The 120,310-nt window shown below is 41.2% G+C and overlaps 8 protein-coding genes across 16 annotated transcripts; 2 read left to right on the top strand and 6 right to left on the bottom strand.

Moving 5' to 3' along the window:
• Window positions 1–726: 726 nt before the first annotated feature.
• inab (internexin neuronal intermediate filament protein, alpha b) lies at window positions 727–2,820 on the bottom strand. Its single transcript, XM_073470094.1, has 3 exons — window positions 1,774–2,820; window positions 1,147–1,271; window positions 727–1,009 (listed from the first exon to the last, which is right to left on the bottom strand). The coding sequence occupies exons 1-3, from the start codon at window positions 2,818–2,820 to the stop codon at window positions 727–729; spliced, it is 1,455 nt and encodes a 484-aa protein (XP_073326195.1).
• A 3,728-nt stretch (window positions 2,821–6,548) lies between these two features.
• Window positions 6,549–29,290, top strand: nt5c2b (5'-nucleotidase, cytosolic IIb). 2 transcript variants are annotated; one of them, XM_073473005.1, is made up of 18 exons: window positions 6,549–6,762; window positions 8,624–8,743; window positions 15,265–15,338; window positions 21,592–21,709; window positions 22,022–22,117; window positions 22,277–22,368; window positions 22,470–22,527; window positions 23,133–23,226; window positions 24,854–24,907; window positions 25,061–25,144; window positions 25,345–25,386; window positions 25,528–25,635; window positions 26,755–26,821; window positions 26,919–27,089; window positions 27,648–27,699; window positions 28,062–28,122; window positions 28,457–28,633; window positions 28,731–29,290. In XM_073473005.1, exons 2-18 carry the CDS (start codon window positions 8,643–8,645, stop codon window positions 28,983–28,985), a joined length of 1,704 nt encoding a protein of 567 aa, XP_073329106.1. In that variant the 5' UTR covers window positions 6,549–6,762; window positions 8,624–8,642; the 3' UTR covers window positions 28,986–29,290. The 2 variants fall into 2 exon arrangements, with proteins under 2 accessions (XP_073329106.1, XP_073329114.1); XM_073473013.1 differs by having other exon boundaries at window positions 6,569–6,762; window positions 22,970–23,226.
• Window positions 29,291–38,247: 8,957 nt separating this feature from the next.
• On the bottom strand, window positions 38,248–79,308 carry cnnm2b (cyclin and CBS domain divalent metal cation transport mediator 2b). 7 transcript variants are annotated; one of them, XM_073472977.1, is made up of 10 exons: window positions 77,811–79,296; window positions 50,407–50,550; window positions 47,648–47,785; window positions 44,832–45,001; window positions 42,309–42,402; window positions 41,253–41,315; window positions 39,971–39,973; window positions 38,713–38,891; window positions 38,395–38,529; window positions 38,248–38,331 (listed from the first exon to the last, which is right to left on the bottom strand). In XM_073472977.1, the coding sequence occupies exons 1-10, from the start codon at window positions 79,294–79,296 to the stop codon at window positions 38,248–38,250; spliced, it is 2,496 nt and encodes an 831-aa protein (XP_073329078.1). The 7 variants fall into 7 exon arrangements, with proteins under 7 accessions (XP_073329078.1, XP_073329071.1, XP_073329077.1 ...); XM_073472970.1 differs by lacking the exon at window positions 39,971–39,973 and adding an exon at window positions 39,362–39,367 and having other exon boundaries at window positions 38,248–38,529; window positions 41,253–41,281; window positions 42,296–42,402; XM_073472976.1 differs by lacking the exon at window positions 39,971–39,973 and having other exon boundaries at window positions 38,398–38,529.
• A 983-nt stretch (window positions 79,309–80,291) lies between these two features.
• as3mt (arsenite methyltransferase) lies at window positions 80,292–87,226 on the bottom strand. Its single transcript, XM_073472980.1, has 11 exons — window positions 87,135–87,226; window positions 86,822–86,870; window positions 86,424–86,551; window positions 85,925–86,075; window positions 84,570–84,706; window positions 84,403–84,472; window positions 84,160–84,241; window positions 83,950–84,081; window positions 82,431–82,570; window positions 82,219–82,341; window positions 80,292–81,259 (listed from the first exon to the last, which is right to left on the bottom strand). Exons 1-11 carry the CDS (start codon window positions 87,149–87,151, stop codon window positions 81,152–81,154), a joined length of 1,137 nt encoding a protein of 378 aa, XP_073329081.1. The 5' UTR covers window positions 87,152–87,226; the 3' UTR covers window positions 80,292–81,151.
• Window positions 87,227–87,428: 202 nt separating this feature from the next.
• Window positions 87,429–103,652, bottom strand: wbp1lb (WW domain binding protein 1-like b). The gene is made up of 4 exons (XM_073472942.1): window positions 103,280–103,652; window positions 94,798–94,900; window positions 92,632–92,793; window positions 87,429–91,052 (listed from the first exon to the last, which is right to left on the bottom strand). The coding sequence occupies exons 1-4, from the start codon at window positions 103,358–103,360 to the stop codon at window positions 90,226–90,228; spliced, it is 1,173 nt and encodes a 390-aa protein (XP_073329043.1). The 5' UTR covers window positions 103,361–103,652; the 3' UTR covers window positions 87,429–90,225.
• A 376-nt stretch (window positions 103,653–104,028) lies between these two features.
• Window positions 104,029–111,815, bottom strand: poll (polymerase (DNA directed), lambda). Of its 2 annotated transcripts, none has more exons than XM_073472923.1 (9): window positions 111,568–111,615; window positions 109,993–110,136; window positions 108,752–109,049; window positions 108,466–108,583; window positions 108,044–108,382; window positions 107,692–107,865; window positions 106,138–106,266; window positions 105,387–105,555; window positions 104,029–105,290 (listed from the first exon to the last, which is right to left on the bottom strand). In XM_073472923.1, exons 2-9 carry the CDS (start codon window positions 110,105–110,107, stop codon window positions 104,929–104,931), a joined length of 1,704 nt encoding a protein of 567 aa, XP_073329024.1. In that variant the 5' UTR covers window positions 110,108–110,136; window positions 111,568–111,615; the 3' UTR covers window positions 104,029–104,928. The 2 variants fall into 2 exon arrangements, with proteins under 2 accessions (XP_073329024.1, XP_073329031.1); XM_073472930.1 differs by lacking the exon at window positions 111,568–111,615 and adding an exon at window positions 111,798–111,815 and having other exon boundaries at window positions 104,843–105,290.
• Window positions 111,816–111,830: 15 nt separating this feature from the next.
• On the top strand, window positions 111,831–114,925 carry dpcd (deleted in primary ciliary dyskinesia homolog (mouse)). The gene is made up of 6 exons (XM_073472912.1): window positions 111,831–111,922; window positions 112,508–112,588; window positions 112,676–112,800; window positions 112,919–113,052; window positions 113,219–113,321; window positions 113,825–114,925. Exons 1-6 carry the CDS (start codon window positions 111,859–111,861, stop codon window positions 113,927–113,929), a joined length of 612 nt encoding a protein of 203 aa, XP_073329013.1. The 5' UTR covers window positions 111,831–111,858; the 3' UTR covers window positions 113,930–114,925.
• Window positions 114,926–116,026: 1,101 nt separating this feature from the next.
• fgf8b (fibroblast growth factor 8b) lies at window positions 116,027–119,823 on the bottom strand. The gene is made up of 5 exons (XM_073469177.1): window positions 119,765–119,823; window positions 119,634–119,670; window positions 118,835–119,015; window positions 117,173–117,279; window positions 116,027–116,891 (listed from the first exon to the last, which is right to left on the bottom strand). The coding sequence occupies exons 1-5, from the start codon at window positions 119,821–119,823 to the stop codon at window positions 116,595–116,597; spliced, it is 681 nt and encodes a 226-aa protein (XP_073325278.1). The 3' UTR covers window positions 116,027–116,594.
• Window positions 119,824–120,310: the final 487 nt, after the last annotated feature.

The following is a 120,310-nucleotide window of genomic DNA, read 5'->3' as shown; positions in this document are numbered from 1 at the left end:
TGGGGGACACATGTGGGGGACAAAGGGGGACGAGGAAGAATAAACCCACGTAAAACAAACAGCCAGACCCTGCACTCTGAACACTTGTGGACATCCAACACCGAGATAGAAGCCATGACATTCTTACTTTACTTAAAAGCTGCAATATGTACGATTTGGCCACCCGTCGAGATTCATACACCAAACAAATAGGGGGCAGCATATCACCGAAGTAGCTGCAGCTAACTTAAGCTCAGTTAGCCGAGCAGCTAGCGGTCTAATTAATTAACCCTGGCTGGACTTGGAGCTCAGAGCACTGGGGGAGTGTTGGTGTTGTTAACTATAATAATATTTTTAGTTCATTTTTGGATGTTTGACACTAAAATTCTTACATATTGCGCCTTTAAAGGGGCTGAGCCGGAGCAGTCCATGCCCGGATTGGGAGCTCGGAGCACCGGGGGAGTGTTGGTTCTGTAACTTCAATAGTTATCCCTGCGACACAGTACAAAGTTGTCTTTGACATACCGTCAGCACTGTTATTTCCCAATTTTCTCAATTTTTGAACGTTTCAGACTTCTTACATATTGCCCCTTAAAGATAAGAAGGCATGAGCAGACCTATCTTTTAAGAACAAGTGTTTAAGTGTGAAGGCTCAGGGTTTGTTTTAGGACGGGAAATGAAGAAAGGCTTGGGTTTGCGGGATAAGAGGGAAGCTTCAGGGGTCAAAAACAGGCTTACAGTGGGCTCTTAGTTTTTCTGATTGGTGGGAATATCGCTGCCGTCTTGCTGCTTCTCCATCTTCTTGCTGGTGACCACCGTCTCCTCGTAAACTTCACGCTGGGTCACCTTGGCTCCAGACTTGCTCTGCTGCTGCTGGTCCTCGTCCTTGCCCTCCTTCTTGGAGCCCCTGCTGGAGCTGGTGTAGATGCGGGACTGGTAGTTGTAGCCTTGCCCGGCACCTGCGCCCATGGTGGGGCCGGGATAGGCGATCCCTGTCCCAATGCGGGTCTCCTCGCCTTCGAGGAGTTTCCTGCAGAGAGGAGGATGGAGGTAAGGGGTTAGAGAGGATGAGGTGAAATCTGTTTTTAGATTACGCTCTTTCACTTGAGTGCCATTGAGGTTATCATAACTGATCATGTGTGAGTTGCTTATGTGAGAGAGGCCAACCTGTAAGCTGCGATTTCAATATCCAGTGCCATCTTGACATTCAGCAGATCCTGGTACTCCCTCAGGTGACGAGCCATCTCGTTCTTAGTGGTCCTCAGCTCATTCTCCAGCTCTACCATGCTGTCCTAAAGAACATATAACAAGGAAACAATACATAAAAGTCGACCAGGGTTCAATATTTTAATCAAAGTAAGTTAGGAAGAATAATCTGTGACCATATTGCTGGCAGAGGAATAATGATAGTGCCCAAACAAAGACCTGTCAGTCCTATTGTTAGCCTGCAGATTAAAGTCATTTATGAGCAGCATGTGTTGTCATTTTTGGCCTGAAAACATATTTTCAGTTGTTGAATCCAAAGCAGCACATTCAGAGCTCATGTACGCGCAGTGGGCGTTGTCAGATGCAGCTGTGAGCGCGCTGTCCCAGGGGAGAGGGTTTCAGCACCACGGACAGAGCCCGACGCACAGCAGCTGCTCCCGATAATAATATTGCTCTGACGTTCACCCTTCAGACAATAAAAACACTATACAGTGGGTTCATTTCAGTGTGCATAAAGTGACATCATGAGCTCCTATTCGCCCATTACCTCTTTGATAAGCGCCCAACAAGTCATTAAAACGTGATTACCTGGTAGTTTCCAATCTCCACATGGTGCCTGTCCTCCATCTCCCGGAGCTGCTTTTCCAGAGACTCGTTGGTTCCCCTCAGACTCTCGATCTCGATGGTCTTGGACTGCAGCTGCCTTCTGAACTCGTTCATCTCCTCCCTGCTGGCGCGGATGGCCTCGTTGCTCCGGTTGGCCTGCTCGGACAAGTCGGCGAACTTGGTCTTGTACCACTCCTCGGCCGACTGCAGGTTCTTGGACGCCATGGACTCGTACTGGCCTCGAATCTCCTTGAGGGCGGAGGTGAGGTCCGGCTTGGACACCTCCATCTCCACGGACACCTGGGCAGCCTGGATCATGTCCATCAGCTCGGCCACCTCCTCCTCGTGCACCTTCCTGAGGAAGCTGATCTCGTCCAGCAGAGATTCCACCTTCTTCTCCAGGTCCAGGCGCACCATGGTGGCATCATCCACATCCTTCTTGAAAGCCTTGAGGGTGACCTCCGCCTCCTCCCGGGCGCGGAACTCCTCTTCGTATTTCCCCCGGAGCTTCTGCAGATCGTCTTCAATACTATCCCTCTCCAGCAAGAGCTGGGACTTCTCTCCGTTCACCTCCTCGAGCTGGGAGCGCAGTTCGCGGATCTCTTGCTGGTACAGCTCGGCCAGGCGGGACGGCTCGTTGTGCCGCTGACGCAGCGCAGTCAACTCCGTCTCCAGCACTTTGTTGTGCTGCTCCAAGTTGCGCACTTTCTCGATGAACATTGCAAAGCGGTCATTGAGACCCTGCATTTGCTCCTTCTCGTTGGTGCGGACGATTTTGAACTCATTGTTGAGGACGCTGCTCTGTGTCAGGTCGAAGGTCTCCAGCGGCATGGACGAGAAGGAGCGGCCGGACTTTCTGTTGTACGAGCCCACGGATGAGATGTTGCTCCGGGACAGAGAGGAGGACCGGTACCCTCCCCGGGAGGTCACGCTCCCCGCAGACCGCGAGGGAGAGGACGCATAGCGGGGAGAGTCCCCGAAAATCTTCCGGTAGGAGGAGGAGGAAAAGACTTCGGATCCGTAGCTCATCTTGGCGTGAATGGAGACAGAGCAGAGCAGTGGGCGCGTCTCCTTTATATAGGGGGGGCGACCCAATCACTAATTAATGCCCGACGGCAACATCAGGACTCGTTCGTTCCACATGCGTCAGGTTGCACAGTGGACACGAGAATCAGCGCTGAATATTTTGCTGCAGATGAATTTTTGTTTGCTCACAATTAGTCTGCAATAATCCTTACATCAGTCCAGATGTGCGCAGTTGACTCGGTTCTTTGTGTGGAGCAGATGGAACTGTCCTTTTTGGCGCAGTGCTGATGCGTCAGTGTTTCACAGCTTGTTGCACATTAAAAAAAAAAAGAAAGAAGAAGAAGAAGAAGAATATTGAAATGTTATTCCAGAAGCAAATCTTTAGTTTTTGATTGTAAGTGATCTCCAAACTGCTTCTAGTGTTTCTGTATCTGTGAATAAAATATTGCCGAGTTATCTCCACCCGCAATCCAAATTCACATCAAGAGCACTATAGGCAGACAGGATGATGATGGTGCACTTTACTTCAAAACTTTTTCCTGTTGAACAAAGTTGCAACTGGCAGCTGACAAGTGAAATCTAACAGTGTTGCTGTTAGTAATAGTTATAACTATGAACATTGTGTCATGTAAAAAATGTACTGTAATTCTTCAAGTGTCCAATAACGTTTCATACAAATTATCTTGGGTTACAATTATTAAAATGATGTGATTTTGAATGATGTGTTCAATAACTCTTCTTCTCAAACAAATGAAGTGAGAATGGGGCTAAGATGGATGGATGAAGACATGCTGAAAAGGGAGAGGCTCCATTTTCCCGTTTACATTCAGATTTGTGCACCAACATCAACAAAGAGTTGCTCCTTCACACAGTTGGAAGCAACAAACTGCATCTTCTGTCCTACTATATGACCGTAAGGTTGCTCTTTAATAGCTGAATCTCTCAGAAAAAAGTTTGAGATCTTGATAAATGTTTAAAGTCACTCTTTGGCATGATCTGATAAGTATTTGTTTTGTTTGCTGTGTATTTGATTTTGTTCAGCATCCCTTGAAAACATCCTCCCACTGACAGGCCTTTGCTGCCCTCTGTTGTCAAACTGAAGCACACTGCCTCCAAACATGAATATTTCAAATATACAGTACTAGAACTAGTTGGTACAAAGGTGCACATAAAGTATGATAGTGAATGCATCTTACTGGCTGCTGGTTGTTCAGGTGAACTGATGATGGATGAACTGGTGAGATGACATACAGACACTGATTTTCCCAAAAAGGAAGCCAGTGATCAAGACAAACCATCACTATACAGCATCAGCAGTCCAGATTAACACAGGTATCAAGCCTGACTGAGTTTTTCTCATCTTTTTCAGGTGCAAGAAGGGGGCATTGCTAACACTTTTTACCCTGGGAGCTGCAAGCTGAAACACACACCATATTTATGCAGAATATATCAACCTGAGCTACTGAGAGTGCCCTGAAGGTGCCTTTCTTTCAAAATTTGTGCTGATATCAAATAATATAGTAAAGTCTGTGATATGTATGGATATAATGACGCCTTGTAAGCCATAATTAATCAGCTTGTGACAGCGTGGGCAAGAGGTATAATGATAATGTCAATAGAAAAGGTTTTATCTGAAGAATTGCATGCATTGTGATTTTGTGCTGTGGAGAAGAGCTCCTCCGATGTTGGGCGGGTCAAACATTATCTAAGCAGGATGATCTGTTTTTTGTGTGTCCTTGAATTAAAAAGTGTTGATCTGATCCGATCTTAAGGTAAATAGATGGAAGTAAAATACATTTTGCATTTTGTCCCTTTACCGTAACTGAGTTTGTACTTTGTTTAAAATGTGGGTCATTTTTCAAAAAGCCTAATTTTTCTTAAAGTTCAGTCAATAAGGACCTGGTCTGACACATTTTCTACAGTTTTGCTCTGTACTGCAGCAGAATGTATCTGAGATGAAACACACTCACATCCCAATGACATCACACTGTTTACTAAATATAGATGTGAACAGCCATGAGTGAAAAAGTCACTTTAACCTCAAATGAACTGTTTCATTTCAGACGCACACCAAACAATGTGCCAGTGTCGAAAGACTGATGTACTGCACTTACTGTCACTGTTTGATATCCAGTGGTGGAAAGTGACAATTTACTCAAGTACTGTAGCCTACAATTTTGAGGTACGTGTACCTGGAGTATTTCCATTTTATACATCTTTATTCCTCTAGTCCACTACATTTCACAGAGTGGTATTGTTCATTTACTCCTCTATTTAATAGCTATAAGAACTTCCTACTTTTTAGATTAAGAATCATAAAGATCAATGATATACTTTTACATCATATTATATCAATGATATACTTTTACATCATATTATATAAAATAAATAGTTAAAGATAAAACTAGACCACTTAATAAAACTGCCTTTCGCCATGTTTCAGATGTCACATGCTTCCAATTAAATAACTGTCTGAGGCCCAAAGAGATAAAACGAGACACGCATTCTTGTTTTCTGTCCCATCATCTCATGACCCCTCAGATCTATCTGGTGAGCCTTTGGAGGGGCCTGACCCTTAAGTTGGAAACTATTAAAATAAACCACCTATCTGTCTTTAAAGTTGATAAACTAGCTCCAACTCAGCCAGTTACAACACTAAAACGCTGCTCACATATTTTTGCATCCGTATTAACAATCTCATTATGTCATATATAATAGAATTACAGTTAAAGGGGCATTTTTCTTGCTAAATGAATACTTATACGTATGTTTTGCTGATATTACTTCAGTACTTAAAGGAACAGTTCACCCACAAATGAAAATTTATTCATTATGTACTCCACCCCATGATGATGGAAAGTCTGGTGAAGTTTTGTCATCCACAAAACAACTAAAAACAAACAAACAAACAAAAAGGCTCCACACAGATCGTCCAGTGTCATCCAAGTCTCTGAAAGCCCTAAGATCCCAAACTGATTTGAAAAAACATAATTTACACCTCTTTTTAAACTGAAAGCCTCACTTTAGCCGCTACGCTAAAAGTGTTAGCACCCACCCTTTCTGAAGCGGGTGCACTGAAGGTGTAAATAGTGTCTTTTCAGATCAATTTAGGATCTCAGAGCTTCCGGATACTTGGATTACACCAAACAAGTCCCCATCCACTTCGGTTGTTTAGGAGAATGCTGCGCTGCTGTTTTGCTGTGAAGCTCCAGAAATGTTTTCACCTCACTTTCCATCCACATGGGGGGTGAGTAGATAATGACTGAATCTTTGAACTGCTCCTTTAAGTGGGATTTTGAATACAAGACTTTTGACAGTACTGGTGTAGTCCATCTTTACACAGCCGTATATAGAATATCCTTGGCAGAGTGCATGTGTTGTCAGATGTATCTGCAACTGAACAGCTGCGAATGCATGTAAGTAATCAGCAGACTTAACTTTGTGCTCAGAATGTTTGCTGTTTCAGTAAAGTTGAATAAATGTCAGTATTGTAAGATCAGTTCAGTCTGTGTGGATCAGTGGAGTACTCTCTCCACTGCTGCACGTCCAAAGAAAGCACATCAATTCTTGCAGCAAGACAAATTGATGCAATCCACTGAGGTGTCTGTATCTTGATGTAGTCAGCTGACAACAGATGCAAGACTGCTGGGGTCACGTGTCTGTGCCACGACGACATCTAGCCCCGCCTCCTCTTTGATGGACAGCAGGAGGCCCCGCCCCCTGAATGTCTCATAACAGCAGCTGGGAGCTCACACAGAGATAGCGGAGAGCAGACAGAGCAGGGACACTCATCTGCTGCCTGGCTGTACAGTATAGACATCACATCGCTTTGACTGCCGCTTTCTGTCAGAAAATACACATTAGCGACTTCTCCGACTTTCACACAGCCCCAGGCGCATGCTCAGACTCACTGACGGTGCAGTTGTTTTATTCAGGAACTCAGAGGTGAGTACAGTAACGCCAGTCACAGCTAAACGCAGTCAAATCTATTTACACTTGGTGGCTTTTGTTTTGCACCCAAGCAGAGCTAACGCGTTAGCTCCGCCCGGACCACTTTCTCTGCTGTCCTTCTCATTAATGTCAGATGTAAAGGAGGAGACGAGCAGGACAGAGGCTGCCGGAGCGGACTGTTAGCTAGCTTTTACAGCAAAACAGAAGGACATTTCCCCCCGTGGGCACGGCTTCACTCTGCTGTTAGCTTGTGGAGACACTTCAAGCTAACCTCCCTCCGCAGGTTTCGTTGAATAGTCGTTTTATACAGGCAAAGGTGACGGTTACACGTACGTGACAGTTAACGTTACGTGTATTGTTGTTGAGGTGAACGTCGAGCCAGTGTTCCGACAGCGACGAGAGGAAAGCAAAGCCTCTCACAAGTTTATGTTTAGCCCTGACTCAGTTGTTGTTTGCTGTGCAGTTGTGCAGGTTAGCTCAGGGCTCGTCTGTGAATCTGTCCAAACCAGAGCTCCCCTCAGACCCCAGTGGGCCAAGATATCACAAAGGCATTATCTAAAAAATCAAACATGACACCAACACTGGAAACAGTCCTATAATGCGACAACAAAGGGTGTCTTATGTGGTTGCAGTGTTATGAGATTTTCATGGTATGATATCTTGGTTTTACACAGTTATTACAATTATTAAAAACAGAAAGATGGTTTTATTTGGTTGTTTATTATAATTTCACATAATATCAAGTACTGTAGTTTTTTTAATAACACTTATCAAGATTAACTTTTCGCAGTGGTTGCACTGGTTCGCCTAACTTTGTCATTTAGGTGCACCAGCACACAATATACATTTTTGTTTAATTCATTTTATGTAAATGGTTGTAAACAGGAGAAAAGGTGCAATACATGTTTTTCTTCATTTAAATCGCATCGCATGCAACAAGAAATTGCGATACCCTCAACTGTTTGAAAAATAAGCTGCTAAATTTCAGGCGCACTGTGTGACTAATGAAAATGTTTAGTCACACTTGTCAGATTTAAAGCAAATGTACATGTACGCCAAGTCAAATGGGATGACGGTGTTTTGATGTTAGTGGCCCTGTTGACAGTCCTCCTCTGCCTCCACATGCGAGTCTCATTTGCATTTGTGCTGGCACTGAGAACAAGAAAGCTGACCTCCTCTGCCTTTTCCTTCCTGCAGCCCAGCCTCTCCAGTGACAGGAGGAGAATGATAGAGTATCAGCATGAGAGGAAAGAAAACATGCAGCTCTCTGTGGTCATTAAAAAGACGAGGCTAGTATGACCCCATGTTGAATAGTTTCTTGGGTCATAGGTTCAGTCTCGATCTTGGCTTGGTGTTTTGATGTTGCCTTGTGAGTGAGGGTTGTTTGTGTGCAAGACTGTATAACATGGTACATTAGACAGACTAGGTTTGATCTCAACAATTTGTACAGTGACCCGACTGGTTCAGTCATCGTCCGTGGCCCTACCAAACCCTCCCTGTGCATTTTGACAACACCATGGGAAAATCCCCAATTGATTGATGATGATTAAACTGTGTTATGATTGACTCAACAGCTCCGTACTGAGCACAGCACACACAATAGGTATAATCTCTTTTTAATTATAAAACAGTCATATAAAACTGTGATTTAAGTGACCTTGAATGAAACTACATTATCCTACCACATTATTTTATATCCTTTTTTTACTGTTGTATATCTGTTTAATGAAGAACACAAGTTAAGTCAAGTCATTTGCTCGTATCCAGTAATAACATTAATCTAAAGGGATAACATTTGGATTTTATTTGTGTTGGACCTTAGGTTTTCAAATATATGTGGTGTCCTTCTCCTCAGACACAGCAAGGCTTTAAAGATGACGACTTCATGGAGCGACCGACTGCAAAACTATGCCGACCTGCCTGCCAACATGGATGGCCTGACGATGAAGAAATACAGAAGAGAGCCATACCACAGGTAAGAAACATGTGCGGAGTCACCAGGTGCATTTCTGATGATCTGAAACCACGTCCAGATGGGATACATGAGAATGTTCTCACATGAATTCAGCAGCCAGACAAAAGAATTTCCCCTTCTGTTGTGCCATAAACATCAAATACAGTGAACGTGGTTAAAGGGGTAGGCAAAATAGAGGAAACACCTGGACTTTAACTTTGAAGGAATTTACAGTTACAAAGTTACAAGTTTACACAAGGGGGTTTATTTGAAAAAGTGAATGTATGAATATAACTTTGTAGCAATCATAAAAATTGAATGCCAGGAATACTTTTTGGAAGTAAAACTTACTTACATGGTCAGTCATGAGACCCATGTAAGTAAATCAGTGGCGGTCCTAGCTTGCATGACGCCCTGGGCGAACCTCACCTTCAAAAAAAAAACAAAAACAAATGCCCATATTGCCCATATGAGGAACCGGCCCTGAAGTAAATGAACCCCTCTGCAACACAGCCTCAACAAAAAAACATTATATATTAAGTTCCTTGTAGTGCCACAAGTCTTTGATAAGCACATTTGAGAGATCCCTGTCAAAAATGTGTACACAATGGCAAATGAACAGAATTTTTTAGTTACTAAGTATTGGCCTTGGCCCAACAAAATCCAGAAAAGTCAGGATCTAGAATAAACCATCAAATAACCATGTAAAAAGATGAAACAAGCCATTCTTTGCTCACAAAAAATGAACGACTGTGGCCGTTAATGCTTGAGTGGAGTCAGGTCGACTGCTCTCCCAAGTACCGGTCACTGAGTATTAATAAGGACCAAAAAGTATGTCACTTTAGTTGTTCAATCAGTAGGTCAAATGCAATGCGACCATATTAAAGTGTAACCATCACAGCTTTCTAAGAATATTTGATCAATACTAGATTAGGCTTAGATATACTTCGGATTGCCAAACAGAGCCGCTCACTGTTCATTTCACTGAACAATCATCCTAGAAATTCAGAAACGTATTGCTTAGCTGTAAAACTACCATCAAGAACTTTTTTTTTTCTCTACATCATGTCTGTTCTTTATTGTCATTACAACAGTGTAACATCACTGACAAAACAGATTGCTCTGCATTAAATGTAGTATTTACTTTTTCTGGCATTTGCCGGCTTTTACTTGGACAATAGTGATGCAACATCATAGACCATTTCTCTACTTAGACTGTTCGAAAGGCAAGGCACTCGATAATGATGAATTGTTAAGGATTTTTATTACCGTGCAGTTATTTGAATCCATTTATTCACTGCCGTACGTGTTACATTGCCTTTCATAAGTGGAGCATAACCCTTACTAGGTCATGTCACAGAGGTTTCTCAGCTTGATTGGGAAATTAAACAGGTTTTGCAGGCTAAGTTTTGTCTTGGGTGTGGTTTTCTTGCTGCTATGAAAAATTCCTCTCTGTCTCATAGCAAAATGTCACCAGACTGTTGAGAGCCTGGGAGTGTGTGCATGAATCCAAAGCTTCTAGTTAACTCAAAGGCGAAACTATACCAGCCACGGTTAATGTTAATCGATTGGAGTGTTTTGCCATGTAGTTGTCATGTCAGGAGGATGTTAGCCAAGCTGAAGCTCAATCATGGACAACATCTCTCACCCCCTGCACCAGACTACTACCCACTGTGTAAGAAGACCGCAGCTCATTCATCCCCACAGCCATCAGACTGTGTAACTCAAGCACTACCTGAACAATCACTTTCCACTCACTTTGTTTTTTGTAAATATCTTATTTTTTAGATTTATTTTTTATTTAACTTTATGCGTATTTGTCTGACTCCTTTTCCTGTACTTGTTGCATCTTAAGCTGTTGTAACAAGTGAATTTCCCCGTTGTTGGATAAATAAAGTCTATCTAATCTAATCTAATGTTAACACACACACAATTGGAATCTCACAATAGATGGTCACCGTTGTATCTTTACCTGTTGACTGGAAACGCCCTGTCGTCACACTGGCTGAAAAGCTGATGTGAGGAGGAAATTATTCTTCATCAGAGTAATAAAAGGTGTGTTGCTGTTCAATGTTTAACTCAGCTTAACTAAGACACGCTTGTCCACTGGGCCCTGCTGTTCTTTCACACCATTATGTAATATGCAATGCTCACAGGGTTTATGAAACTGTCACTCATCTGTTAGCTCTGTGCTGACATACTGTTATTCACTCTTTCCATTATCCTCCCCCATCCCTTCTCATTCTCCAGGGACACACACATGCAAACAATCACACACACAATGGTAATAAAGATGATGTTGATCTCAGTTGATCAGTAGTTCAATAGTTCTGTTTAATTAAATTCTCCCCGGCTTCTTGATCCCTTTAATGATTTTCTTATGCAAGTGACCGTTTTAGGCGACCTTTTGTTTATCTCACAGACAGACAAAGACCACTACTTCAAAGTGAGAGCTCAGCTGAAACAATGCAGCCCGATAATGAGCAGTGTATCACATAGCAGAGGGCTGACAGCTCTGGCCAGCACAGATAAACCTTCTGTCGCAGGGAGTCGGATCGCTGTCTCCGTGAGATTCGAAGCGGTGGAAGAAATCTGGCAGATTGTTGCACAGCTGCACTCAGATGGAGTGGAAGTTGTTAAAGAGATTCTGTTGTAGGTGTGGTGTGGCCCATGTGGGCTGTATGAGGTAGTAGTTATGTCAGCAGGAGCAAGGTCGAGCTGGCTCTGGTAATCAAGCCACCTCCACCCGCCCCCACCCATTGTCAGTATGCTCTTAAGAGACTTCAGTTATCACTGATGGCTCTTTTATTGCACTCACTGGAAAAGGACTGTGCTCACTCAATACTGATAAAAACTGACAGTAAAGTAGTAAGTAATATGTATTCTGTGGATAATTTTATTTTTATAAGCATCTGAATACGTAATTAATTAATCAGTACTGAATACCTTATATGGAAATTTAAAACTGAAATAACCAACATTTCAACTTTCCCCCCGTTAGCAACATGTTGCTAGCAGCCTGGCTACTATCCAAAGCAAAAAAACTGCTCCAAGAATCCCAATTTGACCTGAAAAAAACCTAATCTCAGTGCCATGAAAAGGCAGACTAAAACACCCGTTTGTATTAATAAGAAGGCAGTCTTTGTTACTTACTGATCTGGTAGAAAGAATGCTGGTTGTTTCACCATTATCTTGGCATAGTGACCATGGAAATCAATACCTCTTACTGTTCTGGTTGCACAATGGCAGACACGTTTCCTTTGTGCCGTAAATCAACCTTCATTTTTCCAGGAAGAATCCAGCCCGGTGGCAGACTGAATAGCATAGTGAAATCGAGGCATAAAGGGAACCAATCTATACGTGGATGGTGTCATTTTTTCTCCAGCCATTACACTGTGTAATCAGTATTAAATTTACAATAAGTTAGAGCAAAAAAGTTGTCTACTGCCAGTGTAAATACCACTGCCGTGCTAGCATTGAGATATTTCAGTATTCAAGTTTTGCTATTTCAAAAACTACATTTTATAACCCCAGTTAATGAATTCACACAGAAACTTCAAGTGTTTGCGCTTCAAAGCAGAAGTCGACCAATTTGGACAATTATTCAGTGCCGATAAGATGTTTTACAAACTATCAGTATCTGTGAAACTTGGCTCCGATAGTGGACACCCTCCAACACTCACTTGCGGACACACTGTACATCTCCGAATGATATATTTGTTTAAGTATTTATCACTTTGAGTTTTGTGCGCAGTTCAACAGTTATCCAGTTTCTAATAAATTAGCAAATTGTTCATTTCCGACTGTCAAATTTGGGCTGAATATTGTCAGATTATCTGCGATCGCTCCAAACTATCATTATTATCTCAGCCTTTTAAATCTAGACAACCTTTTTCCTGGATCATACAGCCAACAGAACAGATTGTTAGCAATTTGTGCACTTTTTAAGTTCTTGACTTCTTTAATCTGAGCAACTTAAACATGTTTTTGTAAAATATAGGACACTTCCATTATAACCTAAGTTATCCACATTTGATCAGGCACTCAGTTGCTTGTTTTTGCTTCTGTAAAACGCGTCTATGTATGTCACAAAAGCTTAAGTTGCCCCCTGTGAGATTCTTCTATAAAAAGAAGTCAGCTCAGTCTGTAAGTGTTTACATTGAATCAAATCTCAGTGTGGTAAGCAGCTGTCGCTCGGGGCCCGGGGGCTTGCTTGATTCTACCTGACTTGTGATTGTTCTGGATGTCTTTGAGGGCCCACAAACATCATGCTGTGACAACAACAACCCGGACTGACAGCACACAACAACAACAGAGAATGACGCGGAATAGCCACAATCATTTTTGCAACAAGTCAGAAAATTTCTGAATGGCAAGAAAGCAAAGAGAGAGAGGAGGGGAGGGGGGCATTGTTTGTGGGCTAGAGCTGCCCTGTGTTGCCGGAGCAGGTCAGACCAACGGAGAGTCAAACTGAGGTTTAATTTCGCGCAGAATGCATCGCCAGTCGTCTGCTGGACTAAGATCTAAATGGGAACTTGTTCACTATGGATCTGCTGCCAGGTATTTCACTCCTGATTCAGAGATTGTTGAGGGGGAGACGGTCGTTGCCACAGATTAATGACGAGATAAATTGCCTTGCAGACAGTTTTGAGCTTGTGTTTCAGATTAATGTGCGAGCTAAGAGAGATGTAACCTAGTTTTTATTTCAGTGTTTGATTTTCCTTCAGCTGATTAACATCTTTATTTCTAGCATGACTAAATATTGACTTGGTGTGGAAATATCTAGGAGCACAGTTACATTGAGTTCAGTCGCAGATGTTGAAGATAAGCTATGTAGGTCTGTGCCAACCGTTGGAGTCAAGCTAGCAGTGTGTGTGAGTGTCTTTTCTGTGGAGGCTGTGTCAGCCAGGCTATGTCAACACTGTCTATCACTGTGGCCGCCGTGGACCCCCAGTAAACGACTGATTTATGAGTCAGCAGAGTGGACCTGTTTCCTGGAAGATTGTCATGCTCAGAACTAAGTCTGTAGGGTTTTATAATCCCCTTGTTTAGAGTTTTGTTAACTTCCTATTAACCAGGTATATGTGGCATTTTCTTGTTACCAAAGTAGTGCTGCACAATTGTTTAATTATATGGCGAACTTTTAGTTTGAATTTGTAGTTTCTAATACATCTTTAATTGACATTTTACTTACAATGTGGTGACGAAACATGCCAAAAAGATAGTTTGTCTGTCCAATTGAGACCCTAAATTGTAAAAGTGCCGTCTTGTGATATTCAGTGTTTCACTGTACTTTATGTGCCAGTATTGTCAAATATTGTCACAACTGCTGACTATATGGTAAATATGGTAAATATCATATCATATCCATAGCAGTTGCTGTTAATTGTAGTTTTCTTGCAATGTGGAACTACCACCCTTTGTGCTTAAGCAGAAACAAATGTTTTTGTCTCGTAATTGTTCTAAAGAATGATTTAATAAAGATATACTTGAAAATAAGTAAATAAGTAATATATTCCTGACATGGCACCTTGTTGGGTTCATTTGAGCTCAACTTGTAACACAGTATGCGGTCAAGGCAGACATTGAATGCCCTTGTTTTTTATTAGCAGAAAGGTGACTAGAAAACATTTTTGATTAAAGCACTTAATATGGCCCAGGGCTAAAAGCAGTCTTAGAACCTTCTTAGCACCAGGCTAAAAAAGTGTTCACGTTGGCACAATCTTGGCACATTCCTAAGTGGGTTAACCCCGACTTTAGCCCAGGGCCTGCTGGTTCTGCTCCAGAGCAGGGTAGGAAAATTGCTAAAAGGTGTTAGTGTGAATCTGGCCTAAAGTAAATAGAGTGGTAACGCTTCACTCTGGATCATAAACAGTCTTGTGTTCCCCGGACATTTAACCCAGGATGAGTAGAAATGCAGTGTGAACAGGTCAAAGGTTGACCCTGGGTTAACTGTGTGTGTGTGTGTGTGTGTGTGTGTGTGTGTGTGTGTGTGTGTGTGTGTGTGTGTGTGTTTGTGTGTGTGTTTGTGTGTGTGTTTGTGTGTGTGAAAAGGTGCTAAATTATCCCAGGGTCAACTCTTGGCCAAGAAAATGCAGTGTGAAAAGCCCTGATGTTAGCCCTGATGATATTTTAACATGTCACAATGCCCACAATGTGTCCACACAGGGAATAATTTATTTACAATAACAATATACAATACACTGCTTGATCCTTCTCATACTCTCATACTAGGTACTTTTGATACCAAAGGTCAAAACAGCAAAATTACATATAAAAAACTTTTCTTTTCTTTGTTTTGAACATGCGCACGTCTCATTGTGTGTGTAATGGACTTACTGAGTTTTTACTACTATTGAATGGAGCCACTATAGCCCATCATCTGGGTTATAGTAGGTCTATTCAGTGAGTGAAACAGCTAAAATTAGTGTTATCTCCAGAAAATAGTGTCTTCTTTGAGTCTGCCAAAATGAATGTTATATAATGTTATTGTTGGATATTGCATCACAACTAAAACATTTACCTCATCTTGTCTCCTCTAGAGTGTTTGTCAACAGAAGCTTGGCAATGGAGAAGATTAAGTGCTTTGGCTTTGATATGGATTACACTTTAGCAGGTAAGTTGAACACACATTCACAGAACTGTAGTCATTAGCACTATCACCTAGTCCACGATGGCCAGAAGGCTGCACAGCTGATTCCCAGTTTACATGGATTGTCCTTGCTTATTAATATTGACTGGTCCAAATGAGCATCAAATGAATCCATGTTGATTAGAAAGGTTTGGAGTTACAGTAAATGTATCCACGGTACTCAATCAAAAAAGATAAAATTGTCAGAAAAAGAAGAAAACATTTTATTAATGTCAGGGTAACTTTTGATTTTGAGTGAGTACAAAGTAAAAAAAAATAGTAAACGAATCCTGAGTCTAAGTCTACAGTATCTCCTCTTTTCAATTCTATATTTGGCTACCTTACGATCCCCCCAGAAACACAGCTTGTTGCCCACGAAATATTATTTAGGTCAATGCCGGTGACACATTGAGCACACTTTAACACCCGGATAACAAAATGTTAAGCATAGCTCCTCACAAAGCTGATTGGAGATGTTCTTTTTCCTACTGACCAGTAACTGGGCCAAAAATATCCTGATTTTTCATGCCACTTTGTTCTGTGACTCAGCTCCAGTTTTTGGTCTCTCCGTCTCTATAAATAAATCCTCCCTGACTTTGAAAAGCAGGTCACGTTTGTTTGTTGAGTTCACCAGCGATGGCTCCCTTGAGAACGGGGATCACACGTAGTCCCCCTCTGGCTCCGTACCCCTATCCCTGTTCAGAGTGCTGGAGATTTTACAGACGCTCAGCTGTTGACATGATTCTCTTTATGGGAGCCCATAACCAAGTGTTAATGTTTGCTCGAAGCATGGCTATCATGTATCTTTGGAGGGTGTTCAGGCTTTGACCACAGACGTACCTCATCAGCTCCAGTGCTGTTGCAGAACGCCTGCTGCTTAACCACATACAATATACTTTAAGCACTTTGCACATTTCCTTTTTTCCCCTTTTTATATATATATATATATATATATATATATATATATATATATATGTGTGTGTGTGTGTGTATATATGTGTATATATATATACATATATGTACATACTTTGACAGAACAGTAGGACAAAAGAGATGCTATGATGTTCACTCCCCCCCACTTTTGTTTGCACTTTGCACATTTCAACTGCCTTTAACACCCTGTAAAAACAACTGTCTTTATTAAATGCTGAAAAGAAAGATGTGAGAAAGATGATAAAAATGTACCATGGATTCTGATTGACTGTCAGGTGGGACACCTCAAACATAGTTCCTGTCAACAGTTTAATAACTGCAGTCAATCAATACTCTAGTATCCTGGCCTATATAAAGCTGCGTTTCCACTGAAGTACTTTCGGTATAGGACCCTTTTGAACCTTGCCTAACCCGTGGTAACTGTACCTGAACATCAGATCTGCTGTGCATTTCCACTGCAGACAGTACGCAGGGTTGTTACCGGCCGGCTTCGGGGTAACTGCTTTCTCTTTCCAACAGCTGGGAAACAGCAGAGGTGACTGGTCTGAGCTCTTAATAAGCTGCTGCATTTATTTACTGACACATTGTGACCTGTTCTCTATCTTACTGCCCGACCGACAACATATACGAACTGTTAACCCCTGCTCCGCTCGCATTCATCGTCACTTTTCTGATGCTCGCTCTCTCGCTTGACCACTCACACCTTACGCTCCGCCACTCTCTCTCTCTTTTGCTCGACCACACAATCTCCACAGTGCACACATGGAGTTGTTTATTACAACAAGGAAACACGCTTTACTTGAGAAAAGGCTGCAGGCAGCAAGGCAGGAGACTGCTGATAAAAAGCAGGAGGAGAAATCCTTTTACAGAGTGCAGAGGAAGTGACGACTGTTCGGACTGACCAATCAGTGGTCTGCAGTGTTTTTAATTCCACCTTTCAGTAGTGGGTCAGCCCACATATACCATCCACAACTTTTTACAATGGAAATGCTTAAATAACCGTTACAAAGTGTAACAAACCAGGCTGCTTGGTGGAAGCTTTAGACTATAGGATCAATAATTGGTCATGATAGAAGCATGAAGATCCATGTGTCCTGAAACATCTCTTTTTGATTCAAATATTTGTAAACTCCTTTCCAACTCCCCACCACCTAGTTCAAATGCTCTTGTTCAGTCCTGATACACAGTTCATGCAGTTTTACACCAACATCATGCAGTTTTTGTCATTTTGCACATCATGCTGGTGTTAAAAACAAGCCCAAGACACTGTTTAGTTTGCTCCAGCTGTTTGATTGTGCTGTGAGGCGCTTTAAAAAATTTGATTAATCATCCGAACAATTACAAGGTCAAAGTTTAGAAGTCTCAATTCCAGGTCCCAGTGCTGAACACAGTTCTTGCACAGAGTGCGTGCAAGAACGTCACATGTTTTGTAATATTGTACTGTGAGGCTTTTGTATGAGATGACATTGCCTCATCTGTTCTTTTCGCTCCCTTCTGGAGCACGTAGTAGCCTGCAGAAAATGTTGCTCAAACACACACTTAGGCCCAGATTGCATTAAAAGATACACACAGTTTTGTCCTAGTTTTCCAACAGACTTTTGGCTGGAATGTAGGCCCCCGAGGCTGTACTTAAGTTTTCTCATTTTTCCACAGTATGTTCACTAGTGTCATGAATCTGTGACAAAGGCCTACATGCACATATTATTGGCTACAGACAGATTAAGACAGGGTGTTACGCGACATGGTTCTGATAAAGTCTCTGTGTGGGACACTGTATGATTTGGATTTAGTTGTCTATTAGTGGAAGGGTGCAGGTTGTTTACCTTGTGTGTGTCTGTGGTGTAGATTACATGTAGGCCTGTAGGCCATAAATTGGGTCTATAAATTGTGGAGAGAAACCACACACCTCAGTATTTGGGGCAGTAGGAGTATAATTAACTGGCAACAATCTCATCAGAGATACAACATAGAAAACAGATCCCTGAAACTAAGGACACTTCTCGCCTCTGCTCTAAGTACATGGTTGTGTGTGTGTGTGTGTGTGTGTGTGTGTGTGTGTGTGTGTGTGTGTGTGTGTGTGTGTGTGTGTGTGTGTGTGTGTGTGTGTGCACACATACTGACAGCGTGAGAAATGTGAGAAGGGGCTTGCAGCAGGGGAGCAAGGACCCCTATAAAGCAGAAATGCAAAAGAGTGAAGGACGCTTAAAGCAACAATAACACAACTTCCGGTCTGGACACAAATGCTGTAAACATGACTTTTCAATAACATCTGTTGATTATATTTTCTCTGCTGCCCCATTTACTAAATATGCAACTTTCCGATGTGGCTTTAATGGAAAAACAGACCTACAAATCACTCCACATAGTACTGCTCAAGCCTTCCAGCATGTGAAATAGTGAGCGGCGTCTAGAGTTACTTAAAAGGATATTGCTTAGGCTGTGGGTGTCATGTGTTGGTATGGAGTTACTCAAGGGGGCCTTGTTGTTCAAGTTGTTTAGAGGTGAAATGGTTTTGGTGTCATTAAAGTCAACTCTGAAGAAAAAAGTAAGCACTAAAAACCAAAACTAACGTCATTTGTGATTGGCCGGAGTTGGATTCCTCGGTGTTTTTAAAGGCCTGTCAAACTTCTGTCAGTCTTGTCTTTGTGTATTTGTGTTTTTGTCTGTGCTCTTCTCACTGGTCTGGAGTGGGCTGGGCTCTGATTGAGAAATGTGTATTTTTGTCCAACAATCAGATTTAGTTACATTTTAATCAAAATCCGATTACATTCGGTGTGTTATTTTGCATCTGTGTTGGTCAACCCAGATCAAACCATCACAGCCTGTCCTGATAAAGCATATTCACTGAGTTTTTGAGTTTAAACTCTTATTAGATATTCATTTAAGACATCTTTTTCCATCAATCTTTACCTTTATTTTTTATTTCTTTGTGAATATTTAAGGTTTTAGAAAAATACTAAAGGTTTAAAACCAAGTTTGGACGCAATGTGTAAAGACATGTTAATAACATAATTTTAGTTTAGTTTCTAAGGCTGTTTTTGGTTCCAGAATTTTACATTATACATAGCATGTAACCCTTAGTATTACAGTAAAATATTTGTAAATATTAGTAAATATAGAATATAAGTTAATAGCGGCTCTAAAGCCATGTTATAGTTAAAGCCATGTTACATTTACAGTTAAGGTTTTTACTGTTAAACTTTTTAACTTTATGCACATTCAAAAACATTTATTGTTATAGAGAAATACTTCAGATTTGAAGTCTATAGGGACTTTAATGGTTTATGCCTGTATTCAGTTCTGTTCCACTGAGTAGCAGCTGTTTTCACTACAGTTGTGGTGGACTTAGAGGCATGTTTTTGACTGCAGGTTTGGATGTCACATCATTTTGGACCAATATTATTACCACATCTGTGTACAAAAAGTTGGAAAAACAGATAATATATAAACAAAACCCCAAAAAATAAAAGATAAAGCTTGATCCTACAACCATTCGATCTGGAGGAAGTAACTTAGTTGATTTTATATTCATTCTGCTTAGGGTGCATAAAATAGCCTGGGTGCTGCGCCTTAAACGTAGGGAAAACCCTGATAGTTGTAGTACTGTAGTCAGTGTCTATGGCCAATAAATCCTGACAGCAGTCTTGTCTAATTATTATGTAACAAAACAACTTCCTCATCGTAAAGGACTCGCCTGTCTCACTTTTATATAACCTACATTGAGATGTGATTTTGTTTATCCTAAGTGTCAGTGTAACACACCAGTGTCGCAAGGTCAACATGTGCGAAGTGCCTCTCAGTGAACTTAAGAAAGAGAGAGTGATGATAGCAAAGGTGACAGAGGTTGAAGAGTGAGAGAGAAGGAGAAGAAGAAGGAGGAGGAAAGGCATTTTAGTTGGTGTACGCTACTGCTCTGGGCAGAGAGCCCAAACCAAACCCTCAGTTTGTGGGAGACCACAGCGGGGGGTGAGAGAGAGGAGGGGTTGAACTGCACGAGGTTACGTGATTCTAATGCAGAAACAGGCTCAGGCTTACAGCGCAGGGCTGTCAACAACAGCACAAAGGCTTTACTGAACCCAAGATTTTCCTGTAACTCAGTGCACGCTCATTATGCTCCTGTGTGTAACCCAGCATTAAAAACACTCACACACTTTGCAGAGTAGGACACAGATGTTTTCCTGTTTGTCCCCCACTAACTGCCCTCTATCCAACCATCATCAGCCAATATTTCTTCCCCTCCAGAGGCCCCACAACACCCCACCGTGAGTGTCGGCAGCAACAAAAGCACATTCTTCGTTTCGTATTTATAACATCTGACATGTTCTTTTCCCAGTGTCAGATAGCATTGTAATCCCCTGCCAGCCTTTACTTAGCCTAGCATCAATCCGTGATTTCATTTTCGGAGCCCACCTCTGCCTGGGTTTAGGCTTGGCCCTGTGGTAAATATGTGACATGGTGGGGGGGCTCGTCCGTCTCAGCAGGGCTCATTAGCCGCTGAAAGTTGAGTGATTTTTCATCCTCACGCCTGATCCTGTTTCTTCTTGGATTTGCGTGCAGAACATCGAGGCCCCTTGTCGATAGCAAGGAGAAGGAAGGGCAGTGAGTGTGTGTGAGGGGAGGGGGTTTACTGTTGCGTGAGAACGTGCTGTTATCATAATACTGAGACAACACCAGACTTTCAGGTGGACGAGCTAGAAAAGTCACATGTATGTGTTGAGTAACATGACTTTATCTCACCTCTATTGAAATGTTGTTTGCTCTGTAATCTCAGCTTCACCCACAGGTCAGGCTCCTCAGATGTACATATTCCAGTGTTTTATGTAAATGTTGCATGTGTGCCTCACGCTTTACAAGCTCCCCTGTCAGCTAGATAACAGGTTTATAGCTGAATGAGCTTATTCAGCGATCCGCCACAGAGAAAGAAAATGTTACGCTGCCGACTTGGTTTTATGTTGTACTCTGTGGACACATTGCCACATTCGTTTTATTATTTTCATACATAAAAAGATGACCAATATTACAAAAAGTTAAAAGATATTTAGTTCATTATCAAAACGAGATCACTTTATTGTAGATCAGTTGTTTGACAATCAACTAATTGATTTCACTGAATTGGCTAAATAGCTGACAATATCTAACAATAAAGTAGTTTTTCAGAATGTTTTAAATTTTCTGTCAATCAACTGATGGATTCATTGTTTCATCACTCGATAATGAACAAAGATTAACATACCAGGCTTATTAAGACAGGACTTAATGATTGTTGGGGTAATTCTGTGTGTTTGTGTGTCTGTTTCTTTTCTAGTGTACAAGTCACCAGAGTACGAGTCACTAGGTTTTGAGCTCACAGTGGAGCGGCTGGTTTCCATCGGTTATCCTCAGGAGCTGCTCAGCTTTGTCTACGACCCATCCTTTCCCACCAGGTCAGACCAATCACAACCTACTGTACACACATGATGATGATGGCGGTCAATGTTAATGGCCAACTGCTGCTACTGTTGCCTCATCTCTAAATGTCTTATGGTTTTTTTTCACATTGAGAGCAGAGCACACAAACAAACTCTGCACTTCAATGAAGAACACACCATTATCATTTTAGTCCCTCTCAGTCTATCCTCATAACTCTAATCTTATTATAAATTATAGCAGTTAAAATGCCAGATGTGACGATCAAGAGATAAGTTTAAAAAGTTTTATTCTGTGTTGTATTTGAGTTTATTTCCTCTCATTTTTAGGGGCCTTGTGTTTGACACCATGTATGGAAACCTGTTGAAGGTTGACGCCTATGGTAATATCCTGGTCTGTGTCCATGGATTCAACTTCCTCCGTGGGTGAGTGGTTCCCACATGGATCTCTAAACTCTAACCCTAACCCCCAATTGTAAATTATACTGTACATCAAATTTGTATTTTTCTGACATTGTTTATATATGTGTGAGAGCAAGAAAGAAGAAAAACAAAGATTTAGCCTTGTGTTTTCTCTTCGCTCAGCCCTGAGATCCGTGAACGGTACCCAAACAAGTTCATCCAGAGAGATGATACAGAGCGTTTTTATATCCTAAACACACTCTTCAACCTGCCAGGTAAGATCTATGAACACTTAAACACTGATTGAAGACAAGTTTGATGACTACTCCATTTTAATTTACTGACAAGTTCTCCCCATCGTTCTGTTTTTCTTCAGAGACCTACCTCTTTGCCTGCCTTGTGGATTTCTTCTCCAACTGTGACACATACACAAGGTAAGGAAGTGTTAGTTACACTGTCTGTCATGCAACAAGTTTCTGTGCACCGCATGGTGACACAAAGACCGTTGCAAGCCAAACTGGGTCAAGAGCGAGCCCTACAGCATGGGAGGGTCCAGGTGTCTCAACTGCTAATCTAAGCTAATTGTTTTAAAATGGAAATCAAACGGGTGTTCAGTCAAAGAACCTTTTTTTTCTATAACAGTGACTTAATAATTTCTTAGACTAATTGTAGAGAAGCATGAATTCTTATCAGAATCAGATAGGAATTAAAAATGTTCTCACTAACTATTTACAGAGAATGAATCATGATATAACTATAAGATAATCTTTTACATGCTACTGTAAGGAGATACAATGGCCTGTAAATTTGTTGAGAATGTAATCTGGAATGGCTGCATGTCCTTTGTCCTCTGAAACCTGGTTGTTGGTCTTTTAGGGGGAGAATGCTTTCCTGTTTGGCTGGGGACCCCTCCAACAAGGGAAGGCTATCCCATTTAAAAGCAAACAAAAAAACAAATGTCATGTTTTCAAAAACCTTCTGTAAAGATGTGGCCTGTCCGACGGCTGTGTACGTGTGTGTCTCTGCTCCTCTCCTCCAGCTGTGAAACTGGCTTCAAAAATGGTGACCTCTTCATGTCCTATAAGAGCATGTTCCAGGACGTCCGCGACGCCGTCGACTGGGTCCACTTCAAGGTAAGACTCCTTTGGTGGTTGTGGTTGTGGTATGTGGTATGTGTATGTTACTCAGTATGGCTTTCGTCTGTACTGTTGACAACCTGACCTTTAGACTTTGACATGTCTTGGACAAGCAGTAGAGCTGCAACATTCAATCGATTAATCTATCTTGATAATCAAAACTATCAAACATTTGCTGGTTGCAGTTTCTTTAATGTTTGGGCTCTGCTAAATTCTGGTGAGAATATCTCACAATCTTTGACATTTTATAGACTGAACGATTAATTGTGAAAATAATCATTAGTTTCAGTCCTAACATGCAGCCAACGTAAATTTCGCTTTCACACCTGTAGTTTGGTTCATTTGGTCTGGGTCAAGGAAAAACCTACATGTGCTGTAAGCTATAAGTAGTATGGGCCAACAGGTAACTCACTGATTGGACAGTTTTGATGACGTCATTCTTCATCATCAGGGCTAGATGGCAGAAATCAACTTCTGCTGTCTGACAGCAGGTAATGCAGCAGTTTCTCTTCTCTGGTGACACAAGGTGCTTCTGAAGAAATAACTGTGAACATTATTAATCGAGAGCTGACCTCATATGTCATTCTGTATTACAAAACTGATAGTTAATAGCTCCGTTTCACTCATTCTTTACCCTTTTCTGAGATCACTGATAATATACAAACTTAGTAGGTTACAAGCTCAACACACCTCTGGTTTATATTTTCACTTTCTGATGTGACAGGGAAAATCCCCACACTCATGCCCATGTGCATATGTGTTACTACAGTTATTATAAAATGATATTGCCTAAATATAAGCTATATAGCTATACACCACCTATATACTGCAGATCAAGAGACAGCTGTTTGGTTGTTTAGTCCGCACTAGACTTCGACATAAAACTTTCATATGAGCATAAAAAACTCAATTTCATGGAAAAACAAGCCAGAGTTCAATTGAACCAAACAACAGGGGTCAAGTGTCAACGGACGCTAGGATTTATCTACTGGGACTAAGAAGCGTCATATCACATTCAGTTGAAATTCAGCCATCAAGACAACTTGTCAGGAGGAAAGCTAACCGGATGGTGGCAATAGACCAAATGTCAGGGAGTCATCAAAACCATAAATAGTCTCCCCCCGGGACTCTCAGTATCTATGATACTCAAAACAGCACAGTTAAAAACAACATCTTTAACATCTGTGGTGGACATGCAGTAAGATGTTGTTATCAGGCTCATAGAGTCAAAGAGCAAGACTCTCAGGATGAGTGAAACATCCCCAGTTTGATTCTGTACAGAGACATCAGGCTTAAATTGAGACTGCTTTATAATCACAAAAATTCCTTGGAGTAAGTTTAAGAAAGTAATATTAAAAAGAAATAAAAATGTAAAATACTTGAGAAAGGAAAACATAAAGTTAAAGAAAACAATGTTGCTTTGCTACCAAATCTGTTATCAGTACAGCTCTCTCCACTAACACATCCTGTACAACCTACAGCTAAATGCCACAAGTCATCATGTGTTGTGCGTGGGTTGTCTGCTGCTGACTTAAGGAAGTGATACTCCTGCAGACTGTGTCACTGTTACATTATGTATTTTGATTCTGTCTCTCCTGTCTGACTCCTGTCTCTCACATTGCAGGGTACTCTGAAGGAGAAGACGGTTGAGAACCTGGAGAAGTATGTAGTGAAAGATGTAAGTAGTTTGTATTCATCAAGGGTGCTACAAGTGTACTGTGTTAGAGAACACACACACAGCACACACACAGTCTATGTGGAGAGGCTGGTTTGTAAAGATTCTGAGAGCTTCAGTCTTTTTCTTTCTTTGGTTCTTCTGTGTTCCCACCAGGGGAAGCTGCCTCTTCTCCTCAGCCGAATGAATGAAGTTGCCAAGGTTTTCTTGGCTACCAACAGTGACTACAAATACACTCATGTGAGTATAGGCATGTGAGTTATGGTGGAAGCTTCACTTCTTAGGGGGAAACGGTAACAAGGGCATTTAAACATTGCACTGGTGAGACAGAAGTTCATTTTTGAGAATGTCTTCCAGTCTGTTGGCAGCAGTAGCGGCTGTATTAACTCGAAACACTGCTGCGTTTGGGTTGACTGTTATTCTCTGTTGTGTTCTCACAGAAAATCATGACCTACCTGTTTGACTTCCCCCATGGCCCGAAGGTAAAATATAGATTTTCTTCACCTCCCCTTTGATCACACTTAGAGCTGTATTAAATATGCAGGTGAAGGTTGAAGACACATTTTATGTTTATATGTGTATGTGTGGCTTTTAACTTGTGTGTGTGTTTGTTTTGACCACAGGCTGGTACCTCCCACCGGCCCTGGCAGTCCTACTTTGATCTGATCCTGGTGGACGCCAGGAAGCCGCTGTTTTTCGGAGAGGGTACGGTGCTCAGACAAGTAGACACGGTGAGCACGCACACAGACAGCACACAGCTGGGACAGAGAAGACGATACTAACAGCTGCACTAATACTGACGTATCCCGACATGTTGCAGCCCAGTGGCGTGTCAGCTTTGTAAGCTGTGGGCAGATACATGCATACATATAGATGGAAAGAACCAGTTAGTCCAGCATTTTTTCTTATGTTATGGGACTGTTTATCTTGGCTACTCACCTGATACTGCTTCTTGAAAAGCCTGGATTCAAGACTGGATTTCACATTTGTTTGTCTTTACATATTGTTCAAATACACAATCACAGCTGCATAGAAAGACAAAAGAAGAGGACGTATAGATTTACAAGAGTTTTTACTCTGATTCATCTTCACTTGTGAGGCTGAATTGATGTAAAAAGGCAAAAATGGTTTGTCTCAAAATCCCTTGTGACTCATTATGGGCTCTATTTGTTTGCTGGCCCTGCATGTATTTTTAGCTGAATGTTATTTTTCATTTCATTTCATATTTAGTTTAATTTGCTCATTTCATGATTAGTTACACATGACTAATAACACTTTCAAATCGACTTAATCTTTGAATTTCAACACGAGACTTGATAAACAGTGTGTTTGTATGTTCTCTTACATCCACCTTGTTTACAAATCTTATTGCTCTTTTCTGTAACAGATACAAAGTTTAAGCATTAGTCATACACGTGCTGCCCCACACGTCTGCGCGGTAATCAAAATATGGAGGAATAAGCTAACAGTTCAGAATATGAAACTTTGTGGCCCAAAACTGACCAAAGGCTTTTTAGAAATGTGTTGAGTAAATTGGATATACTATGAATTGATAAATAATTGGAGAAATTGTAGCTGTTTACAGATAACAAGGTTCTAACTTAATGACTGTTATTCTCTTAAAGTTAACGATCAGTCCAAAGATTAGCAATTTGAAAAAGAGAAAAGTTTACATTCTTGATGCAGCTTACAAGTTTTAACAAATCAATAAAATAAAAACATTTTTCATGTAAAAATGTGTTTTAACATATGGCTTCATGAGGATAACTCTGTTAGTATTTAAATTTGTGTTTGTGCCCAGGTTCCTCTCATCTATCTGATGTGTTTTGTTGTTGTTTTTTTTATTGCAGACAACAGGGCGTTTAAAGATAGGAACATACACAGGACCTCTGCAGCATGGTATAGTTTATTCTGGAGGTGAGACTTGTTTCCTTCAGTCATTCATTCTTTGTCGTAGAGATTAGTCGTGTGTAGTAGTTGGGATTGTTAAGATTTTAATGTCATTCTCCTTTAGGTTCCTCCGACATTGTGTGTGACCTGCTGGGGGCCAAGGGGAAGGACATAGTCTACATCGGGGACCACATCTTTGGAGACATCCTCAAGTCCAAGAAGCGTCAAGGCTGGAGGACGTTCCTGGTTATACCCGAGTTGGCCCAGGAGCTGCACGTGTGGACCGACAAGAGCTGTGAGACAAACAATTAATCACAGGCCTACACACACAGTGACATGTAGAATGTTTGTACTGTATGTAGCTGCGTTTCCAAGTACTGCAGGAAGCGTCAGTGTCCACGTAACGTTAAATTCTATCAGAAAAGAGCTGAGTTGAAGTACTTGTGCTGTCAAAGAAAAAATATTGCTCCCTGTTGGTTTTGATTTACTGATTGACTTGATTTGCTAACACTATGGTAACAGAGAGTTAACTGGCAGCTAACAACAAGCTTGCAAGGGTGACGGACAAGGTTCTTCTCCATTTTCTTGGTTACTAGGGTGACGGGTTACAAATCCTGTCCCATATAATATATGATTGGTTGCCTAAAAAAGAGCGACTGTGACGACACCAGAACCTTTGTAAAAAATTCAGATATCGTCAACTATAAGCGCTCAGAGAAGCTGGATGCAGTGCTTTTTCTCAAGGTGGCTGGAATAATTAAAGAAACAGCTAGAACAGCAGCTCTGTGCTGTATATGCACGTTCATTCTTGCAACAACGTGCGCATGAGCAGCAATCTTCTCCTGTCTTCCAGCGTTATTCGAGGAGCTGCAGGGCCTGGACATCTTCTTAGCAGAACTCTACAAGTAAGTTATGACCTTTAGCCTCGTTTCCCTCCTCCCTTCACCATATCCCACCTCCCTGTCCATCGCTGTCTCCTGCAGCAGCTCTGCTGCTCTTTGCCCTCTGCAGATACACTGTCTGTTTGCATGCATGTGAGCGTGTGTCTGAGGGAGAACAAACAGGGTCAACAGGGTAAAGTCTGCAGGGGTCGGCTCTCGTAGGCCGCCTGATAACAGTGCATCACTGGCGTTATTTATAGCCCTGGCACGACTCGCTGCTGCAACCACCTCTTTGACACATTACCTTTCAGCAGACTGATATCAGTATCTTCCCCTCCCCCACCCACTCTCGTCCTCATCGTCTTTCTCTCCCCGTCCTTCCTCAGACATCTGGACAGCAGCAGCAACGAGAGGCCAGACATCAGCACTATTCAGAGAAGAGTCAAGGTACGGCCTTAATCACCTCTGTTTCTATGACAGCAGGAGACCTGTCCACAAGGAAGGCCTGGTTTCCCATGCCCATGTTTACAGTATGTTTGATACAGTATCCACTTTAGTGTAATCATTAACAACAATCCACTTCCTCATTGTTCTCTCAGTTCCTGATGAGGTAATTGCTAATTCAGTTGTATCAATGACCAACTGTGCCAACGCCCCTCACAAAGATACTATACTGTCCGGGGTCAGGGTAGTAAATCCTGTTAGAAGTGGATAAATCTTCCTTTTTTGGCATGACTTTGCAGGCTCACCAGTGTCCTCTCTTCTCCCTCTCGCCTCTCAGAAAGTGACCCACGACATGGACATGTGCTACGGCATGATGGGTAGCCTTTTCCGCAGCGGCTCCAGACAGACCTTGTTCGCCTCACAAGTGATGCGTTACGCCGACTTGTACGCAGCCTCCTTCATCAACCTGCTGTACTACCCCTTCAGCTACCTCTTCAGGGCTGCACACGTACTGGTGAGTGTCTGGATGTATGCACGGGTTCGTACAAAGTCTTAAAAGTTTGGAAAATGCTGAATTTGTTTTCTCACATTTTGTCCCTCCTCCTCCCCAGATGCCCCACGAGTCGACGGTCGAACACGCCCACGTGGACATCGACATGGAGTCGCCGCTGGCCACGCGCAACCGCACCCACTGCAGCGACTGCAAGGACCTGGAGTGCAAACGCAACCAGCTGACCCGCTCCTTCAGCGAGATCAAACCTCCCAACCTGTTCCCCCAGACTCCCCAGGAGATCACTCACTGCCACGATGAGGACGACGATGAAGAGGAGGAGGAGGAGGAAGAAGAGGAGGAGGAGGAGGAATAAGCTGTATTGAGGAAAACCCCGTTCCTCTTTTCCTGTTCCTGCCTTCTTTGTTTCCCAGTAGAGTCAGGTAGTTCTCTCGCTCAAATTGAGGCAGGGAGGAAAAACATCTCCAGTTTGTGTATGTGTGTGTGTGTGTGTGTCTATACGTCAATACTGTATGCACACAAACACAGGCACACACACACACACACACACACTGGGGATTTCTGAGGAAAGTAAAAAGGACCAGTAGCGAGACAGATCATATGACTGTCAGAAGACTGTATGCATGCTTGGTCCTCAGAAACCCAACTGTTCCTAGCTTTTGAAAAAAAAAAAAAAACACTTTATGGTTTTTAATTGATTTAATTTGATTTCTGTATTATTTTTCCCATCAGACAGACAGAACATCACACATCCCTCTGTGAGTTTTATACGCTGACTTCAGAGCAATCTATCCGATGTGGTCAGTAAACTGTAGTTTAATCCTGACTGCCACAGTATGCATATTATAATCAAAAGGAAAACAGTTTGCAGTCACAGTGTCATAAAAAAGATCCACATACTGTATCAAAACACATTTTTTGTATGCAACATGGGAACAACATGTGTTTTTTTTCAGTTTAGTTATGTCCGTTTTCTTGTCTTTATACAGGACTACTCTCTTCTAACGTGTGTTTAAGGGTGTGTGTTTCCGTGTGTCTAACTGCCATAGTAGACTCAGACGGCAGCAGCATCCTGAGTGATGGTAAGCTAAGAGTCCATTGTACTAAACTGAAGCACAGAAGCACTGAAGCACAAGCTGGCGTTAAACCAATCCACAACCAGACGCATTTTATTCGAACGGCTCTTGAACTGATGTTTTGTTACCAAGCAACAATGAGGGCAGCACTGTAAACGTATTTTATGCCCATAGACTCTATGACAACCCTGGACTACAGTAGTGCTACTCAGGTGGATGGTTTAACGCCACAAGCAGCTAACATGCAGTATTTCCTCCGATTGGTTATTTAGGAAGATGAAACTTGAGTATTGCATTCAGCTATTTCAGAGGGTTTTATTTTGGTAGGGGGGATGTACAATACAAGACAGCTGTGATCTGTCAAGCAACTTTAGAGATGTATGAAGTGATCTTTGTCAAAGTGTGTCAGTGGCCTCAGTAAGCAGGGAAATAAGGCCTTTTAGTACGTACAGTGTAGAGCTAAGTGCAGTAGGGTGACCTGCTTCGTTTATCTTCTTGGCTTTGGGGCGTTGTTGGGTGTTTTTTGTGTATCAGCTGACCCTAAATCATTTGCGTCATCATCTGGGGGAATCGTGTCGACAGAGTGTGTGGTTGAGTGTGTACAGTATTCTTCTGTTGAGCCTCTAAACACTGTGAAGTGACCGTTTCATGATAGTGTTGGTTTGAGCTGTGATGACTCGTTCAGAACTGGATGAAAATCTCTGAGTTTAAGCACTTGAGTCGAATGTTACGGGTCAACAAAAGACACCATTGTTGGGTAACACTTTACTTTTATCACCATCATTAATAAATGGCACATTTACATTTAAATTAAATTTAATAGTTTTTTGGCTGTTAACAAACTTTTTTGTAAACCATTTATTAAGCAATTGTTTATTTTTATTTATTACATTTGCAACTGATTTTTATAAAGATTTATAACGGCTTATTAATGGTTTATAGTATTTCATTGTTGGTTAACAGTGAAATAACTATTAACTAAACACATACACACACACACACACACACACACACACACACACACACAACAACAACAACAACAACAACAACAACAACAACAACAACAACCTGAGTAAGAATGCAAGATATTTAAAAAAATTAAATCCTAACCTTCCTAAGGAAAAAAAGGGTTTTACATTTGGCTGAGGTGGAAAGTTGTTGCACAGTGAAGCATGTGACTTAAAGGTGCAATATGTAAGAATTTTAGTTTGAAACATGCAAAAATTAACTAAAGTTACCAACAGTGTGAGTAAATCAATACATAAATTACAGTGTTGACATTAGGTCAAAGACGTCTATATCTTGTTTTGTAGAGATATCTACTGAAGTTAGCATGCTAACCAGCTAGCCCAGGCCCAGTCTACCACTTTAAATCTCAAGAGAGGGTAGTCTGATAGTTTAGTTCAGGCCTCCGCAGGTTGGTGCTGACTCTTTTCTGCGAGTCAGAAGCCTCGCTGAAGCGGCTGTAAATCGCCTCTGTACCAACAATTACGGGGTGCTGTGAGCTTCCAGTCCAGGCATATTCAGCTAGTGGGACCACTAGCTGCATGGCTAATTGAGCTAACTAGTTAACTGCAGTCAGCAGTTATTTTGCTGACATGCTGTTCCCTTTTTGTCTGAATTGGAAAGGAGGCCAATTCTTACATATCACACCTTTAAAAAGCCACTGAAGCTTCAACTGGAGAGATGAAAAATGTGTCAGACAAACATCAGATCTGTGTGGAGCGATGAGGTGAAACAAATGTAAATGTCAATTTTTTTGTGCTAGACTGGGATGGAAACTTGGCTAGTGACCAAATTACCCACCACCCGTCACCAGATTTTGATTCAGTTGTTGCTAAAACCTGATTGGAAGTACGTGACATCAGCTTTTTTCCAACAGAGCTCAAAAGAGTAACGCAGATCTGTTTAACATGTGTCCAAATGCATCAATGTTAGTTTGTGCGACACCAAGAAAGCTGCCTGAATGTTAAACATGGTCTTTCCTTTTTTAACACCCTGTATGTTTTAACTTTCCTCGCCTTTATATTCAGTCTGGACATGTTGTATGAGTCCTGTACGTGTTGGATCGGCCTGTTGATTTAGGCCACAAAAGGGAAGAAACAAGCCGTCTACTTTTTGCATAATTTTTGGTTTTGGCTTGATGTGGTGTGGAGAGAGGTGAATGTGTTAATCTCTGTGTGATGAGTCAATGGATGAAACCTTGTTGGATATTAAGAAATATATTACAACTGTTTGTTATCCTTTATTCTTTTTTCTATCCTTTTTTTTCCTTCTTTTTTTACAAATGAAACATTTGTATTCTCAATTTTGCTTTGGTTTCTTGAACAGAGAGTAACTGGATATGCTACATGAGGCAGCTGCATTGCTAACAGTAAATAGTTGACTGTCTTTTCTTTGCATAATTTGCATATGCATGTGAAAATAACAAGCATATCCGTTGTGGCAGGGGGGTTATGGTAGCATTGGTTTGACTTCTACGTGGACTGCATCACTTTAGGAAAAGCTTTTTTGACTTTTGTCATTGTAGTTTACACGGGGACAAAAAAACAAACAAAAAACTGTAAACCTGTAAAAAAAGAAAAACGTTGAAGGGAAATGTGAACAGCATGTGAAGTACCGTAACAAAAATGTTCCTTGTATTCAACACCATGGGGTTGTTTTTATTTTTCTAAGCTAGTGTTTTTAAATTGTCTTGGTTTACAGAAGTGTAAATAGACATTTCCATTTCTTTTTCTTATCATTTTCTTTTCCAAATTTTTTTTTTGTTAACTTTTATACAGTACGGTAGAAGTCTGTCGCTCAGACTTTGAACTAACTAAAGCCTGGCGAACAGGTTACAGTGCTTTAGATGATTTTTATCCATCGTTGTGATGCAGCCACATTAACCACAGGTGCCAAACAGTCACCTTTCCTTTTTTTTAAACTATCTTTTGTTTTTATGCATATCATTTCCTGTTCTCCCGAATACTGTTTTGTTTGTTTGTTTCCAGAAATTACCCTACAGACTGTAAATTACATAAAAATGTAGAATAAAGATAGTTTTTCATAATTTCTTGTTGTTTTATTGCTTTTTATCTTGCTACTGTTCAAGGCTGGAATACCATCTGGACTCCTGGTCTACCTTGTGGCAATTAGTTTGTGGCGATTTAAAGGTCCGGTGTGAAGGATTTAGTGGCATCTAGCTGTGAGGTTGCAAATTGCAGCCAACTGAATCCCCCTTTGCCCCACCGACCCCTACACCGGCCTCTTAAAATGCGAACAATGCTAAAAGCCCTCTCGGGTCAATGTTTGGTTTGTCCATTCTTCATAATTCTGATTATTATATCACATTTATGACCCTAAACTAAACCACACATACTGTACCTTTAATGAAAGGACACAACACAAGGACATTTCAAGAAACAGGTGCACACGGCTCATTTCTGCCCCAAGGTTTAGCCGATCCTGCGGACATGGATCAAGAAACATTTGTAGGGGGGTAAAGCTGTTGAACAAAATGTGAAGACCAGGGGGCTGGAGGCTGTTGATAGTGGTAGAAGCTGCTGTTTTCAATGTCCTTAAGAGTTACGTAATGACAGTAATGATGGTAGACATACATCTCATGGTGGTTCACACGCAAGCTAAGTTCAAGGACAGTAACAACAAATTCATGCTGTGCAGCCAAACGCTGTTCAGACCCAGAGACCTTTCTCTTTTTTTTCCTGTCCGGTAGTACGGAACAAGAGGATGAATGCAGCTGTAAAGTGACTGTATTTCAGTGGAAACTGTCTGCAGATGTTGAAGAGGAACTAAGTAGCTTGTTGTTGAATTGACTCACTGAAGTAGAAATTCACAAGAAATTGGAAATGCTGAAATGTGGCTTTCCAGTAACACCAGCAGCTAAAAGTCTGTCATATCACCTATTGTAGCATAAAGTCTGTTTTATATCTATTTACATACAGTATTTTCTATTTAAAGTTTCTATTAGCCACTGCAAGCTATTGGTCAGACCAGACCAAAACTGAGGCAGCAAAACCCCATCAGTGTGTGTCCGTACATCTTGTTTTCTGTAGATCATATTCACGTGGCGGCCATTTTCCTCTGACGTATTAGCCAACATTAGCATTCAACCACCTCCTAGCTAACATTACCGTTTGATAAATAAATGTGTCCAAGATGCCTGTTGATAGAATTAATTTACACCTTTCATATCATATCGTGTCACACTATCAAACAACAGCTCAGAAGTGGTTGGATGCTAACGCTAGCTGTAGCTAAAAGGTTCTCAAATAAGCGGCACAATGTTTCCAGATTTTCACTGTCCACTGACTTTACACGTGCTGATCAATCAGAAGGCTGTGAAATGACAGTCGTATTTCTAATGTTTATAAGACTCCTGGGACACAGAAGTACGACATTTGAGTTTCCCACCCTGAGCCTGACTGCAGAGGAAAATGGCCGCCGTGTAAATGTGGTCCATTTCTTAAGACGTATGAAGGAGAATGTGCACGCTCTTGCACATTGTCACTTTAGGGTCTAAGTGCTGCATCAGTGCTGAGCCGAGCATTAGAAGCTAGTCGTGAGCAAAGCAAACAGTCTGCTGGGCTCGACATTTGGACCTGTGAACTTCTGTGGGGTCATGTTTACACATCACGTCTGCAGCATTTCCTGACTTGGCAATTTTGCCCCTTTCAGTGGAGAGAAGTTGCTGACCAATAACACAGATACACACATCTTCATGTTGCACAGGCCCAGACGATTGTCGGATTAAATGTTACTACACAGTGTTCACAGAGTTTGTACCATTACCTCATTAATATGGTAATTATTAAAATTCTGAGTTTGAATTTCTCCTCCAAAACTACATAGTGAACATTTAAGATCCAAACTTTGAATTAAAAAATAGGACGATGTTATTTCCTCATTCAAAAGTTGCATAGTCTCAATTTAATTGCTCTGGCGTGAGTATCGATAAAAAGCGTGAATATATTATTCAGTAGAATCTCATATTTAGCAACTGGATGTTTTTATTGCTGAAGTGTACCATACACCTCCTAAGAAAGCATTCAGAAGCAGCACATTGAGCACATTGAGCCACCAACTGTCTGTCTGTTAATCATTCACTTTTTTATTAAACCACCAGCTGGTGGAGGCAATGGGAATGTTCATCTTCAGGTAGAAGAAGCAGTATGGACAGCATGTGGGTACAGTAGCAGCATTGGGATGGACAGAAGACCGGCTAAACACAGGCCTGCAAAGCATTCACATAATGGAAGGATGAAAATCTGTGTTCAGCAGAGGATGGAGTGTGTGAGAAAGAAAACGACAGCGTGTGTGTGGTGCATGACAGAATATTGAAATGACCCAGTCCCAGCTGATGCTTCCCCCCAGTGTTTCCTGTTTTGCTTCTCGTTCTCCTGTCAGGCACTGAGATCCACCGGCTTGTAAAGCAAAGCGGAGCATGAATGTCACAAGCACAGTCTTACAATCTGATCATCATTCATTGCTTTATACATGGAGTGATTGTCCCTGCAGTGCAGAGCGGGCCTGCTGCATAGGAGCACTTTCAAGTAAACAATAAAACAACAGCGGACACAGCTGCAAACAACGCAGACGTCCTCTGTGTCTGGTTATACAACCGAGACGCCCCTCGTGGCTGAACAGATGGAAGAGCTGTTTGTTCGTGTGTGCTGTTTTCAGAGGCTGTTACATGTGGAAACAGCGACCACCAGTGGGTACAAATGGCAAGTGAATATCAAAAGACAGGCTCACTCAGCTGTGGGACACTGATGCTGCCTGCAAGGTGGCACACGGTACATACAATGTTAATGAACAGGCCTGGAAGTAAAATTAAAGTCATTTCATAAAGAGTTAAAATCTACGCCCCTACAGATATGAAGTAAACAGAATTATTCTACACTTAGGAAGGAAACATTTCAAGCACACGTACAGTAACTTAAAACTCATTCCTGTCTTTATGAGGTAAAACAATAAGGGCAAGAAACTACTAAAGCAAAGAAGCAAAACAATAAAGGAATTCAAGGAATGGTTTGACATTTACGCTCATTTGCTTTCTTGCCAAGAGAAGATTGATAGTCCCAAGTGTGTATGCTTAAGATAAAGCTGGATCCAGGAGATGTTAGCTTAGCTTAGCATAAAAACGGCGAGCGACAGCTGGCAAAAGTTAAAAAAATAGAATTTAGTTTGCCAATTGCCCATGAAATAGTTACATCTGTGGACATTTAACCAATCGAAAATAGAGTTTGAGTTCGAAATTAGATTTTCTGTATGAATTTAACATAGAAGTAGCAACATGCTAATAAGTGTAGCATTAAGTGTAAAAATGTCAAGTTGTGGTTATGTGTCGGATTGTTTCTCGGTCAGGAATCTTCCAGGAGTAATTAATGTGCTTTAGAGGTGGTGGCAGATTTTTTTATTTGTTTAGCCAGTGTGGACAGAGCCAGGCTAGTTAGCTAGCTGTTTTCCACTGTTTTAAGTCACTATATTAGGCTAAGCTAACCAGCCGCCGACCTTAGCTTCATATGTAGCATGGAGCGACATGAGTGGTATCAATCTTCTTGTCTAACTCTCAGCAAGAACGCAGATCAGCGTATTTCCCAAAATGTCAAACTATTCTTTAATCGTGTGTTCTTGAAATTGAAGTGAAAGAAACAAACATACACGGCTACAGTGCTTCTAAGATAAAAATGAAATCAATATAAATATCTCTCTTTAATAGCAGCCAACATTTGTGAAGAGTAGTTTAGATTTTGATCTGAATTAACACGAGAATTATAAAAACATGGTTTATAATCTACATTGTGTGGGGAGCCAAAACAAGTGAAGTCTAGTCTCTCTCACATTCACTGCTGTCAAGAAAATAGCCTTCATGAACTCAACCGCTTGGCTGAAGGCTGGAGACACGAACATGCAAGTACCACACGTGCAACACAAAAAAAAAGAAAAAGAAAAACATTTGTGCACACACACATAAACAGTGGGAAAGCATAGGTGTGTATCATTCATGGACATGTTTAATGTCGAGGTTACTTTTTGTGACGTTGATGATGCTCAACATGTTAGATGAGGTCATTAATACTGTGCAATTATCAAGTTTGATTACGCGTAAAATTGGCAAAAAAATATATATATAAGACACAACCTCCACAGGCGTAGGTGCTGTTTTGGCACTTTTCACACAGACAGCCACCTGGTAACCCCCCCACTGTGGTGAATAAAGGTTTAGGCATCATGACTGAACGTATAGTCGATGTGTTTGAGGTCAAAGGACGTGAAAAACATGAAAGAGACAAAGCGAAAGAGAGAGTGACTAAGGACAATTTTGCTTGTGGATGGCTGCAGTTTAGCATTTTTCAAAAAAAAAACAAATATACATATACATACAGTACATACATACAAATATATCTGTCAATTTATAATACAGTGATTTTTTTTTATTCGTAATCATCTCTTAAATAAATTGCGGTTCATTGCACTTTGTTAAAATAATTAATTATATGATTTCTCTTAAAGGCAATAGTGTGATTTTTTTTAAAAGGTGAAAAAGATAGTGTACCATAAGCCTGATTTAGGATAATAGTAAAAATAACAAGATCTGTAATATACATACTGTATCTGTAAAAGACCCTCACCTCCTCATATACATGAATGGATGTTCGTCTCCATATATGTAGCATGTCCTTGTTGATATGACACGTGTGCCCCACGCACACCTTTGTGTACATGCTCGTGCGCCCGTTTATGTCATATCATGTCTGCACGCGTACATATATACATACAATATTATAAAATAAATAAATACAGGAAAACATTCTTGGTTCGTGGTTTAACGGTTTCTTTCAAAGCGGTTTTTGGTGCAGTCTTTGACCAACCGTCGCTCTCTGCCTGTTTGGGTTTTGAGTCCTCGCTGATGGGATCAACAGTCGACTGAGCCTCCCTGAAAGATGCACGGGTGGGGGAGTTGCATTTGTGTGTGTGTGGGAGTGTGACTGCGTTTGAATATGTGTGTGTGTGTGTGTGTGCAAAAATAGTCTGTGTCCAGTGTAAGAAGTGGGGACCAAAGTCTTTGGCCTGAGAACAAAATACAGCAAGTGTTGTGTTACCTTGTGTGTGTGTGTGTGTGTGTGTGTGTGTGTGTGTGTGTGTGTGTGTGTAGGGGAAAGGGGGACAGGGTTTGCATGCACTCTGTCTTCCTCTAGTCCAGGTCACCGCTATGAAAGTGTCAGATTGTCCCGAAAAAGAAGCTCAGTCGCAGGTACTGTCCGAGTGCACCCTCTGTCAGAGGGTGTAGTACAGCAGGGATTCTGACAGCGTTCAGGTGGGGGCGTTCAGGGTGACGCAGCACCCGTCTTCCCCACTGCCCCTCCATGAAAGGGTCTCACTGACTGACTGACTGACTGGGGGCTACTGGTTGGAGCAGAACCCTCACTCCACCCGCCTCCGCTTCCCCAATTTCCCTCATCTCCATCTACGCCACCGCTCCGTGTGTGTCCGCTAGACAGGGTGGAGGGTCTGGGTCTCCACCGGGCTCGGCGGGGGCTAGATGGGTCCCTCGTTGTGGGCGCTGTGGTTGCTCCTGCTGAGGCCCACACAGTTCTGCTGCTGGTTGAGCAGGTGGGACGTCTCGTTGGCCACGACTACGGACACGGCAGGGGTGATGCTCGTGGTGCTGGCTGTGGAGGTGACGACGGTGGGCGTCTCCACTACGTCATGGAGCTCCGTCAACGTGAGCTCGATCTTCGTGAACTCACTGTCTGTCGATTGGGGCGTTTTGTCCATGCGTGACGCCATTACGGCATTCTGGTACTGTTGCCGCGTTACCTAGGAAACAGAGAGGATGGAGCCACGATGAGGTTGAAATGTCACAGCTCTGCCCACGCGTTCAGTGAGCATCTTATACATTATATAAACTATTAATATTTGAGTTTGCTCTCGCTGGTTTCTCCAATCTGTCAAACCCCTGCTGTAATAAAGTCAGTGCAGTAACCCTGTGGGCGTTCTCACCTTTATAAACTGCAGGTCTGAGCGCGCTCTGACTGAGTAGTCAGGTACGTAGATCTGCAGGAAGGAGTTGAGCTGGTTGTTGCTGCTGCCCAGAGTCGGGGTGATGGCGTCTATACGATCACTCCTGTTCAGGGAGTCTGAGTGGTTGAGTCCAAACGGCCGCGGAGGAGATTTATTTTCTGCAAGGAGGTAAAGGGAGAAAACATTTAAACCCCCGAAAACATGTGACATACAAGTTTCGAGTGCACACGGCAAAAGTGATGGATTGTAGATGATGACTATGATAGCATCTCCAGTAGCATCGCTTAGGGATGGCAATGTCGACCTGTTGGTCAGTCGGTTGGTCGGTCCACAGATTTGGTTCAGACTAAATGTGTGGACACACATTTGTTTTGAGTCACTTTGGTGATCCCCTGATTGTTACTCTAGCGCCACCAGCAGGTGAAAGATTTCAATGAAACTGTGAAATATCTCAACACACATGTGATGGACTGGCTCAGACATTCGACTGAATCTGTTGATCCTCTGTCTTTTCTTCTCGCTCCACAATAAGATTAAAAAAATGTGTTTTTACAGTTATTGTCAGTTATTGAAGCACTTTCATCAGGTCAAAACTTCTATTTGTTCAATACTTGTGACTGTTTTTGACCGAATACTCTAAAAAACAAAAAATCATCATCAGCTACCGCTGTACTTTCAGTTTAGTGCTAATTAGCTAATGTTAGCAACCTTAACCTAGATAGCGAACATGGTAAACATTACACCTTCTCAGCATTAGCATTCTCATCGTCAGCATGTTAGCATCCTGATGTTAGCAGTGATGGAATGTAACTAAGTACATTTACTCAAGAACTGTAATTAAGTATAATTTTGAGGTGTTTGTACTTCAGTTGAGTATTTACATTTTCTGACTTTATACTTCCACTTCACTGCAATTTGGAGGCAAATGTTGTACTAGTACTTCACTACATTTAACTGGTAACTTTAGCTACTAATTACTAGTAGTCAGAGCCAGAGTATTGTATTAAACAGAGGTGCCAGGTTTCAGTCACTTTATAGTCCTTCACATCCCTCCAGCTCTAATATACCTGTACATTTATACGACAGTTGCAGTTTGTCCATACTGTAGTGTTCCTGGTTAGGGGCTCTCAGTCGCCTAAAGCTGTTAATCGTCACAGTTAAAAGTACAACACGTTGTCCAGGTGATGTGTTTTTGCAAAATGTGATAGTTACCCATGCCAGGACTCTTACGATGTACCTCCTCTAACTAACAATGTTCTCTGAAACTACTTAAGCTGCTTCATAACTCCATCAGCGCTCAGGATCCTTTGTACAGGTGACATTTTTCCAGGTCAAGTGTCAGATATCAGCATGGATGCTTGCTGTGATGTATGGAAATCTAATTTCTACATAAGTCTTTAGGTGAGGGGAGCAGGTATTGGGTCGGTGGTCCCCAGTGTCGCTGCTTCCTTCTATGTGCTACCGCATAGACGACTTGTTCTGGGTTTTTTTCTGTTTTTTTTTTTCTTTTTTAATTTTTAATTAAAGCCAGATTATGTTTTCCACTTCTTAAAGAAGCCTAGTGAAAATCACACACAACAAAGTGGAAACGGCTTGGCCAACGCTAATGCTACTACGCCGACTGGAATGTATGTAATCCCATGTAGGAATATGTGTGTGTGAGTGTGTGTGTGTGTGTGTGTGTGTGTGTGTGTGCAGACCGAGCACAGTGGGCCAAAGACCTGGCATGTGAACTCTTGCGGATTAGTACTCCACTTTCTAGGGGCCGCAAGGGCCAGGTCAATACAGAAAACGGCGGTGTGTGTCAAGAATACACACATAATGCATTTAAGTACGCGCAGACACACACTCAAACGTGTGCGCGGCGGGGCGCCAGACTGGGCGAAAAAAACACGTTAAGAGGTGCACTGTAGGTCACTGCTAAAGAGAGAAAGAGGGTGTATTTGTTCAACTGCATTTCCGGGTACATGTGGGTGTGTTTGCGCTTCGTGGCAGCGTGTAGATATGTGTGGAGCGCGCGCACGCTCTCTGTACGTGTGCCCGTGCATGTGAACATGTGTGTGCGTGCGTGTCTTTGTATGTGCGCTCAGTGGTGTCCGGCAGGGGGTTGTAGCTGTAGGTCTTGTTTATGTAGTCGGAGGGTTAAAGGTTAGGGGAGAGCGGGGCGGAGCCTGGGTCCGCTCTGGGGCCTCCAGTCTCCGACACCATTCAGCCACTTGACTAATGGCTCAGGGGACGAGGGTGTTAAGTCTCAATCTGAATCTGTTCTGTTTTCCTCTCTCGCTCATTGTCTTTCACTTCCACACGCATGAATGTACAGTACATGTTGCATTCAGGTACAAACAGGCTTTCAAAGATCAGTCGGAGAAGTCATACAAAGCTAAACAGAAAGTCTCGACGATTATTTAAGTTTACACAAAGTACGCAGGCATAAAACATTATTTCACTCTAATTAGGCGATGGGATGACATTAGCATGGTGACGATGGGTGCATGTATAGACAGAAAAGGCCACTGTACCTGGAGATCCTGCTAGTGATTCAGCCCGACTGACCACGAATGTACGAGACAGGGACAGAGGCACTTGGAGGAGAGAGGGAGGACCAAAGTAAAAGAAAAGAAAGAGTCTGTTAAATGCATACAAAAAGTCAACATGGATTAAATCTGGTTGAGAAGCATCGGCAACACTTCTTTTTTGCCGTGTTTCTTGGCACAACAGGAGCAAATTAGCTTCACTGCTAATAGGCAGCTAAAGATGAAGTTAAAGAAAATGCACTTAGGGTCTAATCATCAAGTATCTGCTCAGTGTCAAACATCCCAGAAAGGTCATTCTGCTTTTTCACCAGTAGGTGTCTCTCAGATCCTACCGCCCATGTGCATCAGAATAACTGACAAAAGCTGAGAATAGTACTGTAGTTTATGAATGAACTGAGGGATCAGTAGGTGACGCCTTCTCATGATGTCACTCACAATCATTGTGCAAAAACATTCATCAAAGACAATGTCAGCCTTTAATCACAGGAGATCCTAAACTGATCTGTACTTTGCTGGCTTGGTGACAAAATCTGGTTACTTACACGAGTCGTAGGGAGGACACTGACTTCAGATTAGCTTTCACCAAAACATTGCAAGTGAGTTTAATTCACAACGAGGCAGATTTTATGTTAATTGCTGCTAAAATCTTGCTGGTTTTTAACATCAAGCAATGTGTAATGATCTGAATGTTAGAACACAGAAATATATCATAAGTATACTGCACTCTAAGTGTTTGTGACTGCAGCTGGGTATCATTTAAGATTGTTTTTATACCAGTGTTATTGAGCAAGCGTTCAAAGCCAGCTTTTAGAATTTGGTGTTATGGGCACATTTCACTCTATGAAGTTTAGTGCCTAAACCAGTTGGTGACTTACAGTATTTTCATTAGACATAAGATACAGTAGAAGTTTAGTAGTAGAAGTTTACTCAAAAATAAGCAACAATGTCTCAATCAAAGGGAGATTTTCAGAATGTTATACCTGATACAGATCTATGGCGAAACACTCGACAGAGACCAGGCGTGTCACTCAGAGATCTTACCTGGCGAGGCTGTCAGAGCCATCATCCCGTAGAAGGAGAATGGTCCCGCTTCAAACTTCATCCCCTCCTTTCCAGCCTCCACCTCCACTTTCCCCTGTGATCGGAAGATTCAGATGACAAGAACAAAGTGTTCATAAACAAACTACGTTCTGCACAACACGTTCACTTCCGAATACAACTTTGTCCACATGTTAAAGGTCACATATGCTCATTTTTAGGTTCATACTTGTTGTTGTTTACATGTATTAAAGCTAAAAAGACACATTATTTTTCTCATACTGTCCATGGCTGCAGCACCACTATTCACCCTCTGTCTGAACGCTCCGTTTTAGTGCCAATAAGCCTAGCCTACTCTGATTGGTCAGCTCTCACAGGCCTGAGCAGAGTTTCCGCAGCAGCGCTGCCAGTGCTTTTGCAGCCACAGACATTGCTAATGGAGTGCTCTCATAGAAAGCAAAGCAATTTTTTGTGCATCTAGGTTACATACAAAGTTAATGCAAAGACAGGAAGCGTGAATGACACGGTGTAAATGTCGTAAATATGCGAAATTGGTGTCATTATTTTATTTGTGCGAGTTGAAAATATCCAACTTTCAGCAAAACATGCTCAGAGCTGGTCGGCTCTGGGGGAGAGAGTCAGGTGCAGAGCCAATTCTTCTGGAGGAATAAACACCCGGAGTCGCACCGAATTCTGCTCTGATCCGGAGCAGTTCACCGGCAGGAGGAGAGCTACGGTATTACTTTTTACTTTTTGTTATCAAAAAAGGGATTTATTTCCACTCCCTTTAATCAACCTGACTGCAGCAGCGAACCACATAAAAATGTCCTGTGTTGACTGCTGACTGGAGCTGGAGGGAGAATGTACTTTATTTAATGAATGTACAGAGGAGAGGGGAACAAGAAGAGAGAGAACCAGAGTCTCTGATGAGCACTGAGTTCATTGAGAGGCTTAACTTTATTCAAACAAACAAACACACACACCCTCCATGTGTGCCAGTGCGCGCTAGCTAACGGCTAATGCACCATCAGGGTGGTGACTGTATAGTTGGAACATTACAACATCAATGATGATGATGGGCTGTTTGGAGGCAGTTTCTGAATAAAGGCTGCGTGCATTTCTCTGTAGATTAAGTGTTTTGATCCTTTCACAGTATTTATAGAACACCTAGACCTGCTGTGTAGTAATAAAAAAAAAATCTCACTTTCTACATTGTGGGACCTTTAAACCAACAATAACAAGTCCATCAGCTGATCTTACAGACTGTTTGTATTTTCTGAATCTTAATCGAACCTTTCAGACAGGACACATGTTAATACTCTTACTTCATTTCTAATTTGCTCTAAACTGCACGTTTTCCACATGGAGCATTAGTGCTTCATCGTGTCAGTTACCATTTCTATCTTGGATTTCCGCTACAGCTTTGCAGTACTGATTCCCCCTATTCAAAATCTGCCACTTCCCTGCTTAAATATATTTATTCACGCTCCCCGTGAGTTCAGAACAAATCCACCCTCCTCCCTCCCTTTCACTTTCCTTTTTACTACTTCTAAAATCTCTTTAATAGCTCCCAATCTGCTCCTGAAACCAGGTCTCAAGGGCAGTGACCCCCCCCCCACACACACACATATATATATTTGAAAAGACGTGTAGTTCCAACTGCAATCCAAGTACTGAGTTTAACTGTGTGTAATTATGGGTGGGACTTCCCTTGATCCTGAGCCTTTTGAAAGACCTCCCTAACACCAAAGAGGAAGACTTTGTGTTGACAGCAGCAACATATTCAGGGACAGAGCAGACATTCAGGCCAGTTGTCAAACTGTAAGGCTAAGTGAAGGTCAGCTGCACTTGTTTTGATCCGCTTTTGAATAAATAATTGTAACTCTATAGGAGGATTTCTTTTAGGTGTCTGCAGAGAGGAGGGATGGAGACACTGGGGTGGTTAAAAACAGTGAAATACATACAGAATATTTCACTGTTTCTATTTGTGCTGTTTTCAATTCAAACTGGCGATAGTGTTCAATCAGTGCAGTACATTGTTTTCTTTATGCTGACCACATTTCTTCATATATTTTTGTGGAGATCTGTCTGTTGTATGTCTCAGGCCAGACATCTGTACTACTAATGAGCTGTTTATCTGTGGTATTGTTGCTTGCTTTAATCCACGCAGCTTGCAGTACAGTCATACCATGCATACCCTTCTAGGATGCGTGGCCCCTGTGGGAACAAACCTGCAGTACAGTCTGTTAGAAGGACGACTACACTGTGAAAAACGGCAGGATCAAGGAAAACAATAGCTAGACGTACTAGCAGCAGCGTGTCCCTTTGTTAATATTTCCAGTGTAATGTAAAGTAATAATAGTAATAGTTTGATTAGGGTACAAATATTATTATTGTTCTTCAGTAAGTCACATACACTAACGTTGTGCAGTATATTGTTTTAAATGTCAGGAGTAGAGTCAGCAGTTGCTTCGACATTAGACTCGTGATATGTTCTTCACTTTGTACCTGACTGTGTCCACACACCTGCAGTATGAGGATGAAATAATCCACAGGCTTGTTCCTGTGGAAGAGGTAGTGCTCTGCCGCCCGCTTGTTCTTCTCGTCGTATTTCAGGTCCTGGATGACGTTGGGGTGCTTCAACAAGCGCAGCAGAATCTTTTCTGACATTTGCACCGGTGCAAACGGCTCGACCTCTGAAGAAACACAGGGGGACAGAGAGGGAGACATAAATGATGGCCCAACAGACACTAGGTTTGAAGCTGATAAATACAGAAATATATTTTAGTGTATTAAATTTTTCTGGGTTTTGGTTGGACAATAAAAGTATTTAGATGACGTCCAACATTTTATAGACTCATCAACAACATGGACCTCATGCATTCTTACAAACAGATTTGGTCTGTTTTGTGGCATTCATACATTTTCCAGACCTGTCGAACGAGGCATGCACAGAAAGTCTGGAGGGAATCTGAACGACTGTGAATATTAACTTCAACTAAAATACAAATGAGTAACTCTAACACTTATATATTCTGCTCATCACATCACCATCATAGCTGACTGGGGGGTTTGACAACAACACATTTTTCAACCTTTTTCATTTTCTGATTTTATTGAAGTATTTTGGACTGACGACTTACTGCAGTGCTACAGTTCAACAGTCGCTGTTATCCAGGTGAACATCTTCTGTTGCTTGACAGTAACAGTGTGCACTTGAGTGTCTCCCATCTAAGTCATGGACTACTTTACTTTACATGTTTAACAGCATCTAACTTTGTTAGTGCTGATGATACAATTCTGGCAGCTGTAGCTGACTTTTAGTGTTTTATGATTCAGTTCAGACTTTAGTTTTGTTTCCTCTTTTTTACTCTTTCTTGTCATTTTTGTGAATTAAACTTGCCCGTTAACACAGCAAAACATGTAGGGATGGGACTGACAGAGTAACTCCAGATACAATGCAAGCACAATAATGGCATAACATCACCATACAGAGATTATATAATAATTGATAGAATATAAAATATTCCTAAAAAAGTGCCAAGTGCAGGAATTATGTATTTATTTACTGCATTTCACAGAATTTGGCCTGCAGCTTGACAATTGTCCGTGTGTGCCATCATTCCAATTTCAGACAGACATAAACAGGCAAAACGCTGAACAACCCGAAAGCGGAACAGTTGTGGAGTTAAAATATTTACAGGAAGGATACAACTACGGCTCGCTAAATTATTTTCCATCTGTGTAAATTAAGTTTACAGAATTTTACACCACAAGGAGTCATGAAGTAGTGACTCTGGTGGGTCAAACTGTCAGGGGAATCTGTCTAGAGCGCCTGCATGTTTTAATAAAAATAGAGATCATTTGCAGCAGTGTATCAATGATTGTATCGCAAGAGGAAATTATATGATATATTGCTGTGTCGATATTTTGTCCCACCCCTAGAAACGAGTACCTTTATACGCCAAGAGGGGTATTGATTACGCTAATGATGAAATCTCATGAACATACAACTTCTCATGACCGGGGGGCTTTCATTTCCATTCATTTATTTCCAACAAGTTTGTGCAATAAAGAGAGTCCAACTTGGAAACCCTCCCACAAGAAAACCTAACACATAAAAATATGAGAAGTTAAAGATAAGAACACTAAAACTGTTTTTGCTTGAGGCCCAATATTTTTCTCCGTATTGTAATTTCACTTTCTTTATTGCTATTGAGGATCTCTCCTCTGCTGCTCTTCCTCAGGCTTCTGTTCCATTAAAATGTTTTTTTCTAGCGGGTGTCGTATTGATTGTAAAGCCCTTCGAGGATGATCTGTGATTGGTAATTCTGGGCAATATGAATAAAATTATCTACATCTAAAAATTTGCCGGAGTGACCAATAATTAAAATATTCTGTTGCAGCATTAGTTTTAAGCTGTTACTGCGTCTGTCTGAGTGAACTTAACACGCAAACCGGACCACAAACTCATGTATAACTTTTAAACACTGTATCCAGATTGTGACTGGCCCGCTTCAGCCGTCTAATCAGCCAATCAGCTCCTTCAACTCAGCGGCGGTGATATGTGTCAGCTGGCTGCTGGCTCCACCACCAGGAACTAAACTCCCTAATAGCCTTTAGAGGAACTTAATCAATGCTTAGCTGCTAGGTCAAAGTTCTGAAGCAAATCCATCTGCGAGGAGGCTGCTGCTGCTTCCGCTGCTGTAGTAGTACTTGGATATTTTGCAGCCTGTTCAGAAATCCATTTCCCAAGGGAAAGCGGGTAAAATATTTCACATTTTACACTAAGTATGCCGACTTGTGTGAGAACCCCGACCATAGGCCAAAAATGCTGGACGTGATGTCACTGAGGAACGAGTGTAAGCAAACAGGGTGGTGTTTTTAAAGCTGTGAGCTAAGATCCCAACATGTAACCTTCAGTGCATGACACGCAAGCAAATAGACGCCTGCGTTTCTTTCCCTTTTTTTTTTTTTTTTTTTTGGATCCATGCGCAGTCTGCACAGACATCCCGTGCCGCGCTCCCGAGAGGCCTTCCACCTCTTCACAAACACACACACACACACACACATGCACACCAACACCCTTGTTGTGAGTCCTCACACAACTCATTCCCTCACACACACAAACAACAGATACTCATTCTACACACATACTCACTCCTCCCTACACCCTCTTGCCCAAAACTCAAAGGCCGCACGGGCACATGCACATGCACATGCACATGCACACACAAACAGCTCTCACTCTCTCACACACACACACACACACGCACTCTTTCCCCACAGTGAGGGGCTGAGGGCACACTGGGGGAAGTCAAGCAGCAACGCAGCCCACTTGCCTGTTGCTAGGAAACGCAGGGTAGCCAGCAGAAGCTGAGGTGATATTTTAACCTTCATTTCATTGTCGGTAGGCTTGAAGGCCGAGAAATCCTGCTTCCTTTCCCGATGGGTGATTTTCTTCTTCGTCTTGTTGTCAGCTGAGGAGGGAAAATGAAAAGTCGAGCGTAAGACACAAACTGAAACTTTCTGTGCCACAGGACGAGGACGATCCTCGCCACTCCGCAGATATTGAGCGAGTCCTCCCGGGTCACAGGGTGACTAAACTTGAGTTACCCAAAGCTTATTGCTTTTTCCGGAAATGTAGCTGTGGCGTCCTTCTCAGAACTAAAAGTGAGCTATAGGGGGCTACACTGTTAGCTTACCACATTCTTAGCATTACTTAAAGCCATATGTATTAGAGCAATAAATAGACTAGCACGTAGTCCATGTCTGCAGGCCTTTACTGATACCATGAGAGGCGTAACAGTGCAGGCAGATCACGGTTTGATATGATACATGAAAGATGGTTTAAAAAGGGAAGAAAAATGAATGATTTACTCCCCTCTGGGCATAAAATCTGAACAAAAACATAGCACTGTTACTTTTTAAAAATTGCATTATGTTGTAGGTTTTGTTGCACAACACAAATAAAACAATCTCTTAAAACAGATCTTTATTTATGTACAACTGAAGGGTAAAATAATGATAATATCACATCAATTGATTAAAACTTGAAACAAACTCATTTTAATGCTGCTGTAATCATTTTTTTTATATAAACAATGATCTACGTGTAATGTGAAAGAGGTCACTCATAGCGATGAAGACAAAAATCCTGTCAGATCTTCCTCGTTTTAGCATCTTTCAGCTCACTGTTTTAGTTTTCCTGCCCTGCGACTCAGTCTCTTAGCGCACAGTAGCGAGCAGTGATAAAGCTGGCAGCTGTTTTCAGCAACAAGTCTATAAAAAAACAACTGTATGCTACCTGCTCAGCTAACACCAGCAGACGGTGAGCATTTAAATCCTAAGGGGGAGATATTGTCTCAGGAGTTGGTGGAGAGCAGACTAATCTTGGATTACATTTGTCGATACAAACACAACTCCTCGGGAATGCTAATGTCCGACCGTTCAATGTTAATGGAAGTCAATTTAAAGCATTTATTGATTGTTGTTTTTGTCTACTTGGGACAACTGAACAAGCTGTAAATGCAACGTGGACATGTGTCATGTATTCTAATTTGTTTGGCTGGACTTCTGGTGAGGATGTGGCGAGGAGCTGCTGCTTACTGAAGGGACAGAGATGCTACAATTGGTAAATCAGAGCAACACTAACATTTTGTTAAATGCTCCACTAGCTTCACCAGCTAATTGCTAACTTTGTATGACTGCTGTATGGTGCTGAGCTGTCAGTGTAAAGTTGGTTTATCAGAGCTTTTTTTTACTGGAAACAGCTGCCTGCTGGAAAGGGGATGTTGATGGAAGCAGAATTGAAAGGCTGTCGACATAAACTTTAAATTAAAAACTAAAATTGCACAAACACATACTGGATTCACTTTAAGCTTCCATTGTTAGTAAATAAATATTTTCATTGCGTCACAGATAGGACTTTTAGTTAAAAACAATCAAACAATCTTAAAGAAATGATTATAATTCATAAGGTCTTTCTGCACCATAAAGGATAAATAGATGGTGGTAACCTCATTTCTTTGTCGTTTTTTAGTTTGGAATCTGTAGTATGTACCCACATCTGATTTAACTTGTGTTTGTGGGAGATACAATGTGCAAACCACACCTTCAGCCAAGGTGACAGGCTTAAACCATTCAAAATGAATCAGAAAATCAATATAAGACTGTACGTCAGCGAGGTAGACAGCTTTTTTTTCAGGGTGTCTACAGGTATTACACTTACATTTTCAAGACCATTTTATTAGAAGTATTTTTTTGGCCTTTCTCATGGCTTTATTGACAGGACAGCTTGAGAGATGACAGGAAATGGGATGAGAGAGGGATGACATGCAGCAAAGGGCCACAGACTGACTTGAACCCTGGGCCACTGCAGTGAGGACAGGGCCTCGGCACATGGGTCTCACGCTCTACCAACTGAGCTACTGGGGCGCCTCGTTTTCAAGATACATTTGTAATAGATTTTTTGAATTTTGAATTTTTATTGAAACTCAGAATTGTAATATTGACAATATTAATGAGGTAATAATACAAACTCAGAAATATTATTTTTTTCCATAACTGAATAAACAAGCTGTTCTCAGAGGAAAATAAGGTCCTAGAACACTGTTTGAAACTAGCAAGGTGGCAGGGTCCGCCACATATAAACAAAGTAAAAAAGTACGAAACTGTGTTGTCCTTTAATGTCAGTTTGTTTATTCAATTTATTCAGTCATGAAAACAAAGAGAGTTTGTTTATTTAGTTTGTTTTGACATAAAAAATCGGTCAATGAAGATCTTTATCATCTGATAAAAAAATGTCTTCCACAAACTTACGTAGTGCACCTTTAAAGATTGTAACATCAACAGACTTTCACAGAGATGAGTGTAACTCTTTGACAAAAATAAATAAAATACAATTATTGTGGCAATTAAGACTTCACAGATTAAAATTTAACAACGTCATGACTTTTAAGGCCAAATATTAATTAAATTGAGTTGAAGGCTTTACAAAGACCTGCAGACACCCTGATTTTAGACTGGTGGCTCTCGCTGTGATAGTATGGAGACACCTTGAGGTCTCACAGGGTTATGGGGTTTCGAGAGGGGAACCTACTGTACAGGTCCGTCTCGTCCAGGATCTCTGACTTGATGATTTCTTCGATCACGTCCTCCAGGGTGACAATACCCAGAACCTCGTAGAAAGGGTCTCCCTCTCCCTCGTTGTTCACCCTCTGAACTATGGCCAGGTGGGATTTTCCTAGCAAAACATACATGCACAAAGACAGGTTATAAAGTTAGGGTCGTATAATGATAAAGAGAGGTAATTGTAGGTCAGGCAGCGATGGGGGTGTGAGGGACCAAACAGGCAGGGACACACACAGCTATTTCCAATTTGATCCACATCAATTTATCACAGGAAAAAACTGTACGTACGTTTTTATACGATGTGAAATAGGAATTATAAATTACTTATGTCAGATAGTGTTGTGGCTGTTGTACCGCGGAGGATGCAGTCTGAATCACACAGAGCAGGTGACACAATGAGCAGGTGATCTGAAGGACTAACTGTTCTTTAAAATAACCAGGGATGCAGCACATGGTAGTTCAAATGTTAACAGTGCCAGCAGAGAGTGAAACAGCCAGAGAGACAGCCAGACTGACAGTCAAACACTTCTAAATTTCATCATACGGTTCCCCTCAGCCCTCCCTCCCTCCACATTCGTGTTCCCAGGACCCTCCTGTGAGCTGTACCATCTGAAAAAAAAAAGAGAGAAAGAAACAAACTGCCGTGTATGCAGAGAATACTGTCAAGCAAAACGCTAAACAAATTCTTTGCCTTTTCTCAGCTTGTGATCATTTAAAAGGAATTTTCCAGAGGCCCGGGCTAATATTAGCCCCTGCAAAATGAAGTTTCCATTCCGCCCCGGCGATATTCTCACCGAGCGAAGGAACAGACCGGGCGAAGCCTCGGCTGTGTGATCAGATTGTCTCGAAATGGGCCGTTTGCATGCAGATACACCTGGGTGTAAATAATGGAGGACGTCAGTGTGCTCGTGTGCATGCACGCGTGTCAGAGTGCACGAGTGTATGGGTGCAGGTGCGCGTGTGTGCGTTTATTTTTGGAGAACACCGGGTACATCACTGAGTCAGTGCTCGGATGCTGTTTCAGCTAATGTTGGCTGCTTTGGTGCAGGCTGAGAGGACTGAGGGCTGATCACCCCCAGTGTTTTATTGCACTGCAGCTCGCTGCCTCCTCGCAGCACTATGACAGCACGCTGATGTGCAGGGTACAGAGCCGGAGAGTCTGAACGTGAGAATGTTGTGAGCATCAGACGTAGAAGTGATGCTTTCAAGAAACATACTCAGGTTACACCTAAACGTTTGGCAGGGTGAGATCCTCAAAGTGAGGTATTAATAATGTACACAGCAGAAATCCACCATCACAAAGAGTCTGCAAACGGCCGGTTATATTCAGGTCTTATTTTCAGAGTGTCCAAGCACAGCGTCGTGTTCACGTTCCTTTTAAGATGTCGGTGACATCTTGAGTGTGTCTCTTTATCACTGAGGGGTGGGTTTAACTAGGACAAACACAAATGGAGCCTCAGTGGGTTACGGCAATCAGGCCTCAGAAGTCCTTGAGCAAGCAATTACTCTAAACTGCCCAGGGAGGGAAAAGGCAAATGGAGCGGCCAGCACAGCGAAACAGATCAATGCTCACTTCCTTCTCTTTAATGGCATCCACTCCACTCACACCGGGTTTACAAACAAAGCGTCCAAATTTAGGTTTCTAGGAAAAGATTGTTGTTCCTAATGTCACTTAAATATTATAAAGTGTGACTTGAATTGAATGTCAATATTTAGAAATTGGCCCAGAGAGGCGAGATCATTTCATCTAAAAATATTTTTTCTTGCACAAATGAACTAATTTCAAGATTCTTTTTGTACAGAGTATCATGACACCCTGGTGTATTTGTTTCTTAAAATGTAAAGGAATAGTATGACTTCTGGGGAAATACACAATTTCTCTCTCTTAGTTAGATTTATTAACTTGTCCTTTATTTTAGCCACTGAGACTGAAGTCTCTTTTCAGGAGGGACCCTGGACAACACATAAAAAAGAATACATCATGATGATGTATGAACATGATTTATGATACAAAAGCTTTAGTTTAAAGAAATAGTCCACATGATGGGTGCAACGATACTGGAGACAGCATTCCCCCGTTCAGTCCTACACCTTGGTGTTTTAAAGATGAGAGTTTAAACAGGGGGACACTGTCGCACTAACAACGACAACGGCAACAACAACGACAACAACCACTGTCACTTCCAGGTAAAACAACTGATTTGCATTGCAGAGACAGGTGATGTTCATCACGGTTGTCGTTTTCAGCCGGAACTGTAACATTTAAAGAGATATAGTTACAAACAGTGGTTCGACCTATCTGACATTTCTGTTTATTTTAGGTACTGTATTGCTTTGCTAGGGTCACTGATCAACAAACCAGCGACATGTCATCGCTGGTTGAGCTAACTGCTAGTTTTGGATAATCCCAAGGTGTCATTTCAGTCTGTGGCCCTGCAGGTAAATTAGGTCTCCGACCTAATGTTAGTAATAGTGTGTTATTAAGTGTTATTAATGATATATTTCAGTGTCAAACATGCATTTCTGATGACGTAGACATTTTTTACCTGTGTGTTATTGTTAGCAAACATTGTGATCGGTTCTATGGCTTCGTATTTATTGTACAGACATCAGAGTGGGATTGATCTCATCGAATTCTCGGCAGGAGCAAGAATTTGAATAAATTATCTTAGAACAAGGTCGACTTACTTGACCTCCTCCAGTTACATGTAAAATGTTTCTAAATAAAACATGATTCCTGTTTCTGTATCATGATGGCCATAACAAGAAGCACTTATGATCTCCTGTTATATACACCCACCTACTATCACAAGCTAGTAGGTTGACCTTAGGTTATCCCCAAGGTCAAGAAATACCTGTCATGCTCAAGAATCCACAACAATATCTTCGGCCGCTGAATATTTAATTTTCCAAAGAAATACGGCTATTAACATTCAAGAGAGATTCTCAAATGAATGTAAAATACAATTGACGTAATGGACAAAATAACAGGAAAATGTACTGTATGAGACAACACCACAGCCTCAACAACTAAAAGTTAAATCAACACCTGTTTGATGTTGAGCGTTCTGATGATTAAATACCTTTGCAGGGATGTAGTATTCGACTGTTTTTATTATTGTGTCCACACAACATGAATGTGAATGACGGGTTCGGCTTTATCAGAGGAAAAGGACCAACCAATGGGAATGTGTGTCAACACATCCTCACCTTTCTGACACAAAACGAGGCCCGACCTCCGACCTCCATGTGAGCCAACTGATAAGAGGTGGAGGACACCGCAGAGATCAACACACTAATCTGCTCTGCTCTTGGAGCAGCCATGTGCTCACACACACTAAACACACAAATGTTACAGCGCAGCTCGCTTGTTTGACAAGTTAAACTAATCCCATCGGGATGTTTGTCCACATCAAGAACACTTTCCATCACCTCTATCTACAGAGTATACTCAGGGTTAACTATTAGAGATGACCCCCGTAAGAGCTTTAACAGAGGCCACGCAGGTCAACAGTTTAATAAAGAGAGAGAAGAGCGTGTTTAGTTAAGTTTAATAGTGTTTCTCTGGAGTTTGGAGTGATTGATTTCATCAATTCCAGAGAAAAGACGTCACATGGAAAATCAGACACCCACTGTTCCCTTTATACTATTCTGTAGATTTTCTATGGAAGTCACTTTGGTTATATTTAACTGGTGACTGTTGATGTTCTGAGTAAATATTATGCTACGCTTCTACTGTGACTGAAATGGCAATGTTGAATGCCTATTGGCTTTGTTGATCCCCTGACTTTTTGACTAGCTCAGATGGATTACTTATATTGTGAAATATATTCACATCTTCTTCATGGATTGCTACAAGGTTTGGAACAGATGTTCATGGCTACCACATGATGAGTCTGAATTACTACCAAGGGGTTCATTCATGTTCCCAATGGGTTAGATTGTAATAACAATGTTGATCAACTGAGATTGGCACTGAATTTTATAGAGACATTCATGGTTCCCAGAGGAGGAATCCCAACAAGTAATTTGTAATAATTGCAGAGGATGCCTTAACCACTATCCCTGAAAGCATGAGCAGAAAACACCACATTTCTTATGGTGCCATGTTCATAATTTGTAAAGTGAAAATTCCATCGTATATTTCCTTCCATTATTCACCAAACACAGAGGTCATGTGATAATATTAGTCCTGTGTGAATCAGGATGTCAGTGATTGAGGGTTGTATTTCTTTTTTAAAGCAACATTATGTAACTTTTTGACCTTAAAATAACAGCTTCAAAATCATGTTGATGGTTCAGTGTCTTGTAACAGGGTGAATGGTGCCTCTGTCTCAGCCACTCCGCCCTCATATCACTTGTTTCTGCACTGTGTAACTTCAGAAATCACACAAAATGCTCATTTCTACATAATGTTGCTTTAAACATCTTTTAGACATCTGTTCAGACAACTGAACGAGTAAGAATTTGATTTGATCAAGTATACTGTATTGGCGTTTAAAATGTGTGATGACAGAGAAGGTTAGGGGCAACAAAAAGCTATCGTACTCAAGTACAGTGACAGACCATCTTTTCAATTTATCTCAATGAGCTGCAAATGTGTGTTCATGCTTGTAACACATACAGAAAGTTAACAAAAAAACGAATTTCTTAATCCCATGAAAATACCAGTCCTGTGTGAATAGGATGCCCCTCAGTACCATCTCCCGACTTCTCTTCTCCTGCCATCATCAGGTCAAATTTGACCCAACTCCTGCAAAACTAATGTCCCATCAGCTTCAGCCTCACTTTATTGTTAACTAACAAATGTTTGCATGCTAACACGCTAAACAAAGATGGTGAACAAGGTAAGGTATGTTAAAAACCTTGTCACTATGCCACGTTAGCATTTAGCTCAAAGCATCACCGATCACAAGTACAGTCTCACAGAGTCGCTAGCATGGCTAAAGACTCTACAGCAGATATACTATAGATTGGAGCATATCAGACTGTAGCAGATATTATGAATATTAGTCGTCATAGTGAGAAGAACAGACATCAGCGCTCAGAATCATTCAGTAAAAGTTCACACACAAAGTCACACAACTCTACAGGGTCATACAGCATACTTTCTTGCTCTCGGTTCATTACATTTATCTGCAGATGTCTGAAGCAACGTACAAAAAGTGGATTGAAACAAAATCAAGCTGTCAAAAGTCTGCTTGGTTAGCTGAGCAAATGATCTAAAAGGTGTCAATTTACAAGCACTGTACCCATGTTCTCCTCTTCTAGTGCTGTCTACAGTCTATCAAAAGTCTATTTCTGTCTCTCTCCATGTTACACACACACACACACGTCGTCTTTCACACAGTAGCTCGACTCCACATCGTTTTGTCTCGCTGTCCCACAAGATGAGTGCATACTTTCCAGTTTCCCACAAAGACAAAATACCACACAAGCGACAGAAAAAATGCAGCGTCTGTCTTCCGTAAATATATTACGAGACAATGACAGCCTGTTTATTCATAGCTCCTTAGCTGCTGTTATGGCAGTGGGTTTTGTGAGGGGGGGACTGGAGGTAGAGCGGGAAGGCTGACCCTCTGGACCCACTGGAGCCTGGAACTTGGAAGCGGGCCACAGGGAGAGCGTGTCCTTGCAGAGACCAGTCGTCTGGGGTCCTATAAGCCACCACTGCTGCCTGACATCTGGGGCCGTCTAGCTGGGCTAAGGCTGAATGCATGCTGGGTAGTCCAGCACACAGGCACACTGCACACATCGGGGTCGGGGGTCAATTCACTTTCAATTTCATCCATTAAGGAAGCATGTTTTTTTCTCAGGCCAGAAACTGAAATGCTTCAGTCATTAAAAAGCTCCCGTGTCCAATTTCTCAAAAATTTCTGAGAAAAAAGTTTGTGTCATTAGAACTGTAAATGGCAGTTTGAGTTTACTTTTGTAATTGGGCGAAGTAAAGACACACACACACACACACACACACACACACACACACACGGACGGAGGATTATTTTGTTTCCCTTAACAACAAAGCAGCAGATGACTAAGGTACCAGGAAGTGCTTAATCTCACTGAGGAGAGAGTCAGGGGCACAACATATTTGTTCACTTCTGAGCAAAATGATGAGAATCTACTCCACAGCTCCATATCCCTGCCTATTTGAGTATGTTTTCAATGTTTAGCAGGTTTATTTTTTTTGCTTTTTGTTCATTTTCTTTCAGTTTTCTAACAGCTTTCTTCCTCCTGTCAGGAATTGAATTCTAGAGGCAGATATTTGTGAAAAAAAAATCAAACGAATCTACAAATGCTGCTCTGTGAGGCTGTATGTAGTGGTTTGAGCTAAATGCTAAGCACACCATGCTAACATGCTCAGTGTGATGATGCCAACATGTTTACCATGTTCATCATATTTGAAGTGTTAGTATGCTAATCAGCAACAAAAAGCTGAGATTGAAGATAGTTTTGTGAATATTTAATCGTAAAATAATGGACAAAGTGAAATTTTGTCCTGAATTTGGCATTAGATGAAAAAGATTACCAACGTGATTATAACTCATGATGTGGGGAACATTAATGTTTGCAGCAAATGTTATTGGACCTCATCCAAACGGGACATTTCACTTGACTTGAATTACTGCCCCACAGTTGTATACCTCCATGCACCAGTCGAGTTGCTGTTCCTGAGCTCTGGTGTTGAATAATGGCCAGAACATTTTTTGCAGAATATTATGATGTCGCAGTGAAGTTGACCTTTGACCTTTTGGATATAAAATGTCATCATGTCATCATTTTATCTTATAACAAATGTCTGTAAAAATGTTATTGTAATTATCATATGAATTGTTGAGTAATGGCCAAACTGTCTTTTTTGAGGTCACAGTGATCTTGACCTTTGAACACCTAAATCTAATCAGCTTGGCCTTGTGTCAAACTGGAACTCTTGTGCCAAATTTGAAGAAATTCCCTCAACGTGATCGGAGATATTATGTTTACAAGAATGGGAAGTAACCCTAACCTTTGACCACCAAAACCTAAAAAATGTATCCTTGAGTACAGGTGGACATTTGTGACAAATTTGAAGAAATTCCTAGTCATTCCTGAGATATCGCGTTCACAAGAATGTGACCATGAATGTCTGTACGAGATTTCATGGAAAGCCATAAAGCACTTAAAGGTCATACTTGAGTAAAAGTAAAGATGTCACGTTAAAATATTACTTTGGTATGAGTGAAGTCACCCATATGAGTACTATAGTACTCCATACCCATATAGTACTTGAGTGAAAGTCTTTAAGTATCCTTATCAAATAAATGTAGCAGAGTAAAAGTACAATATGGAAGTTTAAACAAGAATAAAATGGAAATACTCAAAATTGTACTTAAGTACAGCACTTGAGTAAATGTACTTAGTTACATTCCATCACTGAATCCATGTGAAATTTGTTGATATATTTCCACCTGGAGTGGTGGAGCTTACCGGCCGACACTGCCAATCCTAAAGTATTGCTGCTAGTGTGACTGTAAGTACAGGTCAAATCCTTAAGAGTCCCAGCATGTATAACTTTAAATGATCAAAAGTAAACTAGACTTCAGGGCCCGTAATTCACAAGAAACACACAGACCATGACCTGTGCTCCCAGTGGCAGCTTTAGACCTGGTTGGCACAGATTTAAAATGTGGGAAAATAATACTTAAAGGCATAAATCAACACAACTTTCAATACCAGTCTGCCAAGTGTCACCACAGCAATAAAAACTGCGGAAAAAACTAAACTGAGGATACACCAATATTTTCAATGGACTCATTTTACTCTGTAGATTGACAAGTACCACATTAAAAGCACTCCAGCTCTTGATAGCTGCACCGAGCCAAACCAACAATCATCCATCTATCTGTCTGTCTGTCTGTCTATCCATCCATCCATTCATCCGTAATCCAAAGCCAAGCCTGAGAACCTCCACTCAGGCCTTCAGAGACCGAGCCGTGTGCTCTTTTCCACCATTCCCAGCTTATTTATGGAATGCAGCTTTGTCATATTTTTCCATAGCGCAATTTTCCCCTATAAATAGGCACGTAAGGCTCGGAGAGTTGGGGTGGGAGTATGAGGGGTCAGTATCTGTTGTGGACACTCATCATTGCCCCCCTCCCTGTCCTGCTCTCCCCCCTATTTTTCCAAATATTTGAGCACTGACAAATATAGTGCAATGTTAGGGTGATGGGAACCCATTGGACAGTCTTTCTTCTAAATCTACCTCCAGTGAAAGTTTCCAGCCATTCTGACCCATTTTTCCACTGACATGGGCAAAACCCTGATGCTGGTAACAAGTCGACTATTTAGAGCTTCATTTACATAAACATTTAGTCTGAATACACATGCAGGAAAATCACATCATCGTTCTGTGTCTCGGCCTGTATTATCAGGAGACAGAAGTGGAATGTGTTTCAGTCTGTATGTTTGTGTGTATAAGTGTCACAAGTATTATAGATAACTAAGATAAATGAAATGCCTTTTGAGGCATTCATAATATCAATATAAACAAGGGAACATATTCATCTTAATCAGGCACTTAAAAAGTAAGTAAGGCTGCTGCTCCGGAGAGGTTTGGTAAAATTCTGAGGAAATCCTGCGAGTGACGTCACTGGAGCAATCAAAGGGATTTAAGGGATTCTTTGATTTCCTCTTAGTTGCTATTTTTTGATCTTACGTACCTGCCGATAAGCCTTTCCTGTGTGCAAGATACTGTGTGGAAATTGTCAGCTGTAAGGATTACAAGTTTAAATTTCCCTCAGAACATGAACACTCCATGATGGCGCGCATTAACAGCAGCATCAGACTTCATTAATTAATTAATTAATTACAACACTACACAGAAGAGGAAATCAGAAAACAATCAGGTACCTTCTCTCTAGATGCCTTAGAAAGCCTACAAAGACAAACTTTATGGAACAACATGACTCTGAGATATCAGGATATTTAAGGTCAGGGCAAATGATACAACAACATGAGCGAGGCAGGGTGTTCCACACATATCTGTCCTGTTTTCTCAAGTTTTTTTCATTAATAATAGCCATAATGTTCATCAACTTTGAAACACAGGTTTTTCCATTAGGTCTTTCTGAATACTGAAAGTGTTGCCGGAGCTTTGATGAAGACAACCCCCTTTTATATGCATCTTGCTTCATAGGTGAAGTAGTGAGAAACTGTGTTTTCCACCACTTTAGCATAGGGCAGGTCTCTTCATAACAAATTCAATTGGGCCAGATTTTAAAAGCAGAAAATGGAGACAGGTCAATTTTTTCCAGCAGCCATTAAAAAGGGTCTTCACTGTCAATTAGACAATGAGACATATTTTTAGTAGAGCACTTGCCGACTTGTAACTGTCTAGCCAGACGTTCTCAAAAGCTAAAAGTGTGGTCAGAATTGCAACACTTGAGAAAGATTTGTGAAAGATTCCTGATCTGTACATCCTGCGTGATCGATATTGAGCATGTGGAACTCTTGCAAGTTGTAATCCCTTTATGCTACACGAGAAAAAGTCTTTTCTATGGTGGAGTGTTGAGGATGAATTGAGGAGTTTCACAGCCTGAGGAATGAAGCTGATCTGTAGTCTGGTGGTACGACAGCAGATACTTCTGTATGTTTTGCCAGATGGCAGCAGGGTGAACAGACTGTGGCTGGGTGGGTGTTGTCCTTTAGTATCCTTTGGGCTCTGTGCAGACATCGCACTTCACCAATCACTGATGCTCTGTAGATGGGTAGCAATGATGTTCTGGGTGGTTTTACCCACCGGCTGCAGAGCCTTCCTCTGTGCATACTGTGCCACTCGGAGGTTGCTTCTGGGCCAGATGGGCCAATTGAATAGGTATAGGGAATAGGACAAAATTGGTCCATTGTGCCAAAAAAGGCTGGCATGGCAACATTTGTGTCACCATGTTTGTGCTTTCCCCTTCACAACATTCTCACCAACCGCTTTAAAGCTCCGATTGTAGTCGTAGTCACTCTCTCCCAATCTATGCAGAGCAATGCTCAACCTGATGAAGAAAGGGATTCTTATGTCTTATGGCACAGCACTTCAATTCCTTGTTGACACACAGTATAGATGTAAACAAACAGGGTTTCATAGTCTCGGGGTAGAGAGGGATGCTGGCAATTACTTTGAGTTACAGGGATGGTCTGTTACTCACGGGCCATCTAGCAAGACAGCTGGGAAACAGACACACACAGACACACAGTTGCACACACTCACACATACACAGCTCAGGCAAAGTAAAGAAGATAAACCAAGCGAAACAGTCTTTGACGAGCAGACACAATGAATTACAGATGACAGACCGGATGCCTATTCATATTCACCATGTTCACATCTCATCCTAGCAATATTACATCTAATTTCACTTCTACTGTTTCAATGGAGACACACAACAGATACACTATTTTACTGCTGACACCAAATAAAAATATAAATATATGTGAAGATACAATATGGAGACTGAAATGACTTCTACTGGCCTCAGAGGGCCTGTTTGTAATTGTTCTGAAATCTTTGATGGACTGAGAAGTGGTAAATCATAAGCACATTGAATTTAGCACACCCAATAAATAAAATGATATAATATAATTATATGTGAGCGCAGCCTAACAGCACAAACGGAGAACGCTTTATGGCACAAAAGTAAGCATTGTATTTTATAAAGGAGGTTATGGGAAATGTAGTCACCTGCATACAGTGAAATGCACCATAAAAAGGTGAATTTCTGTGTGAGTGTGGTTTCAGTTCAGTCACTGATGCTTTGGTCCTTTACCCTTGCTTGGCCTTTGGGTCAAATAATACAGTTAGCACGATATGGACTAAACGGGGTAATGCCGAGAAGTTAAGTCTGCTCACAGCTCCTAACCGTCATTAAGGGGCCTTGGTCACAAGATCACTCTGCTGCTACTAGCCAGTGGTGTTTCACTACACACACACATATACAGTACAGCCACACACACACACACATATACACACACACACATACACACACACACACACTGCTGGAATGACATTGTTGTTCATTCAGAGAAGCAGCTTGCTGTCGTAGCTGGCTGCGTTTGTTGTTGAAAGGTCCCCTGGGTGGAGATTCCTTTGGGCCTCAGTCATAAGGAGAGGCATCAATGGGAAACCAGTGGGGATAAATGAATGGGCCTGTGGTCAGGTGCTGCTCTGTTATGTGAGTGTTGCAACTGCTGAATGGTGAGCACATCACACAACGATGACAAGAACTGTGGGTGTTTTAAAGTAGCAAAACACATGAAAGCAGAACTTTGTCTCTTATACTTTTTAACTTTAAAGGTGCACTGTGTAGTTTTGGGGATGACATTTCAATGACTGATTTTTTTTATGCCTAAACAAACTTAATAAACAAACTGTCTTTGTTTCCACGACTGAATAAACGGAATAAACAAACTGACCTTAAAGGACAACACAATTCCATACTGTTCTACTTTGTTTATGTGTGGCGGACCCTGCCACCATCCTAGCTGCCACCTAACAGCTTGTTTATTCAGTTATGGAAACAATAAATATTTCTGAGTTGTATTATTACCTCATTAGTATTTTAAATATTAAAATTCTCAGTATGAATTTCTTCTCTGAAACTACATCGTGCCCCTTTAAGATTTTGAGTAAAACAAAACTATGTTCTTTTAAACATTTGATACTCGTCCGCCAGTGATGTTAAAATCATTCTCCTGGAAAACATTAAATCATTTTCGATGACTCATCTTAAGCTTGGGGGCCATATGTATTTACTGATTAAATAAGTTATAACTTGGGTGGCTCCCTAATCTCACCCATCCAAATGTCTTCCTCCGCCTCCTGATGTGTGGGTGGAGGCAAACAGTACATATCTGCACAGCTCCGTATTGCTCATATTTGCTGAGCCACGTCTGCCTTTGAGCCAACCAATCAAATCGGAGGGATTTGATTTGAAGCCCTCACGTTTTGTACCCAGATTCACAATTTACAATTTGGGAGCTAAAGAATTTTAAAGTGCTTTGTAAAAAAGTGCTACATAAATAATATAAATGAATTCGTAAAGACACAACAGTAAAGTATGATACTGTATGGAAAACAGTGCAATAAATATCTTTTAAAAATGTTTTTAAAAATACTTCAAACAACAAACTTGGCAGTCAATATCAAAACAAAATCAGCAGCAATAATGTGTCACAAAGCAGCGTCGATGCTGCAACCGAATCAGTTGACGCACTTGTGACACAGAACGAGCGAGCTAATTAAACACCTGAAAACACACATTTTTGGCACGCAGTACTTGGAGCTTTAAAACTCATAATTAATACCTCAATAAAAACAATTAGCCGGGGCCGAAATCCTTAAAGCTAGAATGAGCTAAGTAGTCCATTAAAAAGCTCTCGTGCTTTGTGCAATAAGCTTTGAGAATGTGGGTTGTTGAGGAAAACATGAAACCTACAAGAACGTCCCGCTTCCTGTGTGGTTTTTATAAAATTAGCCATCCGCACAGAATCATCAGTCTGCTGCCAATACTGATCACTGACATTATGATAACCTGGCTGCATAAATCCTCAGAATAAGAAGAACATGAGCATGTTGTTGCACTCCAGTGGAAGCTATTTAAGCATTGAGAGAGAAGTCAATCTATTTGTCCATCACTTGTACTGCAGTAGGTTTGTGTTAATTAAAATACTGCAGAATTACTGACTGTGCATCAATAACACGTGCACTTGATGCATTTACAAGAAATGGTTTGAAATAATTCTGCTCAAACAATTACAATCTTGACCCTACAACTCTCAAATGGCCATAAACATTAAGTCCCTAACATAATTAACTATTAACTCACTGCCTCAAACGCGTTACGATTCTTATCCTCAAAGGGAAAATCCACACTAGAATAGAATTGATATTCCAATTATTTTGGAAAAGTGAATTTCATATAGACATATAATAGACACATATAACATAGACAGACTTAATCTCACTTAGGTACTACATGAGCACAGCAAAATCACACAATAAAACCACCATCTGCAATGGTTGCAGACTGGAGAGGAATAATAATTGGAGCTGGAGGGTGAGCTGCGGATGGGGTTAAGGCTTGGAGCTTCGATCTTGGTCTGGAGGGTCAGCTGGAGCAGTGGCAGGGGCCTGCAGACCATAGTGGGGCTCTACTAGCAGTCTCTCCCCCCCCCCTTGCTGTTCACTGGGAGACACCAGAGAGGGAAAAGAGCAGGCATACTAAGAGAACTGAATGACCTGAAAATGCATCTGTGCATTTAAAACAAAGCTGCACAGGCCGATATCCGGTTTCTATCTTCTTTGGATGAGGGATGGAGTACTAAAACAATGTGAAAACAATGTATTCCAACTGCTTTCCCCTGTTTACATTTGACTGTGTACTTACTTGTGACTGACTGAGCCACAGTTTTCATGTGAGCTGTTACATCCACATGTGCTTTATGTAAAAGTGGGACAATAATGACCCCTAAACAACCAGATGAAGTTTTCAGAGAGTTAACAAGTGACTACAGTACCTGTAGTGTGGGAAGGTTGGTATCGTAAATACCTCTGATACTGTCTAAAATGCATTATTTATTTATTAGAAATGGGGCTGCGCCACCTGTATGCAACTTATAATATATTTTTTTAAGTAGCCAATATCAATAACCAGCAAGCTACATCTGTAAAATAACACTGATACAGAGTTAAACATTTTCAGGGTTAGGGTTATTGGGCTCTATTCTGTGCCCCTTCCAAGTTTCCTGGAAATCTGTTCAGTAGTTTTTGTGTAATCCTGCTGACAAACCAACCATAACACAAACGGACACGGGTGAAAACACAAGGTAAACACAGGTTCAATTAATGACAATTAATGAAGGTTCTGTTCCATTTAGTGTAGCGGAGACTTTCTAGTGAGCCAACATGTACAATAGCAGCACCTTGACTCTGTTGGACCTGAATGGAACAGAATCTTAATCAGTATCATTGGTAACACCTGTGCTTACCCGACTGTTTGATGCCAAAATGGCTGCTGTGAAAAAGGTCTATTAGAACACCAAGTTCAGGTACCAGAAAAAGTGGTATCGGACATCTCTAATTTCAATTGGTAGCAAAATGAATCAGATGACGACTCTCTTGTAATGCCTGTAATGTTGATTATTTGCAGGGCAGCAGAAAGATCTGCTTTATGTTCGACCAATATGAGGTATTAGGTAATATAGAGATGCTTAAGTTGTCAGTTGAGGTCTGCTTTAGTTGGATTCTTTCCTTTAAAGCAGCATTATGTAGAAATTGGCATTTTGTGGGATTTGGCGCCCCCCACAGTTTCTGAGTGCAACACCACTGTTGTAATTACAAATGTCACTATCACATCAAATACTTACTAGTTCAGTTGTCTGAACAGATGTCTAAAAGATGTTTAAAGCAACATTATGTAGAAATGTCTGAGTCTCTGAGTGCAACACCGCTGTCGTAAAAACAAATCCCAGGTCTGTAACAGTTTGTCAGACGTAATGTAGGTTTGAACTACAAACAAAACTCATTACATCATAATGTTAAGTGTTGAAAACTTGTATGTTGAAGTAAACATGTGACGCTGTGATCCTACCCTCTGAAATAACATAGTGCAGAGACAAGTGACAGAGACACCATTCACCCTGTTACAAGACACTGTACCATCAACATGAATTTGAAGCTGTTATTTTAAGGTCACAAAGTTACAGTTGCTTAAATATTACTTGTGAAGCGTGGGGAAATTAAAGGGTCACATTCACCTCATGGCCCATTGGCTTTTGCTTTTGCTTAAAAATGCTTACGAGTGACTCATGCCAATTTCTCAGAAACTTGATGTGAGAATTTTCCAAATGTCCCCCGAAATGACTGATTCATCTGCCACGGACATCTTAAACCCATAAATAAGTGAATCATAAAGACTCACGTAAGAACAAGTATTTCGTGTTGAATCTCAATCCTTTTTGTTGTTCTATTCATTATTATTGATGTGTTTTACATGAGCAGCTGAAGAGAAACCCCACCACTGCTGAACTCTTAGAGAAGTAGGCTCCATCAGCTGATTGTAAAAAGCGCCGGTGTCTTTCGGGCCTGTGAAGGGCCCGTCTTGGGCTTTTCCTCCTGCCAGCAAATGGAGAGACGGACAGTGTGCCTGGTGTTATCAATGAAGCCAGCCTCTTGGCTCTCCAAAAAGTGCAGCTTGGAAGGCGTCCATGGCAGGGCATTAGGCCTGGAGGTTTGTGTCGTTTGTAATTTATAACACTGAGGGAAATGGGCAAGAGGACAATATGGAGAGAAGAGGGAGAGAGGGAATGTGGGAGGAGGGGGATGGGACTTGCTGCACAAGCAAGTGGCTCTGCTTCCCTGAGTGTGCTGCACAGAGCCTGGTTACTAGGCTGACCAAGCTGGAGGGCTTTCTGTCCCTCTCTGAGGCACAGCCTGAATGGGCCTTATTTTCCCTTTTGCTCAAGTCAAAGTTAGACAGAGACGACATAAAGATATAGTCGTGCATACGTATGCATAACTGCAAATGCAGAGAGGATTAACTGTGGAGGGAAAGGAGTGCTTGGTTTGAAAAATAAATGACATATCGACAGACCTACACCGTACGAGGCCCGATAGTGCTCATCAGAGACACAGGGAATGTCAAAGAGAAGCCAGTAAATCAAAACGGATGACTTTCATAAAGTGAAGTATTACTGCTGCACTGTACCTCTGGAGCTCAATAGCTTAACCGACGTGACAGACTGCTACTGTGAGGGAAATGAGCTCAGCATATTCAGAGAGAGGGAGAGAGATGTACAGATCTGCACATTTTTTTTAGCCTCTGGTAATAAGACAAGACGATCACTGCAGCACATCAACATCATCATCATCATTCTTCTCCTCCAAATCAGGACACAGCAACACTAATAGCAGCAATTTCCCTTCATTTCATAAGAATGACATAACGCACAACACCCAAATTACCATGATCATATCTTTAAGACATAACTGCGGTCAAGGCAAACATTTCAGTGACGTTCTCCTCTTATCAGAGACAAACAGAAACAAAACCTGGCTTTTTACAACCCTGGATACAAAAAGAGAATGTGATCTTTGCTCATCTTTCTTTTATATATATATATATATATATATATATATATATATATATATATATATATATATATATACTCAATTGAAAGCAGAAACAAAGACAATATATTTAATGTTTGACTTCATTAACTTCTTTGATTTTGTGATTTTGTATATATGCTTATTCTGAATTTGATGTCAGTAACATTTCAATCAAGTCAGGACAGGGGCAACAAAAGACTGGGAAAGTAAACAGGTTGATTGGTAACAGGTGATAGTATCATGACTGGGTTTGAAAGGAGCATCTTTGAAAGACTCGGTCATTCATAAGCGAGGATGGTGCGAGGTTCACCACTTTGTAAAACACATGATTGTACAAAGGGTATAACTACATGGGCTTATTTTTTTCCAAGAGTGTGGATGCCCGACCCAAACCAGTTGAGACCTGACGGCCAGAGTGGGTTCAGATAAAAATTTGGAAATGGTGCCCAGGTCAGGATCAGGTTTGCTCACGTTGATTGACAAACTGTTTAAGTGAAAATACAGTGTTAAAATAAGGGATAACTGATAATATCTGATGGACCTACTGTCTCTGCTGGGGCTGTATGTCCTGTTAAGGGCTGAGGTTTGTTATTTATGTGTAAATGCTTTGAACGCAATTTGTTACTTCTAAGGCGGCAAACATTCATGCAGTTTTAGCGAGCTAATGATGGGGGATGTAACGCAAAACTTGTCATCAGGGGAGTTTAAAAACTATGCAGAGAATACCAAGCGGAGAAATCAAAGGTATGGCGGCATTTTGATTTAGTGGTCAATGCTGATAATAACAAAGCAGCTGGTTATGTACAGTGTAAAACTTGTGGGATTGTGATGAAATACAATGCTAAGAGAACTGGCAATTCAGCCTTGCAGCGACATGTGGGCAGAGGATGCAGGATGCTCCAGAATGCGGCCCGAGCCACACCCTATCTTGAGAAGACTTTGTAAACACTTGCCTGTAATAACAGTTTCTTCACAAATTATTGCATTCTACTTTTTGATTACGTTTCACACAACAGCCCAAGAGCTCATCACTCTGAATGGACATGTAATTAAGAATGCAATAAAAGCTAAAAAGCACAAAAACGTGAATCTAGTCTTGAATGAGATGGAGACAAGACAGCTTCTCATTTTGCCATCAGTGGCAGATCTCTCACGAGTGAGATGATTGATTTCAATTCATTGTGCAGCCCTAGTGATTCCCAAAAAGTCTGGATGCTGTGTCAAACCTAATCAAAATTAGAATGCAATAATATAAAATAAACAATTTGCAAAAGAAATTGTCTCAATCCCATTCAAGACAACATTCATATTTTTGTGATTTTTAGCTGCAGGAGAAGGTTTCTGACATTCACAGTTGATTGAATGACCTTTTATTGCATTCTTAATTACATTTCCATTTAGAGTGATGAGATCTGCCATCAAACGCTTGATTGCCTCGGACCATTAAAATAACACTACAGATAGCAACAAGTGTCCAAAAACCAAGAACTGAATCTGTAATGTGATGATCAACATGGACAACTCAGAGATCTTTCACTTTAAAAAATATTTAAAGAATGCAGTTAGTTACTAATGAAGCATTAACCTTTTCCATTACAAGCATATAAAGTTTTTCTCAGTCTCAGTCGGATGTTTTGGTCATAGCTCTCATATCATGTCAGTTATGAGGTCTAAATAATCTGCACCAAACACCCTGGCCCTTCCAAAAGAATAAAAACACACACACACACAAGTCTCTGTTTTGGGAAACAGCTTATTAAAAGGAACGTGGGGGTGTTTGCATTCTGGATTGCGTAATAACAAATTTTCCTCAGTAGTGCATGGCTACAGATCCTTGGCAACATGTGCTGGAAGCAGACTCAGCTCCTTAACTACATCCACAACACAAAACTAAAAGCCTTTCTCTAGAAAACAGCCACCATCAGAGGCTAACGAGTGAAGTTATGAAGTAGAAATGATGGGCACTAACATCTACAACTGTAATGTAAAACAAAAAACTGTAACCATTGAAATCTATACTATATACAGTAGATATTTTGAGACGATACATTACACCGTTAGTACTTCCGTGGAGGAAAACCTGATCAAAACAGACCTTAGTAATACAAAAAGAGCACTTCATCTGTTAAAGTAAGTGCCTCCTACTCACGTCCTTGGTACAACACGTGACCCATTCTTGACAGGCTCTATCTTAGTACATATTCATAGCAGCCCATTGTCCCTCTTTTGATACATCACATAAATGTGCCATACAGAGGCGACGAGGCCAGATCACAGAGATTCAGATCAAAAGTCTTCCATGAAAGACCTTCACATCATTTGCTCTTCAAAGTGAGGTTTCATGACATGACATCTTCAAGGCAACAGGGCGCTTGTTGTGATTTTGTTTTTTTTAGCACATTCTATTTTCTATCGCACCTTTTGTTGTTTGCAGCCAGGTTTGCCAAGTGGGGCGAATTTGCAGCTAATTTTCTAACTAATGCCAAATATACAAGAGCAGGCTGACACCGACACAGGCGTTTGTTTGGTGAACAACAAAAGCAGGAGCTGTAGGAGAGATAATGGCAGAGCCTACCTGAAGACTTAACCACACGCAAAAACAAACATTTTACCTCCTCACCGCAGGATACACATCTCTGAGCAGCAAATCCAAAGCGCTGCAGACACACTGTGCCGCTGTTTTTGTGTTAAATACGTAGTAGAAAGTAAATGTAAAGTAAAAGTCATAATGCCAGATCAGACAGGCTTTGGGAATGCACTGTGCCTAGATTCACACTCCTCAACTGTTGTACTAATCGGGTCTTAAAAGCCTACACTCCATGTTGTACCAGAATCTGAAGAATGTAGGCCAATTCAAACGCCAGTCTTTTAACACAACAAACTCAAGAGTTCATTCATTTATATTATACATTGTGATTAACAACTCGCATCTTTTAATGAATATCACATCACAAGTGGAATATCGACATTGTCGCTATAGGGGTTGGCGACATGGCTGAAAACTGATATTATGATCTATTTTAGCAAAATTACGATCCACAATCTAAATTGTGATCTTTTTTCTCAATTTTTGAAATGGCCTGTTGATTAAAGCCACACCTGAAATAGTCTATACATGTCTCTATTTGCACCATTAAACCACAATATTGCATTAAAGATTGTTCTTTCTTGGCACATGCTCCTCAAGTTGCTAGCTATAACTCGCGTTGCATCATTTGCAATTCATCATCCGAGCAAGAGCCACGTGAAGTAATTCGTCCAGTCAGCACAGCCATTTGGTTGGCTATATCATTCGATTGGTATGTTCATGTAACTTTAATCTCCTAATCAACGAGGTTATGTGAAGTTTGGAAACAGAAGTAAGAGGATATTAAATACCGGGATCACTATCATTCGTCTTAAAAGTAGACTGTGGACGATCATAATCTAAAATCGTGAGATCGCCCACCCCTATCTCGCAATGTTCAACATATCTGCATCCTATATTCATGCAATATTAATGGGTTTGACTGATTAAACATCATTAACTACAAACAGCATGTACTTATCACTAAGGATTTCCTAAAGAGCACTAAACAATATTTTGGATCCATCACCTTCAGAACTCCATGACCTTGAGACATTAAACTTGTAGACAAAATCTACCACAGTAAACATTTGATCAACCCGTTGTTCTGTTACAATAACGTTACTGTGGGGTGCTGATACACTCTGAAACACTCAAGGACACGCTGATATCCCGAGCCATGTTTTGGTAAAACTCCAAGCCCAGAAGACAAACAATGAGCAAACATGTTGTGAACAGACAATGTCCTTATGGTTGGTTGTTTTTTAAATAAGTCTGAAATTCTGGAAATTACAGAACATCCTTAAAGCTGCACTTATATTATATTTATACTCTTATATAAACGATCAATCAATAGACCACATGTGATGTGGAGGAGTCGCTCACAGTGACAAACCCACTGAGTTTATCACCCAACTCTAGCATTTTATAGTGTTTTAACATCTTTGAGCCCAATGTTTTAATTTTCCAGGTCACAAACTCTGCACCGATCTGTTCTGTTTCCAGCAGAAGATGACTGCTTTCAGTGAAAAGGCTCAGATAAACTTTTATTTCATTTCCACTACACTGTCAAGATATGTTGCCCATGAATGATGGTATACCAATAAAGTGAATATGCAGTCTACGATGCATACCCCTAAAACAGGCAAAAAGCAGAAACGATATATTTATCCACTGCATTGTGGTGTCTGTTTCACACACACACACACACACACACACAGACTGACTGCGACTTGTTCATGTCCATGTGTGCCATCGTTTCAACATAAAATAGCCATAAACTGGCAAAAAGCCGAACTGTCAGAGAGCAGAACAGTTCTGAAGCTCAAATGTTCAAAGGAACAATACAACTCCTCACAAAATCTTTTCAATCTGTGTAAATTACAGTTACAGAAGTTTACAACACAAGGAGTCATGAAGTAGTGACTCCGGTAGGTCAAATTGTCAGGGGAAGAATCTGTTTAGAGCACCTGCATGTTTTAACAAAAATATCGATATTTGGCGCCAGTGTATTGATAATATACTGCAAGAGGAAGCTATATCATATACTGCCATATCGATATTTTATCCCACCTCTAGTAAAGGGCCACATAATGTATTTTCATTGTGGAGTTGGCCAAAGAGGTTTTATTTTCTGTTGTTGGTTGTTTGTCAGCTTTATTCCAGAAAAACTGCTTGCCCAATTTTCATGAGAGTTAGTGAAAGGGTGTACCCTGGGCCAAGGAAGACGATCCAAATCACGGAGACACATAAATTAATCCTTACTTTTGTTAGCATTGCGAGATAGGGCATTTGGCCTCCAAGGAATAAATGCCATACATCTTAAAACCCAGGAGATTGTAGTGATTGTCAATAGCGACAAAACGTAACAAATTATAGAAATACGATGACTCCATATCACAATCCACATTCTAAGGTACCAGTCATCATCTGTGATAGCCAACACATGTAGCTGCTCAAACTTGAACCAGAAAGAAATCGTTACGGAGCAGCCACAACTGTAACAATGCAGGTGTGGCTATGGAAACATCAAAACACACATATCATGCCAGTAATTATACTCTTACTCCCGTCCAAATGTGAACTGTCTCTAGTAACCTCCAAAGTTTGAACTTTGCTGAGATGATGAGGCTTCAGTTCCATACAACCTATAGTTTTGGAAATATACACAGACAATCATAATCTTTGCATTTTCAGACTTCACACATCACAGAGTGTACTGTTGGGATCAGCAGAGGTCAGAGTTTTCCCAGTGTCTTTCTCGTTTTCAGCTGGTTCCAGTACTGCCAAGTGGCAAAATACATTAGCATAGGACGTTAGCCTGTGACAAAGAGTGAAGACAATGAAATCTTAACTGTGATGGATCACCGGCAAGTCTCTGCAAAACTCTGCTTTGGAAAAACTGTTGGCAGTAATGTAAAGTATTCATGATTTGTAGAAGAAAACAAGCGAGACAGCTCGCAGTCCCATAAATTGAGAGTCAAGAGTACAATAGAGGAGAAGTTACCATTCAGCAGGTTTCTACAACAGCAGCCTGTCTCATTTCTATGCTGCCATTGGTGGATATGAAAGCACTAGACACTTAAATGATAAGTGAGTATTTTCTAGTCTAATTATAGAGTAGAAAATGCTCACAATAGGTTTTCATTAAAGGGGCACTATGTAGTGTTAGAGAACAAATTCAAACTCAGAATTTTAATATTTACGATATTAATGAGGTAATAATACAAACTCAGAAATATTTATTTTTTCCATAACTGAATAAACAAGCTGTTCTCAGAGGAAAATAAGGTCCCAGAACACTGTTTGAAGCTAGAAAGGTGGCAGGGTCCGCCACATATAAACAAAGTAAAACAGTATGAAATTGTGTTGTCCTTTACAGTCAGTTTGTTTATTCAGTTTATTCAGTCATGAAAACCAAGACAGATAGTTTATTTAGTTTTTATTTTAGTCAGTGAAGATCTTTCTCTTCTGATTAAAATTTATTCCCCAAAACTACATAGTGCACCTTTAATTATGTGGTGAGGCTTACATCACAAAAGGCAGCACAGGTAGGAAAAAGTACAGTATGTATTTCAAAAATAAGATGCTTTAACAGCATGTGGTGTTGTGTTAACATGCTATGCTGCTTGTAACATGGACTCAGTTTGTATCGAAATTGCATTCCATACAATAAAAAAAAATAAAAAATACTACTACTAATGCCGTCTCCAGTAACACAAAGTATAGTGAGCTGCAGACAACCTATAATTCAAGGTAATTAGTTCTGATAAAGTGAGCGGCTGGCAGGAGGAGTCCTGCTGAGTTCAAAGGGGTGTCCCTCATCAGGAAACATTAAGTGTTCTTACCAACATGATGCCATTTAATCCCAACACTTGTTGCAGCGCTAACACCAAGGGTTACCAGGCAAACACACACTTTTTCTCGACATTTGCTATGATACGCTCCGCACACAAACGGCCAGAAAGAATAAAAGCATGCGAAAAGAGAAACCACAAAACTCCTGTCAGTATTGCAACAAGACCCACAGAGAGAGAGAGGGAAAAAAAAGAGTTTCACTTTAAGACAAAGTACTGAGCAAAGAGAGCGTGAAGGCTGTTGAATCTGAATTAAGCATAGATTGGCCTATATTGCAGCGATCGGGGAACTAGTTCAAGACGTGCCAGGCCTCATGTAGGCTCCGTCACACTGGGGACCTTACTCTCAAACTGTGAAGCATATACACCCTGAGCTATGAAACACTAGCTGAACATGGGATAACAAAGCAAACAGTGGGATGAATTTTGGGTCATTCATCATTCGGATATTCACTGACAGGTTTCTTAAATGAGGTGAGAACATGAATGAAAATATGTGTAAAATTGGTAGCTTTAAAGGGGATGCTATGGGGATTTTTCACATGTAATCAATGGCTTACAGACTTCTCATAACAGTGTACAAGCAGGGGAGTAACTACATCAATGCACACATCAAGTTTACAAGTCAGATTTAAAGGAGCACTATGTAGTTTTGGAGGTAATGATGAGGTAATAATACATACTAAGAAATATTTCCATAACTGAATAAACAAGCTGTTCTCAGAGGAAAATAAGGTCCCAGAACACTGTTTGAAGCTAGAAAGGTGGCAGGGTCCGCCACATATAAACAAAACAAAACAGTATGAAATTGTGTTGTCCTTTAAGGTCAGTTTGTTTATTCAGTTTATTCAGCCATGAAAGTGAAGAGAGTTTGATTATTTAGTTTGTTTAGGCATAAAAAAATCAATGAAGATCTTCTGATTAAAATTTATTCCCCACAACAACATAGTGCACCTTTAAGAGGAACTGAGAGTGTGTGTCCATTGTTAGTAAGGCAGGGAGATAATTGGGGGAAAAAAGTCTTCATCCTCTCTGTTGGGTCAGGTCCCAGTCCCCCTATGGACTCCCTTATTCAAGTTAGGCAAGTGTCCTGCCTTCCCCAGGGGCAGAAAGCACAGCCAGCTGGAGAAGAATACCTGTGCATAACCTGAATTGAGCTCTCCAAACATCCATACAGTAGATTCCTCCTCTCACAAGGCTGGTTGCGCTGCATGTGAGTAAGTGAGTGAATAACTCTTAGGAATAACTCAAAGTCAGAGAGGGGCAGCTAAATTCCTGTTCCTGACTCAACTCCTTGGTTTGGTCCCAAATGGCACACACTGACCCACTCATTAACCGGTAAACCTGCGGCTTGACAAGCAGCCCCCTGGATGACAGTAATTGTTGCAATCGCAGACGGAGAGCAATTAATGAAGGGGGTCAGAAGTTTCCAGTGGGGGTGTCTGCCTGAATTAAAAAGCTCCCGCATGAATCTGACCGTAACCTCTAACCTAAGGAGCCTGGAGTTTATTTTTAAGAAATTCAATATCTAAACGCACAGATTTGCTATTTTTACTCTACAGGTTTCCTTCAGGTTTTCCTATCTTTAAGGCAACATTAAAACAGTATGATTTCTGAGTAGATTGTGAGAAAAATGAGTATTACAGTAAAAATGTCTATCTATCAGAAGGTTTACATCCAATGCTGCAACACTGTAAGTCTGTAATATGAGCGTGTTATGGGTTTTTTGTAACAGACTTCAGACGACTATGCAGCTCCGCAAGCGGCATCAAATTAATTAACAATGACTTACGATACAAAGCACTCTGAACTAAGTGTGTGCTGCGAACACAGCCAGATTGACGGGAAACTTTGACCCCGCAGCCCTCCCTACAACTGTTGCTTATGACTTCCAAGAGAGGCTGAAGGCGAATTCCCTCTGGCACAGGGCCAGCCGCAGAAACACTCAGACCCTGCACACCAGAACTGGACCTATATGATGAACTATGTTGACAACATAATGTGAATATGTCAAGTTTTGAATTTTAGTGGGTGGAAATGATTAAAATTCAGTCTGAGTAAACAGATATGACTCAGCCCACAACAGAAGCTACAAAATACATTCTAAGTATCTGAGTTGTCAGTTGATTTTAACTTCTGTGGGTTTTATATGAAATGAACACAGGATTATAATTCATGCAATTGTTCAACAGGTGACAGACAAATATTGGAGCTAAATTATTTGGACAAAACTGATATGATGACAATCACAAGTCAATGTTTTGATATCACTATGTAACAATATACTGAATGTCTGCTATACCACGGTCATAAGGGCGCTAAACTCCAGAAGCCATCTCTGCTCAAGCTCACTGTTAAGAATTTCAATTTAGACATGTAACAAATATCTACATGAGAGTTCACTTCATCCTGTGCCAACTTAAGTAAATATCAATGTCAGGTACAGAGCTAGCAAGATGGGATGGGACCTGAATGCACTGGCGCACGAGGGGAGGGCAGTAGGAGCACACACGCAAACCAAAACAACAACAACCAATGCAAACTAAGGACTGTGCCTACAAATAGTGATATTGTGAATGAAGTTTAATAAGTTAATAAGAATATTTAAAATATAATTCCAAACTACATTACTCCACTTTGTTTAATGGATCATTTAAGCTTCATCAATTTAGACAAGTGGTTCTCAAAGTGGGTTCTAAGAGCCCTCAGGGGTCCTTGAGGGGGCTCCAGGGGGTCACCAGCTAAAAGGGGAGTCATTAATTTTTACTATAATTCTATCCATACGTAGCACACTGACATAATATATGGTCATGTGTTTCATATACTTTCTGTAATAAAACATCTAAACACAAACTTCTTGGTCATGTCAGATGGTGGACAATGGGACAAAATCTTATCAACTGAGGGTCTGTGGTCTAATTTGTGTCAGTCAAGGGATCCGTGATGCGGAAACATTTGAGAACTACAACCACAACAGAGCCATGTATCATGGCAGCTCGTTTAAGGACAATAAGACAAACGACAAAGATGTACGACAATTTCATACTGTTTTACTTTGTTTATATGTGGCGGACCCTGCCACCTTTCTAGCTTCAAACAGTGTTCTTGGGACCTTATTTTCTTCTGAGAACAGCTTGTTTATTCAGTTATGGAAAAAATACATATTCCTGAGTTTGTATTATCACTTCATTAATACTGTAACTATTAAAATTTGTTTGAATTTCTTCTCCCAAACTACATGGTGCCCCCTATCTACTCCTCTCTGTTTACTCACGGGTCAAGTACACTCATAATACTTTCAAAGAGCATCTCACCCATCAGATGTTGACAGTCCACTTGGTCTAGTGTAATAAGTGAGGTGAGAGATACTGCAAGGGTTAATAATGTTATTGTAATAATGTAACAGAACATTGCACAATGCTGTGCTGTAACACTTGCACTCTGTTTACACCTAGTTTGTCTGAAAAATGATCAACAAGGCGAAGGGGATCGATGTTTTCTGCTGCTAGCGCCGTCTGTAAGTAGTCCACTGTGACGAAAACAAACAAACACCCCCAACTAGTATATTATGCAATGCTAATTTGGCATGGAGGGCTACACCTAATTTCTGGTAATGGAGCTGAATGATTTCTTCTGTTTTCCTCCCAATTAATCCTCTTAAAGCAAAGTGAATACTCTACTGAGCACGCGATTCATCAATCAGACTTTTTTTTTTGCCTATTGATAAATCAGCTGATGAACAGGTGTACCTATGATTCACTGGGTCACTATGGCTGCGGATCTGAGCATAAAGCAAGAACAGATTTGTACCGGATCTGCAAACAGTGCCAGGAATAACTTAGTCAGAGGCATCAACAGAGAGGGGGTGGCTATGCAAAACATCAGGTAAACCGTGGGTGAGGTAAACATCTCTCTCAAAACGCCATGCGCATACACACACACACACACAACACATGGGGGGCTCGAGGGTGTTAGAGGCTGTTATTCATTATCCACACGACTGCATTCCAGGGCTGGACAAAAGGAGTTATCGCCACCATCATTCAGAGGCAAGCACACGAGAGGTAGAGAGGGATTTAAGCAGGTTCTCAAACAAGATGCCCCCACCTGATAACCTTAGCACTGCCGTTGCACCATTCCCACATGTCCTAATGCATTCACAAATCAGAGAGAGAGGGAGGGAGGGAGGGAGGGGAGAGAGTGAAAAAGACTGAATGAGATGGCAAGGTGGAGGAGAGCAAGACAAAGAGAAGGAGGAGAGAGAGAGAGACCGTGTGAACATTAACAGTGAATGGAAGCGATGGAGAAAGATAACAACACCTCCTCCTCCTCCTCCTCCTCCTCCTCCTTCCCTTTACAGGAAGTGACCAGCGAGCCTGTGGCAAGTGCACCTCACTACTGATGTGGCTGCTTCAGGACTTTCTGAGAAATGCAAAAACATCACCATCCTCTTCCTTCAGCTTTACTTTATTTTTTTTTACCTTCAATACCTGGAAGCTCTTGCAAAACCTTCAATGGGGGGTTTGGCAAGAACTCCCCTCCTATTTTTATTTCCTGTAAATCAGGTTTTAAACACTGAGATCCACTCACATACCTTGACCTTTTGATGGACAGAGCAGCAGGAGGCCTGAAATGTGCTATTACATAACTCACCTGTCCATGTACAGGGGGGTGGACAGGTGAAAGGTCAGCCCGCTTGTGCAGTGACCTTTGACACTTGAGGGTGGAGAGAGGTTAAACTGAAAACGAAGAGGCCCTCTGACACCTCTTATCTAACACATTAACAATAAAGTTACTCTATGTAGCTGTCTCACCTTTCTTAAACTCCTCCAGCATCGCGTCCAGCTTGGTGTCATTGAACACAAAGTGCAACGGGTGGCTGTAAAACTTGGTGATGGTTTTGAGCGGGGTGCAATCATCCGGGTCCACGAACGCCAGGTCCTTGACAAAGAGCAGATCCACTATGTTGGACCTCTCGCCCTCGTAGACCGGGATGCGCGTGTAGCCGCTCTTCATGATCTCGGACATGGTGTTGAAGTCCAGGGTGGCGTCCCCAGGGATCATGAAGCAATCTCTCAGCGGCGTCATCACGTCCTCCACGGTTTTAGTCCTGAGCTCCAGCGCGCCCTGGATGATGTTCAGCTCCTCCTTCACCAGGTCGTTATAGGGGTCCGTGACGCGCAGCATCTCCAGAAGCTTCTCCCGGTTGTACACGGTTCCTATCTCCTGTCCCAGAAGGTAGTCCAGCAGCTTGCTCACCGGGTAGGACGCGGGGAAGGTGAGCAGCATGAAGAACTTGGTGAGGAAGATGGTGTTGGCGCCCACAGCGAGGCCGTGTCTGGAGCAGATGGCCTGGGGCACGATCTCCCCAAAGATCACTATTCCAATGGTGGACATGACCACGGCGATCAACCCCGAGCCGGCGATATCATCCAGCAGGATGGTCAGCGTGGTGTTCACCAACACGTTCCCGAGCAGAAGCGAGCATAGCAAGTAATTCCCTTGACTCCTGACCGGCTCGATTTTTTTGGCATAATTCTTCTCCTTCTCCGTGCCGCAGTTCTGGACTATCTGGAGCTCCATGGGGTCCAGAGCCATGAGCCCCAGGTTCAACCCGCTGAACATACCCGACAGGCAAAGCAACATGGAGATGAAGATGACCTGGAGCCAGAAAGGCAGCAGAAACTTTTTCTCCTCCACCACTATCACTTTGGTGTCGTCCCCGTCGTGGTAGATCCAGGTGTTCTCCGTCCACGGGTCGTGCATCCCGGGCACGGCCGGCGTCGCGGTGGCGATGCAAAGGTAATACGCTTTACTCCTCTCCGTCTTTCGCAGAGGTTTGACCTCAATTTCAACTATTCCGGACGTCTTTCGACTCAGGATGATGTTGGGTAATATAATTATATCCGAAGTCCTAATACCGCAGGGATGCAAGCCGGACGAGTCCTCCTGGCTCTGGTTATCCCCCGAGGAGCTGTCAAGGCTCCCTACCGTCCGGCTCCGCTCATGTTCCGTGAAAGCAATTTTGGACCAGGTCTCGTTGTTGATGTTCTGCCCGTACACCCTTAATTTCACCCGAGAGCGCTCACTCACCCGCAGGTAGCCCTTATCCATGAAGGAAATGTCGTCCGTGTCCTCCAGTCGGAGCCCTATGATGACGGTCTCCTCGGACCCTTCCTTGCCACTTGTCGGGGTGACACAACAGCCAGTGACAGTTAAGAAAATCATCGCCAAAGCTCGGACCCGGTTAAGTGACGCCATTTTTGCAGCGGTGGGTCCTTGGGATAACGGCTCTGCCATATTGATAACCATTGGCAACCAACCTCCTGAATGAAAAGGGCTTTTAAAAATCAGAGCCAGTCGGAGTCCGCCTTCATCTCCGCCGAGGGTTGCCGTGGCTTGTGCATCGGGACCTGCTCGTTCCCACTACGTGTCCGACACTGATGACTCGCGAGCGCAGGCTTATGGGCCAACTCGTGCCTCCCCTGATGTCCCCGAGACAGGCGACGGCGGCGGCCAATCAGGAGGGCCCGCTGGCCGGGGGGCGGGGTTCCCGCAGCCTCCTTGGCGAATCAAATTCCAAAACAAGTGCACCTCATGTTAAGAGACAGACAGAACTCTACTCGTGACTTTTCTAACATGTATCCTACTACAGGAGATAACATGTGTACATGATTACTGTGTATTTATGACATCAGTACACAAACATGACCACCTGCACAATACAGTGCAATACAATACAAGTGAAATAAATGCTTTATCATGATACAATTGTAATGACACTGTCAGGTGTTGAATCAACTACATGGTCATATTTGAAGTCATTTATTTGGATTGGATTGCATTATCGTTAATGTAAGGGCATGCTAATGAACTTTAGTGCTGCAAAACTGTCTTCTACAGTAGTGATTCCCAAACTTTTTAACAAGTGATCCCTTAAAAGAAGTACCATCTACTTCTGGCCTCTCCTCACAGGTTAGGGCTTTAATGTGGATGTCAGTTACATGCAGATCATCCAAGAATAATGTTTTTTTCTTTATTAGGAAAAAAAATAGAAAGATGTTGTAAAAAATGTCTTCTTTCTCTCTCCGCCTTTTGATCCCTCAGATTTTAGAGTGGATACCTATCCTTCACTGACTTAAGGCCTATTTCAAATAATTATACACCATTCATTGTACTGATGATTGTTCTTGGCTTAAAAGCACCTCATACAATACTGATGTGAAGTACCCACAACATGTGTGCAGAAATGAAAGTAGAATTCCAGAGAAAAAAGTAAAAACTAGCACACACTGTACTTACCACCTCTGCATTGATATATTTTCAAACCAAATTGACATTGTGGTCACAAGAACTTTCTCAAGACATATCAATCATATAGAGACACAGTAATTCAATACAGCCCATAACTGCGTGACAATTCACAGCTGTGTTGGAAGTGTGTGATCACAGCAGCGTATTCATTTGTATTTAAAAGACATGGCCCAAGTCTACAGTAAATGTCCCTTGTCATGGGGTCCTAGAACTTTAAATCCATCCACGTCCTAATAGACAAAATACATATGAACCAAGACACATTAAAACATACAAAATTGAAAAAAGGACAATCAATTGATGCCAATATTTTTGTGTAATTACAGAAGTAACACATCATAACAAACATTATAATGATGACACTGTTGCGAAGCTGACACTAGTGCAAAATCTGTCAATATTCTGCTTAAACAGATCAATACAGTTAGAGGTATTACAACACGAGTAGGATCAACTGTTAAGGCAAAGGTGGGAAAAGTCCTGCTGAAAGTGTGAAAGGCATCGATATAAAATTAAGATTTAGATTTTGTTTTTTTTTCTTGTATTTACATTTTGCCTTGATACAAAGCCAAAGTCATTTTATTTATGCAACATTAATATTTGAATTGATTAAATTCATAGAGTCTTTTACTGGAATAAGTTTGGACAGGAAACATCAATAATACACATGTCTATGTGTAAGAAAGGGCTGATTTAAATAGCTGAAATCTCATTTGAAATGTTAGTAAGAAACAAATAATGACATTGCATAAGCCATAATTGAGTCAGTGAATTTGAACTACTGTTACAATGCATACACAGTATGATGCTAGGCCTGTACTGCACAGTGCTCTTCACATCATCATTTGCAACAGGCAGAGGAGTTAGTGCTGCAGCATCCCCCTGTGGCCGAACCTGGAACTTGTTTCTCCAGCTGAAGGGCCAGCTCGAAAGGATCCACGACGCCTGCCTGTATCAACAGTACAACATGGGAGAAATCCTTAGGGGCGTACAACCTTTAACCAGTTCCATTCAAGTATTACATACTTATTGTGTTTCGCCAAAACAAATATCAGAAATGGTAAAATGTGAATTCTGACCTTTTCTTTATTGTCTAGCACTAAACACTAATTAATATACTGTACATTCTATATAATAGAATGAAAAGGCTACACACTAAGCTCTGAAATGCATGTTTACCCCGGGTGTATGGCTCAGTGTCTCTTTTATCAGACACTGGTTGTTCATTAAATCAGCATTTCACAGTAGCTGTGCTTTCAAGAACAAGACCAAAGGCTTTTTATTACTATTATCACTAGCCATCCGTGTTGATTACAGAAAAGTATCTTGGATCTGATTTCACTTCAGAACGGCAGTCCAAAGGTTAAACCAAGGGACACAATATGATAAATCACTGATTTTTTTATATTTACTTCTTCGCTGCTCACTAAAACAGATAAGGAACTCCCTCAACAGCAAAATAAAATGTGTGAAATGAGTGATTAAAGGATCAGGGTAGTCAGTGAAAAATGTATAGTGGTGTTTGTAGACGTGTGTGTGTTCACAGAACGACCATGAGAGCTGATAAGATGGTATTCCATTAGCTGAGAAGAGAACATTCCTTCCTGTTCAAGGTTCCCCAGCATGACTCCACAGTCTGGTTATGACTCCAAGACAGCTGCTTGACCTTGTGCGTGTGGACGTGTGCGTATGTATGTTTGAGTGGGTATGTGAGTGCGTGTGGAAGAACTTGCAGCATGCGTCCTGGCGCACACATGTGTGTGTGCAACTGTGTGTACAGTTAGACAGTGGGGCTCTCTGGGTGTGTCACACTCTGGAAACTGATAGCACAAACATACTGACCTCTAGCGCTCAAACACATCAGACAAAAGACATTTCCACATCCTGGAATTTAGTTGTGACACTGACCTGAGGTTTGACTCCACAGGGCGCAGAGGGGCCTCCCGGTGGCTGGCAAGTGAAGTCCTCCTTGAATCTGGTATGGGTCAGGATGGTGGCCAACTCTCCATCAACCTCCACGGCTTTATTAGCCTGAAATACACCCACATATGACATAATTTGCATACAGGACATGAGCAGGAGACATCGAGCTGTTATTACATTGCTGTATTACTACAGACCTTAAATGTGTAGTGACAGTCAAACAGGAAGCTTTCCTCTACTCCTGTAATGGTCCCATTGTATATGACCTGACAGGTCTTGGTGTTGCCTTTAGGGACCTTGAACAGGCGGTATGTAGCAGAGACAAACTTGAAGTCACCTGTAGTGCCAGAACAGGTCAGAGATAATCAATAAATGCACCAGTCAACCTGGAATAAAACAATCTATAATGTCTTGGGTGATGATATCAGCCCATTTCCCCTGTTCTTGCCTCATTGCACTGATTACCAGTGGTTTTTAGATTTTAAAATGTTATTTCTTGTTTTCAAATCACTGGTTGGCATTGCTCCTTCTTATATCAGTGACTCTGTAAGGACACTCCCACACAGGGTTTCAAAGCCTGCAACTCCCCTCCAGTTAGTTAGAACCGAAGAAGCCTCTTGGATGAGAGGTGAAACGTCTTCAACAAACAACAAGTCCAGTTACCTACGATATATCACTTAGAATATGTCAATGACCTTTTATCCCTTTAAACTCCTGCACTCATTGATCTGTAGACCAGCTGATATTATCAGTACCCAGAGCAAGCTTCAGAAAGAAGATGGTAGGGCATTTGCATTAAAAACGAATTTTTATAAAATGGCTTTTAATGTAATCTCTTGTTTATGCTCTCATTCATTTGTTTATTTTTGGGATTTCCATTGTCTTCTATTTATGTTTTCATTTATTAGATTTTTATTATGTTTTAATTTCCTCCTGCATCCAATTGTGTATTTTCTGTTTTGTTTATTGAAGCACTTTGTAAATGTGCATTTTATTATTATTAAATCTTTATTGAAAAATCAACAACTGAGATGGACCAACACTATCAGTAGTTAGCCAGTTTCCTACTAAATATTGCTTTCAACAACATTTTTGGTTACTAACTAGTCACAGTCCACTGTAAACATTAATGCATAGTGTATATTATCTGTATATGTCATTAGCATTAAACTCTAAACCCACTGCTGTGGGCCAGTAGATATTTGGTGACCAGAAAACATTGCTATCAAGAATGTAAATGGATCCACACTGAATGAATGAGTAAACCAGTAGTAACTGATAAAGTTCAAACCCATGACCTGACAGGTGTTCACACAGGTGTTTTTCACTTATTAATTAGACCTCCATGTGGGCATGTGCAAAGTGTGCTTGATTGACATCTCCCTCACTCTCCTGTTAGCTTTATTACACCTGTCAGGTGTCAATCATTCCTATTGTTTTTAGTTTGGTGACCTCACGCAATTCTCCACCCTCTTTGACCTGAGCAGAAGCCTAATCAGCAAGAATAAGGATCAGAAGAAAAGCTTTTGGATCAATCTAGGCTAGAAACAAATCAAAAATGCATAATTTAATAGTGTAACAGGATTAATTTCATTCAGTTTGAAAATAAATGTCCATTACTGCAACCCACCTTGAGTTATGATTTAGAAACAAGCAGACGAGGCAGTACACAAAAAGCAACGAATAAGTAACAAATAAGGAAAAAAAAAATCAAACCTAGAACGGCTTGCAGTTCTTTGTTTTCAATAGTGATGATCTTGGATGTAACCAGCCGTGGTGGGCTGAAGCCCACCTCTTCAGCCAACTGCAGCAGATCCTTCCACCAGAGTGCTCCACCAATACACTCACCTGCCAAGATAAACTACATTATGATATTTGGCACATGTCGGTGGGCTTTTTTGGCAATGAGATATCAATTTGACGCACCCCATAGGACTTTGTGGTTTTTAATCTCCTCTGTGAGTCTTTCACTGCTGTAGACGTCACTGAAGTACAGCTCACCACCATCCTAAAGATCAATCGTCAAACAGTGTATATAGTGAATATCAACGCAAAGTCCATACATTAATAGGATTACTGATTCATGATTCAAAGTGTTTTGGCTCATGTCCAAGCATTCTTCTCTTGTTTAGTGATACTAAAGCGAGGACAAAGTCAAAAGTATTGTACCTTGAGCACACTGTAGGCTTCAGCCAGCACTCTTTTCTTGTCGGGAGAGAGATTCACCACACAGTTGGAACTATGGCAGAAATAACAACATTTGAATACAATTTATCTGAATTACACAGAAATCAAATACAAAACATAAAGAGAAAGAGACATAAAATACTTCTTACATGATGATATCAAATGAATTCTTTTCCAGACCGGCTGCTGTCAGGGCCTCAATTAAGCCCTGGACAAAGTTGACATTGGGCTTCTTGAAGCCAAATTCTTTCATGTGATAGTCCACATGTTTCCTGGCCACTTCAAGCTACAAGAGAAAAAATACTTATGTGAAGAATGTTGGGTGCACATTTATACTGAACAATCATTTGGGACGATGCAGTTTGTTGCTGCCTTTTACGGCTCAAACATGCCGGCTGCACAGCAGAACTCTGCGCAGTCCAGCTCAGTTGTGCAAGGACACTCAAAGACACTCTATACTCCACCATCACTGAGACTAAGTCTCTCAAAAATTTAAAAAAGCACTGAATATGCAAATTGGCTAGCTGAAAAATAGCCAGGTGAAGGTGAGCCAGCTCCAGCAGGAGCTGAAAGAAAAAGAGGATGCTCTCCAAAGGGCCAGTAAGACTGCCCATGTAGAGACCCTGGACAGGATTGTGTCTAGGCACATATCTGGGGAAGACTACAAAAAAATTCTGCTGCATTGAAGGTCTCCAAGAGCACAGTGGCCTCCATAATTCTTAAATGGAAGTAAGGTTGCAACAACCAGGACTCTTCCTCATCACATGCCAAATACCATCCCAATGGTTAAGCATGGGGGTGGCAACATCACGCTTTGGGGGTGTTTACAGCGGCAGGGACTGGGCGACTGGTCAGGGTTGAGGGAAAGCTGAACGGAGTAGAGAGATATCCTTGATGAAAACCTGGTCCAGAGCGCTCAGGACCTCAGACTGGGCTGAAGGTTCAACAGCCAACGGGACAATGACCCTAAGCACATAGCAAAGACAACGCAGAGTGGCTTCAGGACAACTCTGTGAATGTCCTTGAGTGCCCCAGCCAGAGCCCTGACTTGAACCCAATCAAACATCTCTGGAGAGACCTGAAAACGGCTGTCCACTGACAGTCCCCATCCAACCTGACAGAGCTTAAGAGGATCTGCAGAGAAGAATGACAGAAAATACCCAAATCCAGGTGTGCAAAGTTTGTCGCATCATACCCAAGAAGACTTGATGCTGTAATTGCTGCCAAAGGTGCTTCAACTAAGTACTGAGTAAAGGGTCTGAATACTTATGTCAATGTGATATATCAGTTTTCCCTTCTTGAGAAATTTGTTTAAAATTCTAAAATTCTGTTTCCTCTTTGTCATTATGGCGTATTGAGTGTAGACTGATGAGGGAAAAAATAATTTACACAATTTTAGCATGAGGCTGCAACATAACATATGTGAAGAAAGTGAAGGGGTTTGAATACTTTCTGAGTGCACTGTATATCACTGACAGTTCACCGTCATGCTGATGTACAGTACCTGGACCTCAGTCATGTCAATGCCAGTGACATGACCCTTCTCGCCCACCAGCTGACTCAGCATGTAGCAGTCTCTCCCACTTCCACTGCCCAGGTCCAATATCCTGCAGCCCTCCAAGCACTCTGGCACCACCAGACCACAGCCATAGTACCTGAGGAGAGAAGAACACACACTATGAGTATCTCTGAATCAGCATAAACAGAAATGAAGTAGGGCCGGGCAATATGTCAATATAATATATCATTATTATGATATGAGACTATGTATTGTTTTAGATTTAGGATATCGTGGTTTTAAAAGGTTGCATTACAATAAAGTGATGACATTTTCTGAACTTATCAGACTGTTCTTCTTGTTTTTATACTTGCATTTACCCATATAGTCATTATACACTGTCAGTGTTTCATTGTTTTTGAAGTACTTGGTCAACAAGATTGTGATATTTGATTTTGATCACATTGCCCAGCCCTAGCAGAGAGTGAGACAAAAGCCCAGAGACCTGTCACTGACATCAGGGTGCACTTTCTTCAGAGCCTGGCGGACGAAGGCAGGGATGGGCTGGGCTGGAGTCACACAGACATTGGTCTTCAGGTCTGAGGAGCTCTTCAGCACCTTGCTATAATAATCCTGTTGAAGTGCAATAAAGCGCCTTATCAAACAGCAGCTTGTTATCAGTTGTTACAGGGCAGGTAAGGTGGGGTGATAATAATAAAGGAATAATATCAACAGGTCTATTAATGGCTGGAGTTTGGTCGGTGAATTAAGGCTGGAGCATGACAGGGGGACAGAACTGAACTACAGCGTTACACATTAGCTAACCAACGCACTTATGCTATGCTAGCGACCACTCCATACGTAGCTAACCTATATGATAAGAGAGGGGCGTCATTTACTCACCTTGACGTCCACGTGAATGCCGCTGTCACCGCAGCCTTTCCCACAACCACTGTGAAGCATACGTTAACTTTACATTGCATCGACGTCACAGTCACGATTAGCTAACTCAGATAGCTGGTTAGCTAATGTGACAGCAAAGTTTACAGTTATTTAAAACGAGAGTTCACTGACGTTACTGTGAAACTAGTTAAAGTCTCGCGTTAACTTTACAACCGACGTAATGGTTCAAATCTGTCACACGCCACTCGCTTTATTTATAATGTTAGCTTAACTTAGGTCACTTGAACGTGAGAAAGGTAAGGCTTGTTCTTACCTTTTTTCTGCAGCCATCGTCTCGGGTATTACCAGTTCAGAGGTCCAACAGTTGTAAAGGAGAGCTCGCAGCAGTCTCGCAACAAAGTCAACAACAGTAGTGTGTGTAGAGTTGACTTCCGGCTCAACAGCGCCCCCTGTCCTTCAGTGGCCGAAACCTCAGCTGAACCCTTGGAAGAGTATGTTGTTTGTTTTATTATTTGTTAATCTATGTATGTAATTATTTATTTATTCAAAGTCTTGAGATATGCAAGTCCAGTTTTCCACGCAAAAAAAAAAAAAACTCCACTCAGTGTTGAATTTCAAAGGGCATGTTTATTGAACATACATCCATCTTGGTTGTTGTAATAAATGGCTTATGATCAGAACATTCAAAGGATATGTGCAAATCCACCTCACACACACTGGTGATAAAAGAAAACGTGTCTTTGGCGAGAGGCCCCTGATAACGTTAACAAGTCATCTACTGTATTGTTAGTCAAACGTACCCTTCCAACAACTTCAGGTTAAGTCTCAAAAGAAGTTATATCTTTTCTTCACAGAAAAAAATAAAAATACCCATAATGAGAGAAACAAAAATCTGTCCAAAACAATAAAGCTAATGATTGAATAAAAATTATGAAAGCAACTATTTGGTTCACGAACATGTTACAGAATATTATACACAATCTGCAAATATAAAGTGGTTCTGAAGTTTTATACAGTTCCAATAATCTTTTTAAGGATTCAGGGGATATGAAAAATAGCTAATTTTGGTACTACGTGTACCACAATAACACGTTTTCTAGCTCACAAAAAGCATTAACACATAAAGCACTTTAGAGTGCCTTCAGGCGTTGACAGGTTAAGTACAGTCATTGTACTGATAAGACAGAAAGTTCGTGTCACAATTTAAACTTGTGCTAGACATTTGGGAGACATCTTGTTTTACTGGGCGCATATAAACCTGTAAGACCAATGGCTGAAATATTTGTGCTTTGCAGACATTGCGACGTGTGCATTCTCCAAGAAAAGTCTGAAAAAAATACAACTTGCATGACACGATGGCATGTAGCATCAGTTCCAGTTAATTTCAGATAGTGGGCAACAATTTCTTTTCTTTTTACAAAAATCTGTAAAGGTTTTCACACAGCATGGTCATTTTACCATCAGTCGCATTTTTAATGGCACATTCATCGTCAATCAACAGCTACTGAAAGATTTGGATTAAAAGGTTCAATTTAAAACATTCAGGCTCTTTAAAGGCAGTTCAGACTGATGAATCTTACAGAGAAGACACATTAATGGAACTGATAACTTTTATTAATTGAATGTTTCCAGTTTGTTTTCTATCCATAGTGCAGCATTTTAAATATTGCTTGTTAACTTGTACTTGTAAAACACGTGCATCTTTATAATATTCAGATATAAAAAACCAAACAAACTATTAACTATCAACCTATTATTATATTACCTTATTCATCATTCATCATTCTTTGTTTATGTTTGTTTTGGTTTTCTTTCTTTCTATCTAAATGGCAGCAATGTTCAATGACATTTTTTTTTAATTGTTGTGTTAAATACTTCTATTACAAATAATCTGTGTACATACTAACATCATTTGCTCCACAACTATGGCTATTATGGGATTAATTACCTTCATATAAAGTTGGGTAAGGGATAAATATCCCTTAAATGATGGAAGAACGATGCACATACACTAAAAGAAGCATTTCCTCTCAGATTGAACAGCACATGACGATGATAAATGATGTAGATAGGCAGGTGTAAAAGTCAGTTAACAAGCCATATTTTGAAAAGCTGTTAAACATGTTCAATTGATGAATACCACAATAAAAGCACGGTAAAATTGTGCTGATATGAAAATCCAATACAAAGAGAGTGAATGTTCATGTTTTTCTACTGTACAGCTGGTGAAGGTGGTGATCTACTGAAGCGACTGACACAAACATTTGAGGTCTGACGTTGCCCGACTCAGTTGTAATCTCTTAAAGAAGCTTAATAATCTTTTCTTGGTTTTTTGGTACCTGCTTTCCTCATGGTCTCCCAGCTTCACTGAAGCTTATCATTGTTCATCACGATTCCGCATTTTTTGGGTAGGCACATACTATAAACATTCATTAAAAATAATTCTAAGAAAAAATGATTGTGTACGAAGTGAATCTGTTACATTCCCTACTAACAACTCACAGAGGTCGATTTCTTACAGATGTTGCAAGAGATTAATCATGTACTTCAATTTAAGACTGACTAATGAACGTAGGCATTTTCTGTTTTGATTTTTTTAGCTAAAAGCTTCATTTATAAAGATAAATATAATTTTTTTGCAGAAAAGGAACTGCTCACACAAAGATTTGTTAATGCACTTATACTCCTCTATCACTAGTGAGGCAGATAGAGAGCAACAAAAACAGACACAAGGCAGAGCGGTTCGCTGAAAAAGCACTTTAGAAGCATAAGTCTAACGGGACGTCCCACGCAGTCTTGTTCTAGTGTCCCTGTACAGTATCAGTTTGCATAAGCACACACTGTGATAATCGCACTCTTCCAAAATGTTCCTGCTGTGTTTTTTTTTTTTTCTACTACATGGTTTCCTGCCTGCAAAGAAGAGCTCTGCAGAATTGTTGCAAGCACCTGATGAGGAGAGCTGCATTCATCCTGGGCAGTGATTGTCCTGTCCTGACGTCACAGCTTCAGCTATCAAGTCTTTGACTGTGTATCAGTAGCTTCTGTTGCATGAGAAGGACAACTGAAGGACTGTGTGTGTGTGAGTGTGTGTGCAGTGTGAGAAATCTCAATTACCACAGGCTGTTAAAAGGGCTTGTACTGCCCAAATATAACCCAAAATACACAGGTTAAGGCCACTGTTCCAGTGTGGGGAGGAGCAGGCTTCTCAACCTTTGGATCTTAAACATTTTTTGTTGAGATTCCACTTCCTGCTCCCACACCTGTTTTATCTAAGATGCACACATTCGTAAAAATACTCACCTAGAAAGTATTTAGACATAAAACACCTGCTCAGATACAAAAGTCTCCATGCTCTGTGCCAAATGCTCTCTCCTTCCCTCTCTGACCTGAAACAAAGGTGTGTTTCAGCCCTGCGGCTCAGTGCTGGTGCTGTGGTGCGGACCCTCCTGCTCGTTGATGGTGTGGAGGAGGAGGCACACTGGAGGGTGGAGCGAGGCGCTGCTGTTTTGGTGAGCCGGCTGAGGGGGTCCCGACGGCCCACGTGCGACCCGCCTCTCCGTCCCGCCCAGCGCCTGCTCCTCCTCCACACTGAAGGAGGCTCGATGACCGCAGCTGTCGCAGAAGTCGCCCGCCTCCTCATCAGCCTCGTCCTCCTCCTCATCTCCCCCGCGCCCCAACAGGCTCTCGAGCTCCCTCAACTCCTTGCCTGTCCCTCCAGCTCCACTAAAACCGCTGCTCCCACGCGTGCCGCACACACACACCTCAATCCCAGAGTCCCCTGTGAATCGCCTCCTCCGTCCATTGGGGAGTCGGTCTTTGTCCTCAGCGCAACCCTCTGACAGGTCCTTCAGCAGGGGGTCCTTGCAGGACTCGTCCCCACTCCCACTTCTTTTCTCCTGGCTGGTAAGTCCCTCCCTGTTGAGCTCATCTGACAGCAGTATCACGCCTGGATCTTGTGCTGTCTGCATAGGCTTGTTGTCAGGCTTTGGCCTAAAGTCTAAGTTGGGAGGTTGCGGTTCCTCTGTGCTGGATCTACAGCACAGACTGTCAGAGACCGGAGGCACCGGAGTGGGCTGGATGGTCGGACAGTGTCCCTCCTGCTGCTCAGGAGCCAGTGGACTCGAGGCCACTGAGGTTGGGCCTGTGTGTAAGGCACTATAGGGAGGGGGAGGAGTCGGTGGCCGGTTGACCACCTCTTCATAATCAGGCAGGAGGTAGTTTGGCAGAAACCCTGATGAGATAAAAATCAGCTTTGAGGGGAAAAATAGCACAATTTTGCTGACTACAAGAAAACAAACGGTACAAAACATTTACAGTATTAGTGTCATTTTTCCTGTGTGACCTCTAAAGATGTCAGTGTGACCTTACTGAACTTTCCAGTCCACTGTTCAAGCATTCCCAAAGCAACAAGGGGAGAAATGTCACAAAACAAGCTAATTTCTGGGTCAATTCTGTGCCGAGGGCTGTTGCAGCACTGGGATAGTGTTGCAACACTGGCAAGGTACCAAGAGAGCAATGCTGGCCGTTTACTGAAAACTGGGGCATGCAAACAGGGAAGGTTCTGAAGCTGTGAGAAACCAGGGATACTTCTCAATGCAAATATTACAGTTGAGCCAGGCAGCACTGCTTTGCTTGTCACTAGTCTGAGATGCCTTAGATTGATGTAAACAGACAAGTACAACGAAGTACAACTGACCTGACACAAATATATGTCATACACTACAGCTGGTAGGCCTGGTAATGGGATCATAGATATGTATACAAACAGATTTAAGGACCTAACAATTAATACAATGTCAACAAATTACCTAGGCGGCTTCATTGATTATCTGTTTTTACTAATAGGGGATAATTAATAGGCATAATTTATTTGCACTGTTAATACTTAGTATTCATCAACATGGATTAAACCATCTGACCAGGAGGCCTTTTTTACTCACTACAGCTGATATGAAAATGAGGAGCAAACCAACATGAAAAAATATCATCTCAACAAATATTACACTAGGCTTGGTTTATAGTTTATCATCAATCAAGAATTTTTTGTTTGTTTTTGTCAACATTTATTTTCTATGTATAAAATGAACTTGCTTCTGTCATTACAATGCTAACAGTAGTTGGTGTGACTGGATGTTCACTGAGTAGTACTTCATCTATTTTTTGGAAACTATTTATTTTGTACCACTTGGTGGCAGCACCTCCAAGCTGTAAAAACAACGATAATGTTATTGCTTAATATAGCTATTGTAGTAAACTTGTTAGCAAACAGTTGTCTCGCTACACACTCAGCTGACACAGAACAACATTAGCATTCATCTGGGGATGCCTCCACCTGTCTAATATTGACTCTACTTTTAGCTCTGTTTTGGTCTCCACCAACTCATGAGAAAAATACCTGACTCTTTAGGTGCTTGATGCTGCGCTTTGTTTATGAGCTAGTCGATAACTTGTCTGTCTGTTGTTTGGTGCTGGGCAGGTAGCGCACGGTGGGTTCATCAGAACTTTTTGCTTGCTGTGAGACTGAACCAAAACATAAAGCTGTAGGCTAGAAAACCAAAACAGTGGGCTGAAAGACGTTAGCAGAGCAGAACTGCAGAGTCAGGTGATTTAACTCTGAGGTGTGTCACTGCAAACAACCTGTGTCACACCATATAGAATATGAAAGTCTTGGTTTGTGCAGCTTTAAGTACTCAGTACTCATCAGTTCTACGTTTTAGATAGAATTCAAAATCATTTTTTGAAATGCAAACACCACAAAAAAGTTAATACTTCAATCATCGTGTTGTGTGTGTTCGAGTGGGAGCTCTCACTGAAGTAGAAGGGCACAGAGGGGTAGTTGTGTGCTTCGCGGTAAGCGATGAGGTTGATCTCGTGCTGCCGTTGCTGCTGCTGCAGCCGGTGTTTGGTGCGGCGGTGGTGACACACGCAGCAGCAGCTCAATATGAAGATGATCGCCCAAACCAACCAAAACCCTACAGTGAGAGAAAGATCAACACGGTCATGTAGTGTTGCCAGTGGAACTCTGACAAAATGGAAAAAAGTGTTAATGTGATTGTTTGCTTGATATTTTAAAATAAAGTCAACAGGTGATAAATGGATCTAAAGGGGAAAGAATGTTTTACTGTACAAGTTTCTGGCTATATTACATAAAATGCCTGCTGCTAACACAAACACTGGAGATGACATACTGCCAACATCTGGTTCTGACATAGTGAAACATTCATATGCAAGGATACTGTTTGCAAGCATGTGTTGTATTATGAATTTCATGGCACAGTATCAATTCAATCGCCACTGAGAGGTCCAAAACTGTTCATATCACTTAGACAAATCACCGACAGATTTATAGTCTCTCCAAGTTCTTTCTCTCTGGAGCACCCCATTATTTGACACTACGGCTGTATCACACGCTGAACTTTCTCACTTTGGGAGACATATTTATACAAATGTCAAAATATTCTGCTTCAACCTAGCAGAAAAATAAATAGCAAAGAATAAGGGAAGACTTAAGTAAACACAGTGACGAAAACAACTAAACACAGTGTGATTGCTTAACAACAATTTTTCAATACGGAACGAAGACCTTAATATCTACTAAAGGAATTACTTGTGAAACTGTCCTATCTAGAATCCAGTCTGAACAGCAGCACTGAACAAAAACTGAGTGAGGCTTCAGAAGCGTCCCAGTTTGTGTTTACTGTGGGTTTGAAATGAGTGGGACGCCAAAAAAATGTGGGAACTTTTCTTCAAGGACTACAGGGAATAAGAATGTAAACTGTTCAATATGCCACTCAGTACAATGCATTCCTGCTGCTGCGGACATCAAGATTAATTTCAGTTAGGTTAATATTTTCTTGCATGTTACACCATGCCATCAAATGCCTTCAAATATATTCATGACTCCACATGGATTACGATGTTAAATATGTCTTCTTCTGTTCCAGCCACTTTATCATTGTGGTTGATTATTACAGTTAACATTTATTGGCCACATGGCTGCCATTCTACCACTGCATGAATTCAACAAAGGGTGAGTTATATTCAAACCAGAAAACAGGAGTGCCATGTTCTTTAGCTCATTAATAAATTACATTATGTATGTATACCTACCCAAATGTACATACTGTCACAATTCATTCAAGTACAGTTTTTACATCCTATTGTCAAGCACTACCACAACCTTTCCTACAAATTATCCAACAATTTATTTTTAGAAATCCTAAGAGCCAAACAATAAACAGAAAGCAGTGGAAAAAATGAGCCCAGTCCAATTATGTTGGTCAAAGTTAGTACTAGAGAAAGACCGATAAATCTGCCCATACTAGCTCACTGCAGATATATTGGCCGATAAGTAACAAGAAAGTGCAGCACAGAAATGCTTAACTAGGTTTGAAGAAACTTAGAAATGTGTCACCATTACACAGTTTGTATATCAAAGAGCACTGACAATGTCCTGCTCATGTACCTTGGTAATGTTTGTGCATGTTCAGTGTTTCTGCATTCCACTTCCTCTGCACACCAGTGCTCTTTCCCCATCTGACTGAATTCTCAGCCTACATTCAAAAACTGTCAATAATAAACTACACTCACTAGTTGTAAGTAATATGCACTCAGAAAGATTTCATGTACTGGAACCAGAAATAAACCCATAATCAGAAAAGAAGCCCTTCCACACAGCACAGCCTGGTGATGAGGCTAATAATGAGATTAATAAGCTTCAGAGCTTTTCAGATTGTTCATCACCTCATCGTCTGTAGCAACCGAATAAATGAGGTAGCTAAATACGCTACTGTACATTATCCGACGCTACTGACAATGTGACAATATCCCATTAAAGGTGTGACAAGAGTCATTTATTTTTGAAAAAGTCAGAGAAAATAGAATAAAACTGGAGCATAATATTGTGGATACAGGGGAAGACGGAGTGGAGAGGGGTGAAGAAAAAAAGGAAAATGAAGTAAAAGCAGGATACTTACACCAGAGCTCATAGTAGTAGCTGCAGCACTGAGACTCCCCGCAGCAGTGTCCGGACTCACAGATGTAGCTCTGGTTGTTGACGCCTTCACAGTGCAGTAGGCTCTGCAAGAGATGAGCAGGGACACTTTAAGAAGAATGTATTATCAACATCTCAGCTTTCCAAAAAATAAAACACCATCTCGAGGGATCTGGTTACGGTGTGCAGCGCCGACAAAAGAATAACCAGGCCCCCCCACCGTGTTTAATGTTTTATTTTTTGATAACACAGGATGAAATTACATTTGTCCAGTGCTTTACACCGAACTGAAATACTTGTTTTTGCACTACAAGTACAGCTAAATAACAAGTTACTGTACAGTATATTCGGATCGCCTGTGTGAGGTGGTTTTAGGTTAAATCATGTTACTTTCAGCCACTAAATATGCAGTCTAGCCGAGTGTTCTCAGAGCTTGGTAGAGAGAAAAAAAATGTAAAAACTAAGGCCATAAGACTTTTGTACTTTTGGAGAGCTGCTCACATAATGATGCACCACAAACACTCTGACAAAGTGCATCCATCTGCCCACTAGAATTAAAACATTGCAGTTTGTCTTAATTTTTGTATTATTTGTCTGTTCCTGTCCAGATACATTTTGATCCTCTCCTTTTCCCCTTTCCTCCTTTTTCCTCTCCTTAGATCTACAGGAAATGTTTCATTTTAGCTTTATTTTTAGTTTCATTTCATGGTCCACTGTAGCAAGATAAAAACATGCAGCTACTAAAACCCTCGTCGCTCCTTACAGCCCACACAACCATAGTGGTCTGTACTGTCATCGTTGGAGCACCATGTTCTCACTAGGAGCTAAAGCTGCTACTACATCACATTCAAGCACTTTTCAAGGACTTTCCAGGCCAAATTCCCTAAAAATTCAAGGACCGGACATGGCATAGTTCAAGACACAGTTCAAGGTTAATTAGAAAACTGAGAATTTCATAATGAGAACGAGCAGGCTTTAAGGTTCGCCAACGTTAGCTTTCTCGCTTGCCATAACTGAATCATTTGACTTCAAGAACTCATGCACACAAAGTATTTTAATTCAAGCATTTTGGTTACTTGTCTGTTTTAAAGAAGACTTTCAATGCCTTGATTTTTTTCCCTTTAAAACTGTCAAGGATTTCAATGGTGTCCCTTCTTGTTCTTGCATTTTGTCTGACTGTGGTAGAAAAAGCCTGGGTGTTCTGTTCAAGGTACCCGGTGAGCCCATGACAGTGTGACAGTGTCATGTAGCATAAAATTCAGCCATTGTAAATAGCATTATTTACATCTGTGCTTTCCCTACAGTGACATGTCAAAATGTTGTCTGTTTGTGATTTAAATTGTTCTGGAGTTAGTTCATCATGTCCGTCTATCTTCAGTTTGCTGAAACATGCAGTGTCCCAGTTCCATATATCAACGCATATTTCAGAAAAGGTTTTAAGTCGCCCAAGATGTTCATGTACACACTGGAAAAAAGGGAAAATACAGTACGAAGAGTTAGCATGAATACTTCATTTCCTCCTCAAGTGTGCTGTGAATGTACACAATTACGGTTGATTGACATGGTTATAAAAGTCCTATTTTATGATTATTTTGACAGATATTATGATTGCGATTTGATTCATGATTAGTGTGACTGATCATTTTTGCATCACAATTTTCATTTCTACTGAGAAAACTTTTAGAATCATGATGATGTGACATTTGTGCAGCCCTGTACACTGCTGTACCAGATGGCAATGTATGTTTAATGGGAGTCATATTTGATGTCTCATAGCACAGGTATTGTATTATTTCCTGTTGTAAAAAATGTTGACATTTATGGTATAAAAAGCTAGAGTTGATTTCTTGCATACTAATTACAAACAAACAGTATACTTTAATCATTATAGTGCACAGTACATGCTTTGTACAGTTAGTACATAGTACAGAATTGGGGTGCAGCTATTTTGATCTTCGCCTTAGAATAATAATATCACTGCATACATCCAGTAGCCAACATTTATACTTAGCTATGAATCTGGAGTAAACAAGTCCTAGCCACTTGTGCTGGTAAGCTGCTGGAATTACATCAGTGTTCAAGGCCCATATCAAGTGCCAATTTTTGAATGGCAGCCAGCGCAAAACCAGTCACTATTCTGCACAAGATCTAAAACACTATTTTAGATTCAGATTTCTGTTCAATCGGGGTCTGACACAACAGTCCACTTTCATCCAAAATCAATAAGGCATCTGTCTCCACTCCAACAGCCTGTTACATGTTTCAACTGTCAATAAACTAACAGCACTGCCTGATCAAAAGTTTACCTGACTAAGCATGTCCATCACACCAGAGAAAAAGTTAAGCTGTGAAAGGTCACAGGAGATGATAACCGTATCAGACAGATCTGCATAGTCCCTAAAGACTAGAAGAGGGAGCTCTGTAATTGCGATCCTCTCATGAGAAAGGTCTATGGATTTTTCCAGGAATGATCCCTCAGATGTTTTCTTCTAGATTGGCTTAATGATTAGCTCGCCAAAGGATAGTTTTGCTCTCGAAAGATTACCGGTGCAGGTCCCAGATTGCGAAGCATGGTGATCCAGGGTCCAAAAATCCCAGACAAGTCCCTCCACCTCATGGGTCATTATCCCACAGAAGAAAAAAACTCAAATAGCTCTCAGACATACTCTCACTCTCTCTCCCCCTCTCTCTCCCCCTCTCTCTCCTCCTCGCTGTCCACACACACACACACACACACACACAAACACACACACACACACACACACACACACACACACACACACACACACACACACACACACACACACACAACTTCAATCCAGGCCCAAACAGTGGACAAGGATTGCTCTACGGAAATTTCCAAGCAGCAGCGGAGAGCGAGTTCCTAGCTGGGCCGCTGCATGATAATAAGGCGTACAGGGTGGTGAGAGGTGCATGTGTGTGTGTGTGTGCGTGCATGTAAAGTGTGAGGCAGGGAGAGAACGGCAGGAAAAGCTCAGAGAAAGCCAGACACAGAGCGGTAACACAGGAATGATTCGTCACTCCGGATCAGCACAAACCAAACTGCTGACATTAACTGTGACCTCAAATCTGAGAGATGACTCACTTCTCAGCAGCTGTTTCTACCTTATCAACATGACATTTTTTTTAAAAGCCCATCAAAACATGGAGGGGTTTAATTCTCTGTGTAATAAACACATGATGTTCTGTTCCACCGCTTTGTCTCTGATAACTTCAGCTGTTTTCACTGACTCACCAACTCCTCAAGTACAGCCATATGCTGCGCGCTCGGCAGGCTGAGCACTTTTTGCAACTCGATACCGATAAGCATCTAGTTTGTTTGGGTCTTCAGCCTGTGCTGCATAAAGATAGCAGAGTACTGAAGGGGGTCAGGATTTCACAAACAGGCCTTCGGAAAGAAAAAAAGGGCTCCATCTAATCTTTGACACGCACGGGACTCAACAAAGTAAAACTAACTTGTGTGGCAGAAAATAATGAGCTGATGAGGTCAATCAAATGGCTTAGCCTGACTAAATCAAGGTCCGTTCCTGAGTTAACTAGTTACTTTTTACTGATCCTGTGAGACAGACGATGACCGAGCGAAGAATCTGGACGAACTAGATTCCTCTGTCCCCCGTCCAAACAGGCGGCAATGAAACAATCCACCTCTCTTATGCTATACCACCAGATTAAAGGCGGATTTGGTTACCGTCCCAGAAATTATTGCGGCGTTAGAAAATAATCAACCTCAATAATGAGAAGCTGTTGAAATGAGCAGACAATGGGAACAGTTCAAAAAAATCCCCTGGCGACTATCGAATGCAGCTCCCGGAGATAAGTGGCTACAGTTCTTAGTTAATTCTTGACCGCACAGTCAGAGTTGATCCACTTAGCACGGGCCTGTAGAACTTGGCAGGTTAGCTGATGCACGTAAAGACCTCGCTGACCCCTTATTTATTATTCTGTCCCGCAACAAAGAAAGGTGCTCTTTCATAGTCATCAAGGTTGCGCAGAACTAAACACTGCAGACGCATTTCTAGCGACCGTTAATACAGGACGTTCCCCTGGAGAACGTCTCTTCCACATTTCAACAACTCAAGAACTTTTACATACAAAAGGTTACACTTATCATAACCATCATTAATAAATGGTAAAGTAATACTTAATTAAAATGTGGTTAATAAACATTATTAGGATGTCTATTATAAAGTTGCCACTACTATTTATAAACCTTTACAATTTCTTAATAAATGGCTTGTAAAGAGTTTCACTGTCTTAACAGTTAAATAACTCCAGTTTAATTAACTGTAAATTTTCCATGTAATAATGATGGTTATTATAAAGTGTTACCACAGGATGTAGACACACTCTAGCTTTTACAATCTAAATGGTGCAATATGTAAGAATTGGCCACCTGTCAAATTTAAACTCTACAAACAAGCAGGGGACAGCATATCACCAAAGTAACTGCTAACTGCTGTTAACTTTAGCTGTTATTAGCTAGTTAGCTCAGTTAGCCATGCAGCTGGTGGTCTAGACTGTAGCTCGGAGCAGTGGGGGAGTGTCGGTGTTTACACCGTTAGCACAAAAGCTTTGGACTGTGACGATATCTCTGCAATAATGCATAGACATAACATCAAAAATGTTAGTTCTTTAGATGTGTTGAAAATTTGGGTTATTCTTGAATGTATTTAACTAAAACTTTTCACAACGCACCTTTAATGACAATCATGTTTGACAGAGAACTGTTGGTGCTTCGAGAGAGTAAAAGCAGAACATTCATGGTGGACTATCAATACTTATATTTCACACATATTGAAATACTTTTTTGTCTGTTATGTATATCAATGAGTATTTTGATGCATCTAAGATGCTGATGAAGGTTCTCGGTCATCCAGGTCATGGTAAATCTAGGTGCGGTATCGTAGGCAACTGGACTTGTTTCAGTTTCTTGATCTAAGATGCTAATCTAAGCAAACATGTCAAACATTTTTTGGTTCCAGCTTCTTAAATATAAGGATTTGCTAATTTTCTTCGGCATTTGTGACAGTAAATGAGGAGTCTTTGGGTTTTGGACTGTTGGTTGGACAAAAGAAGCTAATTTAAAATGTCACTTTGGGCTCTGGGAAAGATGTGGTGAGTGTTTTTCACACTTTTATAGACTAAACGATCAATTGTGCTATTAATTGGTAATAGATATCGAAATGTCCTATAATTAAAGGAGACTTTATCCTTTTTTTCAAGACAGGTGATTTTGCACAGTAGGCACATATGTACAAACATGACATTTTAAAATTGCTGGAAACCACCACTGAAACCACCACAAGAAATGATGGTCCTAATTTTCCTCAGAAATAACAACAGCTTTTAAGCATTTATGGTCTGTGTGTGTGTGTGTGTGTGTGTGTGTGTGCGTGCGTGTGTGTGTGGTCGAGGGTGTCTATGATCCCTGGCTTGTCGGTTAGCTTGATCTTACCTCATGATGTCATGTGACTGTAGTAGTTAACTCAGCTTTACAAGCTCTCAGTCAAAACATCATGCATTTCCCCTCATAGTCTTTGGTTTCCTACCGTTACTATAACTGGCCGTGTGAAGAAACAAAGAATCTGCAAAGTTGTTGCCCCTGAACACACCACAGTGACTAAATATTAGACTGGATCATGGAGTGGAAAATATATGCTGTGCCAATGAGAACAGAGCTACTGAGAAATGTTGGTCATAATGCCTGACAGTAACATGGGATCACTGGTTACGATAATGCTGTGACTCGGATAGAATATAGATGACTCTGTGCTGTATGGAGTGTTTGAAGGATGAACGCAGCAGTTAAAGATCACGGCCATGTGATGCAACATTTGTGTCCCAGAAGCATCACCTTTACATAAATGACATTTTACTATTCCCACATATAATCTTACTTCTTAAAAGGTTAAATATATGAGATTGTGAAAATGAATAAAACAGCAAACAAATATTTGCCATGTAAAGATAAAGTGGAGTAATGACATCACACTGTGTTGTGTGTTGTTTGTTGTGATCTGAGCTTCTCTCCTCTTTGTTTTGGCAGCCGGTCCAATCGCGTGTGCATGCGAGTGTATGACATCCATTTTCAACAAAGCGGCCTGGTAAGAAACCCCCCCCCCCCCAACTTTATTGTGTGATATCTAGCAGCAGTGAATGTGTATATGTTCACCTTTCACCAAGTTCTTCTTGAAATAATGTTAAATAACTGCCAGTATGTGTTGTTTTATAACACATGCATGCACTGATAACAAACGGACACTGCACGTGTAACCACATGTGATAACAATAGTAATGGGATGTTTTTAGCCCAGAAAAAAAGCAGAAACCCAAATTAGACCATTAGTCCATACTTATCTTGTATGAAAGGACTGTTCAAGTCCTGGAATGGGTACTAACATAAGTTTTTCCTACTTTCTCACAAGGATTTAGATGACAAATTGCTAATATGTACAGTACTGGCAAGAAAAAGGTCCATAGCACATCAGTCATTGATTTGCATATGTAGCCTACTTCTTCCAAATCAAAGAAGAACAACAGTAATGGGGGAGCCAATGATGGGCAAAATGATACTATTATGATTTCTTTCTTGGATGATAGTTTCTATTCAGTCTAGCTCATGAAGAAGTAGCTCTGAAACATGTGAGTCTGTAGTCATGCTAATGTCAAGTCAAAAATGTGTGATATAACATTACAACAACAAAAAACCTACATTATACTTATTTAGTGGTTTGTAAGTTTAAAGTTTTATCTCTGTCATACTAATAAAGTCACTCACTGCTTTGCTTTTTATGATTTTCAATACATGGTTCAAGAATCATTAGCACATCAAAAAAGCATTATACCTACAAGTACTGTATATCTCAGTTTTGGCACATTTCAATGCACTATTATTGCTATGGTGGCCCTAAGGGTCAAAACACAGCAACATTTTCACAAAACACAAAAACAAAACAACCTTTCAACAACAACATTTCAGAAATGTCAATGTGTTTTGACCCTTAGGGCCACCGTGGATGCTCCTTAAAGTTTTAACTCAACAAACATATGACCAAGAGTAATGGCTGACTAAATATACCCTCTACTACATGACATTCAAATAATGATAAGGAACTGTACTGGATGCTGACTAATTACATCAACTCACCCACCATTAAACATGCTTAAGTGTAGTCATAACAAACACAACAATATGTAATATGGCAGCCACTGCATGTCTCCAAAACATGTAGGATCAGAGAGGAACACTGCTCAGAATGAGTATTTAATGATATACCTCTTTGCAAGTGCAATTCCTTTGGGAGAAAAGACAGTTACTTAAAGCAGATTTCTTATTTTTAGCTCCTCAAAGGCGACAATGTGAATTCACCCCAACTGAAACTAAAACGTGACAAGTGGACTCTTGGCTGTATTGTGGACTAAGTTCAGCCCTATCATTTCAGAGTTAAGATTTGTATTCTGATCCCCTACAAATCACCGTGACTGCCATTACAGTCACCCCATAATCTGCGGAGGTGTACATCAAAAGTAAAAAGAGAAAGTTAGGAAGCTGTGCACTAAATAAGAAGACACCCCAACACTTAGCAATACAGTAGTCATTTTCTTGACATATTAAAGGATAAGTTCACCCACAAATACAAATTCTGTCACTATGTGTTCACCCCCATGCCGACGGAAAGTCAGATGAAGTTTCATAGTCCGCAAAACTTATGTTCATATTTTGTTCCGGCTGCAGAAATGTTTTGCGGACTACAAAGCTTCACCCAACTTTCAATCTGCATATGGGTGAGTAGACAATGACTTCATTTTTAATTTTTGGGTGAACTTGTCCTTTAATTTCTATTATTTCTATCATGGATCAAGACCTGATGACTGGGTCTACAGGTAGGAGAATATTATAACTATGTCACTGTCAACACACTGACAATAACATCTAACACTATGTTGACAGAGAATAACTGTAGGTTCATGAGCAAAGAAGTTTTGTCTTTGTTGCTGGTAAACAATACCACAAAACTCATGTAGCAATAAGCGCGTGTCAGCTGTTATGTCTACCTGTGAGGCTGCATTCATACCTGAAGAACTGCTTTTGTTATGCGACTCAATTCCAACCCAAATGTCAAATCCTCTCCCATAAACACAACAGAGCAAGGCCCTGACTCATGAGTGCCCCTTTCCTTCAACGATGCTAGGTAAGTTAGCTATCGCAGCTAGCATCCGAACTTAGCAAGCATGCTAACATCTTTCTTGACAGCACAGTGGGAGTTAAAACCAGACAATATCTCACGACAACAGATAAAGTGTGCCGTAGTCACGACCGTGCTCGTTGTTTTAATAAGTCAATGTGTGTTTAGCTGAGCAGTTTGCTCTCTTAGCCGGGTAGCTCGCTAGCTAACAGCCCTGTGTGTGAGAGAGAGCCTTGTTTTTGACTGCTTCAACCTTACCTCTGCGGACTCGGTGGGGGTGACAGAGCCAACAGCGTGCAAAAACAATCCCATTTTAAGAGCCGAGCATACGCCTCTCATTCCTCCAAATAGTGGCTACAGCTACGGCAAAAACATACGCGTGTGAACACTGTCGTTCACAAACTGTGTCCGAATATCCTCAACTATTTCTCGGCCCCTGTCGCGCTGAGAGGCCGCTGCATGCGCCGCCTCCTCTGCGTACTGGACATTTCAACTAGGCACGGTGCTGGCGCAACTGGCTGCCGTCGGTGCCACTGGCTGATACAGCTGTTACACAAGCCGCTCCTCCAGCACAGGCACGCTGCCTCGGGCTGCTGGGTGTGGCGTGGTCACCTCGACCCGATCCATGTGCGCAACGTGATGGGCGTTCAGTAGAGTGGAACGCAACTGGTTTTGCGGACTGAACTGCGATTGGACAGCCAGGGACAGCTGGGGAGAGGCTGGCCAATCACTGATCGGTGCGTCTCCGATGCATGGCCTTGTTATCTTCCTGGGTTCCTCTTCTGTGGTTTATGGGAGCACATGTTCACTGGACAGTCCTCTTCCTCAAGATCCTATTTCAAAAAGCAAAACAAGTAATGGGAGAGTGGTTCTCCATAGTACCAAAGGCCAGTCAAGCTTACACCCGGTGTGTACAGGCCTGCTCATCCTGCAGCTGTAAGGGCCTTCTCATTTTAGGCCGAAGCTTGTTCTGAAAAATGAAGGAAGACACAGGAAAAGAGCCGCTATCACCCTTTACTGGTTTTATTATCATTAGTCATCTTTCATAAAATATATTGTCAAGCATTTCCCATAGTAACACGTCTTTAAAGGGCTAGTTCACTCAGCTCGCAAAATCCCATATTTTTGCACTTACCCTGGTGGTACCTAGACCTGCGGATAGTTTGGGATTTATCTGTTGACGTTTTGAGATATTTGCCATTAAAACCTTTGATGCCAGCCCTGCATAATGGAAGCTTATGGAGTATGTGCATGAGGATGTACTAGCGAGCACATGAGCGACATTATACACATTCCTGCTGCCAGTTTCACCCTTTCACACATGTATCACTTGAAAGGATTCAAGGCAGGGAAGAGAACTACTAGCTAGTAAAGATGTGTGTTAACAATGTATGATTTCAAATATTTTTTTAAAAATTGGCTTTGCAAATATCTTATGTAGAAGGAGATGCATTTAACACATTTGACTGGCCTTCCTCACAATGTGCCATGGTGACTAAAAGTGAATGTAAACATAACATACATTTTGTTTACAAGAGAACTCCACAGGGAACCTTGTATCTATTAACAATGCTGTCTCTAAAAATAATATTGTTTAAAGGCTGTGGAGCTACAACAAAATTCAATTCAGTGTATTGTTTTGGCAGCAGAGGTTTCAGAGGTGGACGCCAAAACATCTCGGCACATATATCACTTAACATACAGCTAAGGTTAAAAATAAGATTTGAGTGAACGCAACCCTATAAATTGTACATTAAAAATGAGCATTCAAGTCAAACAGGGGCTCTTGCATGATCTGTGGAGCAGTAAAACATCCTTAAAATCTGTTGTTTGAGCATAATTGCAATTCATCATTCATCATCAGCATTTTCTATAAAACCAGAAAATGCATCGTGTTGGGCCGTTCATCACCAGTCCCTTTCATGAGGCTTCCTGTATGGTATGCCTAAAACACGGAAAACATCCTTCTCTGTCGGTGTGGGAAGTGGAGTGCCGCCATACACCTTCAAGCTACCCTGCCGCACCACTTTTTCATTCAGCGAATGCTCCGACAAGCTCATGTTTCTTGTCTTTGCCAGGGCTCTCAGTGAGCGGTTGAAGTGTGCCGACCCGGTGAAATACATGAGCGCACAGGCGAACTCGTTGTAGGGCACCACTATGATGTCCAGCCTGCGATGGCGCTGGCCGGGTCCTGGCAAACGGCACACACCCATGTATTTCTTCTGCTCTCCATTCTCCTCGTGGCTCACAAGGTCGTCTGTCAAAAACCCTGAGAAATAAACAGTTTTTTAAAAGTTTCTCTCAAGAAAAACAAAACGTGCAACATGAGAAAATCCTCAACACCCCCAAAAAAGATGGAGCTTACCACTGTCATGGAGGCTCTGTAACACTTTGCTGAAAGTGCCCTTGTGGGACTTGCCATCAGGATGAGAGATAAGTACATCAACATCTCCACATGTGGCCTTTCCCCGGCGGTAAGAGCCACATGCCATCGCCACCAGGTGTGGGTCTAGGGCCTGGACAGCATCCTTCACCTGCACAAAATAGAAGCTATCATCTATCCTAAAGTGATGCTTTGTAAAAAATCTGGCAAACAAGTAAGCTTTTACCTGATTCCAGCCAAATACTGGGAGGTAAGCTCACTAAAGCATCACATATTATTCTGACAAGCCTGAGGGAGTACACGTGCTTTACTCATCTATCTCATGTGCACTTTCTACCTGGCAGCTTTGGAGGAAAAAAGAAAATCTAAGTAATACAATATGAAAACAACTAGCGTTGTGCTCAACGCTCTGGAGTGAACAGGTATCTGGCTAACTTAAGATGCAGCAACTTTCAAGAGTAAGTTTTCCCCTTTGGGATGCTCCACTTTGTGAGCACACAGTCTGGTTTTCACATTATCAGGCAGTAAAGGAACGCTGACTCAAACTTTTTCCTGCTTTAAGCCTTCAGATTCCAAATTTCTGTCGGTTAGAGAAGCAAACTTTTTCAAAGATATCTCACCTCTATGTAAACTTGTCTAAACCTACAGAAGTGGTGAAGGGTGCAAACATATTTCAGTCGTCGCAGAATGATACATGTAGATAATACATACAGGACAAATGAAGGTGCGTTACCACTGTCTCTATGGCAGCTGCTTCTTCTCGAGGCATTCGGTCTAGAAAGTCATCGTAGTGCTTCAGTCCTATTTTCTGAGTATTGGTGAGGTGGGCTTTTGTGCGGATGTCCTCCAATGTGCGAAATCCCTACAAGATGAATAACATTTTTAGAAACATGTTCAAAGGATAGAGAATAAAAGTTTCCTTCTTGCCTTAGTTATTAACTTAAAGCGGAAACAGACAACTTTATTCCTCCTAGCATTTCCAGCTGCTATTATTGTTAGCGCTGCTGTGGCAAAGACTAGAGATCGCTTTGCATTTTCCCCAAAGTAGCAATAGTTTATTAATTCATTTTATCTATAATAGAGATGTGAAAGCAGATAAAAATGGTCCCTGACAGCCTTCATTTTCCCTGGAGAATTCATGCCAGGTGGCAAACAAAATACCATAGTTAAAGTGAGGTTATGGGAAACCAATCTAAACACAGATGTTGTCATTATTGTGCAATCAACATTTACTTTCTAATGATACGTTGGAGCAGAAAACTTGTTTATTGCCATTTTGAATGGGATTAAATGTCATTTCCAACCCCCTACTTACTCTTCCTTAAGGATTGTGATGAGGGTCGCACACTTTAAAAAAGCCTCCGATGAAAGAGCTCCTAATTAATTAGGATCCATTGCCTGACAGACACTATGTATTTCTTAATGTATAATGTAAACAAACATTCTAGATAATGATCTGTTCAATTTGTTTTTTTAATAGTTCAGTATCAGGACTGCGTGGGAAAATAAACTTGTCAGTGCTCTATGGTGGACAAATCATATAATGGTGACAGTGTTTCTTAGTGACCTCAAACATACAGACAAATTAAAGGAAAACAATATCAAACAATGGCTCTGTTATTCTGTGGGGGATCTTTTGCTGTCATGGTTTGGGTCGACTCAATACAAAGTTGTTCTGAGTGATAACTTTCATCCTATGATTAAACATTTCTATCCTGATGGGAGTGATCTCATCCGACATGACTATGAACTGTGTGTTTGGCTGCAATTTCATATATATATATGATAAGATAATATCGGCACTCAATTGGCCTAGCTCTCTTAGCAGTCAGACTATTTAGTTTCAATCTGAACTTTATTATGGACTTATCTCTTTCACTACAAGTGGATATCTTGTCACTGTGTTGAAAATTGTACTTTGATGTGAATACCCTTGACCAAAAAGAGAGACTGCAAAGCTGAAGTCCTTCAACTGCAAACTGTCACATTGAGTTAGTCACAGACTACGGACCAGCTTCATTCCTCAGGCCTTGAGACTCCTCAATTCATCCTCCACATGCCACTAAAATAGTTTGTTTTGTTTTTGTTGTTCCTGTGATGTAGCATAAAAGGACCAAATTCAGTTTCGTTTTGCAACCCTGGTGTTGTTAAATGATAGATAAATGAACCTTGAACAGTAAATTCAAGAACCAGAACACCTCTAATATTTTGACGCAGTGTGTGTGTGTGTGTGTGTCTGTGTGTGTGTGTGTCTGTGTGTGTGTGTGTGTGTGTGTGTGTACTTTACCTGTTGGTACCACAGCTGCGCAGTCTTAGTTCCTGCACCCCAGATGTTAGTAAAAAGCTCCAGTACTGGCACAGCCTCCCCAATGTGATCTAGCTTCCGCAAGTGACCGCTCTCCATGATCTCATCAATTTTGTCGGCCATGCGTTTCCCAATTCCTGGGATCTGACAGGCCTCCTAAAACAAATTAAAGGAAAGGTTATCATAAAATAGCAATATACGCAAAATAATCCCTGTATTGTAAACTAAAAATTATTTGTCATTGAACAAAAAGTACTTCTTACAGTGTATCCAACAACTACATGTTACTGACCTTACCAACAAAATAATGTAGAAAACATCTGCGTTCATTTACCTGATACGATGTAATAGGCTTGTGGTAACTCTTCAGTGCGTTGACAGCCTTGGAGTAGCCCAGCGCCCTCCACTTGTCCCCCTGGTGTGTGTAGGCCTTGGCCAGCACTTCTAGTTTGTCTGTGATGTGCTTGTTGAAGTTATTAGTTTTGGACTGAGAGGACTGGGCACAGACCCACTTCCCTGAGACCACCTTCTGAGCAGCAGAGTCCGGACTGGGGTCGAGGCTGGGGCCAGGAGACTCCTCTTTGGGGTGCTGGCCGGTGATGAGAGCTTCCAGGTCATTCTGAGAGACCCCGTCTTCCTCTCCTTGTACTTCTTCTTTGGTGTCTGGCACGGTCTGAGAGTGAAGGGTAATGTAAAACTGTAATAACAAGCCAACAGACACATTCTTGTTGTTTTTGTGTGTTCTTGGACACCTACCGCGTCTATGGCCTCCTTTTGCTTGGTTTGATCAGACACTGGCTCTAAAATAGTTTCTGCAGCAGGCTTGACATCTGGCAACTCTTCTTTAATAGTTTCATGCACTGTTTCAGATTCCCTGAGTGGAGAGAACATTTTTGTAAACACTCAAATTTTAAGTGAAGAGCAGATGCATTTCCACTATGGCTTGTGCAAGTATTTGTATATATGTTAAAGTGGAAACATGAAATACAAATACAGATAACAACAGCTTTATTAACATATCTAACAGTATTAGCTCATTAACCTCTGGGGTAAAAGCAGGCTGTAGCTGGCAACATCCAACAGCTGTTTCTCGCTGATGCACAGGCTCAGCCAAGTGCATTTCACCAGTTGGACTCCAGAGGGCATACAAGCCACTTTGAGTAAGCGCAGAGCCCTGTCCATGTCCATGTTGTCATCTACAACAACATGAGTGACACTGGGACAGAGTGAACTCTCTGTCTTTCCTCCATTCTGCTGAATTTGTCTTTGAAATATCTGGGATCTGGCGTTTCCTATTCCAGCAGGCAGGATGTACACTGTGGTGCCACTGAAAGTGTTTCCTAGGACAGAAGAGAGAAATGCATTACCATTATACATTTTCCAGACTCTATTTCGGTGTTGTCAGTTATTTCATTTTCTCTTAATTTATCTCTCTTGTACGGAAGCCCTAAAGGGCCATGCATTCACACATTTTATTTCCTCCGTTTTCCCGTGATAACAAGTTAATTTCATTTGTTTTCTCGAGATCTCGAGTTATTATCTCGAAATAACAACTGCCATTTTCCTGAGATAACGGGATAATTTTCTCGAGATCTCGAGATAACAAAACTTTGTTTTCCCGAGATAACGATATAATTAATTCGAGATCTTGAGAAAGCAAAACGATAGTGTAGTATATTAAATCATTGCAGGAAACATCATTCAGTGTAGCAATGTCAGAGGAGCAGGAGCATATCGATCACCACGTCACATATCTTTTAAATCAAGGCCTGACACAGGCTAAAATAGCATTATGCCTTGCAATTACAGATAATATAGACATTAGTGTGCGTAATCTAAAAGACGGTTAACAAGGCTTCAGCTATATCGGCGGCGCAATCTAAGTGAGCCTGATGTCATCGTTAACTACATAGCTGAGCAGTTACGAAGTCCCGGGGGTCTCTATAATCTCAGGCCTATCATATCACAGTCATTATCTCGAGATCTCGAATTAATTATATCGTTATCTCGGGAAAACAAAGTGTCGTTATCTCGAGAAAATTATCCCGTTATCTCGGGAAAACGGCAGTTGTTATTTCGAGATAATAACTCGAGATCTCGAGAAAACAAATGAAATTAACTCGTTATCACGGGAAAACGGAGGAAATAAAATGTATGAATGCATGGCCCTTTAGGGCTTCCGTACTCTTGACCAGCATTGTGTATTATTTTCTTGCTCTATCTTCATATTTTTTTCAGTTACTATCTCTCACACAGAGGCATGCACACAAAAACAGTACCAACCTGTGATGTCACATTCATCAGGTTTCTTCTTTACTGGGGGTGCATCCTTTCCAGGTAACACTTTGACACGTTTAACTTTGGGAAAGGCTTTCAGAATCCCGTGACGAGGCTCCATCTGGTTTCTTGAAGGGGGACGCCGTTGGCCTGTGACATGAAGCAGAATTATGAAGTTAAAGGGTAAAACACGACCACAGATCTGGAACACAAGCTACTAATTATACACCACCAATATACCAATACTAACAGAGTTGGGTGAGTATGTGGTGGGTTTACACTAGAAAATAGACTGAATTATGTTTTAAACTCTTGAAAAAAATATCTAGGGGGCTGCCATTTGTTTGGTTTTAATATTTTGAAGTCTGCCATTGTTTTTTTGAAAGTTACAATTTGACTGGGTGATAATACACTGTAAAAATACTCCATTGAAGGCCCTGCAAAGGTTTGTAAGTATTATCATCTTTAGTATCAAAAGTTAAGACACACATTGTGCGGACAGGGTGCCCCCTGCTACTGCCATATTTACCGGCCGTGACAGCATCAGCTCGTAACCTTTTCACCTTGTGAGTCTGTGTGTGTGACACCTTTTGTAGCTGGAGATATCACAGAAGTGATTTTGACTATGTTGCCAGGTGTTCATATGCCTGACTTGTCTGTCTGCGGACAGATTTTGACTGATAGAGTCAAAACCATGGAAGATACAGACGTGAAACTTTACAGGTATGTAGCTGAGATCAAAATGACGGCCAAAAGATGGATGCGGTCTGACCCATAAGTACTAAGTACTTATGTTATAAGTAGTAATGACTCATGAGTCATGGGTCTGAATCTGGTGTGACCACATCTCAAGATGGTCTCTAGTTATGAACATTATAATACTGGTTTATTATTACTAATGTATTCATGTGTAAGTTGCATTTAACTGTTGTATTTGGTCGAGGTGGAGCTAATTTTAACTACTCTAACTACTGGATGTTTCATTAGATTTGATAGCATTATCATTAAGGCTGAAAGTAGAGTATTAATATATAAAGTAACTAGTAACTGTAGCTGTCACGTAACTGCCATAAAGATTCAATCCTTCCCTTTGAAGCCTAGTGGTACTGTCAGTATAAAGTAGCACTGAATCGATAGTGAGTACTGAGGTAAAGTAACAGGTACTTTACTTTGCACTGCAATTTGATTGAGGTCTGTTATTTCGAATAACTTACATTTAGTACAAAACAGCCAAACACATTTCTCGTACAGTTGCTCTGCATTGTCAACATTAGTGTTTACTTCATAGTATGAGTAAATATATTGTTTGGACACAAATAGTAAAAAGTGGGAGCAGTCTCGGCTTGTACCCGCAGCAGTTCTGCTGCCTCGTAAAACAGAGAAATCAACCTTTGATTTCACAATATTGTGTTAGCTAACTACCTTTAGCTTATGCTAACGTTAGAAACGCCGAGCCGTCGGTCTTTCAATTATCATTTTCACTCAACATTAAAAGTACACTTAGATTCATTACGAAATATCCAAACACAATCGGACACTGAAAGCAGAAAACTCTCTAAACTGTAGTGTTGTGGCTCTTACCCCTGCTCAGATGGAACCATTCGTACTGAAACCAGAAGAACGGACAGCATTCCATTCAAATGTTTCACTTCCGGGTCAATTATTTAGCTTAGGGTTGTTTTTTTTTTATTATTATTATATCTAAATCATACCCTAATATATACATACAGTGTGGTGTTTTATAGAGCTTTTACGATGAAAAATTTGAATTACTTCAATTAATATTTGTTCTATTTAGTTTGTGTACTCACCTCGGTTGCTGTGGATACCGTTGAGTCCGGAAGTGGCCGAGTGAGCAACATCTTTAGAAACATGGCAGTGCAGAGCTGGATTGATACCCTAAAATCATCCAAGAAAACAGCTTTAATACACGATGGTGAGTAACTAACCAAGGAGGAGAACATATTTTCAAATGTAAAGATTTGCCCGTGTCAGCTCGCCGGATTCAGTGTCGTTTTGCCAAACGTTGGTTATTTTCATTATGTTAAATCAGACTGTTAGCTAGCTAGCTTTCCAGCTAATATTACTGTTAACTGAGCAGCAAGCAGGTGGCACAACCGGTGCAGCATATTACACGCGTTGTTTTAACGTTGTTTAATAAGTAGACAGTAAAATAAATTCAGTAAAAGAGGTAATTAACAACCCGTTGCCAATGTAGCACAATTTCCAATGTGTCTAATATCAGAGGTACAATCTTTACAGAAGCATCACAGCTAATTAGCAAGTCTGTTAGCATCTCTGCTTACCTTACAGTGATCTGTGAAACAGTTCACTTTATCCACCCATTCTGTTTCTATTTACTGCAATTACATCTGTTTAATTTGAACACAAGTTATTTAAACACCGTAGTTTCTGGAGTGAAATAAATGTTTAGTATATTGCTTACTATCCTCAGAGTGATCACATGTAATGCTGTTTTTTTTAGTTTGTATGAAAAAATCTTAACAATGTCCACTTCCAGGAAAAAGGAAGATCCACTACCTCTTCACAGATGGAAAAGAAATGTCAGAAGAGTATGACTTGAAAACAGATGAGCTCATTGGTAAGCAACAGGTGGTGAGCTGCACACAGCAGCATTCTGAATTTCAATGACGATTATGTATCTTTATAAAACCTTTGTACTTTACAGCCCGAAAGTGGCGACATAAAAGCACACTTGGAGCTCATGGCACATGGCAGGTGGAGGTTGGGGAGCCACTTGCAGGCCCTGTCACTTCTTCGGATTCGGAGGTGATCAAGGAGAACTGCTCCAACGTGGGTATTCCTCTTTGTTATCTATGACTTTGACTTGTACCACCTCATTTCTTTGCTTCAGTTCACTTTGATTCCTTCATTTCTGTTAAATGCATTTGAATGATTTGTGTTTCCACAGCCTGTGTTCATGCGTAAGGACACAAAGACCAGCTTTCAGTGGAGAATACGCAACCTTCCCTACCCCAAAGATGTCTTCAGTGTTTCAGTGGAGCCATCTGAGCGATGCATCATCATAAAAACCTCAAACAAAAAGTAAAATTGCATGAGAGCACTGTTTTGTTTTTGTTTTTCATTCCCGCTGTTTTGTACACTTGTTGCATGTAATCCTCGTGTCCACCCTATAGATGGCACTGTTTACAATACATTAGTCTATACAGTGGTGTGAAAGACCTATGACATCCTCTCCATGTCTTCTCAGGTATTATAAGAAGTTCAGTGTTGTTGATTTAGATCGCAGTCAGCTCCCATTGGACGGCTCCGCCCTCAGCTTCACTCACGCCAACAACACTTTAATTGTCAGCGTAAGTCCTACACATCTGTGTTAAGTAAATGAATCAATACCTTTAATATTATATTACCTAATACTTTAAATATACAGCTGTATGCATCAAAGGTTGATTCTTAGATATGTGTTTATCATCTCAGCGGAATAATTACAAGCATATCTGAAAAACACTTCTTTTTTGTCTTTCTTTTTTTACAAATCCAAAGAAAATATCCCAGGAAATTGCCTCAAACAATGTTTGTGTCCATAATAGTTTAATTATGTTAATTAATGCGAATCACAAGGATGAGATGAGGATGTTTTTTTCCTTTAGATTTTGTACTCTTTTGTAGTTTTTCCTCTGTGCACCTGTCACTCCTGAGTTTCTTGACATCACATTTTTTATGCCTACAATAATTCCTCTTTTCGTGATATTTGTCGTCTATTTTACACTCTTTCAACATGATAATACTGAAGGATTTGCAGGAAGAAATTTGAGGAGAATTTTGAAGAAATGGCATTTTCTTCTCTCCTGTCCAGTACAAGAAACCCATGGAGATCTTAACCCTGGAACAGGAGCTACTGAAGGAGCTGAAGAAACTGAAGGGGACCGGTGACGGGGACGTCGACTGCAAAACTCAGTGAATTCTGACTGTGGGAGTGAGAGAATCATTCTGCGTTGCATTTCGAGCAGAGCCTCGGTGCGTCTTTTCCAGTCACATCTGAGCTTTCTTGCATTTTTCTTCAGTGGATCCCTTCATTGAGAAGACCTTTGCACAGTGCCTTGTTAATGGTTTAATGCTTCTACTTGTGTTTACTAATTGGGCTCCATTTATTAGAGTTGCTATTGCTGTAATTTGTCCTGACATTTATATTTGATACAGACATATTCAGTCAAATATATTGTTTTGCAGTCTCACAACCAGATTTATTTACTTACTACGTTTTCCCAAATTATTTCTTTCATGGAAAAATTATTTAACAATTCACATAAAGATCTTTGTTGGGAAATTTAAACTTGTATCACAACAGTGTCTATTTTTGCAAACCTACTAGGGAGACGTTTTGATGGGGGTCACATAACCTACCACCCTTCCTTTCATTGATGTCCTTGTAAAACACTCAAAACACACAATGCCTCATCCCTGTTCGTTCCGGGGTCACTGTTACGAGCACATCCCATTTGTGTTAACTGAATACCCTCATGTTCCTTGCATGTAGTGGGCCACCCTGAAAGCCATTACTGAAACTCTGGTCAGCGAGCAGGCTAGTGTTACTGTTTCCCTTTGCAACAGAGGGTCGCTCTGAGCCTGTGGTCTCCAGATAGAACTCCATTGACGCGAGTAAGAAATAGGTGCAAATGTTGGAGGGATTTATTCCAAATGGATTTGATTTTATTGTTTAACTAAGACGGTATTTCATGCTTTTGGATTTTTGAAGTCAATGTACTGTATATGTGATATCTACAGAAGAAAAAGAATTGTATAGCTCCATGCTTCCAGATGGGATATTTGTCTACTTTTTCACCAAGTTCAATTAAATAAAAACACTGTCCAACCAGAAATACTTAGACAGTGGATAAAAAAAGAACAGTGCTGTTTAAAAGAGACAATGACATTTAAATATAGATCGTTTCAACCATATGATTCCTTGCATTTTTTAACCACTTGTCCAAACCCAGAGAGCAAGTGCAAAAAGCAGAGACAAAACCACAAGTCTCTCTCACTATTGTGCTTTGTCTTCTTCCAGATGGAAAGAATAGGAATACAAGAAAACTTTTTGAACCCAGCCGGCCGGGTTGTTTTGCAAATTCCTGTGAGGGACTTGATGTTTTTTTTTTTTTTTTTTAAAGAAAGGCTTTTGACAAAAATGCATTCATACATACTTGATTAGGTGGTGTCTAGTTTTTGAAGAAGTCTTAATGCGACTTAAATGTATAATGTAAGAAGTTCATGATGCCTTAAACAACAAGCATCCATTCTGAGGTCTTAATTTTCCTTATTTATTTTAATGCTTTACAGTCTTCAGAGATCAAGCTGCTGTCAAAACAAATTCCTGCTGCAGCAAACACCAACTAACAAATTGGACATCCAGCTCATGCACTGTGAGAGCAGCCGAGTCCCCTCTGTTCAGGGTCTTCTTCCTCCCCTGTCGTTTGGCCTCTGATGGTCATGCTCAACTGCCTCTGGGAAGAGGGTTTCTTTTCTGCCTCCCTTTCATTCCCGAATGCCTCTTCCCAGCCATTCCCCCTCTTTCAGCCGATGCCACATTTTGCCACACAGGCCCTGATGCTTTTTCTGCAACCCCTCTCCCTCCCAGCCCCTTACCCCTCCCTGTGTGACTGGCTTCTTTTTGATAACTGACCCCTCCTCGTGTTATTATTCGAACCCACTATTGTATAACATGCCCTTTTATATGAGGTTTCACAAAGGGCCCATTTGATCAGAGGGTTACGGTGTGCGATCGTGAGAAATGCAACTACATGGTGGTAACCTTTGTTTGGGCCAAAATGGTGGGCTGACCTCATCGCTTTTAATGCATAGCTCGGGCCATTCAGGCCCAAGTCTCACTTGCTGAGCACATTGAATTCAGTAGCCTGTCACAGATATTGCCCCTCAGTTATCTGGGTCTCCAGCTTGACGAAGAAGAAAAAAAAAAAACAACAGTTTTTGGGGGCAACCAACAATGTATGCTGGCTTTCAATCCCAAAACAACCACACAAGAGAAAAGCCAAGCAGCCTGTGAACGGATTCTTTAGTGGTTTTAATATACACTCTACAATAAATATTTCCATCATTTGACGTCATTTACATTTTTACAGTAAAAATATATTCATATATGTAGAAAAAAACAGGTTAAAAATCCTCCGTAATGGCCTCCTAAAGGCAAGATAGCATGTCAACTGAGACTCAAATGCTGTAACCACAAGAAAATCCACAGATAGCTGCCGTGTCTAGCTTCATTGTACTCACTTCTCTTTTAAACATTCTTTGTTGCTGAGCTGATTAACTTCTAACCAAAGGTTTTCACTCATGACAATACTGTTGAACTCTTCTGCGCTTTAATTCCCCCTGATTTAATAAGTAAAAATCTGTCCTAAAGTCTGTCTGAATTGGAAATAACTAGCAGATTAGATAGTCAATGTTTACATACAATCCAGTACAAAGAATTACATAAGTCCACAAAATGAGGCAAAAAGTGTATGGGCACTTGACTGTAAAAGTTAATTTCTCTGGGAGCACTTCATTTCTTTTGTAGTGGTTCTCCTGTGGCTGGTCCGTCCACAGTTCTCCCTCAGTGGTTTCAGTCCTCAGCGGCCCCCTGAGCGCTGGTGATGGGAATGTTTAGTCCGCTTGCTCACAGGGTGCACGGGGACGGCGAGAGGAAGGACATCAAACGGTCTCCTCTCGCTCAGCAAGTGCCCCCTGGGTAGGCGCTTCATGAAGTGGGCCTCCCTCTGGTGCTGCTTGGTCTTGGAGGCCTTCCTCGGGCGGCCCTTGCGTGTGAAAGCCATGTACCAGCCCTCGTACTTGGCGTTCTGGAGTGCAGTGTAGTTGTTTTCCAGAACAATCTCAGTGAAGATGCAGTCTTTGCCTCGTCCTTTCCGCTGGGGAAAGAAAAAAAAGGAGGGAGAAGCTGAGGTATTTTGGACAATTTCCAGGAAGTGGAAAGAGGATCGTCTTTATTTTCCAGACAATCAAATACCCTTTGAAACCTTAAGAGGTCTGCTCAGACAAATCTGAAAATCAAATTTGTTCTGGCTTCGAATGTGTCTCAACAATGTGTCGCCATAAGCTGCAAATCTGTAAAAACATTTCCAAGAGACAAACAAACTTCAAGATGTTGCTTTGGTCATATGCAGCCACAAAACTATGAATTCCAGATTACCTTGCCGATCAGCTTCCCCCTCTTGTTCATACATATGTAGTATCCTGTCTTCACCCCTTTAATACGGATACGACTTCCAAAAGAGTCTGTCTCCACCTCCAGTTTAGCTGCACAGACAAAACAGAGCACAGATAATGAGATGACAGGGTGCAGGCATGCAGATTATGATGTTAGTGAATGAGACAAATGCCCTCAGCATGTCTTTCCTCAGAATGTATTAGTGGACGCTGTAATAAATTGGAATTAGATCATGAAACGGCATTAAATTGTTTTGAAACGGCCGGTGAACCAGAACCATGGAGGTAACATATAGATCCCCTCTTAACCCTTTTATGATCCAGTAGCCGCCTTTAACAATGGCATGCAAGCCTTCCAAAAGAGCACCAAATGATAGTGATTTTGCATGCCGTGATTGTTGTCGAATGTCTGTAAACGCTGTGCTGTGATGCAGTTCAGACTGGGGATAAAGGAGAGTGAGAATACTGCGGTCAGGGACACAGCCACAAGCACAGAGCAGCGGTCAGATTTGGGCCGGTTACAAGAGTGACACCCACTTAGGACGCGTAGCCAATGTGTGCATGACTGACTCTCCCTCTGTGCGAATGTGTGTGTGTGTGTGTAGGCCGAGAAATGTAAAAGACAAAAGAGCACACAGGAGAGGCAAGGAGAGGAAAAGGTATAAAGTGAAGATGCTGACTTCACCGCGCCTTATAAATTGAGTCATACATTGAGTTGTAATGCAATGAAAATTCCTCATAAAATGGGCCTCCAGAAAGGCAGGCAGCAGGCAGCAGGCACTGAGGAGTGGATGGACGGTGGTGGCTGTGGTGGAAAGATGGCTAGACACACCAAAATCCTTTGGTGACAGGAATTCTGCTCCCTTTAAGTTAAAGACAGTTTTTCCCTGCTCGAAGCAAAGAAACGAAGTCTCTCTCTGCAGTCCATCATAACAGGTGTCAAGGACTTTCTAGACAACCAGCGCATGAGAGAAATAAATCATCTTCATAAGGCCATAAAAGACGGCCATATTGATGCCACTAACGATGTTTACAATTGCTGCTACTGTTTCTCCTGGCTCGAGCATTTTCCTTCAGCCTGCCAAAAACGACACCATTTACACTGCTTTTCAACACCGCCCCATGCACCATTGAATTTAAACAATTCCCGCGAACATGTTTCCTATTTTATTGTGTTCATGAGGTCTGAACGCATTGAAATGTAAGAGACGACGGCCTTTAGCTGTCATCGCTTTTGATTCATCTGGTCTTAAAAGGCTTCAAGTAAAGTTTCTTCATCATTTCAGAGACGATAAAAAAGTGTCCTCTCTGAACGGATTAGCACATGTGCGTCTGTCTTTAGCTATTTATTTTATGACTATCTTGAAGTGTGTAACTCACCGAGCCACTTCGGGGGAGTTTTTAGCTAGGCTATTAGCAAAATGTTTAAAAGGGTACAAATTAGATGACGTGTTCTCGCGATATTTTGCATATTTCTCTCATAAATGGACCTAACTGCGCATGTCTGCCGGTCACTGTCACGGTAAGCGGTTACATGAACTCTGAATTATGTTTATAATAATTATAAATTGCGTTGTAAGCTCTTTAAATCATTGCTAACTCTAATTCCTCTCTGCTAGTCCCGTCCTCCGTTTATTTCACTCACCGTGCACCGCTCCGTCGTCCCCGTTGGCGTTGACCCTCTTGTTGGCCAGGACCTGGACGTGTTTCCCGCTGGTTCGGCTGTACAGCTGGTAGGTTCGTGTCAACCTGCGGCTCATCCGGTCCGACAGCCGGCTCTGCTCGGTGACATGGTGCTTGAAATTAGGAGGAGACTGCACAGTGTTCTGTCGGACAATAGGAAACACATGTCGTGAAAAATATGAAATTACTTTTTAATGTCGCAGATTTTTTTTATTTTTATTTTTATTTTTTTACTTAGCAACTCTGGAAAGCTTGAAAAATGTTAACTGTGAGGAGACTGAAGCTTGCCAGTCAAACAGCCAAGGCCCGGGCCCACAGTTCATTATGTCATTCATCACGTTTAAATAGCTCATCCTGCCTTTTCTTCGCTCATTTATTTCTACATGTACAGTATCTTTTTGGAGATGCTTTCATGGACCCTCGGGGATGACATTTCCCTCTAGTTTGTTTTTACCACCGATGATCTTTCACCCCTTCTTGACTTCTTTTTTTCTCATTTCAGCCGTTCTCCATCCACATGTGTTTTAACCATCACTTTTTAGGCCGGAGCTTACCTCTTTTCAAGATGTTTGAATTGTTGCCAATTGCCATAGCGCTCATAATAAAATGTTTTCATTGTTATTGCAGCCTATTGCAGATGTACAGACGCTGAACTATACGCCGCTGAGCACGGCGCCTGCATACCTGTTAACTTTAACTCACTTAATTACAGGACTTTACGCAACATTAATGCTTTTTATTGAAGTGAAAATGTGAGTTACCTGTGCGTAAAAGCAAAGCGCCGTGAACTGGATTAACCTGCGGGGGGGAAGAAAATATAAATTAAAACGTCCAACCTGTTGCTCGAATTCAACGAGCTCCAAATATATAATCTTGACACCTCTTTACTTACAGATAACCTAACCTCGATGTTCTCAGCCTCATCTTGTAATAGTTCAAATATTGCTTCATGAATACTCCACTGGTTCGGTGCTGGAAGCTCTCGGAAATAAAGTTCCTCCTGATGGGGATTTCAGCTCGGTTTTATCCTCGTCTTGTTGCACATAGAAGGCGATAGCCGTGAGAGTTAAGAGATCCAAAAGTGTCAGTCTCATGCGGGTAGAGGATCCACTTTACTGTAAGAAGTCCAGAAGTTTGAATGCGCCGCGGTGCAAATCCAAACTGAAAGTCGGGAGAAAGTGTTGCTGTCACCGAGCGACCTCCATCAAATCCTCCTCGTGTCAATCACTCTCTCAAGTGAAGAAGGTCTTGATTGAGGTTTCGAGTCGCATTAAATCCTGTGACGGATTATTTTTAGTTTTACGCACGGATCTTTACGCACCAGCGCTCAGATGCGCCCTGTGAATTTCCTGAAAATGAGAGATTGAATTTAAAAAAAAAAAAAAAAAAAAAATCTGAATGAATCCCACGAGCAGCAACGCGGCTTCACTTGTCTTGT

Source organism: Pagrus major, chromosome 1 (assembly GCF_040436345.1).
Source record: "Pagrus major chromosome 1, Pma_NU_1.0".
NCBI lineage: Eukaryota > Metazoa > Chordata > Actinopteri > Spariformes > Sparidae > Pagrus > Pagrus major.
Note: the sequence above shows the minus strand (reverse complement) of the source record. Positions and strands in the feature narration are given on the sequence as shown.

Coding starts and splice junctions, on each gene's coding strand:
- inab (XM_073470094.1), bottom strand. CDS start 2,820: ATGAGCTACGGATCCGAAGTCTTTTCCTCCTCCTCCTACCGGAAGATT. Junction 1,272..1,773: donor TGGAGATTGGAAACTACCAG/GTAATCACGTTT, acceptor TATGTTCTTTAG/GACAGCATGGTAGAGCTGGA. Junction 1,010..1,146: donor ATTGAAATCGCAGCTTACAG/GTTGGCCTCTCT, acceptor TCCTCTCTGCAG/GAAACTCCTCGAAGGCGAGG.
- nt5c2b (XM_073473005.1), top strand. CDS start 8,643: ATGACGACTTCATGGAGCGACCGACTGCAAAACTATGCCGACCTGCCT. Junction 24,908..25,060: donor AGAAGTATGTAGTGAAAGAT/GTAAGTAGTTTG, acceptor TGTTCCCACCAG/GGGAAGCTGCCTCTTCTCCT. Junction 27,700..28,061: donor TTCTTAGCAGAACTCTACAA/GTAAGTTATGAC, acceptor GTCCTTCCTCAG/ACATCTGGACAGCAGCAGCA.
- cnnm2b (XM_073472954.1), bottom strand. CDS start 79,308: ATGGTTATCAATATGGCAGAGCCGTTATCCCAAGGACCCACCGCTGCA. Junction 47,786..50,406: donor GGACGAGACGGACCTGTACA/GTAGGTTCCCCT, acceptor TTCCCTCCTCAG/CTGACAACAAGACGAAGAAG. Junction 45,002..47,647: donor CCTGCGTTTCCTAGCAACAG/GCAAGTGGGCTG, acceptor GTGTTTCTTCAG/AGGTCGAGCCGTTTGCACCG.
- as3mt (XM_073472980.1), bottom strand. Junction 84,707..85,924: donor TTGACATGACTGAGGTCCAG/GTACTGTACATC, acceptor TTTCTCTTGTAG/CTTGAAGTGGCCAGGAAACA. Junction 81,260..82,218: donor CCTGTGGAGTCAAACCTCAG/GTCAGTGTCACA, acceptor CTGTTGATACAG/GCAGGCGTCGTGGATCCTTT.
- wbp1lb (XM_073472942.1), bottom strand. CDS start 103,360: ATGAGAGGCGTATGCTCGGCTCTTAAAATGGGATTGTTTTTGCACGCT. Junction 92,794..94,797: donor CTACTACTATGAGCTCTGGT/GTAAGTATCCTG, acceptor CTCTCACTGTAG/GGTTTTGGTTGGTTTGGGCG. Junction 91,053..92,631: donor CTCTGTGCCCTTCTACTTCA/GTGAGAGCTCCC, acceptor TTATCTCATCAG/GGTTTCTGCCAAACTACCTC.
- poll (XM_073472930.1), bottom strand. CDS start 110,107: ATGGAGCCTCGTCACGGGATTCTGAAAGCCTTTCCCAAAGTTAAACGT. Junction 107,866..108,043: donor AGCCTATTACATCGTATCAG/GTAAATGAACGC, acceptor AATTTGTTTTAG/GAGGCCTGTCAGATCCCAGG. Junction 105,291..105,386: donor ACAGAGCCTCCATGACAGTG/GTAAGCTCCATC, acceptor TTTATTTCTCAG/GGTTTTTGACAGACGACCTT.
- dpcd (XM_073472912.1), top strand. CDS start 111,859: ATGGCAGTGCAGAGCTGGATTGATACCCTAAAATCATCCAAGAAAACA. Junction 111,923..112,507: donor AACAGCTTTAATACACGATG/GTGAGTAACTAA, acceptor GTCCACTTCCAG/GAAAAAGGAAGATCCACTAC. Junction 112,589..112,675: donor GAAAACAGATGAGCTCATTG/GTAAGCAACAGG, acceptor TGTACTTTACAG/CCCGAAAGTGGCGACATAAA.
- fgf8b (XM_073469177.1), bottom strand. CDS start 119,823: ATGAAGCAATATTTGAACTATTACAAGATGAGGCTGAGAACATCGAGG. Junction 119,671..119,764: donor ACATCGAGGTTAGGTTATCT/GTAAGTAAAGAG, acceptor TCCCCCCCGCAG/GTTAATCCAGTTCACGGCGC. Junction 116,892..117,172: donor GGGGGAAGCTGATCGGCAAG/GTAATCTGGAAT, acceptor TTCTTTCCCCAG/CGGAAAGGACGAGGCAAAGA.